This window comes from Bemisia tabaci, chromosome 1 (assembly GCF_918797505.1).
Source record: "Bemisia tabaci chromosome 1, PGI_BMITA_v3".
NCBI classification, from domain to species: domain Eukaryota; kingdom Metazoa; phylum Arthropoda; class Insecta; order Hemiptera; family Aleyrodidae; genus Bemisia; species Bemisia tabaci.
In genome coordinates this window covers 33,504,019-33,648,197 of record NC_092793.1, presented here as the reverse complement: position 1 = coordinate 33,648,197, position 144,179 = coordinate 33,504,019, and the positions used below count along the sequence as shown (strand labels likewise).

The 144,179-nt window shown below is 41.4% G+C and overlaps 3 protein-coding genes across 10 annotated transcripts in view; 1 reads left to right on the top strand and 2 right to left on the bottom strand.

Annotated features, from left to right (window-relative positions):
- Nucleotides 1-27,043, top strand: part of LOC109029726 (myocyte-specific enhancer factor 2) — a 428,152-nt gene extending 401,109 nt beyond the window's left edge. For 6 of the 8 annotated variants that reach the window (XM_072300129.1, XM_072300136.1, XM_072300140.1 and 3 more), the window contains 9 exons: nucleotides 2,608-2,848; nucleotides 8,600-8,803; nucleotides 9,519-9,677; nucleotides 10,694-10,829; nucleotides 11,998-12,206; nucleotides 13,754-13,905; nucleotides 15,248-15,396; nucleotides 16,464-16,585; nucleotides 18,330-27,043. In XM_072300129.1, coding sequence (XP_072156230.1) covers nucleotides 2,795-2,848; nucleotides 8,600-8,803; nucleotides 9,519-9,677; nucleotides 10,694-10,829; nucleotides 11,998-12,206; nucleotides 13,754-13,905; nucleotides 15,248-15,396; nucleotides 16,464-16,552 — 1,152 coding nt within the window. In that variant the 5' untranslated portion in view covers nucleotides 2,608-2,794 and the 3' untranslated portion in view covers nucleotides 16,553-16,585; nucleotides 18,330-27,043. The remainder of the gene's footprint in view (nucleotides 1-2,607; nucleotides 2,849-8,599; nucleotides 8,804-9,518; nucleotides 9,678-10,693; nucleotides 10,830-11,997; nucleotides 12,207-13,753; nucleotides 13,906-15,247; nucleotides 15,397-16,463; nucleotides 16,586-18,329) is intronic. The other 2 variants (XM_072300154.1, XM_072300150.1) reach the window with 2 other exon arrangements.
- A 1,770-nt stretch (nucleotides 27,044-28,813) lies between these two features.
- LOC109029727 (G patch domain-containing protein 11) lies at nucleotides 28,814-33,987 on the bottom strand. Its single transcript, XM_072300159.1, has 3 exons — nucleotides 33,752-33,987; nucleotides 31,265-32,692; nucleotides 28,814-30,308 (listed from the first exon to the last, which is right to left on the bottom strand). The coding sequence occupies exon 2, from the start codon at nucleotides 32,689-32,691 to the stop codon at nucleotides 31,909-31,911; it is 783 nt and encodes a 260-aa protein (XP_072156260.1). The 5' UTR covers nucleotide 32,692; nucleotides 33,752-33,987; the 3' UTR covers nucleotides 28,814-30,308; nucleotides 31,265-31,908.
- A 10,938-nt stretch (nucleotides 33,988-44,925) lies between these two features.
- LOC109037181 (uncharacterized) lies at nucleotides 44,926-114,272 on the bottom strand. The gene is made up of 5 exons (XM_019051722.2): nucleotides 113,916-114,272; nucleotides 84,167-84,311; nucleotides 79,559-79,701; nucleotides 53,120-53,408; nucleotides 44,926-48,414 (listed from the first exon to the last, which is right to left on the bottom strand). Exons 1-5 carry the CDS (start codon nucleotides 114,013-114,015, stop codon nucleotides 47,874-47,876), a joined length of 1,218 nt encoding a protein of 405 aa, XP_018907267.2. The 5' UTR covers nucleotides 114,016-114,272; the 3' UTR covers nucleotides 44,926-47,873.
- Between the last annotated feature and the right edge of the window lie 29,907 nt (nucleotides 114,273-144,179).

The following is a 144,179-nucleotide window of genomic DNA, read 5'->3' as shown; positions in this document are numbered from 1 at the left end:
TTTTGAAAGTCCTTGATAAGTCCTAGAAAGTTCTTGATTTTGCCGATCGAACGTATCTATGCCAAGGTACTACGCACAAACGAAGTGAAGCAAAAGGATTTATGCACACAGGTTTTAAGTGCTTCTTTGTGGTTCTTTTTGCTTTAATTAATTTAGGCCACTTTTGCAATAAAAAACTGTAATTTCTGCAGGCTCATCTATGAAAATACCTATCTACATTGGATGGCAAATGGCTGATGTGTCGTTACTTAAATGAGCCGGACATTGTAGTTCCTTCGTGGGATAAAAAAGTATGACTGTCACAACTATACTCCCGACTGATTTTGGCGGCAGTTGTGCTTGAAAATTCCTCGGTTTTGGTTTTCAAACTATCATGAAATATGGAGCCTAGCCGTTGAATTTGGAAGCGATCGAAGATAACCGGATTTCCCGGGCGAGTCCGGCAAGGGTGGCATTAAAATGAATAAATGAATAGCGGGTTCCAATGAATGTCGATGAGTGGTTAATGCCGGACGCGCCCGCGCACCAAGTGGGCGATTCAGAATCGAAATGAGTCGGACGATACACCTTGGGAACCGCGCGCGATCCATCGATCCAGAAATCCAGGGTCGACCCAGGGGGATGAAAGTCGTCTTGACGTGATCAGCGAGGGCGGTCGTCGGTCAAGCGTATATCTAACCTCCTTCCCCCAACTTCGGCCCTCATCCGAGAAAAAGTTACATTATTCCATCGTTTTCCGGGGATTTTCATCGTTTCCTCTCCGCGCCGCAGAACCGGAGATGCAAAATGAAATTGAATGCCACTAAATTTCTTCTTCTTCCTCGCAATAACAAGATATTGGATCTTGGAAGTGTTCTTGGGGCTCCGCGAACCTACGGGGGACCGTGCCCCCAGGCCTCTCTCGTCTCTCCGACTTTGAAAGTTCCCGACGAGTCCGTGTAAAAGTATTCGGTAGCGTTTAGCGAAATCGAAACAAGTGTGATTTGCAAAAGAAAAAAAGAAGACGAAAAACATTGGAGTTGAGCGAACATACAGCTTTGAGCTTGTACAGCAACATGTTTTTCTTGCCGAAACCTCAAAGTCCACAGAAAGTATTGAGTGTGTGAAAACTTGACTAAAATTTAATTTTTTGCAACGAGCACGAGCCATCTAGACTAGAGTGATGGAGCAGGGTTGGAGTCGGGCTAAGCCGGACCGAAAGAGAAAAGAAAGGGTGAGGGTGAGAATAATACGTATTATTGTAACTGCACCTCAGCTTAGAGGGGTTAATTTTTCATAATTTGGTGCAATACACCAACACTCCAAGAATTGGCCCCTAGATTGTGTTTCTAAGTTAGAGAACGTGAAATTCAAAATTCGAGAAAAACGCAGTGAAAGTCAGGGCCGGATTAAGGGGGTGGCCACATGGGCCGCGGTCCATGGCGGCAAATCTAAGGGACGGCAAAAATGTGCAATTTTTTAAAGTGTAGGTATAAAAAATAAATCGGATTAATAAAAACAAAATTACAAACGAGAAAAGGCGACAAAATCTCTCATTTCCTGAGAGTATACCTAGTAATTTTTAATTTTGGCGTCTCTTAGCGATACAAGATACAGCACCTGAGGGTGCTGTAACTCTCTCGTAACTCGACTTATTGAGATAAGTCGAGTTACGAGAGAAACCAAACACGCAATTTGGCCTACAACGGCGCGACTTAGAGAGAAATGATACCGAGGACTTGAGATGAAAAGGAGAAGCCCTCGGCGCGGCGATCAGCATGTAACATATATTAGCGCCTACAAGACTGCACGAATACTTCACGCATTGCGTCCAACACAGTGCGGTCATTGCGGTCAGCGTGAAACGGATAGCGCCTACGAGAATGCATGAATACTTCACGCATTGCGCCAAACACAGTGCGTTCAGCAGCCGGTCGGCGTGAAACGCATAGCGCCTACAAGACTGTCGGAATACTTCATGCATTGCGCCAAACACAATGCGGTCTGCGCGGCGGGGTGGCGGAAGTTAAAATCATTGAACCACATTTATGTTTGTTCTTATATAATTTTTTCGTTCATTTCTTATGAATGAAATGCCTTGTCCACACGGAGATAGGTTTACGAAAATTAACTTTTGCGCAAAGTTCCCTGAACTTTAGCTAGTAGTGTTGACAGGGCTCTCCCAAAAAATGTGTTCAACACGAATAAATGCGTCTTATGCACCCCTCCCCCGCTGGCACGTTCATTTGATGTTTTTTATCGAGTTTCAAAACGAATGAGAAGGGGGCGGCAAAACATAGGCGGCCCATGGGCGGCAAGTAGGTGAATCCGGCCCTGGTGAAAGTTTGCCAGCTTCAAAAACAAGCATTTAATTTCAAACGCTCATAACATCACTTACTTATTAATTATTATAGAGTCGCTTGTGGTGTTGCCTTTAGTCACTTCATCTCCTCTCCCCCCGCCGCCACCAATAGGATCGCTCCATTTTCCCCATGTCCCCTACGTCTATCGCTCTGTCTGTCAATTTCAACGATGAATAGGAGTTCTCTCCAGTGGCTGAAGATTGTTGCAGGAACGGATTGTAGGTTGTCTTGTATTAATTTTTGGGTTTTGTTTTTTTGTTCACAGATTTTGGTTTTATCAGGAAGAAGAACTGTCGTTTCGTGGCTGGAGTGATTGTCGGCCCGCCGCCGCCGCCAGAATTGCCAGCGGTAACGGATCTTCGCCCGCCCACGCCCACGCCCACGCCTCGTCCTCCCCGTTCCCCTTCACTGTCGGAGCCTCCACCGCCGCAGCCGCAGCCGCCGCCGCCGCCATGGGCCGTAAAAAAATTCAAATCTCTCGAATAACGGACGAACGCAACCGTCAGGTGAGCTCCATTTCATCTTGATTCTCGAGTCCGCGCCCGGGGGAGGAGCATCGTTACTTGGCCCAATAGATGGATCCAGGGGGGTCGGGACGCACGCCCCCCCCTCCCCCGTTCGTCCGAAAAGAAAAGAAGGAAGAAAGGGCGCTTATATTTGGCACCTATTCATGAAAAAAATCGACTCAAACTGCATATAAGATGCTTTAAAATTTCAAAAAAATTTCCGGGGGACGCCCCCCCGGACCTCCCTTATGCCCCCCTCCGTTTGAGGTGTCTGGATCCACCTATGCTTGGTGCCTTCTTCAGATCGGAAGAGGAGATATCTGTGTCTAAATAACAGTCCGAGGGAAAACGTCGTATCAACATTCCACGAGTCAGTATCATAAGTGCCCCTTTCTCGAGGAACTCAGGGATGTTTTTTTTTTTTTTTTTTTTGTTTTTTTTTTTTTTTTTCTATTTAATGGCTTTGTGTCTAAGCACCTGCAGCCAAATCTCAGGGATGTTCAAATGTGGACCTGAACGAACCTAATGATGAGATAATCCTACAGAGAAAGTTTTAGCTTGAGTTCAAAGCTCGTTTCGGCAATGCGGCGTTGCTAAGTTTACATTATTTACCACTGAAAAATGCCAATATTTTCAACTTCTTTGGTTGAAAAAACAGCTTTAGTCGACCCCTTTTTTTTGTTTCAAAGCGCAGTAACAACAAATGATGATATCGTCCCTCACTGAGGCAGCCTCAGAAAATAAAAAGAGATCAACGTAATTTGTTTTTTCGACTGAGGAAGTACAAAATATTAGAATTTTTTAGTGGTAAAAGTTGGAAACTCCGTAACGCTATTTTAGCAAAACGAGTCCGGGACTCCAGCTAAAAATTTCACCGACGAATTGTCTCATTACATAAGGTATCGTTTAGGTCATATTTGAAAATATTTCCTGAGTTTCCCAAAACAGGGGCATTATAAGGCTCTTTGTTTGACAGGCTCTTTGCCTTTCCCCCGATAAAGTATTGAATTTTCAAGAAATTTATGAATATTTTTCCTTGAAATTTTCAAATATTTTGAATCAAACGACGAATAATAACCTCTGAAAAGTTGGTAGAAAGAATTTACAAGTCTCTCAGGAAATTTGTTTTTCATCAAAGAAAACTTGGTAGCGCTCGAAAGCTCATACGTCGTTCTGCCCAAGTGCATGAAGTGTTATGTAGGCTAGAAAACCACGTTTAGTGCCGGATTCGTGCTTTTTTTTTTTCACCCGGTGCAAGATTGGTCCAAGCAAACTGCGCAAGAGGAAGTTAAAGGTGTACACCTGAAAGCTGAAGAAGGACCTAAAAGAGGTGAAAACTATGTACGGGGTCACATTCAAGTTAAATGAATTTTTTTCTTCCTCTTCTTCTTTAAATTGTAACCGTAAAGATCCACGAAAAATTTTCATTTTGAGTCTCTCATGTGACATTTTAAGTATATTCAGTACTTGTCGTCCCTTGGTTACGAAACAATGGAAAGTTGAAAGAAAAAATTCACCAGTTCTGCAGGGCCGGATTAAGGGGGTGGCCACATGGGCCGCGGCCCATGGCGGCAAATCTAGGGGCGGCAAATTTTGCAATTTTTTTTTAAATGTGGGTATAAAAAAAAATCGGATTTAAAAAAAAATTACAAATGAGAAAAGACTACAAAATCTCTCATTTCCTGAGAGTATAGTAATTTCTAATTTTGGCGTCTTCCAGTGATACAACAGACAGCACCTTTAATTAGTCGAGTTAAGAGAGAAACCAAACACACAATTTGGCCTGACTTAGGGAGAAATTATGATGAGAACTTGAGATGAAAAGGAGAAGCCCTCGGCGCAGCAATCGGCATGTAATACATGTTTGCGCCTACAAAACTGCACGAATACTTCACGCATTGCATCAAACACAGTGCGGTTATTGTGATCAGCCACGGTGCGTTTTAAACAATTTTAATGCGGTCAACATACCACCCGCGATTTTTTTGCGAAAGTGTCAACTAGAAGGCCTACTGATTGAGGAACAACAAACCGCGAAATCTGTGATGGGGCCGTTTTTGAGAAAATGCGATTTTTCGCTTTTTTGGCGGGAATTTCGGGTCAAGGCGCTGAAAAAGTCAAGTTAGGCTGTTTTTGTAGTTCGTGAATGCATATCCTATACATTTTGAGTCAATCAAGTGCCAGTAGATAGCTATTCGTGCATATTGCCCAAAATTCATATCCTTAAATCCACGACTTTTGGGTTTTTGGGGGGTTAGTCAAGGAGAAATCCGAAAAAAAGAGGGTTAACCCGGAACAAATTGCTTAACAAACTTTTCCTACGTAAACTTCTTCAGTAGGTCCTATTGAACAACATACCAAAAGTTTACCACGGTTCGCTCCCGGAACACCCCCCCAAATTGCCTAAATTCCAAAATGGCGGCCATAATAAGGCCTCTGGGAGTTCGATTTTTTTAAAAATACGCATACAGTGTCATGTGAGGTGTCAATTCCTATGTAATTTTGGTCGTAGATTTCAAATATGAAGTAAAAAAAGTCCCTTGATCAAAAGGGGGTACCCCAAATCCAAGATGGCGGCCAATTTTGAAAGTCAAGAGGGTGGATTTTTAAAAAGTTCGCGTGATAAGGCAAGTGAGGTATCATTTCTTATGTAATTTTGGTCGTAGATTTCATTTATGAAGTCATAAAAGCCCTCAAGTCAAAGGGATTGCTCCAAATGCAAAGATGGCGGCCAGCTTTGAAAGGCAGGAGGGTGAATTTTTGAAATGTTTACGTGACATCCCTAGTAAAATAGAATCAACCTGACGTCAGGGTATGTTTCATAAACTACCCTGAGTCAGATTGATATCAGCCTGAATTAGTCTGACTCAGGGTAGTTTATGAAACGTCAGGTTGATTCTATTTTACTAGGGATGTCACGTAAACATTTCAAAAATTCACCCTCCTGCCTTTCAAAGCTGGCCGCCATCTTTGCATTTGGAGCAATCCCTTTGACTTGAGGGCTTTTATGACTTCATAAATGAAATCTACGACCAAAATTACATAAGAAATGATACCTCACTTGCCTTATCACGCGAACTTTTTAAAAATCCACCCTCTTGACTTTCAAAATTGGCTGCCATCTTGGATTTGGGGTACCCCCTTTTGATCAAGGGACTTTTTTTACTTCATATTTGAAATCTACGACCAAAATTACATAGGAATTGACACCTCACATGACACTGTATGCGTATTTTTAAAAAAATCGAACTCCCAGAGGCCTTATTATGGCCGCCATTTTGAAATTTAGGCAATTTGGGGGGGTGTTCCGGGAGCGAACCGTGGTAAACTTTTGGTATGTTGTTCAATAGGACCTACTGAAGAAGTTTACGTAGGAAAAGTTTGTTAAGCAATTTGTTCCGGGTTAACCCTCTTTTTTTCGGATTTCTCCTTGACTAACCCCCCAAAAACCCAAAAGTCGTGGATTTAAGGATATGAATTTTGGGCAATATGCACGAATAGCTACTTGATTGACTCAAAATGTATAGGATATGCATTCACGAACTACAAAAACAGCCTAACTTGACTTTTTCAGCGCCTTGACCCGAAATTCCCACCAAAAAAGCGAAAAATCGCATTTTCTCAAAAACGGCCCCATCACAGATTTCGCGATTTGTTGTTCCTCAATCAGTAGGCCTTCTAGTTGACATTTCCGCAAAAAAATCGCGGGTGGTATGTTGACCGCATTAAAATTGTTTAAAACGCACCGTGCAGCGTGAAACGGATAGCGCCTACAAGAATGCGTGAATACTTCACGCATTGCGCCAAACACAGTGCGGTCAGCGTGAAACGCATAGCGCCTACAAGACTGCGTAAATACTTCGCGCATTGCGCCAAACACGGTGCGGTCGGCGCGGCGCGGAAGTTAAAATCATTAAACCAAATTTTGTGTTCGTTCTTTCATAATTTTTCCGTTCATTTCTTATGAATGGAAGGCCTTGTCCATTAGAGATAGGTTTACGAAACTTAACTTTCGCGCACAGTTCCGTGACCTTTTGCTAGTAGTGTTGACAGGGCTTTCCCAAAAAATGTGTTCAACACGAGTAAACGCGTCTTATGCATACCTTCTCCGCTGGCACGTTCACTCGATGTTTTTTATTGATGTTTCAAAACGAATGAGAAGGGGGCGGCAAAATATAGGCGGCCCATGGGCGGCAAGTAGGTGAATCCGGCCCTGCAGTTCTGTCATTTTTTTTGTCCAGCAGTGACTATTCCGACATCCTTACATCTTAATAGCCGCAAATGATCAACTTCAAATTGTACGTCATTTCCATGTTTCTACAGTTGTATTCGTTGTACTTGCTACCAACTGTTAAACAAACTAATTTATCAAATACACCTGTCCAAGAAAACAAATGAGAATAATATAAGAACCACCGGCACAATTCTGAAAATACGGAATTCCCGTAAGCGGATGCATCTCAGATTGCGATTTTGCCATAGTTCGGGTGATAAAATATCTTGTAAAAACTTCGAATGGAGCCTCACATGACATATGATGCCAGAAAAATGGTAAGCAAGGCACGGCATGAAGGACGATATCTACCGATAGGTCCCCGGATTCGTTTATAGGTTCAATCTAAGCTCATGGAGCGACATTGAAATTGTCCGTGCTTTTCAAATCGATATCTACTCGCGGTCCCTGGTAGGTATGTTGCCTATGCAGCAAGTTGAAGGGGAACTTTAGACTGGCGATACCTACCTGTAGTGGTACGAAGTCGTTTGTAGGCTCAATCAAAGTTCATGGCGCAAGATTAATCGAATCGATCACTATTCGCGCTCCCCAGTATGTCTGTAGCCGAAGAAGTAAAATTAACGGCGAACTTAACTTAACTTTGAACGGCAGACGACATCTGTCAGTAAGCTTACGCTTTGATTTTATTGAAGTTCCAAGTTTGCAGGCGAGATTTATAAGTGTTGTTTTTTAATAGATAGGTAATATTCGCGCTCCCCGGCCGGTAGGTTTGTTGCCTTTGCGACTTCAGATGAATGATAACGCACCCGCAGACACCCTGCATGAAAGTGAAGAGCGGTACTTATGAGAGAGAGTCATGACTGATGAGGGGCTTGGAGGACAAGGCGCATACATGAGTGCAGTTTTTGCTATTTCGAGAAATATGTGTTCGAAGTTTTGAAATACGTGGATCCTTATGACGGAAAGATAGTTCAAACTGACTTTTTAATGCTCAAAAATTAGAATTTGGGAGCGAATTTTTTTCACAGAATATGGAATAAGACTAGTTTATCTTGAAATCATTAATACCTCAATTTTTTCGATACTTGCACTCACGTGCCTTGTCCTCCAAGCCCCTCATATCATAACTGAAATACTTCGCTTTCAGAATACACAAGTGTGTAGCCCCACGGGAAACGCGTGGATACTCTCAAAATTGAAATGTTGGTATTGCTGCTTCAATAAATGTTTCACGAGAACTGCGGCATGAAAAATGCCTAGAAATGTCGAACAAATTAGAAAATATGACGAATTGAAGTTCGCAGTCGAGGAAATGTCGTCTTAAGAGGGGGATGTTCAAAGTTTAAATCTGCTGTGTTCGTGGCAGAACCATGGTTGATGTTTTTTTTTTTTTTTTTTTTTTTTTTTTTTTTTTTATATCTTTTTATCTTTATCTTACATTACCAACTTCAGGTACTTTTTATCTTATTATATAAAATTTTCTGCCATTAACTATCGTTTTTCTATTACTTTTGTAGGTGACGTTCAACAAGCGCAAGTTCGGTGTGATGAAAAAGGCGTATGAATTAAGTGTACTTTGCGACTGTGAAATCGCCCTAATAATTTTCAGCAGCTCAAATAAATTGTATCAGTACGCCAGCACAGACATGGACAAGGTCTTACTGAAATATACAGAATACAATGAGCCTCATGAGTCGCTCACCAATAAAAATATAATCGAGGTAAGTTTTAAATTTGATTTTAGGTCCTGATGAACATTGAACAGCACGTCATAGTAAAATGTACTGCAGCGAAACTATGAATTTTTACTCTCGTTTTCCCGTTACTTATCCAAGTTTTATTCTTTCATGAAACAACGTCGCAAATGGAGGTACGCGGTTATTCGCTCTTTGGACATAGATATGTACTTAAAATTCAGAAAAAGTACAGTAAAGAGGTGAAGTCCTCCTTTGAACACTCAAATAGTGCACAAATCTAAAGTTAAAACTGCTTAAAATTCGATGTGGGAGAGTCATTTTCAGAGGAGTCCCCTGAAGAGCCGCCGCCGCCGCCCCCCCCCCCCCCCCGGTAATCCGGGGGATGGCCGCGCAGACTAGGTGAAAGACTTAGAGGGAAGTGTTCAGGTCAGGTACATGCACTGGAATTCTTATCTGGTTAACTCGGATCCCTACTCTCCTATCCCCTTACAATATTTTGGGACGATTTGGGCCACAATTTTAGTGTTTTGTTTTTCTTTTTTTGAAAGTTTTCAAAATTTTTCCAGAAGATGTGGAGAGATAATAAATTTTCTTTTCCAAGGTTGTAAGCATATTTTATAAAATTCAACGAACTACGAATGTGAAGAAATTGTGGCCTAATTTTGTGCTGTATTCTTAATCAATCTGTCATTTTTCAAACATATATTTTTAGTTGTGACTTTGCATTTTGTTTCATGAGCAGGCACTCAATAAGAAGGAACATAAAAACGGCTCATTCAGCCCAGATAGCCCGGACAATGACTCGGATCAACTAACCCCTAAAACAAATGAAAAGTACAGTAAAGTAGATGAAGAATTTCAAATGATGATGCATCGAAATCAGATGGCAAACAATAGGGTAAGTTGTAACCGCTTGTTTGACTTATCAAATTGTAGACTCTTGATGTACAATTTATTTCATTTCAAAGTAGAAAACTTGTTAATGTTCTATTAAATCCTGTCTCCCAGTCAAAATTTTTGAAGCCAGGACCTAACTTGGTAGCGTTTTTAGTTTTATAATTCACCCTTAGTTCACCCTTCATGGAGTACCTGACATTGGATTTGGTTTATTACAAGGTAAAAGTATTAAAACTGAAAATAATTTGTTTTTCTTCTAAAGTTTAATCGAAAGTTGAAAGTCACCGATTACCTACCATGAACATAGTAAAATTCCCTTAAGCACCAATCTTTATCAAGCTTATTTTTTATTGCCATCCTGGAAGGAACCTAATTGTCCAGAGTATAGAAACGAGATTTTGATCTTGTTTCAAGGAAAATAAGTTTTGCACACTTTGGTTCAAAAACCTCGTAGAAATGTGGATTCAAGCCGATTTGGCTTGAATCCACAATGTTTTGCAGATGTGTCTGCTGTCTTGCAGAGTGCAAGAACATGATTTTAAAACGAAGCATCGAAGTTTTGCATTATGAACAGTGAATTGCTTAACCCAGTTGGATTGCAAAATAATTATAAATTCATGTACTCTCATCTTGCGATAGCAGGTGTTCTTTGCGGGAAGCTCAGTTAATTGATCAAAATTCACTTAATTGAAAAGTATTTCGCCAGAAACTAATATCTTTCTTGCTATGTAGGTTGAAACATTAAGAATGTCCACGTGAAATAATTAAAATATCCCTGACCTTTTTCTCTCCTACCCTCAGTAGTCTAAGTTTCTAAATGCTTGATTATATCTCTTGTTACACTTTGGCCTTTAAAAAATTCTAAATTAGAGTAAAAGTTACCCGAATGAGTCTTTGAGACATGCTTTTAAACATATTTTGTTAGACTTCTAGTGTTCATTGTTATTTGACTACTTACTTCAGTTTCTGCTCGCAAATGACTGAGCCTAATATCCCTTTCCAATTTGGTTGTTTTAGGTACAATCATCAAATTATACCCTCCCCGTGACAGGACCTGTTGGATACTGTGACTCTAGTCCATTTCAAGCGAGTCCTTTGATGGGACAGAGCAGTAATGTTAGCCCAAGGCCCTCGTCATCAGAAGCAGACCCTGGTAAGACTCTAGTTTTGATTGAAAAACCAAAACCAAAACCATATAACCCTCTCTCTAAACACTGTTAATAAGATTGTTGATAACTTTATTGCCTACTATGATTAAATATCTCTCAGTCTCATCAATTTGCAGAGATTAATGTGTTTGTTCCAATTGTCCATGATGCATCATCACCAATGAGACTGAGGTGGAAGAGATCATCATAGTCTAATGTGGAGGATGAAGTTATCCACAATAAATAATGTACAGCCGTTTTCTCTGTTCATTTCCCACTTACGATTGAAGTATTAGTTCCTCTTGCTAAACCACAATTATCAACCTCTCAGAATACCTACAGTTTTTCTTTTATTGATGCAACCAATCAATTTTCCCTCCTAGGATCGCTCTCATTGTTTTTTTTTTTCTTTCTTTCTTTTTTTTAAATTGTAGAATATTTTTTGATTGATACATTATGCATTATTATGAGCCATAGAAGCTATATTCCAGCTGGAAGGAATTTATCTTGTCTGAGCTGTTTCAGTATTTTAGGAACATTTCATTTTTTCATAAGAGAACCGTCTAACGAATTAGTCTGAAAATTTCAGAGTCTTTTCTCACAAGGGTGAAGAAAAATCACTAGTAATTTTAGGGAAATTTATGTGATGGTCCTCCTATATACAAATAAAATGTAGGCAAGAAAAACTAAAAAAGTGCAATCAATATACGTTCCAGTGTGCGGGAGACAACGAGATGTGCAATTTCAAAAAAATTGATTGTTTCTAAAATAATGTATGTTTGCTAAGTATTTATTCATCCTGACATGGTTCCTTGAATGTATACAATAGAGCACAACTAGTCTAGTTTGAATGAATAACTGACGTCGAATCTCTTCTATGCAGCGATGGAATTCCAAGAAGGGTGTTTTCTCTCACTGTAAAATTTTATTTTCCTCACGGTAACCCGCTATTATTCACTAGAACACAACTGAAATGAGAAAAAAAAACTGGGCAAAAGGTGTAATACTTTTGGGGAAATTGTGATCCCACTTTCAATCAGAACCGAACACAAAAAAAGCCAAGATGGAGTGAGTTATTACTGTAAATGCAAGAAATTCACTGTCAACTAACTTAGTTTAAGATATTATTTATTCTTCATTAAATATTTCTTTTTTAAACCAATATTTTTGCAGTTTATCCTCCCGGTAATTTACCAGAAATATCGAATGGATATCCAAGCAACTCCTCTCCGGTTCTAGGAGGGTCGCCTTCACCAGGCGTGCCTCCGTCAGGGCCTCCACACTCCATACCCCAAAAAATATCCTTAACCAGACGTTCACCACCTCTGCCGTCTACACAGAGAGCGAATCTGAGACTGGTAATTCCTAATTCACATGAAGAGGTATGCCCTGTTTTTTTTCAAAGCTTCAAGAGAAACTTCAAAATTTTCTTCACAAATCTTTTTGCTTAAAACTTCACCCATGGATGATAAAAAATTTGATAAAAAATTCAATAACAACAGCTAAACGTAACATTTTTAAATTTCAGATTCTTTTCGCCTCGAGGTGTTATATATCCTAACTTCCTCCAAAACAACGATAGTATGTTTTAGATGAAGGGCGAAAAATTAGTTTTCCCCCTAGCCGAAAGAAACATTTAAAATTGAATAATTTTTTACACAATTTACACAAGCAACAGCGTATAGAACTCAGCATCGAATAAAATTTTACCTTCTTCCTTTAAAAGCTGTAAAAATATTTAGGAATAATTTTTTTCTCTTTTTTTCTTTTTTTTCAAAATAATCATTACATTACATCAATTTATAAACCTGATTTTTCATTCTTTAAAAGTCTCAAATATTCAAAATCTGGTTCATCCCCATCCAAAATACTGTCTCTTAAAGTGGAGGGACAGAGCCCTGCTCAATAAAATGCTAGGTATTTAAACTGAAGTAGAGATCTGAGAAAATAGTCTAGCTAAATACAGAGATGTCTGAGTGAAGATTGTCTCTGAAGAATTTCTGTATATAACTGTTAAATACTCAACAATTGAAAACTAGCCTATTATTGTTGTAAATTTTATTGTACATGTGTTTAAATGAAGTGTTTTTGAGGACAACACCTGACACGCACCATAAGCAGTCTCAACAGCTTTGTATGTACTTAATTGAATAAATAAAATAAATAAATAAAGTGTTCTCTTCGGCAATTGACCCCAAGACTTCGGAATTTGACGGTCTCAAACCCGCCAAAATCTTGATGATGGGGAAGGAAGAGGTGCTAAATTTTTACAATTAGCAAGTCCAGGGCTTGTCTAGCACCCCACCAGCAAGGTTCTAAAGGGCTTCAAGTCGTCAAACTAAGATTTCTCAGGGTTGATAGCCTATAAAAACTCCTTTTTCTAAGGCCTCCAAGACCATTTAGCAAACTACCTATGTAGTGTTATGTCTTTCAACTTTGGAAGTCAGTATTTCCGACAGTGATGGACTGATTTTTTACTTTCTGGTGTTAGTATAAGTTAAAATTTCCCCTACTCTCTGATTTGGACAAAATAATTTCGAAATTGTGACAGTAACCTCGATTTTCAAAGTTATATGAGGCCTTTTTTTGTACCAACTGAGGGATACTGCAGGGAAGGAAACTCTGAGATGATGTATTTTGAATTAATAGAAAAAAAGCCTAGCTTAGGTGGTCTGGCACATCCTGTGTAGAGAATGCAATTACATATAGATTTGAACAGGAATCTATTCTGCTTCCCTCATAGCATCAAAAACTCTTTCAGTTTGATTTGTTTTTTTCAAATATGAGCACAATGAGCTGTAAATTTAGGAGAATTGATTTTTAATTTTCATCTCCGTTTTTTTAAGCATACTTTTCATGTTCTTTTCTTTATCCTTTTGCCTCACTCCGACCCTAATTTGACTTACGATTGGTTGAATCTTTTTTCCAGGCAAGTAGTAATAATATCACACCCAACTCTGTGTTACACACTCCAGTGGTAGCACTATCAACACCTGTTGTCTATCCTGCAGGCATGTTTCCAAGTAATTCTGCTGACTTAAGCCTGGCCTCGTTTAGTTGGAACCCTAATGCTCACCCAAGGTAAGTTGTACTGCTCATATGGAGCATATATCTTGGAAAAAAAAAAAAAAAAAAATTACAAAATTAAATAATGCCATTTTTTTTATAAGTGCGCTTGATGCGTTGGGTGCAGAAAGCCTTTCTGCATAAATTGGGTCTACGCATCTCTCATACACTCCACTAACATCGTAATTAACATATTAATATTAATTTAAGCAAATTATAATTGAGCACAAGATGAATTATTTTATAGGAGTATGAGTTGCAACGCACTGAGTAAGTGAACGTATCTCATGGGATCTGATTATTCATCATCACTGCTTTTGCAGTCGGCCTGCACTTGCCATCAAGCTGCTAGTGTCAGCGGTGGCTGCTCATAGCCAGACGATGATACTGACGAGATCAAAAGTTTATCACCCCCCTCAGTTGCAGATACTTTGATGAAGTTTATCACATTGCTATGTTTAATCACAAATATTGATCTGATCAGAATCAATGTCAAGACAGTTGTGATATAACATCTATGCACAAAAGGCATTCTTCTTAGTATGATTTTTTTGGTTTTAAGGTGAAGAATGAGTCAGGAAGGGCATATGTATATGTACTTACCTTGCAGTATGTCAAAAGACATGATAAGCCTAAAGAAAGTTTAACTAATGAAGAGAACTTAACTGTTCTAAATGTCTTGTCTCGTTTCATGCAGAGGGCACTTCATATTACAGCTTTAATTTTTTATTTCAACCACAAAATTACTTTAAAACAAGAATTGCAACTGTTGGCATCTTTTAAAGGACTTACATTTTGAAGCAAAAAGCAAGTGAACACCATCTATTCAAACATGTTGACAAGGACAGCATCCAAACTTCTCATCGCTTATATCTCGGAACAAGATTTTCTGAGAAGCGGTCTTTTTACACCCAACATCTCAATTACATTTTAAAAAAAAGAAGAAAACAATGTAATACCTCATCAGAGATGCGATCCCTTGCTGCTTTGACTCTTGCTGTTCTGAGCAGGAATGTAGTTATTAATGGGAATTCTCTGCTCCCAGCAATGGCAATGTTTCTAAAATATTTTACGGGGAAACTCAATAATGCTAAGAGTTCTACGTCTTCACATTGCTGTCTACATAAGACTGTGCACCTCACTATTTTCTTCCCATCACACCATTTCCTTTCCCCAAAAATAATGTCGTTACTTGTTCTCTTCTCAAATATAACGCCTTCAATGGTTTCACCTGCACATCTGCATTCCTAGGGAATGCAGGTGAATGCATTGTTCCTGCATTTTTAGAATGCACGTAAATTTTTGATGGTGAAATATGAAGGAAATGTCTTTGTTAATCAGTGTTTCTGTTTTCCAGCAGCTTCACTCATGTTGGCGGATCAAATTCGTCACCACCTCCACCATCACCCTCTTTGTCGCCGCACTCTGTGAGCATAAAAAGTGAACCGATATCACCTCCTCAAAATGAGCAGCACACCTCACATCTCCTCTCTCCTCATCCTCTAGGTAACATTCGTGATCTAACACTCTTTAATAAAATTTCATTTTTGTGGAACTTCAGTGTTGGATGCTGGGATTAGAACTGTGTGCTTGTGCGTAAATATTAATAGACATGAAAGCACTTATCTACCTAAGGAAAGTGAAGGCACTTGTATTGATTCTATAATGAGTTAGAAATAGTAGTTCCTTTATGCGAAATGTTGTTCAAATTATAGTATTTGTATAGAGAGAGAGAGTGGACAGAACATTTCATCGAAGACTTAGGGCTCAAATGGGCAGCCAACCTTCTGACAGGTTATCAGAACGTAAGACTAGCATTTTTCCTTGTCAGTCAGTTTTGTTTTCTTTCAATATTTGAATGGACAAATTTCTTCGGGAATACATCTGCAACCCATTTATTGAAATTTTGTGTTATTTTTTTAAGGTGGGCATTGATGACAAAAGTGAAGCAGCGCAGTGTGATTGGTTGGTTATGTCCTATCGCAGCTCATATCATATTTTCTCATATTTATATCAGGTAGAATTAACGACCTGCAATGGGGAACTCAAGAAGTGCCTTTAGTTGGTCGTCAATTCTTTCTGACATAGGGACGGCAAAGTAACAATAAGACATAGCTAGCCAATCTCACTACGCCATGTCACTTTTGTCATCTATGTTCGCCTGTCAAACACAAAATGTCAATAACCGGTCTGCTGTGGTGATGTGGAAAGTCACTGTTGACTTTTCTCCAAAATTATATCTCCTCCTAAAGTGCTATCTGGACTGTCAGATGACCGACCAACACATGTTCCTTGTCATGAGTAAGCCAATAACAGAAGTGGAGCCAGTGGCGAGGCAGAGTTAAGTAAGTGGCTTGGTCTATTGTTTGAGGATTGATTAACATTGGCAAGCCTGAATTATTAAAATGAGCCAGCTCACTAGAGTTTTAACCCCAAAAAAACTTCCCAGGTCAGTCACTTACACTGCCTATGCCCCTCACTTGCCACTTCTTGTGGTGTCGACTAAAATGTGTAATTTTGAGGTCAGATGGAAAAAAAGAATCATGAAATTTAATAGAACTTTCATTTTTCAGTGCAAGTGCCCTCATCTGTAGCAGAATTAAGGCATTATGATGAAGGAGGTCCTCCCAGCAAAAGGCTTCGAGAGAGTTGGCCCACATAACGAAAGAATTACTCTGCTCCGTCTCATGATGAGGTATGTATGCCAATTTGAAATGATGATTTAGTTTGTCGGAAGTTCTCCTGGATTTTAGTTATTTATTCATAGGTAGTCTTTGAGCAGTATCTGAATGTCATGGATGAAATGAGGTTTTGCTTGTCCACAAGGAACTTAAAAGTGAATCCTGTTAGGGCAAGAAACTACCGTATAATTGTGTGAAGTTGGTCACATTGCGAATGCGAGTACTAATATCTAAAACCATTTCGCAGAAAATTATTGGGACTCTTTAAGCAGAGATACCAAGCCAGGGTTACCTGATGTGAAATTGATCCTAGCTTTCTGAAATAATCTAGTTTAAGGAATCGGTTTTTTCGATTTTTCGTTTTTGTTTTTTTTTCACAATTTGGATGTTAAGAACATAATCATTTTTGTTATGGACTGAACCAAGTTAAGAAAATCGCAGAATTTGGGATGTTCTCCTTACACTTTCACGCTAATTAAGGACAGAAAATGCAAATGGTCTTATTTTATTTATTTTACAAGTGAAGCACAAAGATTGATTGATTCTTATCTCAAAATTTCTCAGAGAAATGTTGATCATGTTGAAGGAAAATATTTGCTGTAATTACAACAAAAGTAAAAAAATAAAGTAGACTCTTTATCTCACCACGAGAACAGGTATTAACTAAAATCGATTGAATATTGCTGAAAAGTGCTGATGCCAACTGAGCCATATCACTAAAAGAAGTTCTCAAAAATTGGTGAATAAAATTTTTGTGATAAAATTGATTCTCATTCCATAAAATTTGAAGGTGCATTCCTCTAATGATGTTACTTTCATTTCATAATTTCTACTTTTATTTTTTCATACTCACGTCGCACTCTACAAGTAATTTCTCCTCAGCAAAAAATTAATAATCTAAGAACTTGATCCCCAATGAAAATGAATTAAGCAGGACGAAGGGATTAAAAGAAAATGTCTGAAGCGTTAAGAACGGGAGAATGTAAGAATTGTCTATGAAGTCTGCCGTTGCAGTTCATTAGTAAAAGGAGGAAGCCTGAAGCATGGTCCAAAAGCCAAGGGCAGTTACTCTGGGGTACCCTAACTTTGCAACGTTGTACTGCCGAAAAGAGCTGTGAACTCAAACTAAAATTTAACTAGAAGATTTTTTATATCATAAGGTTTTGCTAAAGACACGTTTAAGGGAAATCTTTGAGTTTCCCTAAAGGGAATTAAAAAAGCCCTTTTTATGACAGACTCTCTAATGAATTGTACCGGAAATTTAGCATGGAATTTTTAAAAAGAAAAAAAAAAAAAAAAAAAAAAAAAAACTAGTTTTTGTTTTGACCAAGTCATTTACACAGTGCCTAAACATGAAAAAAATTTTATATCTACATCCTTAAAATTTGACAAATTGTCATGAATTGGCTTGAAATTGAATTCAAAAATGTTTAATTGTACACACCGATAGTTTGTTTTTTCTTTTTCTTCAAGTTATCCACTTTGAAAGAAGTCAAACGAAATCCGATGAACCATTCAAAAGTTAAAGCTTTTGCCTCGGACCCTCCTACATTAAAAATTTTGCTGTATTTGAACATCTCACACAAGTCACATGCCACCGTGCCATTCCTGAAAAGAAGGATCATATCTGATAGGAGGCCAAATCGAATGGGAGGTGGAACAACCTCTTTGTTTTGTAGGCAATTTTTGTTATTTTAACGGACTTTTTCCTTAATGTGAGGAAGAGGAGCTAAAATTTGTTTTCTTTTGACGTTTCAGATGGGGGCAGATTTCAGGACATACCACTCAAACTTTGCGGAATTTCATCGCAGCCAAAAGTCTGTTCTCTATTGAATACAAGTTGAAAATACATATTTGTAATTGTGCCATAACATTCCCTCTCTTCTGGTGTCTCCTCCTATTGAGTCTCCTTTCCTTGCTCCCCCTCCCTCGTAAGTGTCATGTACCTCTTCTCCCACCCTTCGTACTAGCATGTCTGAATCCCCTCGCTCTTTGCTTCCAGATTCTGGAATCCGAACTGTATATTTGTTGTAGATGTTATAAAGTTTATTTTTCAATCAAAAGAATCACTATTTTCTTGGAAAGTGTTTGCTGCACTTAAATAATTTGTCATTTTTATGTCAGTAATTACCTAAACAGATGTAAACTCACAAGTATGCTCTCAGACATTGAAAATGAGCCAACTGTGGTTTTTACTCTGTTGATTGCTTTTGCGTGATTTGAAGAATACTGATTTTGCATTTTCGGAAAATACAAACCCGGCAACAGTGTGACTTTCTTGGTATCTTACTATTATCCATTGCCTCAGACATAAGTGAACATATTTTGGTAATCTTGCGTATTCTAAAAATGTTGAGTTTTAAGAAGGCATAGGTCACAGAATAAGAAGACTAAAGTCAGGCGCACAAGCCTTGGATATTTTCTTGTCAACGAAGCAAAACCGTTTCAAGAAGTACTGTTTACGTCTGTGGTTTGTTGATATTCTGGAATGGAGAAATGATAAAGAATTCATATGATCCTAGGAAAAGAAATGGTTTTTTTTGCATTGATTCTCGTTTAAATTGGAGAAATAATGTGAAGTTGCCAAAAATTGTAAGCTTTTTCAAATTTGTTTCCAGTAGGTCAACTTTTAATAAGGAGACTTCAAGAAGATTGAAGATGACGGACGCAAGGAAGAAGACATTAATGTAGGTGTCTGTGGAGCTTGCGCTTCTGTTGACGAAGTCTTCTTATTCTGTGCAAGGGTACCTTTTTTGGAGTACAGTTTTCTATAGAACATGAATAACTATCATTATTTGGCACACTATAGTTAAAATATCAATGTAGTAAAAGCTCCATGGTGGAATATTTATTCATCAAAGAAAGTCATTTTATCTTATTTTAAAGTAAAAGTTTCACAAATAACTACACTTCAAACATTTCATGTTCGTGTTCTTTTTAGAGGTGTAAAATCTAAATTTTTCAAATTGTATGCTAAGCATTGACCTCTGGTTTATATCATCCATTTGTTCATTCTTTTCATTGAATATCATTCATATATTTATACTTACTTACCTTGGGATTCAGTAACCAGACTAGGGTCACAGCATTTTTGTTAGGTTGTTATATGATGGGTAATCACTCAAAAATTTATCATAATTTAAACTCCAATTTTTTTTTTTTGCCAAGGATACTTGGAGTAGTTGGAGTAAAATCAAATTATTTTAAGCAGTTAATGTTCCTCTGTTTTCCCATCTGTTAGTATTCTAGAAAATTATTTTTTGGTTGATATTGTGGTTTTTCCACTTAATCTTTTAATCTGGTAGGTTTCGAAAATTGTTATCACGCACTAAGACTTGATCAAGAATGCAATGCTGTGGCAATCTGGTTTAAAATCCCACTGAATCCTGCTCAATCGTGACAAATTCGAAATGTGGAAAAACATTCAGGGCTTGCCAAGTTTGAAGGCATTATCGAAGCGGTCCAAAATGCCAAACGCCCGATGAAGTTGAACTGATACATTTGTTCTTGTTTTCTTGAATTTCAATGATTTGCAGGCTAGGCAAATTTACATTTGTAGATCATACTAAGAGACAAAATCTGTGCTATATTTTCTTATTCACTTTCGTACCTATAATTGTTCTTAAATTTGATATGAGTACCTAGTGAAGTTACAAGTAGGCAAAATGGAGCTATTTTGATTGCGAAACTAATAGGTGCTGTTAGATTATTTGATGTTAAATGTTCACATATTTACCGTTGCAATTGTGGAGAAACTTTATTTAAAGTGTTGCTTAACTTAAGTCTACTACCATCAACTGCTTGCGGGTTGTATTCAGTTTTTATTGAGCATAACTTTTGAGGAAAAAACCTGAAAGGCCTTAGGATTTATTACTGAAGATTTCTTGAGACTTTAAGTTTTATTCTTCTCCCCTTAAATTTTGTGTCAGAAATTAAGGGAGTTTTTCTGAAAAAGAAGCTAATTTCAACTCGGTCACATGCCTCATCAAACTTTTTGAATCCACATGAACATAACCTGACTTGATTACGTCTATGAAATTGTTTCAAAGTTCATTTTATTTTTAAAGAAAATTCTGCTTTAGGATGTAAATCCCTGTCATTAGTGCAATTGTAGAATACAACCCATAAGCATGCATGGTGCTCACCAACTTCAAAATGGAACAAGAATCAAACTAAACATACGAGTAACTGTTTTGGTTTTCATATTTTATCATTTATGAGCTTACGTAAAGGTTTTATTTGTATTTAACGATGATAGATAATTGTGTAACTATTTTGTACAAAGTTTTTAATTTTTGAATTCATTTTTGGGTGCTCTGTAGAGAAAGAACTATTATTGTTGAGAAGTTGTAATTTTATCGGCTAGATTCTCCTCTTTTTATCTCTATTTTTCTTACTTGGAAACAAAACGAAAATTGTTCGTTTAATTATTGTATATAGACAGGCGTGTTGCACTAAGTGCAAGATCTGCCTCGTTTTCTTATCACACTGTTGTGCCTCTGCTCCCAAAATGAGAAAAATTCAAAGGCAGTTCATCTTGTACCCTAAGTTTATTATGGTATCTAAGATGTTCTTCAAGGTAGATATTTCTTCATGAAATCACTCTCTTGATTTTTGGAGCTTGTAACAACTTCTTATAAGAAATACATCTGCAATTTTTATTCTTTTAAACATTTTCTTAATCAGAAGAGAGAAAAGATTACCAATCTGTCTCTAAAAAGTAATGTCACAGTAATGCTACCGTTTCACTGAGGAGAGCCGTTAGTGCAAAAATGAGCTTAGTCTAAGGGGAAAATTTTATTGAAAGAAGCCTTTGTTCTTTGTCAAATTGCCATTAATCATCAAAACTCTCAAAAATGGTTTGGATGATTAAAAATGGACAAATTTCACAAGTAACACGGCAGTGTTTATAGATCATGGTTGTGACTGTCTCTTTGATCTACATAGGGTCCAGTTTCCAAATTATTCAAATCCTACTTTTGTGAAATTGTATGTGCCTCAATAATCGTGATTCTTTTAAGCTGTGAGAAAACAAAGTCCAAACAATAAAATATTCAAATATTCTTGAAGCTAAATTTTGCAACTTCAAATTTAGTACAACAAGTTTTTCTGAAATTGATAAGCTCGTGTGGCCTGTTTATTAATTCTCAATAGACACTTCATACTTCTCTTGATTTATAAAAGAAGCAAACTTTTTCGAAACTTGTTCTCACTGCTCAAATGAAGATCCATTTTCACTTGTTCTCCGAGGATCTCAGTTCTTTAGAGCTCAGAAAAGATTGCATTGTTTATATTTGGTATAACAACTAAAACCAGTGTCAGTCAAGTCCTATTTTTTAAATTTTTGGAGCAGATGACTGTTAAATTTGTAACCAGTGTAACTGCTAAACTCTGTTAGTATTTCATGTGGTAAATATGTGATGTATGAGCTTAAAAAGTCTATTCATTTTATTTTTATTATTTCTGTTTTGCACAAAATTTATGGAATCTATCACTTTCGGCAAAAAGTTACCAAAGAAAAGGGTTTGCCTTCATTGATCAAAACCTAAGTTTTTATATTTAAGAGTTCGTTTGTTTTCCTTCTCCTAGCGACCAAATATTATTTTGCCCCATAATCTATAGGGATTAAATTTTATTTCGGATCAGTGACCTTTCCTTGAGCTTACATGTTTTGCCTTTTGCATCTTTTTCTTGAAACAGGGTATCTGCATCCGATCCATACCTGCCTGGTCGATTGTCATCTCATGAAATCACTTCAGAGTTTAGTCAAGACTATGCTGAACATTCTAGTTTAACTCTTTGTGTAGGCTTAATATCAGACTAATTCCGTTCTTTCTTTTGTGTTTTCATTTGTTACTAGATCGAAATGGACAAGTCATTAGTGATGTATAAAGCTATGTAATTTTAAGTGTCTTTTATGATATTTTTGGTTTGACATTTGGTGAGAACCTTCCGATCTGTAATTCAGACGCGAAGAAAGCTCAAAAACTTTTGAATCAGGTGGAAATAGTTGCGCACTTTAAAGTGCGAAAGTTTTTCTTGCGCTTTCTACTTAATCCAGTCTCTGAATTTAATTTTAGTTTGGTTTTCCTTGTCTTGTTTTGTTTTTATTTTTCAGTTTCTTTTGTATATTTAAGTCAGTAGAAGTTAGGCTCCCCTTTTGTACAGTAAGTCTAGAAGATTGCCTCAGAAATAAAAAAACTAAGCATAAATAATTGAGAGTCCAGCAAAAATTAGGAAAATTTCCCAACTTGTTTGGTCCCATTCGTCGCTCCTGCTTTTCATGATATCAGTCAAAAGCTGTCTCACATTTTGCCATTCATACCAAACATTCAGATTAATGTCAGATAACAGTGGCGTAATTATCACTCCTGCTGCCTATGCTAGGCGTTGGGGGGGGGGGGGGGGTTGTGCAGCAATGCAAGGGGCGCCAAAATTGAAGAAAGAAAAGAAAGATAAGTGGGGAGGCGCAAAGATTCCTAGCCCCCTTCAGCTGGTAAGGGCCTTAATCTGTTTCTCACTTTTTTGCATCGTTTTACATATGACTCGGCCATGAAATATGTGTCATAACCAGTTAGGTGTACAGAATTTTTTACATGCCAAGGCTATTTTGAAGTAATAAATCAATGAACTCAAGAGGTTTTACCGAAAAGGGTGCTGTTTAAAGAGCAAAATCATGTTTTTCTAAATTTAGCTCCTTCCTTTACAGATAAAGAAAATAATCTAACCTAGTAAGTGGTTCACTTGCTGTAATTAGAATCAGTCCTAATTGCTCCTTGCAAAGTCTTTATCTAAGGAATAATGCAGCTTTCTTGAATTGTTGGTGCTTGGATGACTAACTGAGCGGAGTAAATTTTGATAGACAGCATACTCACCTACTGCTTTGTCAGTTTTTTGGTACCCTTTTTGAGACTGCCAATTTCAGAATGATACATCCCATTTCAAATTGATGACTCACCGCTCCATATTATTAGATCCTCCTTGTTAAAAAAAAATGAAATATACCACTTTAACAGTGAGTGTTCCTCGAGAAGTGTCACCCTCATTGCAAGTCCATTACTGATCAGCCTATCAAACATGAATTGAGGCATTGAGTACCGAAAGGACACTTCTTAGTCGTGGTGTTTCAGGATCTCTACTGCTACTTTATATTTGAAGAGGAAACTGTTAGATACATTTTCTGGAATTTCTTGTCTTGAGCATTCTAAAATTATAATAATGTTTTATTCTAAAGAGCGACGCCAAAAACGACCGTTTTTTGGCACAATTTGGGCCAGAAGGGATTTTTCTGAAACCGGGCCCAAACGATACCTTATGATACCCTAAAACTCTGGTAAAAATTTTAGCTTGAGTATACGCACGGTTTTTGAGAAATGAGGGGGCAAAGTTGCCAAATCGCCATCATTCTGGACAGCATTTCTACACCAAAAAGACGGGAAAAATGGACAAAAAAGTTACACCTTTGATGGGTTTCGGCTGTAAATGTACTCATTGTGCCCCCAAGCATTTAACTGTGTTCAGTTTCAAAAATTTTTGTCGCACAGTGGTCCAAAATGGGGAGAAATCGTCGACAAATCAGGATTCCTCGTCAAATTTTTAGAAATGGAAGTAAAATTGTCAGTCAATATGTCATATGTCATGGCTTACAATATTCTTATTGGTCATCAATGCATGAATTTGTGTTCAGCTTCACAAATGCACATCGCACAGTAGTCAAAAATGGGGGAATTAGTGGACAAATTAGATCCTCTGTCGAACTTTATAAAAATGATGTGAAACTGTTGGTCCCCAGTAGAGTTCAGATCCCGGAAAAATTCATGTTTTTAATTTTTTTAATTATTACTGCATGTCAGACCGTATTGTTTATAGAACGTTGTTATAGAATAGACTTTGTAGCATTATCTCAATAAAATATACAAACTTTCAGAAATTTAAAAAAAAGAAGGAAAAATGGAGAGAGAAAATTAAAAAAAGATTTAAATAGTCAAAAAAAGAATTTAAAGAATTTTTCCGGGATCTAAAGTGTACTGGGGACCAACAGTTTCACTTCATTTTTATAAAGTTCGACAGAGGATCTTAATTTGTCCACTAATTCCCCCATTTTTGACTACTGTGCGATGTGCATTTGTGAAGCTGAACACAAATTCATGCATTGATGACCAATAAGAATATTGTAAGCCATGAAAACTGCAGCAGACCGACAATTTTACTTCCATTTCTAAAAATTTGACGAGGAATCCTGATTTGTCGACGATTTCTCCCCATTTTGGACCACTGTGCGACAAAAATTTTTGAAACTGAACACAGTTAAATGCTTGGGGGCACAATGAGTACATTTACAGCCGAAACCCATCAAAGGTGTAACTTTTTCGTCCATTTTTCCCGTCTTTTTGGTGTAGAAATGCTGTCCAGAATGATGGCGATTTGGCAACTTTGCCCCCTCATTTCTCAAAAACCGTGCGTATACTCAAGCTAAAATTTTTACCAGAGTTTTAGGGTATCATAAGGTATTGTTTGGGCCCGGTTTCAGAAAAATCCCTTCTGGCCCAAATTGTGCCATTCTTGGCGTCGCTCTTTAAAAAATTATGAACATTTGCTTCGATCACAATGGATGAAACATTAGCAGGGATTCTGAGACACTGCAACTGAAAGGTGCCCTTTCTGTATCCAGCGCTTCAATTGCTGTAAAACTTTAGTGCCCAGACAAGAGAATTATAAGTCCATAACAGAAAGGATCTTATTGAACTAGATGTTTTAATGGTACATTTTGATGGTCTCTATCATTTATAGTTTCAGAAAAGCCTTGAAAGATTAATGATAGCATAGACTGATAGTAAGTTCCAAAAGTAGTGTGCTTATTTTCTTGTAAATGAATATTTTATTTGAAGGTAAACGGAGACAATACTGCAATGAAATTACTGCACTCTTGCTTAGAATGATTGTTTTCTTAGCAGTATTGTTTCTCTGAGTTGCTACATCATAAAGTTTCGTTGAAAACTGTTTCACACACCTACTCTGGGGTCCAAAGTATTTTTTTAACTTTTTTACAAATTAAGTCATTCACACTGATGCGATCCATTAATGATGAAAATTAAAAACATGAAGTATTGCAGACAGCTCTTCGGAGTAAAACCTAGTCACAATCTCAGCCTCAAAATTTCCTTCCTCTTAGAATATTTACTTACTACACTGAAAGGTATTAACTCTTATGTTGAGCAAAAAATGTTGTAAATCAGCACATTTTTCTCTTGTATTTTGATAAGGAAATGAGTTTTCATCGAAAAATTCTCATGCACTCAAGGATTTTCTTGCCTTATGTGCCAGCCCTAACCTTGCATTCTTAAGCATCGTCTATACCCCTGAGATCATGGTGAGGGAATGCCTTATTACAAGCCAATTCTGTTGTGCCAACTTTTCAGGAGACAAAGCTCATCTATTTTAAATCCATGTTCATTTGCAAGACCCTAAGAGGCTTTCATTCTTCTTGTAAGGCGTTTTTATCGTGAAATGTTGAGAGCTGGATTGAGGTAAGTTGAGAAGCACCAAATTGATGACTTGTAATTAATTTTATAATTGCCCGCTCGGAGAAAATGGAAAGAGAAAATTTCCTGTTACTCTCTTAGCCTTAAAGTCACATGAAAGAAACGTTTGCTACCGGCTTTTAGTTTTCCAACAAACCTATCACTGTATCAATTTACATCCATTTTTATCCCTCAGAAGCTTAATTTGGATAAAATCACAAAACTATACAGGCTCCTCATTGCGCACAGCCGTAATTGTGGGAAGTATCTATACAAATATTCTCTGCAAAATAAAAGACGAGTCATTCCATTGCCTGTCACCTTAAGAGAGGTCTTTAACATGACCCAAAATGACGTTTAGCGTGTCTTCAGCATTTTAAGACTAAACCGGAAAATTTGATTTTGGTAGAGTAAGTATACACCTGCAAGTTGCTTTGTTTACAGGTATAAATGGCAACAAAATTGTGAACCTGTGCCTGTTTTAACTATTTTTTGTGTTCATGGTGACAAGTTGGGATGAAAATTGCCTTGCAATAGAGATCAAAGCAGTCGTAACTGTATCAATTTACACCCACCTTTATCCCTCAGAAGCATAATTTGGTTAAAATTATAAAACTGTACAGCCTGCATTCATTGCATGCAACTGTCATTAGGGCTACACATAGTTCAAGGGCATTTACAAGACTCACTAAATCCAAGCTTATTTCCTACATTTTCCAGTCAGTAAGTAAATGAAGGATTGCGGATCTGCCAGAGATAATTGTAACAGCGTTATTTTGTGTTTATGATGTTGCTCGATCAGGAATTCTAGTTAGTGTAGTCAAGATTAATGTACATTACAAAACCCTTGTTCGTTTATCATTGTTAAATATTTTTATGATCTTTTATTTATTAAAAAAATGATTTTTACATTGTTTTGGCTACAATTAAATTCTGTGTTTTTTATTCTGAGCGGAAGAATTGAGGATTTGACTTTATTTCTTACCCATAAAGTCCACAGAGCTTTGCTACCTTAAATTTCCAGGACACCTCAAGTATCAAAGTTTCAAAATAAAAAACAGATGAGCTCAGAATAACTTGGAACTTAACAAAAAGATGAACCTTGGCTGATGCTTCATTATTACTTCAACAATGTACTCGGTTAAATATATCGGAGTGAAATTAGGTGTATGTCTCACTCCTGAGAAGTACAGCCAGAGAAAGAATGTGAAGTGAAATTCGCTCTGTAATAATATGCTGCACTCCATGAAAAGAGAAGATTCTGCTCTATAAAAGTGTAAGTCACTTCACGAAAAGAGTAAATTACACTCTGCATTCATGTATATCTTTCGGGTTTGTTAGCGCTACATGAACCCCAAAAGAGAAATACACCGAATTTCACTCTAGAATTTGTAACAGTACTATTGTAGCACTACAATATGAAGCCTTACATGTGTGAACAGCGGATATCAAGTTTTTAAGTTTTGAGAAAATCGCGTTTAAAATTTTCATAGCTGTGCATTTTGATATCCATGCAGCAAAAGAGGCTTAGTCAAGGGATTTATTACCGAACGCAAATCCTCCCTTAAGAAATGAGCTATAGAAATTTAAGTTTGAAGCAAATGTTACAAAAAATCATAACCAACTACAAAACAAACAGATTTAAATTCCAGGATAAAATTCTGGATCAGTTATAGAGACCACGATAATATATATCATTGCTGCTTGATTGGATCAGTCTCTTTGCTAAGGTTTTCCAAAAACAATTTTTCAAAAACGAGTTAGGCTTTTATCAAAATAACACATTCCTACTGTAACGGTAAATACTGCTAATATTCAAAGCTCCAGAGTTTTTTTTGTTTTTTTTTTTGTTTTTTTTGTTTTTTTTTTTGTTTGACTGCTTTTTTAATTTGAAAAGGAAAATAACTGCAGAAACCTTTGCTGAAAATGAAACAAAATTATGACATCATTGATAAGAAAATTCAACAACTGAAAACCCAGATTTGTTAGCTATTACTGCTTGTAAATAATTTACTAATTAAAGACTCCTCATAGAAATGAAGGTCTAACTCAATTTTTTAAAGCTTTTGGAGGGATGCTTTTTTGGCTAAATATCGCCGCAGCAGCTCCTAGCAAAAAAATGATCTCAAACAATACACAAGAAAACATCTGCTGCATGCACCTGTCACGCGGGTCAATAAGGCATGCAGCATATTTTATATTTTTGAGAACTCAATGTGGACAGTGAAAGTGCAGGAATGCGAATCTCAGTTTACGACGTTGTATGCTTCTTTTAATAATTTATTTTTTAAATGGAAAGGTACTCATTTTATTTCCAGAAAAAATCGTTGATCATTCTTATCTATGCAAAGAATAATCCATGAAAATGTCAAGCAATAGTGTTAGTTTGTTGTTTTTAGATAAAATACTTACCTAATATGGCGAAGCAGATTTTGAAATACCGCAGATGAAATACATATTCCGGTAGTTTCACCTTTGTAATATGGAATTCACCGATCGCATTGACACAACTAGTTTTGTTCTAAGCTAAAACCGGGTTAATTTCAGTGTAAATGGCTTGAATTCACTGCACAGTATAATTGGTGCAATATGGCTTTGGAACAAGCAGACATTTGTGATGACTATGATCTGTTATATCAAACTGGAGAGGTTGGATAAAAGTAAGGATCGAGAAAAAGTTGTTTCACTTGTAAATTTAAAAAAAAAACTCCATGACAAGAATGAGTTAGAAATAACAAAATTTTAATGAGAGGGATGACAAGAAAGGAAGTTTAACATGCCATATAATAAAATGATAAAATAAAATACATCTTGAAGATGTTCCAAAAACTGCAACATTAAGGATAAAATATTCTATTCTTTTGCATTTATTAGGTATTAAGTGTAACAGAGATAAGAATCCTAATGATAAGAAAAATGAGCAAGAAACCAAAATCAATGGAGCAGAGCAAGTTGGTAAAATTAAAGAATAGGAAACTAAAATTTAACACCTCAATTTTAGGAGAACAAACAAATGGTTGAACAAAAGGTGGCTGATAGATATTATCAGGCCTTGTCTCCACGAGCCGTTTCACGAGATTTGTCTCAGGGAAAAATCCCACTTACGAAGTTGGGAAAAATATTGAGCTAATCAATATTTTTCCCAGTACCAAGTATGGTACTTGTACCCCTAGGACCCACTGAGAGAAGAAGAAGAAGTGAAAACGAATTGTGCGATATTTTATTCATTACTACATTGTTAATGTTTGATAGTTAAAATAATGTGTCTAATTATCAATTGAGTGCAATTATTATTTTAATCCCGGTTAAATACTCGACTTTAACCAATTTATCTTCCCGCGCAAACTAGTCGCAGGACTGTATGAGCCCCGTCCCGTGGAGACGGCAACTGGGAAAAATCCCAGAAGTTCCATTCCTGCGATTCGAACTTGGGACAAATCCCATGAAAACGTCCCGTGGAGACAAGGCCTCAGGTGAAAAAAGTAACTTTGACAATGATTATGATTTTTCAAACAGTAAGATGAGGTTTGAACACTTAAATGGTGATGTCAAACTGATCAAATTGAAGACAAGAAGTAATGCAATTTTTGTTGGACTCCTGCATCAATTTAAAATGATTTATGACTTTAATAAGTTCAATAAATTAAACTACGAGATGTTCAATTGAATGGATGCATCTAAAATTTCATTCTCTTAGGTGTTGATGAATTGGAAGAAATAATGACCATGATATGAGGGGCCTGAAGGTAAAGGCAAATAAGTGCAGTTTTTGAAAAATTGAGAGATTCATGAACTCAACTAAAACTGGTTTGAAAGTATTTTCAGTCAAAAATTCACAACTAAAATCCAATTTTAAAGCATCAAAAAGTCAGTTTAAACTTCCTTTCTGCCATGTGGCTCCATGTAATTTTGAAACTTTAAACAAGTATTTCTTTAAATATGAAAAACTGCAATTATGCCCCTTGTCCTCCAAGCCCTTCATATGTTATGTTGAAAAAATTAAATAGATGGGAATAGACAAGAAAATAATAGAAATATTAAATTGTGAGGCACCATACAATTAGTTTTCAGTTATGGAAGGTTTGATGTGGGACTGAACGTGTTTATATCGGGAACATCTCTGGCAAATCAGGCCCAGGTGCATCTATGTGCAGGAAACCTTTATATAGGAAATTGTGATGAGGTTGAGCTAATTACAGGAGCCGCCGCAACAAACCTAAATGAGGGAGAAAACAATTATTTGTCACCGAAGTACAAAATATACATGGCAAATAAAAAGGATACCAACTATTAATGATTTCGTTACAGAGAGAGGAGGACATAGGATTATTTGTTTTGACGAAAATGGTTACGAACAACATAAATCCAATACTGTCAACCTTTCGAATGGGCACTTAGTTGCTGATCAATTGGACTGTGTTGATCAGAAAGGAACCAAGCCACATCAGCTATTGCCAAATTTAATTTGGCGATTTAATTTTTTACATGAAAACAGATGTGCAGATTTTTATGCTAATTTCAGTGAATTTTCTGCTTAGTGCGAAGCAAATTCCTTAAAATTTTCAAAAAAATCTGCATGTACGTTCTCTTGTAAGAAATGAAATTGCCCAGTTAAATTTGGCAATAGCCGATGTGGCTTGGTTCCTTTCTGCTTAACGCAGTCCAATTCTGAAGAATAAGTAGGTTCATATTCTTTGGAGAGTGAAGTGGTAATGTAGGCAAAAGAATTGCAAAAAAAAAGAAAGAAAAAAAAAATCACTCCGCATGAAAGTGTAAGATGAGAGCGAGAAGTTGGTTGCTGAGATGAAAATATAGTTGTACATGTTATAATAGCTCTTCATAGGCTGCATACTGGCAGTGACCATGTTTGCAGATGGGCAACTTTTCAGGTTTGAAATGGGGGATGACTATTTTTCTTCTTTTCTTACCATCAATTTTTAAGGCAGTCAAGCGTAAATCTACGTATGAAATTTGAAAGTCTGCTGGAAGTTTGATTTGGTTTAGGATATAAAGGATCGTCGTTAAATTTTTGACAGAAGTTAAATGAATCCTGGAGGAAATGATATTTTGATGAGATTAGGGTGCAGGGATCGGGTTGACCAGGGGGTTGAAGAAAGAAAAAAAACACAGGAGACCAAATTTAGATGGAGAAAGTTCAACGTAGAAACTTACAAGTTTCAGATAGGAAGAGATGAGTGATTTTCGTCTGTTTATTTTGAGTCTACGGTGGAGGCCTGTCCTCTATTTTGCTGTCAATCAATGAAATTCGTTCACAGAAGGATTTGTTGACTTTGTGGCTCCCACGAATACGCTTGACAAAAGAGTAGCCTTCAAGGCTTGCTTGCTTATGACTGGGACAATATTTGGATCTTCATTCTCATATTCAACATTGTTGTCTTGATTCTTAACTACAGCCTCGATATCATCATCAAGCTCAGCAGAAGTGAGATGTTGGAGGCAGTAAGCATGACCTGACCGCAATTAAACACCAATCAGCGACCAAAGTTTATTCTGCAAATTGTGCAACTCAAGACAGAGGGATGCTGCAATGTTTTATCCCCTTAGTTAGGGAAAAATATACATATTTGCTGCAAGGACGTCAAGGAGATGGTGAATTTGACTGTTACACAGCGTTTTTCATTAAACAGTGGATTGCTTAAATTTTTGCGCTGCACATAATTCAGTTGGAGATTTTACACAAAGCAAATTATTATTTTTAAGATTGATTTTCAAGATCCAATTTGATACTAGCTTATTAACTTATGAAAGGAAATTAGGTTTTTATAACATAGGTTATGAACCACAGTTAATCAATTTCAATGATCTTCTCTAGTTGATCCAGGACAAGACTGATCTAAATCTTCACTGTTATCATATTGCACTCCACACCACACACAGTACAAATGAGCTGATCTTAAGTAGACAGTAACAAGTTTTAGCTTTTCAAGGACTGTCAACTCTTTGATATCTTCATCACTGTCGCTTTCGGAGATATCTTCTTCTCTTTCATCATCTTCTTTAGTCTCCTCTTCTCTTGGAGGCCAAAACCAAGCCTCTAAGGGTTCTGTGGTGCCCTCCTTAGAGTCAAGCTCATAACAAACTCTTTGGCTGCTTCTGAGGTCACCGTTCGCTTGTCTCTCTGCTGCTTCAGCAGCCACCCGTGCCCTGTAATCATCAACACTTATACTTTCTGTTCTCATTCTTTTGGTGCCAAGAGCTACTTTCAAAGCATTAACCTCTTTGATAGCATTCTCTCTGCCTAAACCTTTTCTATCATTTTTAATAGAAATGCCTATCGGTTCTGTGCGGCCTGTCTCATTTTTTCCGATTCCTGTGCCAGGTTTGTATCCCATTTTCTGCAATAACGCATAACCTTTGTTGGTTGAATCAATCGGTTTGTTTAAACCTTCCGCCCTTGTTTTTTGTTGAAACAATTTCTTATTCAGCAGTTTCTGTTGTTCTTGATTCTCATGGCTACGCTTCATAGCTTCATGCTCTCGTTTTTTGGCTCTTGACATAAGGAGCCCCGGTCTTACATCTTCTGTAGGGTGGTTGGCCAAAAAATCATCAGACATATAATCCGGTTCATCTGACTCCATTCTGAAAATAAAGGATAGCAAAAGAGCAAATTAACCAAAGTTGAAGAAAAGAAATGTGATTTCTTTAAGTTAATTATTCTTAATTTCTTTCATTAATTTTAACACTGTATCACCACTTAATTTTTCTAGGCTTCGGTAATTCGATGTAAACCCGGCCTTTTTGTTTCAGGACACTTCTTTGGACTGCGTTTAGCAGAAAGGAACCTTCAAACCACATTAGCCATTGCCAAATTAAAGAGGTCAAGAAGAGAGTGGGAGAGAGAAAGAAACTGATTTGGATGGTTAAGCGAAAAAGCAGTGCGGAATCTGAGATAAGACTGCCTCCTGATTTCCTTATTGACACAGCCGACTATAATCCAGTACTGAAATTGTAGCGCTGCCTTCTTTTATTAAAGGAATTATTGAAACTTCAAAGGATGGGTCGTGCAAAAACGGAGCATCGAAGAAAGTTGGCGCAATGATGACTTTTGATTAGCATTGTGATGGGAAGAAAGAACGGTGCACTGTTGGGTTTGTGTACGTTTGGAGATTGCCTTCAGAGCATTCGAGTTACATTGACTGCAGTAGCATCTGTGCTGCTTGGCCACTGATCTCGTATGCTCGACTTTCTCTCCGGAGTATAAAAGCCCATCAGTGTACTGTATCGAGAGATTGCCCAGCCGACTGATCCACTATAAGCTTGCTTGTTCGGTTGGTCCCCATTCTCCCTACGTTCATTCATGGGGCGACTCCCTTGGCCTGACGGGATTCTCATCAAGCAAAACCACCTACGGGTAATCGTGGGTCCCTCTCCCTTACCTGCATCGGAGAGCTTTGTTGTATCTTCACCCAGAGTGCAAAGTATGTATCATGTACATCATGGAGTTTTCTCATTTACAACCTGAGCACTATCCATTTATCAAGACAGCATTCATAGAGGAGTTGAATGCAATAAAAAAATTTGATATCAAACAGAGCGAACTTTCCAATAAGAAGTGTGCGAGGTCCTTTTACAGCGACGGTTTGTAACATAAAATCAGAATTGCGTAAGTATTAGGTAATGGAGCTTGGAGAAACTTACTTTAGTTGTGAATTAAACTCCGAACATTGACTCGTAACTGAAGTCCAGTTCCTGGAAAAGCGTCCTTGGTTAAATCAAATTAAAGTGATAAATTTTATATTACTTTTATATTACAGCCAGTCGGAAGATATTGATTAAAAACACAGGACTAGAGTATAAATGGTATTAATTGGCCTGATAAACCGATAAAATAAATAATAAATACTCCACTCCTTTTAGGTTTTTTGAAGGTTAGGTTGTTGAGTTGTTGTTGTTTTCCTTTTGAGTTTTTGGGCACTAGAGCGCTCTTGCGTAGGCTCCTGAGAACTAATCTGAAAAATTGTTCGACAAAGACCCGGTAGAGAGCGCTGTAACGCAGCTCCTTCAGCCCGGTTAATTCAAATCAAAACACCATCCTTCAGCGGACGTTTACAGCTCATAATGTAGATCATTATTATCATTACCATCACAATTTATTAAGCTGTAAGCCCGATTCCTCGGGTCGAAATTCAGCGGGGACCGCCGGACCGATCCGGGCGCGTGTAGTGCCGGCTTAACCGTCCCGATCCCCCGAAGGCATATCTGTGAAGATAGCACCCCGACTTTCGAAATTTTCAATTTTCTCTTTTGCTCATCATTGCTCATTATTTGTTCACCTCGAAAATAGCTAGCTATCATTTTTTTTTCTCATGCCGCAATCACACGCTGAATTTGGCAGCTGACTATGGAAGTCAACAGTCAGCGCTCAACAGCTGAAATGTCGCAAATTCGAGTAATTTTCATCCAGATGTGTATCAAATCTTTTCGAATAGTTCAGACAAAGCCGACATAATCCGATGGTCGCTGAGAATCGTTGCTGAATTTTGTGCGACACGCGCAAAATTCAGGCATCGGGCCGATGACTTATTCAGCGTGTGATTTGTGATTCCGGCATCAGGCATGTATACCACCCCCCCAAAAATCGAACTTAAACTTTCAGAGAGGTCATTGACCCTATCAATCCACCCCCCCACTTTGTCCGATCGAGCTGAAATTGGTGTCAAATGACGCAGGATCACCATCCTCACAACAAAAATCAAAATTATCATTCCATAAATACACCTTTCGTAGTCATTTGCTTGTCGTGCCAATTTTCAGCTCAATCCGTGCTCACGGGGTGCTGCCTTTGCTTTCCGACAAAATGACGCCATTCATTTGAGGTGAGGGGGAGGGGGGAAGCGGGGGGCGAGTAACGAAACGAAGGGCTGGGCAAAAGTGAGCCAATGATCCTGTGTCGTTTGAAACCAATGTCAGCTCAATCGGACTAAATGGGGGGGGGGGGGTTGCTGCCTCTATGATGTGCCCCTAAATGCTGCCCTTCATCGGGGGGGTGGGGGGGTGGAGGGGTGAGCGATAAAAAGAAGGGCTGAGCAAAGGTGAGCAAATGATTCTGCGTCGCTTGACACCAATTTGAGCTCAATCGGACAAAATGGGGGTTCTAGGGTCCATGACCTCTCTGGAAGTTCGAGTTCGATTTGGGGGGGGGGGGGGGGGGCTGCATGCCTGAGAAAAAAAAAACGATAGCGATTTTCGAGGTGAGAAAATGATGAGTAATGATGAGCAAAAGAGAAAATTGAAAATTTTAAAAGTCGGGGTGCTAACTTCACAGACATCCGAAGGCCGGGAAAACAGAGGGATCGCGCGGCCGGCCCCGTTCCCCTAGCGCCCTTTGAAAGATCGAATATTCCTGTCCCGCGGACAGATGCGCGGTTTTTCGTTTTTCCCGAGCGATTTTTTTTCCGGTTAGCTAATGACTCGGCTGCCCGAGGCGTTTGTCGATATGGAAAACGCCGTGGGTAAGGGAAATATGGAGGAAGCGTAGTGCATCTCGGGTGCTTCGCGTGTAGGTTCAAGTGACGTCGCGAAACCGTACCTATGTGACGTGACATGTGACGTATGTATGTATGTGAGCTGGGCACGAGGCTTCTATCGATGGCGTCATTCAACGAACGAATTGTACTTCACAGATGAAAGAGATACGTTTCGGTAGGTATTTTAGAATAATGGACCACAAGACAAGGTTTGACCTAGAAATAAACGCTCGTCTTCTCCTTAAAATACAAAATTTTACGTAAAAAACTATATTCACACAACGAGAAGTTCGGAAATCAACTTTTGAACGAGAGACCCCGGTAAAAATTGTCGATAGGAGCTGCGTTTCAAAATACCATATGAGTTCTTATAGCCGACTAAAGAAGGCTATTGAAAATCACATAGCTGGCTGTAGAAAGCAGAGCAAATCATATAGCCGGGCTGTACGCAGGCCCGCCATAAGGGGGGGGGGGGGATACTGGGTCCCTGGTACCGGGGCCCGGGCCCCGGAGAGGGCCCGTGTTACCCGTGAAAAACCACTACGAATTCACATGCAACCCTTGTTTGGTAAAAAAAGTGAAAAATTTACCCTACAAATTTCGCAAAAGGTGGAAAGATTTTCAGAAACACGCTGGGACACTGTAGAATTCTTCTTAAATTTTCAAAGAAGTATACTTCTTGGAAAAATTCTATCTATTTTCAAGATTTTCAGTACAGAGGAATATTTTTAGTAACTGCGTTTCATTTTCTTCCGTCGTCAGATGCTAAGAGTCTCCAGTCTGGGCATCCTCGACTTCAATGGCTCATGGCTCAACTCCCTTGCAATAGACAAACGAAGGGGGAGTCCAGGGGCGCCTGGCCCTCATAGAACTGAACATAGTATCATATGCCCCCCCCCCAAAAAAAAAAAAAATAAAAATTTTCCAGATGTTTTGAATGCAACAATTCGCAAGTATTTTGTGCTGAAAGTATTAATAAAAAAAAAACATAATTATTCCGCAAAAATTGATGAAAAATTCTTTATGAAAGCTTCAAAATGCGTCCGATTAGTCGTATGAATTCTAAAATTTCTCGGGGGATAACCCTCGGACCCCCCCCCCCCTCCGTGCTTGGGGCCCGGACCTTAAAACTGGTACCAGGGCCCGAGATGGGATATGGCGGGCCTGGCTATACAAAGCTATAAAAAAGTATACAGTCGGGCTATAGTTCCTATCGCCGGGCTTTACACTTTATCGCCTTTGGCTATAAAAAGCGATAAGAAACTGTGAAGAAATTCGTGTGCTTTGGAAATCATTAATTTTGATACGGAACTACCTTAATATTTACAAGACACACATTATATTTTCCTTTAAAACATAATTTTTTTCATCAATTAAAATGAGAATAATCCATACAGAGTGTGCAAACATTTCAAAACCATGAGTTGAAAAACGCTGACTCCGCGAGATTAAATACTAGAGCCTAACACAAAGTGGAGCGGCGACGCACTGGCGCCTACAAACCTAACAGGGATACTTCACGCATTGCGTAATGCTTGAAGTATCCCTGTTAGGTTTGTAGGCGCCAATGCGCGTTTCGCGCTCTCTGCTCGTCCGCGCCCGCCGCGCCGCAGCCTGCCACGGCGTCTGAAGCAACTATTTCACACCAGAGGTATTGCACGGTATCATAAGAAATTGAGGCGCTCCAACATATTAAGAATGACAGGCATCCTTCAAAAGTACGGAGCGAACAACTGAAAGTGGGAATGAAACAATGCTCGATTGAGTAGTCTGATAAAGCCGTTGTAGTGCCCAAATTGACTCGCCTAGGGTATTGTTCATCTTGTGACCGGGCAATTCAAATTTACCGTAACCATCATCATCATCATCATCATCATCATCACCATATATAATTCCGTAAGCCTTTTCTTTGCGTCAAAATTCAGCGCGAACCGCCGGGCCGATCCGTGCGCGGGTGGTACCGGCTCGACCGTCCTGGTCCCTCGACGGCGGGAAAAATATAGGGATCGGCCGGCGTTCCCAGCCCCCCTCGCCCCCTCGGGAAAAACGGTTGTCCCGTTGTCCCGTCGGGAGATGCGCGGTTTTTCCTTTTTCCCGTCCTATTTTTCTTCGGTCTGATGACTCGGCTGCCCGGTTCGTTCGTTTCCCTGGAAATGGCCGTGGATGATGGATTTACTGCGGAAGCGTAGTGCACCGTCGACCGTCGTTGTCTTGCAATTTTTTTGTCTTCCGTCAAGGAGAATCCGTATTCAAAGCGTGGGCGTCCTGCGAGGCGTGGGCATGTTTTTCGCAACCCTTCCTTGCGGCGCATCGAGCGGCGTGGCGAAATGCGACTGGTGCGTGATTAATCGTATTCGTTTCGACGGAGCATTTACGATATTAATGAAAAAGATTCTTATAAATTTAATATCTTGAGAAATATTAATACTGAAGCTTAATATTGAAGAAATTAATTAAGAACGGAAATTCTGAAACACCGCAATGGAGATACGTGGTTTCGCACTTCAGTCGGTGCGATACGGACATCCATCAAGTTTAAAAAAATGCAATATACGAATTAATATACGAATATAAGTTGAGAGAGGCCAGTCATAATGCTTTCAATTTTATACATACATATTTTTGGGCAAAATGAGAGAGGATGGTTTCTCCTTTTGCGACGTTGCAGACTTCCTTAGAAATTTTATTTTTCTTTCGAGAAGCTGGTCAACATAAAACTTAAATTCTCCATGATTTTTCGTATTCGATAGCAGAAGATTTGGTTCAAAATTATATGAGCTTTGGAAGCAGACAGAGATGCAAAAGCCGCACAACTGTTGTACCTCAAAATGTTGGTCATGAAAATGGGTTTGGAGAAGAGGTCGCGAAGTTGGTCATTGATTCCAGGCTCGGCAAGTCTGAGAAGACCATTATGACAACATCTGTTAAAATGGCCGTTCACCTCCTCTTTTTGAAATGCAAGGGCATCACAATACTGGCACTTCACATTTAAAAGTCCGCAATCATTTTCCGGAATAATTTAATTTTTCCAGATTATAAATTTAAATTGTTAATAAATGATGATGAATTCAAAATTCTAATTTCAATTTCCTAAATTTCAGAGCATGTTATATCTTCTTTCAAAATTTATTGTCAATTCAAGTTGCTATTTAATTTATAATAAATAACTTGAACGTGGTTGCTCTATGATTCCTTACGAGCAGTTTCCTTTCAGAGTTTAGCGGCCGCGTAGCGGCCTCAGGCCCCTAGTTGTACAATAAAAACGTTAATGTCTTAACTAGTAGTTGATTTTAGTAGTTTTCGTTACGCGAGTTGTATTTAACGTGAAATTCTGGTGAAGAATCATTTATCAGAGCGTTTATAAATTCGCACCTTGTTAAATGGTCCATTCGATCTAAGAAAACGAACGCAGAGAACTTCCCTAACTTTTCTCGGCGAAAATATTTTATTGGGAGAAACGAGGCTACGTTGGAATGTTCATACGGCGTCGGAGCACAACATGGGCCTCTTAAACCCCATGAGTCGATGCCGCGATTATTCTAACGCGAGTTCGAATAATCGCGCCAAACATAATAGTGCGACCGGTGTTAAACGCATATTAGCGCCTGCGAGACCTTAGGAATACTTCACGCATTGCGCCAAACAGTGCGGTCAACTTAAAACGCAGATTAGCGCCTACAAAACTGCATGAATACTTCTCGCATTGCGCTAAACGCATTGCAGTGGGAGTGGGTCAGTTGGCGCGAAACGCATATTAGCACACACTGGACTGTAAGACTACTACTTCACGTATCGCGCACAGCACGGCCATGGAAGGAATATCCTCTGGTGCGCATCTTTCATTGAGAAAAAAAACTGATAAGAATCGGGCCGGTAGCTAACTAGGGATAGCGCTTTGTAAATCGCACTTGGCTATTTTGTTTTAATCGCGCAGAGTGTCACCTCGCTGAAATATTATTCCTCAGAACACCATGATTGAGCTCTGAAAGCGACATATTCCAATCAAAAAGCGTAGGATATTTTCCGGTTTTGGATCAAAGGCGATTGACTAGTGAATGATATTCGACGATTGTGCATTTTTCTTAAATGATATTTGACTTCTTCGTTGGTCTCACCGGATCCATCAATTTGAAATTTTGGATTCACCTCGGGACTAGAATTCGACCTTTGAATTGATGCAATCGATGCCAGAAACTTCACCCTTCACCAGAATTTTTGTTTCATCATTTCTTTCTGTTTTCGTGTTTTGTCAATTCAAGTCTGGTGTTTTTGCAATTTGCTGTGTTTTAGTGTTCTGTGTTTTTTTTATTTTCTTCTTAATTTCATTTAAAAAAAAAAAAAATCTGAACTCTGATTGGCTCCTGCTATCACCGATCATCGGCATCACTCAGAACTAATCAATTTGTGTGATGAATGATATTCGATCGCGAAAATTCGCTGACACGTGATTCTGCTGCCCATTGGTGGAGTCCTCCCAACATACGTACTGCTGTGCCGAGGAAAAGCACCACCGTATGAGCATTCGAATGTTGCAAAATTTCCTCTCGGGAAATATTTATTTTAGAAGAAAGTTGTGCATATGTTTCATTGGAACCTTTGGATATTTTAGATACGATTACGAACAAAGTCGTCTAGAAAAATCGAGAGAAAAATGCGCATTACTTTCCCCAAAAATTCGTGATTTATCGAAGGAAATTTGGCAACGTCTGAGGGTTTGCGTTCTTTTTAAGCACGGCAGAATAAGAGACAGGCCGTTAATGACCAATCTAAGAGGGCTCGTAAAACTCCCGACCGTGGATTTTATCGATACCTGTTTCAAAGCTGACGCGATTAGTCTCGAGTGCGGAAGTTGGCCAAAGTTGACAGTGCGGTGTTATAGTCATGGCGATTTATTTTCGAAAGCCATACGAATGCGATTTTGATATACTTATGCATGTTATCGAGTGCGGAACTGAAATCAAGGGACTGCTCAGGTGCCACCACTCTTTGTCACTTCCCTGCTGGATAGAGGCATTAAGACTTTTCCTCGTCCACGTCCTCCCGACCTATTTTAAACGGAACCGGGAGCCAGATCGCAGCTCCTTCGGCAGACCCCATTCATGGATTGTAGGACTCGCGGATCGTCAACATTTCTTATTTTAAATATTCATCCAGGAGTGTAAAACTTGACTAAAACGATGATCTGAACGCGACGCACGTCCTCTATGTACTCCTGTGTGACAGTAAACAATCCGGGCAAATATCTTACAATGCGCCGTCCAAATAGTGAATCATCGTCATATAGCAACGTACAATAGTAACGTATAATAGCAACGTGAATCATCGGTTAGCACCATCTAATTTTTTGTTATTTTTTTCAAACCTTAATAATAATAATAATAATAATAATAATAATACATTTTATTGTAAATTTGCACAGAGGCTAACAAAGCGTCAACTTACCTAGAGACAAACTAGAAATGATGAAATTTCAACTTTTTTTTTCCTTGGAGGATGACAATACTTCCTCTCTATCCTAGGGGAGCGAGAAAGTAAAAAATTCTAGTATTCCTACAATGGCAACACGTACAGGATACACCTATGCGCGTAGCATAGTTACGTTAACGAGTGATTCGGTAACCTAGACGTGTAACATTGTCGAGCAAGTCATCTGGAAAATGACAACCGCGGGAGGAGCGACGCCATGCGCTTTTTTTTGCGTGTATTTACAAAAGTTAACCACGAGAAAATTACATGAAAAAAATAAATCAAAAATGGCTTGAGGTTACTGTGAGGCTAAAAATTTATCGATGTCATAAATCCCGAGCTGCCCTAAATATTTGTGAAGCTTCACCTTAAAATTTATTTCTCCTTTTCCAAGGAAGGAGAAATCAAGTATCTGAGACTGAAAGAGAGCAAAATGCACATACTTCACTTTACTACCGGGGTGAGCTTATAATCGTTTTGGAGAATTCAGGATGTTAAAATCGAACATAAATTTTGGTTTGTAGTGTATTTTTCACTTGCATCCCTCTACTTTTTCGATGACTGTTTTACAGACATTCTGGCAGACGCAAAATGTGATGAATTTTTCCGGATTTCTTAAGACTTGAATCTTCGAATATATAGGTAACTACTTACCAGCGGAAAAAAGGAAGAAAAAACGAACAAAGAAAATTACGAATAGGTAGATTTATATTGAGGGAAATAAATGTAATATCAACAAAAATTGGTTTTTGTTTTGCTCTTTTCAACTGATTGAAGACTCACAGTTGAGTACCTACCTGCTACAGCTTGCCTGCGGTCAATGTTTTTTGGTGTTGAAAACGTGAATAGTTCACAGATTTCTTTTCCACCTTGATGCATCAACATGTTCGCTACAGGACATTTGCACAAATGGTCTTGCTTTGCGAGAATGAACATTTGCACAAACATGCCTAATTATTTACTTTTGGTGGAGAAGTGGTAGCACTGGAGTAGCACAGCAAAATGTCACGAGGGATAATCGAATGATTGATATGAGGCTATCGGATCTCCAAGTTATTTCCCTTTTCCCGGATTTTGCGGCTGATCTGGGCTTTTTTACGATGCAGTCAATTTTCCTGATTGCCGAAAATTTTGGTATCAAGCAGAAACGTACCTGAAGCTGCAAAAGTGTCACAAGAAACCAGACAAACGAGAACAAAAGAAGCTGGAACAGCCTCTCAAAATGTGGCGGAACTATTCCTTAGGTGAGCACTCAAGTGTTTCCGGGCTTCACAACCTCAGTGCCATTGGACGCTAAGTCCCTCCGACAGAGTAGTAAGATAAATTTTCACCTTATTCAATTATCTCCGACCCTGAGCCTTTCACACCCTCAGCAACAAAAAAAACTTTTTAAACTCACCCAATAGTTTTGAACATTGGACAGTCCTAAGTCTAAGTATGAAAGTGTGAAGGAAAATTTTTAAATTTTATTATTCTATATTGCGCCCTCGATCGAGTTTTGCTGCAAAATGGTCCGATTTATGCAAATGTCCACAAAATATTGGACATTTGCACACATTTTTATGGAAAACGTGCGAAATTTTTGGGCGAAACGGCCGTTCTACGGATTGACCGTTTTGAAGTTAGATACGGACGTAACAGATAACTAACTTTTAATTATGAGCGCTGTCTTATTCACAGTTAATCATCCCGAAGGGGTAAAATGAAATTTCTCCCCGAATAAAAATTTATAGTGAATGAGGTGATGACAGTTATTCATCCTCGCATTCCGTATGGGGTTTTGCGCTATAGTCTTTGCACAGCCAACGAAGTTAAGGAGAATGGAATTACCACGCAGGAAGTTTTTCCGGGCGGGGAGAAGCGCCTTCTATCTGGGAGGCATGCAATTTGCGTTGCAGTCTGGTGAGAAGCATACGGTAAAGGCGCTCTCATAAACTTCACTCGTCAGCATCCAGCAATTAATTAAAAGTATCAGGCTCTCCCGTATGCATTAGAAATGGGTGCCGCTACGTTCTGTGGACTTGAGAAGGTTGTAAAATTTGCATACATTAATGAGTACAAAATCACTGCACTATGAGAAAGCTTAATATTGGACTTCAATAATAATCTTCACTCAGTTTGAACTTCATCTGTATTTGAGAAAATATATTTAAAGATAGGCCGCGTAGGCAGACAGCTTACTGAATTTTTAGAAAAACAACAATAAATGAAAAGAGGAGAACAATTTTGAAGAGAGAAAAAAAAAAGAATAAAATCATCACACGCCCAAGAGCACATGAATATCTAATCTCTGCCACTCGTGCAGTGTACGTACACTGGACACAATGAATTTCGAAGTATGATTCTATTGCTTGCCTATGGACATAAGCCGTCAATAGGGACATATTTTTCGGGTACTTTTACCATCAAGCTTCCGTAGAGTCCAATTAATAAAATTAAGGTGGTGTATCTTTTGAGAAAGCTTACTTCGGTTTTCCTCAGAACAGAATGATTTATTGCTTTTCTCAAAATGAGTAATTACCTCAGCAAATGAACGGATTATAAATAAAAACACTTGCACCAATTCAAAATTTTATTGCTTTCAGTTTTCCTTTGGATTAAATAAAAGGGAAAACCGACCAGAATCGAGGCAAAAGTTTCAGGGAGTGGTTTTATTGATGCTAATACGGAATAATTTCTCTTCAAAAAGATTAAAATTGCTACCTGTTCTCCTTGGCCGTGTATAAATTATTTAATTATTAGGAATTATTAGAGTCCCTTTATGCTGAGAGTCAAGACAATTTGAATCCATTTCTGATTGGTTCCCGTATTTTAGGCCTCCACAGCGTCACAAACGGGAATAAAGATTACATTTTCACCAATTGCAAAGATTATAATCTGGAATGGACCAGGGAATTACGGGTTCGGCAAGGAACAAACGGAATGAGAGGAGGAACGGAGAAAGGCATTTGAGAATGGGCCGATCAAAGATTACGAAAAACGTTCAATTTCTGTAATCTTTATTCCCGTTTGTGACATCCATGAGCCGAATTGTCTTGACTCTCAGTATAAAGGGACTCTAGGAATTATTCTTCGACATCTCGAACAATTGCTTTCCGCGTGTGGACAAAATCGCAATCGGTGATCGCGAGTGTCCAAAGGCTGGAAAGCGTCCTGATCTCCGGCAAATTAAAGTTGGACGAGCAATCGGCATTTGCCGATTTTTTTAAGTGAAGAGTCATACAAACTTTAATGTTTCAATGTTTTATTCGACTCTTTAAAGTAAAATCAATTCAAATTAAATTAATCAAAATTAAAAAGAGAGCTTTGCGAGCTTTGAATGTATTTTTATTTTTATTCCATGTTGACTAGTTTTTTCAAAAGGAAACTGGAAGTTATATTTTCACATGCTCCTTTTCAAATAATTTTAAAACAGAGAGGTAAGTCTTTGCTTTTGGGCTATTAGCAAGTCTCTAGTAATGAAAGGAAAATTAAGTTAAGGTGGTTTTGAAGTAAATTTGTTAAACTACAGACTTGGTAAAAAAAAACGAAAAAAGGAAATAAGTCCTTAAGAACTAAACTATCAGCTCTGCAACATCAATGCATGCTTTTCATGAGCCAAGAAACGCAATGTAATAAAACATTATGATTTGAACTTCTTAAAATCACGATCATGTTATTTACCTTCATTCACCTTGCGCTTTAATTAAGACGTTGGTGCAGAAGAGCTTTCGAATGAAAATAAATAAAATTACTCATTCCATAATCCATCTCTTGTCAATGAAATACTAGTACCTATTAAAGTAAAAATTCTCATTTTTGCATATCTTCTTCCCTCCTGGCCCTCTTTTTCCCGAGGCAAGGCAAAATACAGTAAAAAGAAAAAAATTAAAGCATGGATCAATTTGAACAATCATTTTATTTCATTAAGAAAAGAGGAAAAACTGTACGAATCGTTATTATACAAAAACTATATAAAATATTAACACTTTATAATTACAAAAGTTGGACGATTTCCAAGAAATAGGTACAATTGAGAGGAGGAAAAGGATTAACAGGAAAGTAGTACAGTTAATTTGTAAGTATTTGTGTAACACAAGTGACAGTTGATGAAGATGAAGTCTTTTGACAATTTATTTCCTTGGGAAAAGTGTGTTACTGAAGGTTCATGAAAGTTTTTTAGATAAAAACATTGCTTTCAAAAGCAAATATCTGTCAAATAGGTAGGTAGTGTACCACTTTCATTGGTTTAAGTACGGAGCACTGAAAACCATCATGAGGTATTTGGGAGTTTTGAAATTACCTTTACCTTCGATGGAGATTGATTCAGATTCTCAATTAACAAAGTTTTAAACACAGGACGAAATTTAAAAAAAAAGGGACGGTCTACACAATTCTAAATTGTTGAGGTTGAAAAAATGGATATTGTTGACAATCTTCAATCAAAAAAGAACCATCTTCAAAACTAAAAAAATCATATTTATTAGATGCAGCACATCTGCAAATTTAAAAGTACTTACGTAGATACCCAGAGCAATTCTGATACAAAAATAACTTCTTGAGCAATGATAATAGTTACGTTCTTTAAAAAGAGGAGTCATACTTCCTTCCGAAGCAATTTTTTTTACACGATTAATGCTTTCAACTAAGGAATGGGGGAAAGTTACAATCAGAGATCGTGTTTTTTTCGACTAAAAATGTCTGAAAGGATTAACTGACTTCAAATGGTAGGTAGAACGTTGAGTCTAAGAAAAAAGCACCAACCGGCGTGGGTTATGGCTGTGGGTAGTAGAAGTTAACATTAGTTGAATGGCTAAAAATACGTATGCACCAGGCTGCAAAATATTCTGTTACGAAATATATTTCATATTAAAGGTAAGCTCCTTTTGACTTGAAGCTCAGATAGAAGGAAAAACTTAGAATGATTGAAAACAGATTAAAGGCTGCTTATCAAAATCACTAACATTTTGATGCGAAAGAAAACCGAAGTTTTAGAGATGTACTTTATCACAGATGGTGCATAAAACTTGTGAAAAATTCACACATTGGGTACCTACAACAATTAATGTAAACAGTGAAATATAAATCTTACATTAAGTATGGTCATAAAATGAAGACATTAACATATTGACAAATTAATTTTACAAGATAAATGCAGGTAATCAAAAGATCTGTAAGACATAATCGAAAGAGATTTAAGAAATTGAAGGAGAAAAGTAATTACAAATTATCAATACTTTTAACCGATTTTTAAAATCTGTCATACTTCTAATCTATGGTTCGTTTCATTTATAACCAAAGGAGCTCATTACAATTTTACAAAATATACAAATTAGTACTAAGGCAAATTTATATAACAGGCACTGGTCAGTCTTCAGGAAATTAATTTCTGGTGAAAAATGAGTCCATCTACAGAGCTGCTTACCTTCTGGAAATAAGAAAACACCAGAACGGGCAGGAACAATTGGGAGCTAATTGTAGATGTACTAAGCTGCTACAAGAATCAACTTGGATATTCATTTGGTTATTGCCCGTTAATACTCTTTTAGAAATTGGGCACATAAAGGGTTCCGTCTCAAATTGTAGCAGAATTTGTAGATAGGAAGGCAGTCCTCTATCAGTGGCGAGGAGAGAATGGAAGAACACGACTTGCCCAGCGTTTCGCGGAAAGAAGCAAGGCGATATCTTAGAAAAAATAGAGAAGCAATCTTGTCTACAGGCATCATTCCTCCTGACGAAAGACCACGAACAATACACTTTTATAGTTGGTGTAAATTAGACTTAGAGTTTGTTCTTCATATTGAACTGCGATAAGAGGTGAAACTTGGAATCAATTTGTCTCCATTCTAGGTCCATGCCACTCGGTCCTTAACGCCTAACGCTGTCCGCTGGCACTACGTCGGGAGAGCGTTAGTGCTAACAGAGCTCTAAGGAACACGGAGTGCCCTTTGTCGATGACGATGAGTTAAGAGTTCTGTCGAGGTAAAGTTTGGTGTTCGCTAGGATGCTTTCGCGAGTAAAGTCCTGTTTTCAAAGATCCACCAATCTCAAAAAGTTATCGACAGTGGAACTCCCCAAGTTCCAAACCACGTATCTCGGTTTGCGATGATGCAGACTTCCTGTCATAATTTATTTTGAAATGAATCTGGACGTGCGAAAACCGCTAATGTCTATTTTTCCAGTCTTCAGTTTTTTTGAGTTGATAATACTTCTTAGAGTTGGATGCAAACAGGTAAGTGGCGTGAATACTCGCCTCCGGGTTACCTTCATTCCAAAACGAGTCTTTTCATCACTTTTATGGTTGTGTCAACTCTTTAAAAGTATGATCAACTTAAAAAAACTGAAGACTGGAAAAATGGACGTTAGCGGTTTTCGCACGTCCCGATTCAAATGGAAAACAACTCGCCGTAAATGCTGAAAAACACCCGTGATTTCTTATCTCTATGAGAAGAAAATTCTAAAAAAAAAACTTCAAGGTATAATGTTGATTTGTTCTCCTTGAAAAAAATAAAAAGCGGAGATTTTAAAACACTGCAAACGAGGTAAGTGGGTTGAGAATTTCGCCTTTGTTATTCGTCGCATACAAGGGTAATGACTAACTGGGAGACTAAAATGATTAACGTGCTTCACAAAAGCAGTTTTCACTTTAACTTATCAATATTAAAATTGAAACCTGTAAGAAAAGCAAAATATGAGGTGTAGATGCTTGAAAAACCGAGAGAACGTTAGAAATAATGATAGGTACTGATGGAATACACAATGTTTGGCTTCAAATTAAAGCGACACGAAATGACTAGACAATGAATTACTTATGTACAAAAAACAAAAACAACAATTGCAAACAAAAGCTACAGCTTTTCAGACCAATTACAATCAATGGCCTTCTTATACAAAACTTTATTGCTCTCTGAAGTTGCAATAGGAGCATTAAAATGATTCGGTTCTTGCAATAAAGAATTTGACTCTTCTAAATCTGATAAGAATAGATTATAATTCAGCAACGGATTTGTTTGCTTCTGGATATCAAATATTTTGTAGCCAGAACTTAATCGATTAATACTAAAATTGTTATTGTTATTGTTGTTGTTATTAACTAATATCTCAGTGAGAATTCCACTACTGCCATCAATATTATTGATTTTGGCATAATTTTCATTTTTTGTATTTAAAATACTATTACTAAGGAGGTTGTTATTGGTATTTTCAATGTTTTTCACGGGAGAAAATCCGGAAACGGAATTATTTTCTGAAGTTTGCTGTTGCTGGTGAAGTTGCGGATGGGGCTTCAACAATGGCATTTTCTTGTTTGAAGTCAAATCCTGGAAGTGGTGGATGATCTGCGTGGTACTTGAATTGAGATTGGGTGGAAACCGGTCATGTTTGCTGTGCCTGTAACATAGAAAGGAAATATCCTTGATTAGTGACTATCATGACTATAGACGCGACTAGGCTAGCGGAATGTCTAAGGACTTGATAATAAGAAACTTTCTGACCTGTCCAAAATCGCTACCGAAATCATTAAAATCTCTTAATTTTCAAATCGATCAGTTGTGCTGGTTCAGAATCGTGTTTTGTTGCTTGATTCTTCAGCTTAAAATAATGAGATCGGTCCATATATATACTTTCTACGTTCACTATACTGAACGTAGAACGTTGCTATACGGACCGATCTTATTATTTTTGCCTAATCTACCAGAATCAAGCATCAAAACACGATTCTGTGACCAGCGTAACTGACCCATTAACAATTAGCATGCGTAGACCTGAAATGGACAATTTTTGGCATAAATGTCACTGCAAATGGCAGAAAAGCGAGAACCTTTGTTTCTGCAAGTAAACATCATTCAATCGACTAAAATTTCAATTCCTTATTGAACAGTATTCCTCTATTCTCTTCTCACTCGTATGACTCCGAGCACTGAACTCAGAGCGAGACTCCTTTCGACAGCCCTGATGTTTTTTTCAGATTCTCAGATTCAAGATTTAACAAATTTCCCTACTATTCGATAGAATTCTCATGGATGACTCCAGTTGGTGATTTTGCAAGTTGGCAACACTGCTTTTCCTCCATTTAAAAATATCGATTTTAGGCGAGGCAAGCTGCCTCTCAAAGAATCGATTGTTTTACATAGAGACAGTGTTGCCAACTTCCAAGAATCTCGAGGATGACCAGTGGCGTGGCGTGCTTCGATATATAAATCGATATTTCCCCATTTGAAGCTATGGTAAAGAATCGATTATTAAGGCGTTCGTTGCGAACACCTTGATAATCGATCCTTTTCCATAGCTTTAAATGGCAGCTCAATCGATATATCGCAAAGCACGCCACGCCACGGAGGATTACGTCATCGGGCAACTTTTGATGACGTCCTCGGGGCCGGAATTGGGCGCGAATACTTCGGCAATTACTGAAATTGGTGCTGCAACTCTGACTGGACGCTCGGTCCTCAAAATTCTCTGACTGATCAGATACATCCAATTGACGATTCATCGGACGTTGCTGATTGACCGAATAATTTCCGGATAATTTTCCCCCGGCTCTGCTATGGGCGCATGATTCCGGCTGTTGAGTCCTTCCGTTGGCGGCTACTATCTCGCGGCTTGAACGCGGAAAGCGGATGAAGAAGCACCGGATCGATGCCCAATCGTCGAGCCCGTCGAGATGGTGCCGCCGCCGCCCTTGACGAGGGGCGCTTTCTAGGGCGCGGGTGGCGTCGCGGCGTCGTCGGTGGCCGGCGCCAGAGCCGCCCGCATCGGAGCTGGAGCCGCCGCGGCCGAGGGCCGAGGGTGGGCTATCCGCCGACGCCGCGTCCACCCGTCCGCCGGAAGGGTCAGTCCGCCGCGCCGTCACGTCGCGCCGTCCCCAATTTCTTGTTCCCATCTTCGCTCATCCGGATCATTCGCCGCGGAAGCGGGCTCACCCATCCTCTCACCCTTTCATGTTTATCTCAAATCGACGCTTTACTTGTGGAGCGACGTAACCGCCACATTTTCGGAGGTTTTCGCGGAATACTATTCTTGGACGGTGGACGCATACTACTACCGAGCGATTCTACGAAATGTGCTCTTTCAACGTCCATATATGAACACTTGAAGAGGATAAAGAGGAAAAAGATATGAAGAGGGCATTACTCAGTTAGGGGTGTCTCAGAATAACTGTGGACGTTTCATCCGTTATGATCGCATAAAATGTATACGATTCGTTGAATCATCTTTGGGATTGTACAATGATCTAAGAGGAAGGTTTCAGAAAATTCACCCATTAGTCCTTTCTATAAAATAAATTCAGGACGCTTACAAGACAAAATCACTTGACGCTCTCTTCGACCTACCTAGAGCGGTATGTGCTTTATGAACGACCCCTTAGGACGGCTGTGTAGCAGGCAAGATCGCGAGCGAGCGTGCGCTGCGCTGGTTAAAACAAATATTGGCTTGTGAGCGTTCAGTGTTTATTCGGGAGGTGAATAATGGACTCCAGTGTTAGTGGAGTGGGTTTCAGTTCTCCGCCCCCGCTTCACGCTCCGCGCTAAGGAAAGCCGACGCACGTACAAACACATGGACGTATTTCTATCAAACGGAACTATGTGCATTAAGACAAGAGCCCTGAGACCCATAAAAATACATGCATAACAGGGCTCACGTCATAATGCACTTAGTTCCGTTTGATAGAAATACATCCACATAGACGTTGCCTTGAGCACAGATTATCTGCGAAGTCTGCGCACCTTTCTTTCTGCTTTCCCCGGAGAGGCTCTCGAGAAATTCAAACTGGTACACGAGGGATTTTTATTCATCAGCTTCCTCAAAAGTACACTGGAAAATAAACCACATTGGATCTAGAGTCCCGACTCTTAAAAACATCGACAAGAAAAAATACTCTCGATTCAATCAGATTTGAGCTTCAATCAAGAGCCAAGCCTCTTAATTTGGGCGGATTTCCTTTTGATTTAAGCTTAAATCTGCTTGAATCAAGAGTCCTCTTTCTTGTCAATGTTTTCGAGAGTCTGGACTCTAGATCCAATGTGTTTTTTTTTTTTTTTTTTTTTTTCCGGTGTAAATCATTTCATCGCGGGTAATTTGGCAACGGTTGCATGATCACACGGTACTTTTCCTTTCAGCGAAGCGGCCAGAGGTGCAGACTGCAGAGGCCACCCTTTCACGCGATCATGTGCCCGTCGCATGAAATGGGGGGGGGGACCCCCGCGAGAGATGGAAAAACAGGAGAACCCCCATGAAAATGACACATAACGTAGGAGCCCCGTGCGAAATACTGCGTTATATCCATAAAAAAGTCCGATTTTTGGGATGTAAGGTTTTTTTTAAAAAAGTCTTAAGGGGAAGCGATCATGAATTTTGGTTAAAACTAAGCGAAGGTCAATGGAATTTGGGGGGGGGGGGTTGAACTTTCCGAGCCCTAATAAGCAGCACTGGTCCACCGCTACGTGTTACGATGATTCTGGGGGGATTTCTGGGGGGGGGGGGGGGGTGATCTGAGGTCCTGAGGACGAGATCCCCTGCTACGTCTGCCTTTACAGATCGTGTCTTTGAGAGGCAATAAATATCGTTATATAAGCATTATTGCAAGGTCCTGATCCATAGCATTGGTGCTGAGTAGTATCAGTGCGACATCTTTGTGAAGATTCATTGAAAATTCATGTAGCAAACTTCCATAGCGGACGTCGCTCATTGACCCGATGTGTATACGAGAGGACGAGAGGTGCGTCTTTGTGATATCTCTCTCTTACACATAGAGTTAATAGAAAATTGTGAAGGGCGCGATCTTAATTATGTTCACAGCTACGCAGCCTTAGGAAAAGTAAAGGCAAAGAATTATAAGTACGCATCCCTGCGAGGACGAGAAAAACCAGGCAATATTGATCTTCCACACTTGGAACCTTTTGACAACCTCCCACCTCCGCAGGAAATAGACGTCCAGCCGTAAGTCCCATTTCGATCTCGACGAAGACGTCAGTGACGAGTTATGATTGGAGTTGGATTGGTCATAGCGTGAGCAACATGAACGAGTTCGTAATTGGGTCAGCTGCTATAAACCCCCCCCCCCCCCCCTCGCCTTTTCTTTCTTGTCCACTAATTGAGTACTTACGCTTGGCACAGCAAGTACGCGCGTGTGGCGATCTTTCATGCAGCTCCAATTAATGCTCTATCAATGACAGATACACAATCCTGCGCAGACATTCGTCCGTTGACTCCTTTCCGTTGTGTATCTGTCGCGGACCAGTAGTCAGATCAGATATTTTAGCAAACACCAAGACAAATATAATAATTTAGATAGGTTTTTTTTTACGTTTATTGTGAAGAGCTATCTAGTTATCACTATTTTGAGAGTAAGAATTCATCAAACCTACCAGCTTTTCCTATATTTTACTCTACAAAAACTCCCTGTTCATTTTAATTGCCAAAATGTAAACAAATCTGTATTGTAGGACTTGCTGTAAAGTTTGAGACTATTGCTCATTTAAGGACCAGAGGAAATTTATTTACGGGGTGATTATTGGATGTGTCAGCAATTCCCTGACTTTCCCGGTTTCCCAGACCGTCAGCAACCCTGTAGATTGAATTCCTACTACTTAAAGTTCGAAGACAATAGTTAATATGTTTGCTGTTATAGTTTTGTGTTGGTTTTCGTCATTTAGGTTAGGAACTTTGGCATGCACACAGAAAAGGAGCAGCTGGCGCCCTCTGCGGTGAGAAAATTAGGGCACAGCCTCTAGAAAGGGTTTCCTATTGAGACCTCAAAATGGCCAATTTTGACAGCTCCCCCCCCCCCCCCCCCTGCTGGTTTAATGGCTTCGTGTCTAGCACCTTCAGCCAACTTTAGACAATGTTTAGTGTCCGTAGACATCGTGGGATCTCCATGCTCCAGGCGTTTCTAATTTTCAGGGATTAGGGCCGAGGAGAATCTGTTTCAGTAGATCGACTCGTCAATTCCGTGAAAATTAGACGCCACCACCGGGATTCGAACCCGGGACCTATTGACCTGGAGTCAGACGCGCTGACCACTAGGCCAACCTGGCCGGCAACTTTGACGTTTATCCGTAAAGAGAGGAGACGAAACTGGGTGAAGTGAACTTACTTGAGCTTGGTGGCAGAGCCGCTGGGATCGAGGGACTCGGAGCGGAGGATTTTGACGCCGAGGACGATGAGGGCGAAGATGAAGAGGGCGCCGAAGATGGGGATGACGATGGTGGCCGCCCGGAACCAGATCTCGTTCGTCGTGTAGTAGCTGATCGGCCGGTGCGTCGAGATCCGGGGATCCACGCCCCCGCCTCCCACTCCGGCTCCGACCCCGTACCCTGCACCGGGGTTCAGCACTCCGGCTCCCATCACCAGCTTCTCCAGCGGGTCTCGAACCGCGGCTCCTCCTGAAACACACAGACACAACATCGTTAGAGCCTACCATACACTCATGGTTTCCACATACTAATGGACCACTAGACAAGGTACGAGTTTAAGCAATCTGATACATGTTTTCTAACCAGAATCTTACGTAAAACACGATTCGCAGAACGAAAATTACTGAACCCAACTCCTAGCTACGATATTAACGTTTTTATTTCGCATTGGTTACAAGGAATTTGAACTGCCCGCTCACAAGAAACTCAAAGCTCTACGTGAGTCAAATCGCGCACTACAACGGTTTCAGCGATCTTCTCAATTGAGCAATGTTCATTTCCCACCATATGTTGTTCAAACTATAAGCAATTCGCTATAGCTGAGCCAAAGCGTCAAGATTGAGGTTGCCAGATTTTTAAATCGCAGAGACTGTCATGATAACGTTTAGCGGGCGATGTGAATCACGCAGACCATTAAGTTTTCATAAGCGGGTTGGTTTGAATTCACGCATCAGGAATCATTAAATATCTTCGTAAGGAGATAATTTCGGTCATTTTCGTTGTGCGCATCGTGTTTTACGTAAAATTTTGGTTAAGAAACATGTATCAGAATGCTGAAATTCGTAACTTGTCTAGTGGTCCATTCCAAGACACTGCCGTAGCCAAGGCGGCAGGCGTAGACATGGACATCAATGGCCCGGTGGGCTCATTTTTAAAATCAATGGACAGGGCGATGGACAAAGAGGGCAAAGGGAAAATAGAGCGATCGTATTGGTGGAAGTGAGTGCGGTTGCAATGGAAACAAAAGGTGAGTAAAAGACTAATTAACGACAGAGGGATAGTTACCTGGCCCATAATTTTCCACCTGGTCTACCACCTATAGATTGCCCCATTTTCTCTTAGTTCTCTTCGTCTATAGCTTTGTCCATCAATTTCAAGAATTAGCCCGCGGTGTCTATACTTTCTCTAAAAGGAGAGCGAAAGCATAGTAAGAGTGAAATCGCTTAGCTTAACACGTCTAACACTTTGGTGGCACGTTGTTCGTTTATATTGGGCCCTAGGAGCTTGAATGAAAGACTTGAAACTCGTAGACGGATCAAAAAGCAGCAAAATTTTTCTGACCTTGGAGGACTGAGTTAACAATAGTCTTTCTCCGAGCTGATTGTTGAAATTGATAGATAAAGCGATAGACGAAGAAGGCATAGGGCTAGCCGAACGATCCTATTGGTTGAAGTAGAGTAAGGGGGAAAATGATGACTGATTGGAGGGCGCGGGTCATCATTAGTTAGCCTGTTACTTTCCTCCATTACAACCATCAGCTTCCATCCATTAGTTGGCTCCACTTTCATTTTTTCCCCCTTGTCTATCTCTGTATCCATCAATTTCGACAATGAGCCGTATGAGTAGGTACGGCCGATTTTTGTTTGATAGACAAAGCTATCGACAAAGCAGACGAGAGATGTGGAGGGATCCTATCAGTGGAAGTGGATGGTTGCTATGGACAAAGGAGGTAGGTAATAGACTAACTAACGGCAACGCATGAGAGCCCCTATAGTTAGTGGATTATTTGCTCCCTTAGTCTATACACAAAGAAAAAAACCTCGTGCGTGGGACCCGAAGTTTAGGTCATGGAGTTTAGTTATGGAGCACTTTAGGTCTAGCTGTCGAGGTTCGGATCACACATCTGAAACTTCAGTTCTTACATCTGAAGTACTTCAGATGTGAGAACCGAAGTTTTTGGGATGTGAAAACCGAAGTACTTCAGATGTAAGAACTGAAGTTTCAGACGTGTGATCCAAACCTCAGCAGCTGGACCTTAAGTGTTCGGATGCTCAATCCGAAAACTTCAGAGATCCATATGACCTAAACTTCAGGTCCCACGCACAAAGTTTTTTCTCCGTGTAGGAACCACCAATTTCAACTGAGAGGATAGCTCCATACTCCCTACGTCTTCTTTGACTAAAGCTTTGTCTACTTCAATTTCAATAATCAGGCCGCTGAGGGCAAACCATCCACACTCTCCCCGAATCCCCTTTCAGCTGATTGGCGGAGGCCGAGACGGCGGGATTCCGACATCGGCGCGGCGGAGCGAATGCCGGAAATTTAATTTAGCAGCGGAGCAAAGAATGCTCGGAAAAGAGTATGAGTATGCGCAACATGTTAAATGCCGAAGGAGGCGCACGGCCGCGGCCGGGCGGTGGGCGGGGGCGCGGGCGGGGTGAGATGGAAGGGCACCTGAACATGGAAAGGCATTGGGCTCATCGGGAGGGGCCCGGGGGTGGGGGGGAGGAGCAGGGGAGGGAGAATGCACAAACAATGCACCAAGAATCTAAACAAAGCGCCACGTCCACGGGATAAGCATGGGATGAGCTTCCAGCGAGCTTAAGTACACAACCGGGGGATCCGAGAAAATCCCGCCCGCCGCCCGGCTCACCCGACTCCCCGCACTCCCGCAGTGATGCCGCCATTGGCCTCTTTCGCGGATGACGTCATCCACTTTCATGCAACCTCGCGGAAAATGCGGGAACGCGGGATCCTGGATGAGGGCTCATTTCGTCGTTTCTCCCACGAAAGAACGTAACTAAATTCCAATGTAGCCAAATTTTCCCTCACAAACCGCTTTTTCTACCAGGAGAACCTCAGGCATTTCTATCTGAAAATTTCACCGATTTTTCTACCGATCTCATAAAAAAATAGACACGTCTTGAACTAAAAACGCACAGATGCACTCCTGTAAAAAAATTGAATTCTTTGAATCAATTTTGCATCTTCGGAATGGAGTTGCGTTCCTTCGTCCGGAAAACGACGATTTAAGGAAAGACATCCTTGTAAGAGGAAAGCCTAATCTTTTGTATTCTAGAAAAGAGAAGAAGGAAAGCGATCATGACTCGGTGATCTTGAGGAATACTTCGGTGATCGCAATTGTGCAGAAGAATTCGCCTGGCTTAGTCTCTCAGGGTGTCTGCAGAATCAAAGGAAGGTAATTCCCTCCGACTTTGCCAGGTTTTCCCTGACCGCGGTGATCAAAATTCCTGGATATTTCTAGACACTAAAAACTTGAATTGAATGCAAAAAATGATTCCATTCAAAAAATGTTTTGTTAGGTCGAATAAAGTTTCTTCTTCCCTGATCTCTCAAAACGCAATTTTAAAACACAAGGTCTGGCACCTTGTAGCCAAGAGTTGCTTTTGAGCTATTAAATCTAATGCAATACTATCCATTCAAAAAATGTTTTGTTAGGTCGAATAAAGTTTCTTCTTCCCTGATCTCTCAAAACGCAATTTTAAAACACAAGGTCTGGCACCTTGTAGCCAAGAGTTGCTTTTGAGCTATTAAATCTAATGCAATACTACGCATTATGTGGAAAATTAAGTGCACCGAGGACAATTTTCATCATTGAAACAAGGTTGTTGAAAATTTTCTTCCAGTTAATTTTTCGCCATATTGTCACAGCTTTTGAATATTGAGTAAGAATCCCTTCAAGTTGAACATTCTTCGTCTCGAAGCGATGAGCTTGATTGTTCGATGATGGCATCGGTGGCGAAGCGTAAATCATCGGCTATCGCTATTATCCTATTTGTGGCTGTGGTGAAGAATCGATTGTTCGGGTGTTCGTTGCGGATACCTTAACAATCGATCCTTTCTCTAAGGTTTAAATGGCGTATTAATCGATTCATCGCAATGCGCACCACACCACTGATTCGGCAGCGCGGCGGCAGGCGGGTTCTTCCCGTGTCCGCCTGTCGGAAGGGTGGGAGTGGGGGGGGGGGGGGGTGTGTATCGCATCCACATGTGCCTTTCAATAAACAAGCCTCGAGACTTAAAAACTTGTTTACCCAGTAAAATAAACCGACTGGATGATGTTCGTCCATTTATTTATTACATCAATTAATATCCTTTTTCCATCGGATCCGAACCCAGTGCGGGGTTCCCAACGCGACCATTTCGACTTCCAGCCGCGGTTGTCCGATATGTACGGAAATCCAATCGTGCTACGCTCGACGCGAGGTTGCTAGATTCTGCGACCAAACGCGGATATTCAACATGGATTTGAATGGGAAAAGGCTGATTTTCAGCCCTATTTGGCAACAATGGCTCGAAGATAGTACCTCCGATCGGGCAGCCCCGGGAGTATCATCCGTCGAAAGGCTTGAAAATCCGTCGTACTTTGGACTACGTTCCGCGAAGAGGAACTACAGTTTGTAGCTCGATGCAAAAACAACGTAAAAGCTATCGGTTTCCCTCCGTACTTGAGTGTTTTTACGGACAAAATAGAAATCTCAGCTCTTTGATACGTAAAGCGGTCCATTTATGCTCTTGACATACGATCAAATTACGAGGGGGGTTACCGGAAGCCCCAAAATCGCATCACTAGGGTCTTTTGGACTCATGATAAAAAATTTAAAATACAACATACATGCAGATTGCAGAACCTTCGCCTACATTGTGTTGCGATGAACCAGAAAACATAGAGAGGTTGAATTTGTACTATAGAGCTGCCTTGCCGCAACGGCCCACTGTGGATCGAGTCGATTGGAGAGGTCGAAAATGAAATTTTTTTCTATAACTGAAAATTTTGATTCTCATTTCGTCATATTTTAAATTTTAATGGTTGCTTCCAGCAGAGAACTTTACGAGGAAAGCAACAGACCCACTTCACGAACCTCAAAAAAAGTTTAACCTTTAAAGCCGACCTTTCCTACCGACTCGACCCACTGTGTGGCCCCCAGAGGGTGCTCCTGCTCCACGCCATTCAAGGGCCGAGTGAAGGGTTGAAATTCGGTTGGGGTGCGGGCTCTGGTAATTAAACTGGAGGACAAGCGAGTAGAATTCTTTCGAGGGACCGAAGGGAGAAGGGATGCGGGTGAAAAAGGAGCGGGGGGAGGAGAGGGGGGAGGGGGGCTCGGGAGACATGGCTCTTCGGCGTGTCCTTTAATCGTCCGGACTCGGGCTCGGGTCTAAGTGAATAGCTGGGACTCATTACATTTGCATGGACAAGGAATTCCGCGAGCGGGCCCCATCCGGGTTTCTGCGTGAGCCCTGTCACCCCCGAGCTCCCGGGGGTCTCGGGGTCCCGCACCGAGGTCCGCATACGCCCCCCCCCCCCCGCCACCCCCACTTCCACGGGGGCGCCTTTGCTCCGGGTTCACTCCGTGTCCCGCACCGTTGCCACACGGAGAAAAAAACTTGGTGAATGGGACCCGAAGTTGAGGTCATGTGGATCTCTGAAGTTTTCTGATCACGCATCCGAGAACTTGAGGTCGAGCTGCCGAAGTTCGGGTCAGACATCAAGGCACCTCGGTATGTGCCGGAGTACTTCAGATATGTGACCCGAACCCTTCGATATATATCGAAGTACTTCAGATGTCTGACCCGAACTTCGGCAGCTGGACCTCAAGTTTTTAGATACCTGACCCGAAAACTTCGGAGATCCACATGACCTCAACTTCGGGTCCCACACACGAAGTTTTTTTTCTCTGTGCGGGATGTCACGCAAACCCCCGGTTGCCCATGCATAGTTCCACGATATTTCAAAGTATTCAGTGTGTTTTAACTTTATTTGTAGACTTTCCGTTGTGCGATTGTTTTTCCACGTGAAATTTCGAGGAGAAAATATTTTAGACGCTGCTTGAATTCACAGCTTATCCATTGGATTACATTTTGCAGTGAGGAACCACTATCTCTGGTTCTCCCATACAAACACATATCTGCAAAGGGAAACCAACGGCATGTACGTTGTTTCTAATATGGACCAGAAATAGTGGTTCCTTATTGCGATATGTAATCCCATTGATCCATTGGCCGTTATTCGCAAATCTGATCCCGACGGATCCCGCGGCACGGCGCGGCACCGGCTGGCAACCGCGACCCAGCGTGCGGAGCGAAGTCGCTCCGGCTCTTTCTTTTGATTGAATATAAAAAATAAATAAGCGAAAGATAAATAACGACCCGAGTCCTCGACCATCTCCGCGCGTCGCCGTTTCGCCGAGAGACTCTAGTTTCCGACGGGCAGACGGGCCACCATCCGACAACGGCGCTTATGAAAGAAATAATGCACGGCTTTAATAGATTACTCGTTTTTTCAGAGCGAGATGGGGTCTATTTAGAGTACGGCCCGGCACGAACGTTTACATGACTTCGGCTCTGCGCTTACTTGCATCTTGCAACGCTGCCCGATCTCCCGATGGATGGGCAATTTTCATCCGATACCGGACAAAGATGGATATCGATTCACTATGGACTGGAGTCCCTTTGTACTGAGAGTCAAGACAATGCGAATCCATTTCTGATTGGTTCCCGTATTAAGCCCCTCACAGTGTCACAAACGGGAATAAAGATTACATTTTCACCGATTGCAAAGATTATAAACTAGAATGGACCGGGGAATGGGGGGTACGACAAGGAACAAATGGAATTAGAGTACCTTGAGAGTCAAGACAATGTGAATCCATATCTGATTGGTTCCCGTATTTTTGGCCTTCACAGTGTCACAAACGGGAATAAAGATTACATTTTCACCGATCGCAAAGATTATAATCTGGAGTGGACCAAGGAATTACGGGTTCGGCAAGGAGCGAACGGAATGAGAGAAGGAACGGAGAAAGGAATTTGAGAATGAACCGATCAAAGATTACAAAAAACGTTCAATTTCTGTAATCTTTATTCCCGTTTGTGACTCTTTGAGGGGGTGTTGTCTTGACTCTCAAGATAAAGGGACTCTACTAATGGACCACAGTGCGAATTTAAACGTTATGATATACAAAAATTACGTAACGCTCTGGAAGGAGAGGGGGGGGGCTCGAGGAAAAAGTGACGTTATTTTGTTTTCAGGCGTTAAAGGAAAGGACCTACGTCACACAAAAGCATTACGAAGGAGGGGGGGGGGGAGTGTCTAAAAATCCAAAATTTACCCTTTCGTATTTTATGAACGGCCGTTATGAAAGCTTTTCCGTACTAAAAAAATTGAGATGACGGTACTCTTAATGTACGGGTGCGCTAATTTGACAACGGCGCATCGCGAATTCTCTTACGAGTCGTGAGTGGACTTGGCCCCAGCGCATCGTGCGAACCACCCTACTCCCCTCCCCCACCCACAAAGTGCCCCCACCCATTCCCTCGCGCAGGGAGTCTGTGGTCCGAGGAGTTATTTATCTACTTAATTGGCCTTTAATGACTCCATTTACAAGCCCCGTCCTCGTCGAGTGAGTCCAGTTTCCAATAACTGACCAACTTGAAATATGTTCCGATGCCGACCGAGGAACGCGGATCACGGAACGGGGGCGGGAATCGAGGGGCGGTGGGAGAAGGGGGGGGCGCAACCCCCAACACAAACCCGGCTAATTAACAGCGCGGCTCAGCCGAGGTACCGGGCGTAGTTGGGAAATCAATTAATATGTTACGCTATTCTCCTTCGTTCCGGCTCTGATAATGCCACGATGGGAAGCCTCCCGCGTTAGGTCTTCGTTACTTTTTGATGCTCCATTTTAATTCCACTTCCCAAGTCGCCGGTACGGAAGAGGACCGTAACATCCAAACTGCAAACATCAATATGAAACTGGCTGGCAAAAAATCGGTATACTTCTACGGCACTTTCCCAAAATATCCAGAACTTCCTGGATAGAGCCATTCAGTGCTTTTCCTGCAGTACTTCTATGTGACGACATTCGCAGAATTTCGAAAATTCGATATTCACGCGAGGATCGCGACACCACGAAATTCGAAATTGGATGGTGCCCTGACGATACACTGGCTGCATGATCAATCTCGTTCTGGAGAGCCAAAACTGCACTAAGAATTAGTAGGCGAGGGATTAGATACTTTTTAGGCTGTCTTAAGGAACACGCGCGGTACAACGCGAAAAATTCCGGACCTCCTTGCGGAATTTCGGTACTTTTCTAGTATCCAGACCACCTCTAAACAATCGTTGCTATCCCCGGAACTTCAGGTCGGTATACACCCGCAACCAGCAAAAAGCCTCTACTTAGCTAAAAAAAATATTACATCACTTCTGTTGTTAACTTTATTGGCCATACTTTATGAAATTTTGAAATTTTTGTAAAACTTTTCCTTACCGATTTCTCTAAAAATTGTTGTTGGTATACTTCACTACGGCTGTTTCGAGCTAACGCTCATCGTCAGGTGGTTTAAAAAAACGTATAAAAACTAAAATTACGATGCGTTTTCGCGATCGCGAGTGGCTCGGTATCCGCGTCCGCGTTCGCGTTCGTGACGTGACTGATAACCCTGGCATTCGTTGTTATGTCTGTTGTTGTGTTCGTTGTGTAGCTGTAGTGAAGTAGGTATCAACAACAATTTTTAGACAAATCGGCGAGAAAAAGTTTTACAAAAATTTCACAATTTGAAAAATATTATAACTTTAAAAATGTTGAGAAAAATGAAAAATTTAAAATGAGAAGGCTAAGAACTGGCTGCATCCCCGGAGAGATGGAACTCGATACTGCTTTACGGAAGAGTCGGGGTTATTAACGAGCAGAAAGGCAGAATATCCCCGATGAGATTTGGGCCCCGATAGCGCGCCAATAAATCGGGCCTTTCCCTTTCATTCGGCCGTGTCATCGTGAAAATTAGGAATCCGCGAGTCCGACTCCGCGTTGACATCCGGAGGGGACACCGCGCCGCACTATGGTCCCAATCCGCTCGGGAGCACTCAAAAATCCCATATGTATGAAGTTGGGCGACGATTTTTTTTCGAGTCAAAATTGATAAATAAAGTATGTATCAAATGATTTTTTGGAGAAAATCGAAGGTCAAATTCGGATTCAGCGCATCAAATTCATGGGGAACACATTGTTTGAATGTGTTTATACTCAAACGGAGAGCCGCTATGACTTTTGATCACTGAAAAGTGAATTGGGACTATAGTGCGCCGACGTCAAATTGAGCTTCTCTAAAGGAGGAGTTGCGTTTTGGGCCTTTTCCGGCCCCACCTGGATTTTGCTAAATGTTTCATATTTTCAAAGTACTAGTCTTAGGTAGACTCTGTGCCAAATATTAGACCGATCGGAGCCCATGCAAGGGCGCAGCAGCGCCTCAAACCCAAAATCCTGGAATCGAAAAACAATTATTTTCGTCGACTTTTTCGACTGTTATCACTCTTCCAGCACATGTTTCTTATGTATTTTTTTGCGTACTTTTCGTTTCTGGCCTTTTTAAAGGCCTCCGATAAATTTTAAGGGGCCTTATGGCCCATTGTTGCCATTTTTGGCCCATTTTTAGGGGTTTTTTCCATTTAACACATTCAAAACTCAATTTAATCCAAAAACTGTGTACATTTTTGAAAAGTACGTAAAGAAATGAATAAAAAATGTTCAGTAAAATTTTTTCCTATGTTGCCAAATTTCCGAGAAAATTGGCCCCAAAGTGTCAAAATCGGCAAAAAATCGATAAATCGCCGCGTCTAAGGTTCAAGAAAGTGGAGTACATTTTTCATACTGTACCAGATAACAGCTCTTATCCATCCATACAACATACTAAAATATCATAGTTGTACCTGGATTCCCACGATGTGAAAATTGACCGAGATGTCGATTTTAGCGGCCTTTTTATACTTGAAGGCAGCTCTTTTGAATGTTTTTCGACCTTAGTCACCCTCTATGGGTGTGTACTATATGTATTTTTCTACGTACTTTTCATATCTGGCCATAAAAATGGCTTCCTGTGAATTTTAAAAGGCCTAACGGTCCATTGTTGCCAATTTTCACCAATTTTTAGGGGTTTTTTTCAAGTTTACGTGTGTGAAACTTAATTTAATCTAGAAACCGTGTATAATTTCGGAAAGAACGTAAAAAAATACATAGGAATGTGATTTGTACCTTTTCCCTACGTTGCCAAATTTTCGAGAAAAATCGTCCTGAAGCGTCAAAAATGCCAAAAATTGGATTAATCATCACGTCGGAGGTTCCAGGAAGTGAATTATGACATTCATGTGGATCGTGGGACACTTTCTCCACGCATTTTCTGTTCTTCGGTATATTTGGCCTGTAGCAAGCATCTTGAGAACCAAGGATTATCTCGAGGTTACAGGAATAAAGAGGTGAACTGGAGTGAAGGATAAAGTAAAAGCACCTTGAGGGCCCGTTTTGTCAGGTTCATCTACGCCATTACATGTTCCTTGAGATGCATTGCAATTTTCCATTTTCGATACGTTATTTGTAGTGAAAAAAAACTTGAAATTCACTTCCTGGAACCTCCGACGTGATGATTAATCCAATTTTTGGCATTTTTGACGCTTCAGGACGATTTTTCTCGAAAATTTGGCAACGTAGGGAAAAGGTACAAATCACATTCCTATGTATTTTTTTACGTTCTTTCCGAAATTATACACGGTTTCTAGATTAAATTAAGTTTCACACACGTAAACTTGAAAAAACCCCTAAAAATTGGTGAAAATTGGCAACAATGGACCGTTAGGCCTTTTAAAATTCACAGGAAGCCATTTTTATGGCCAGATATGAAAAGTACGTAGAAAAATACATATAGTACACACCCATAGAGGGTGACTAAGGTCGAAAAACATTCAAAAGAGCTGCCTTCAAGTATAAAAAGGCCGCTAAAATCGACATCTCGGTCAATTTTCACATCGTGGGAATCCAGGTACAACTATGATATTTTAGTATGTTGTATGGATGGATAAGAGCTGTTATCTGGTACAGTATGAAAAATGTACTCCACTTTCTTGAACCTTAGACGCGGCGATTTATCGATTTTTTGCCGATTTTGACACTTTGGGGCCAATTTTCTCGGAAATTTGGCAACATAGGAAAAAATTTTACTGAACCTTTTTTATTCATTTCTTTACGTACTTTTCAAAAATGTACACAGTTTTTGGATTAAATTGAGTTTTGAATGTGTTAAATGGAAAAAACCCCTAAAAATGGGCCAAAAATGGCAACAATGGGCCATAAGGCCCCTTAAAATTTATCGGAGGCCTTTAAAAAGGCCAGAAACGAAAAGTACGCAAAAAAATACATAAGAAACATGTGCTGGAAGAGTGATAACAGTCGAAAAAGTCGACGAAAATAATTGTTTTTCGATTCCAGGATTTTGGGTTTGAGGCGCTGCTGCGCCCTTGCATGGGCTCCGATCGGTCTAATATTTGGCACAGAGTCTACCTAAGACTAGTACTTTGAAAATATGAAACATTTAGCAAAATCCAGGTGGGGCCGGAAAAGGCCCAAAACGCAACTCCTCCTTTCTCCCCGGTATTTCCGAGTCGGATCGCGACTGCGCTTTCAAGACGACACCACACAGTAGAGCGAGTGAATAGGTGAAGTTGGACTAAATTTGGAAAATTCAAAAGCTCATATCTAGGCTACTACGAAACGTAAATGTTTTAAACCTGGTTTCATTGGTTTCCACGTAAAACCTGCAAAAAGCACCCACACGATTTAAAATGTAACGAGATCAACGATAAATTTGCTGCTTCAGTCTGATACGTCCGAACTCTCTGAAGGGTCCGTTCCTCGGTGCGCCGGCCACAACCACTTCTTCTTGGCACCTGACCTATCTCCACCTTTCATCTAGCTCGGGCTGCGCACGTCATGGCGCGGGCTTTTGGACGCAGCCGCGGGTGAGAGCTGAAAAAATCCGGAGGCACTCGTACTGCGGATTCATTTCGCAAAAATGTATTCATTGATAAAATTAAGGTGATTCAACAGCCGTCAAACTTTGTGTCAGAGCAACATGCGATCAGTGGCGAGGCGTGAATGATCGATTATCGATACTTCCTCATTTGAATCTATGGTAAAGAATCGATTATCAAGGTGTTCGCTGCGAACACCCTGTTCATCGATCCTTTTTCATAGGTTTAAATGGCAGATCAATCTATATATCGCAGAGCACGCCACGCCACTGCATGCGATATATCGCATCAATTAGTTCCCTCCTTACAGCTACTTGGTATTTTGTCGAATTTAGAGATCGCATTTCTGTTGTCACGAGACTGAGGAATTCCCTGGTCCATCCCAGTTTATAATCTTTGCAATCGGTGAAAATGTAATCTTTATTCCCGTTTGTGACACTGTGAAGGCCAAAAATACGGGAACCAATCAGATATGGATTCACATTGTCTTGACTCTCAAGGTACTCTAATTCCATTTGTTCCTTGTCGTACCCCCCATTCCCCGGTCCATTCTAGTTTATAATCTTTGCAATCGGTGAAAATGTAATCTTTATTCCCGTTTGTGACACTGTGAGGGCCTTAATACGGGAACCAATCAGAAATGGATTCGCATTGTCTTTACTCTCATTGTCAGTATAAGAGACTCTAACAACGGCTATGGATTTTTCGATAGCCGAGATCCTCGCCGGCCACGGATAGGAGCGGCAACGGAGCGGGACAGGTGGTCCGGGGAGCTGGGGCGCTGGGACGGAGCCCCCGTGAGGGTCCGGGAGTGCGGAATGCCGCGGCCGGCGAATGCCTCCCTGTCATGGCCGAGTCTAATTAAAATCCAAACAATTGGCCGAGTGCACGGGCACCACTGCCGAGCACCGACCAAGCACCGACGTCCACATCACCGCTGAGAATCGCCCATCAACGCAACGGGGTGCAGGGAACGGGGAGTCCCCATACAGGAATGCGCACCCAGCTCATACGCGGCCCCAGCTCTGGTCAAAATCATTTCTCCTCGCCAACGGAACCCCTTGAGTCCCTTTGGTTGTAAATTTTCGTGATAAGGAAAATATTACAATTTCCTGTAAATTACTTCATCAAGTTTCAGAAATGTACGATTGAAACATATAAACGTAAAAGTCGCTCCTGTTACGCACTCTGGGACTCAGGGACTCCCAACCGCCTCATATTTCCCATGGGTTATCAGGCAACTGACAACGCAACGTCACTATGGCCGCCATCCTTTCATGGAACATCCCCGTCGCCTTTGCCCGGGTGGTACCCAATCCAAAGCTTTTATGGGCTTTGGGCAACCCCTCCGACATTCTTTCCACTCGTCGATTCCACACTAACAGTCTCGACATGACAAATACTTCACGAGAAAAAAAGAAGAAACAATTGAAAAATACATTACGAAATTAAATGAAAAACATAACTTGCGAGTTTCGCTTTCCGGTGTTTCCTACTGCGTGTTACATGCCCAGCCTGAAGATATACGATTCATATTTACCATAGCTTTATTTGCCTTCATGAAATATTATGCGGAAATTTCAAATCTTTCATTGGTATGTTGGATATTTCAGAAAGTTATGAGAGATATTAAAGAATACTCGATTTCGGAGTACAGTTCACGGATATAAAGAAACGTTCGTGCGTTACGGAGTGGTGGAGGGAAGTCGAAAGACCGCAAATCCAGCGTTACGCAATACAGGGACGTCATTTTATTCGAGAGAGATTGTAGCTGTGTAATCTTTGCAGAAATTGCATCGCGAGCGACGGAGGCTCGCAAGGGTCGAAGTGGGCGAGAAGGCTCCGGTGAAAAATGAAAAAGGCGGACGCAGATGAAAATGACTCGAGCAGAAAAATCACGGACAAAGAATGTTAATAAAATCATGGGCTGCTAAGCAAACGCTGCCAACATTCGCATGTTGCCAAATGTCCCTGGACATCAGATCTTGATAATCGATCCTGTTCTGTAGGTTGAAATGGCAGATGAATCGATTCGTGGCAGCGAAACCTCGGATCCACGCGAGTTATCTAGGGTGGCTGAGCGGTTCTTGCTGCGGAGTCGGTGCAGCGCGGGGCGGTTGGGCTAGGGGCCAGGCCCCAGCGGGGCGCAGGCTGCAGAACGGCGCAGCGTGCCCTAAAATATTGCCCTGTCATCGGAGCGCAGGATGAAAACCCGTGTTTATTTGTTTTAATGAACTGAATGGACGCCCCGGCACTCGGGGCCCGCACCGCACCGCGCGCCTTGACCGTAATTCATCTCTAATTGTATCATCTTATCGGGTCGCAATTTTTCCGCCTGTCCTTTCATTATCACTCCGGCACATTTCCGTGGTTTGTCCGTCGACGGATTGATCCCTCGCGACCAGGCTGAATATTGAATTTGATCGCTGAAGCGATAGACAAAACAGGCGAAGAGAAAATAGAGCGAGCCTCCTGGTTGAAACGGGTGGTTGCTTCAGACTAAGGGGGGAAAGGATGGACGAACTAGGAAGTCTCTTGTGGGTTGCCGTTACTTAGTCCATTACCTACCTCCTTGGTATACGGCATTCACCCGGTCCACCCGCTTCCACCGATAGGATAGCTCCATTTTCCCTTTGTCTCCTATGTCAATCAGCTCACTGGGATCAAAGCTTCCCGGACAAGTTGGAGGTCGGGAGCCGCAATTCCCTGGAGATGCTCAGTGACTAGGAAATTAATATAAGTGAGAACTATCCTGATTCGATGCACCTAATTTCACTCCAAGATTTTTCACAGTACAGCAAAACAAAAACTACCTACACTAACCGTTGTCAAAGAAAAAGTTTTCTCGGTGGTAAAAGATACAATTGAAGGGCTTGGAGGACAAGGCGCATCAGAGCTTGAGATTTTCTCATTTCGTGCGGTATTTTATCATTTTAAAATCGGGCGAGGCTACGGAGCAATCGAAGGGCTCGGTGGACAAGGCGCTTAAGAGCAGGTGTTGCTGATTCGAGAAATACGTGTTTAAAGTTTCGAGATTACATAGATCCCTGTGACGGAAATAAAGTTCAAACTGACTTTTTGATGCTCAAAAATCGCATTACGTAAGACTGTAGTACTGCTTAATGCATTTTCTGTGAAAAATTCGCTCCCTAACTTCAATTTATAAGCATAAAAAAGTCGGTTTGAACTTTCTTTACTTGGAATTACTCCAATTACTTGGATACTTGGATCACTTGAATACATGGATTTTAAGTGGATTAATGTTTCGATTTTTTCAAAAACTGCACTTACGCGCCTTGTCCTCCGAGTCCCTCAATCTATCGAAGGAAGAGGTGGAACCACTCTCATTTCGCGACACGAAAAAAATTAAATTACTGATTTAACGATTCAATTGCTAAAAAAAGTGACTGCAATGTTTCAAGGTAGATTTTACGACAAAAAAATACTACTTTAACCACCCCCGTGGTTTAATTAGCTTACACTAGTGGTTAAAGTAACATTTTTTTGTTGTAAAATCTACGTTGAACATTGCTGTCACTTTTTTAGCGATTTAATTGTTAATTCAGCAATTTAATTTTTTCCGTGTAAGACGATGCAGACAGGGATTAAGACTTGCGATACGCGTTACAGCGTTACAGCGTTACAGCTTCAGTTATTACGGCCGTTGCGGACACTTTTGTGTTTGTTGGCTCCTGCTTTCGATACCCGTGATTTACATTTTCAACGCCGCGCCTCGGCTGCCACTTTCAACGCCTCGCGCGTTTAATTGCAAGTTACAGGCAACGCACAGTGGATCGAGTCAATTAGACAGGTCGGACATGCAATGATGTTCGACTAAAACTGCAAAGTTTGATGTTTATTTCGTCGTATTTTAAATTTTATGGGGTGTCTCTAAAAGAAAATTTAACGAGGAAACCAATGGAACCACTTTTGGAACCTCAAAGTTTTGTATAAACGGAGTTATAAGCGTTTACAGTTTCTGAATTTTATCTGACCTCTACTGTTGACTCGATCCACTGTGCGACGCTGCCGCCACCTTCGACTTTCTCTGCAAGTCACTCTCGTTCTGCGCGCTTTTTTCGATTGCTCACGCAGCTGACGCAAGGTGAAGCAAGAGAGGGGGGGAAAACAAAATAGAATGCAAAATTCAACCTCTTTTCAAAGGTTATGATGCTATGTGAGCGCTTACTCCACTCAATAGACGCTGACGCTACTGATGTTACGTTACAGGAAAGCGATGTATACACTGTGTCTCGGATCTACCCTGCCGTGCTACGGAAAAACGCCGTATGAGCCTTCAAGGGTTGCCAAATTTCCTTGGATAAAACATAAATTTCTTGGTGAACTTATGGATATTTTCCTTCCAATTTTTCAGATAATATTGTTCGCAATGTCACCTGAAGATTCTGAAAATTCAAAGGAAAAATATTCATATCTTTCCTTAAAAATAATCATTTTATCGAAGTAAATTTGGCAACTCTCGAATGTTCATACGGCGTTCTTCCTTAGGAAGGCAGTACCGTACCAGGCTTTTTATGCTTATTTTGGGTCGAACCAATTGTAAGTCCAGGACCACAGAGACGAGTAGAATAGGGAATCGAACCCCAAAACTCTGAGTTTCATGGTCACGGAGCCCCTTCTGCCCCCCCCCCCCCCCGAGAGGTAGAGAAGGGGGTTTACTCAAATATGTATGGGGTTCACGTCAAATTTTGAAATTATTCAGTCAAAATCAGAAATTACGCAAAATTTCAACTTAAATTGACACCAAGAAATTCAAAATCGGCTAATACGTATTCAAAATACTGACCTTAACGAATAAGGGTCAGAGCCCCCCTTCGAAATTGCAAGTTCGCTGAACCGATATGGAGGCTCGGAAAAATACATCCGACTTTAAGGATCTCGCTACCCCTGGGGACCCTGAACACGAAAAATTGACCAGTGTAGTGCGGCCGCTCAAAGCTCTCACATTAATTGTTCTCATCATTCGTAATTTCTAGACGGGGGGGGGGGGGGGGGTTCCGGGAATAACAATTAAATTAACCGTGCTAAGGAATCAGCAGATTGGACTTCTTTCGGAGTCGGTGCGTGACGTTATCCGTACGTGACGTAGCGTTCCCTCGTGCGGCGACCGGTCTTACCGCGGACATTCTAGGCGCTTTCGGCGCTCAAGCTCCGACATTCTACTGCTTTACCGGTTATTTATGCACATTTTAAACGAACGAGGATCTAACTATGTCAGTTGATACAAATCTCTCCGTTGCCTTACCCTCCGCCCTTTCCTCTCCCGTTTCGTCTTTTTTTGTCATTCTTAGAGGAATCCATTAACGTCCTAGAAACGTCTTTAATTAGACACTTAGCATATAGGAGAGTTCGCTCCCTCCTCCTTCGGACCCTCTGCAGCGCACTGTACTCCCGTGCTAAGGGACAACGTCGTATGAACCTTAAGGCGTTGCCAAGTTTCCTTTGATAAAAGACGAATTCCCTGGTGAACTTAAGAATATTTTCCTTCCGATGATTCAGATCATTTTGTTCGCGATTTCACATAAAGTTCCTGCAAATTCCAAGAAAAAACATTCATAGCTTTCCTCAAAAATAAACATTTTACCGAAGTGAATTTGGCAACTCTCAAATGTTCATACGGCGTTCTTCCTTAGCACGGCAGTGTACAAGAGAGGCTTGGTAAGGTAAACACTGGTCGGCGGAAAGGTTTTATTGGTTTCCCGCGACCGGCACAGTCTCTCTTCTGTTTGTGGTCCTTTTGTTCGATTCTTGAGGGCTTACGACCGGCTAATGAGTCAATTCTCGGGTACTTACGAACGTGCTTCCCGAAAGTACCCTGGGCCCAAGGATAGCACACTAAGATGGTCTAAAGCTTATTTATCTGCAGGTTGGGTTTGGTATCTCTTCAGAGGTAAGGAAGAGTTCACTAAACGATTTTCGCAAATTCTTTCAAACTAACTTACAGATGCCTCTGAAGGGGTGCATTGGGGAATCCAGGGGGGCGTGCGAGGGGTACGACCTCTCGCAAAAAAATGAAACTGAGGAAGAAAAGGGGAAGAAAAAAGAAGGAATGAACTGAGGAAAGCAGATGGAAAGACGCTGTTATTTGGTAGTTATTAAACTGACTCAAATTGCAAATTAGATGCTTTAAAATTTCGAGAATTTTCGGAGAACTAACCCCAGGCTAACCCACCCCCGCCCCCGGTTTGAAATGTATGGCCACGCCTATGAAGTGGTGCAAGCACAAAGCCCAACAAAATAAGTTTTAAACCATCTGAAGCTAAGAAAAGATTACTTGAAAACTGAAGGTCAATTTTTGAGAGATTCTGATCTTGGAAAAATTTGGACATGGACTACAAACATCAAAATCATACACTTTAGAATCCACACTAACGGAATTTACTAAGTTAGGTTAGATTTCCAGCCAGCGCGAGCTGATTCATGGTTAAAGCGATAGACAAAGAAAACAAAGGGGAAATTGAGCGACGGGTTGAAATAGGTGGTTGCATATAATAGACTAAGGGTGAATGATGGGACTACTCAGACCCCCTCGGGGATAGGGCGCCTCGTGGGTTGCTGTTAGTTAGTCTATTACTCACCTCCTTCGTCCATTGCAACCACCCCGCTTCCACCAATAGGATTGATCCATTTCCCCCTTGTCTTCTTTATCTATCAATTTACATCATCAACCTACAGAGCACGTACATACCACCAAGAAGCCTAACGTTACAGTGGGGGTGGGTTGTGCTGATGATTAGGGGTACGACGGCACGGGGGGAAAGAGTTGGTCCGTCGGAACAAAGGAACCGACGTAAACAATGCGACTAGGTACACGATCGACGGGGAATGGAATCAGAAATGAACCGGAAACCTGGGTCCGCATGAAAAGCCCCCTCGTAGGATGTGTGATCCAATTTTTTTACTCTCACGATTATTAATTAGAAATTCACCGGCTAATTATCGGAGAGACGCGCTCTTTTGTCTGCCTCCTTCCTTTCATCCTTATTATTTTCGATGCCCCATTCACGAGGCGCTTCATTCATTCCTCGGTTCCTCCGCTCTGATGGGTGGAGGGATTCCACGACCCATTGTTTTTGTCGTGTGATCGAGGTTAATTTTAAACGCGGGATTATTCGGAGGTCGTAAGCCGTGAGCCTGCGTCCTGTGTCTGGGTTTCAGGAGCAAAATTCCACGTCTGGAACAAGGTGCCTTTGAACGAGTCTCGCGTCCCGGTCTGGGATGTTCGGAAAGAATACCTACTGCCTTGCGGGTAGCCGACCCAATTTTTCGGGACGGCGGGGCGGGGATATTTAGCTTAAATTAATTGTTAAAATTTCGGCCGAACTGCCGCCGGGCGGATCATGTAGCAGTCTGATTAGGGCAATAGGTTCCTGATTTTCCTCCAGGAGTGGCGACGAATTTTTGAGGAATTGACGCATTCATAGGTCTGTTCAATAGATTCCTCTCGGACTTAATCCCTGAAACTTTGAAAAATCTAGAGATACAGTTTCCACCGATAGGATCGCTCCATTTTCCCACAGTCTCCTGAGTCTCTCGCTTTGTCTGTCAATTTTAATGATCAGCTTGCTGGGTGAGACCTTCAATTTTTGGGGCTTCACCACTCAACCCTTGAAATTAACTTCATGATAGCTGTTGAGCAATCTTTGGGCAACCCGCCTGGCAAACAAGCCGATGTATCTTCAATGTTTTTGAACAATACTGCCGTGCCAAGGAAAAACGTCGTATGAACCTTCAGACGTTACTAAATTTCCTTTGATAAAACACAAATTTCTTGATAAATGTAATGATATTTTCCCTCCAATTATTTATACAATTTTCTTCGCAAATACACCTAAAGTTCCTGAAAATTTCGAGGGAGAATCTTCAACTCTCTTCGAGAAACTCTCTTCAAAAATAACATTTAATGGAAGGAAACTTGGCAACTCTCGAATGTTCGTGCGGCGTTCTTCTATAGCACAACAGAATGGAGAGAGCTTCCCTTGGAATCCTTGGGAAAAAAATGATTTTTTTTATCCGAATCGATGACAGAATCGCTGTTCTGAAAATTTGTCCTGGATTTTCGTGGATCTTTTACATTCGATGCGATGAAATCAAAGTGGGTAGAAAGGCCCCTAAATGATGAAAGCCATGACAATCCATATTTGGCTTCTGTTTTGAGACACTCCAATTAAAATTAAAACAAAAGTTTCGTCATGGGTGGGAGGGCGTCACCGACAGTGACAGGAAGAGGTGAAGCGGTCGAGGGAGTACTTGAATTCAAAATCGGACCCGACGCCGTGCAACTTGCCGGACTGCGCGGGCCTCCGACGAGGTTCCCCGTCAGGTTTTCGAGTTGGCGGTGCGAGCCGACAGCCCGGCCAAAATTTCATTCGGGGTCATGGCAAGTGCCGTGGCACACGTTGAGAATATTTCGTGGTCGGAAACAGCCAACAGCGGCCAAAGCGGGCCATTGTGTGAGCGTGGACCACTCAAGAAGTGGACTGCAGTGGCGTCTTCAAACAAGACGCCCAATACAATGGATTAGGCAAGAAGTTCAGACGGCCCTCCTGTAGTCTCCAAGTTGCTGTCGACACTAGCACGGACCGATATCGGAACTTGACGAGTCTCCCTCATAGTGACCCTGGAGGAAGCCTGGATGCATGTATTTTCAGGCTCATCATATTACTGACATGCCCGGTTATGGCGTGCGTACATGGCGATGAATCGATATTTAAACCTATGGAAAATATATCGATTGTCAGGGTACACCTTAATGATCATTTCTTCACCACAGTTTTAAATGGGAAATTTATTGTCGACCTCTGATGATTCATGCTTCGCCACTGCCGGTTGGACCCTGGTGCCAAATCAAAACTTCGATTCAGCACACACTGGAAAAAAAAAACACATTGGATCTGGAGTCCAGACTCTTGGAAATATTGACAAGAAAAATTCTGTTGATCCAATCGGATTTTTGCTTGAATCAAAACGAAATCCGCTTAAATTAAGAGGCTTAGTTCTTGATTTAAGCTAGATTCTGATTGAATCAATAGTACTTTTTCTTGTCGATGTTTTTAAGAGTCTGGACTCTAGATCCAATGTGGTTTTTTTTCCAGTGTAGGGATCCGAATCTTTCGAGAGAAACCAATTCTAGGAATGGTATCAAGAAATCCTGCTCGAAAGCTGAGGCTTAAAGTTTCAGAAACTTAGCATTCTAATTTTGGCAGGGTTTCTCTGATGAATTGGGAGAAAATTCCCTGACTTTTGAGAGGACACTGGATGATACGAGCGATACTTAAAAATTTTCCGATTCGGCTAAAATCCACGACTAAATGAAAAAAAGGTTTTTTGTGTTGAATTATGTTGACGGGGGTTGTACACCTGGCTCCTGAAATGCACGTTTATTTTTTTCATGAATTATGCAGCCTTGTAAAACTTCATGAAATAAAAGATCAATCTTTCAAGGGTTTCCTTCATTTCATGCCATGACTAAGTTCTGCTGAGTTGGAGCAAATGGGTCAGGGCGATCCGACCCGTTCTAAACATTCGACAAGGCAAAAAAAATCTCAAAGTTTTTTAACTTAATATCTTGACTTTTCAAGGTTGAGCTGAATTGACCGACTTTTTCAGGTTTCTCCTAACCGACTTCAAAAACTTGTCACCTTTTAGATCGACGAGCTCATTGTCAGAAACACTGAAACCGCGTCAAATTCGATCGAACGGAGTTTTAAGGTTCGGTGCTGCTAGTACGAGGCTTGTTGTATTGGTCCTCTGACATGGCTACGCAGGGCGAACATCTTTCAGAGTATAAATAGATTCCGGCAGGACCTCTACCGTGACTCATTCTGCGATTTGGCGCTCCATATAACATGTGTTTTGTGTGCTAGTGTGTGTTTTTGCGCAAATAAACGCAGGTCATTGCACAGCAGCACAGCTCCCCAATTTCAATACAAAATGTGGCATGTCGCAGCTAATCGTAGACCATGGGCCCTCACTGCATTAATTGAATTTAATATGAAAACACGTAGGGAGCTTTGAGATTCTCAATGCTATTCAGTCAGGAATGCTCTATGGTTTACTGAGGACCACTTCTAATGGTAATTACTTAGCGTTTTGGGTTATTTTCTCGTTAAATTTTTCAACGTAGTAGAATTGAATAGCTTTAAATTTAATACCCTAAATTAGGGAATTTAGTTTTGATTACTTAATTGTAATATTTATTTAAAAAGTTACTTGTCTGGATCCTTCCGCACTGTAGAGTAGGTTCATGTAATCAAAGTTGTAAACTGATTCGGCTTACGCCGATCTGAAATCAGATCATGTAAGAGCTAGCTGGGCGAACGGACCAATTCTTATAAATTCTTCAATGTAAGTTATTCTTAATCCAATACCGAGGTCGTAAATTATACTGCAAGTAAGATCTTTTCAACAAAATTTCGCTGTAATCCCTCAAGAAATCTAAATAATTCATTTTGACTTTGTTTTTCCAGAGTTTTCTGATTATAGGTGCGACTGGTTTGCTTAACGTTGTCCGGTTCTCGTCGTGCCTCGAGAAAATGGGTAATTCGGCGGATTTTATTCTCATTTCTGCGGGTTTCCGCGGACAGAAACGAGGGTGCGAGAGGATTCCGATGGCCGATGAGCGGCAGAAGCCGGCTAATTGAGATTAATTCCATTGCGGCTCCAAATTAGGCCGGCGTCGCGTCGGCCACGGACGCGGTCGTCCGACTTGCGACCGCGCTCCGACGACTCGTCAGCCGCGCCGCACGGTGGGTCGAGTCAATAGGAAAGGTCGGACGAAATTTGGAAACGTTAAACGCTTATAACTCCGTGTATACAAAACGTTGAGGTTCTGACAGTGGTTTCATTGGTTTCATCGTAAAATTTCCTTCCAGAAGCACCCATTGAACTTGGAAATGGCACGAGATAACCATCAATATTCGTAGTTTTAGTTAAAAATTTCATGTCCGACCTCTCTACTTGACTCGATCCACTGTGCGCCGGCGCCCGCGCCTTCGTCCGCAGGCTTCGCGATCCGGACCGCGGGACTAATGGAATCCTTAAATGCAGAAAATGGACACGTCAACACAAGCACATCTTACATGGAGAGATAAAAACCGATTAAAGTGTAGAGTGCGAATGAATAATACTGGGGGGGGGAGGAAAAAAAAAAAAAAAACAACAACAACAAGAGTTTAAAGAGAATTTATCTGATACCACGCATATTCTTGCCACGATTTTGTGATACTTAGTTTTATACGGCATTGGCCGCCATTTTGATTTGATGGACATTGGACATGTATGTTTTTCTTCATCTCAGGACGATTGTAAAGGATTATTTGGGACCCTGGAAAAAATGTCTCTTGGATCCAGAATCCCACTCTTCAAAAAAAATAATGCTCTTGATTCAATCGGAAGTTTACTTGAATCGAAAGGAGATCCGCTTAAATTAAGAGGCTTGGCTCTTGATTCGGCAAAAATCCGATTGAATCAGAGTATTTTTTCTCGTCGAATTTTTTTAAAGTCTGGACTCAAGATCAAAGAGACTTTTTTTCCAGTGGGATTTCTCATAAAAGATAAAAATAGGATTAAAAAGCTTTTCTTAGAACTTGTACGGTAATAATTCATAGTATTACAATATGCTTCCAATTAATTATTTCCATATTAAACATTTTCTTTCTTTGATTAGGTTGCATTTTCAGCTACCGGAATTGTATTAATTCATGCATTCCGTGCGACCCTACTTTAAAGGGGCAAGTTGTGGATATCATTCCAAAAAATGTTCTGATACGCGTATGTGCTGCATTAAACTCTTGATTGGTTTCCTATTATCTCGCCATTTGTCGCTGTTTTCCTTTCTTTTGCACTGAAACAAAAATCTCGGTGTATTTACTAAGAAAAGGGTAAAATTACCAAGAATCCAGGGTTCTATTTGATCCCAGTTTTTTCTTGGTAAAATTACCATTTATGGAATTGGTAATTTTACCGAGAATTGATTACCAATAAAAGTGGCATTCTTACCTGAAAAAAAAAACAGTAAAAATACCGGTTTTTAGGTAAGCTTACCAGTCTGTCTTGGTAAAATTACCAATAATTGGTAAAAAAAGTGAGATGGTAAAGGTAACAACGGACCTTGGTAAAAACGCTGAGAATTTTTTTTCAGTGTGCAATCATCGGACTCGGCTCTTTTTGCAACCAAGGTTAATCTAACACCAAGGGATGCGAATCCATGCACAACTCAGTTACGCCAAAATGTGGAAGTGTCCAATTTCTGCTTTTAGAGAGTGAATTTGACTTCCGGGAAAGGACTTTTAATTTGCGACGGTAAGACGATAACAAGCCGAAATGGACCTGTGTGCGGGCGCGGCCCGATTCGAATTATCGCTAAAAAACAAACGGGATTTTCGGACCGGTCGGGTCGAAGCGCTCGCTCCATTCCAGCGGGCTAATCGATTAGCTCGCATTCACTTCTCCGGAAAATCTGTATTTATAATAACAGGCACATACCTGCCTGCATAACTATGTAAAAAAAGCCCCTACTGTACATAAAAATCAGGACGTTATTTTCCCCCCTCGGTTTTATTTGATTAATTTTGAAACGAGACCGGAGCGACGACGAGAGAAAAAGAACCTCAAGTGCTCACTATGCCGTGGTAAAGGTAGATGCCGTATAGAATATTCGTGCGATGCCAAGTTTATTTAGATATCATTCCACGATTTCTTCATTTTCCAATTTCCTGGTTTCTTTTTTCTCCTCAAGTCCAATATTTCCGAACTTCATGGCCTCCGATCAAAATCGCTAGATACAAGTTTTTTTTTTTTTTTTTTTTTCCTTTTTTTCCTTTTTTTTCCCTGTGATTTTTGACGACTTACGCACAACATCTCCAGTTCTAGCAATTCGAACTGAGGTAAAGAGGCACTCGAAAGATTTTTGCATGTGCTCTCTCGATTGGCACCGGCTGAAGTTGCTTAGTCTACGTGGTACTCGTCGCGATAATCCCTGACTTTTCCCAGACGCCGTAAATTCCCTGACTTTCCTAATTTTCCAGACCACGGAGGACCCTGCATTGGAATTAGCCGGGAGACTTATGAGTGTTACCCATTTCTGTGAGTTTATGGGCCGTTCGTAAAAAACGTAACGCTAAATTTCGAATTTTGCGACGCCCTCCCACCTCGTAACGCTTTTGTGACGTTGGCCTCTATCCTTTAACTCGGAGAAACAAAGTGGCGAATAACGCTCTGCTTGATCCCTCCTCTTCCCTTCGGCCCTTGAGCGATACGTATTTTATGAACGGCTCCTCAACTCATTACAGAATTTGATTAGCAATAAAATCAAATTTCAAGGAAGAAACTCGCAAATTTGCAGAAAAGTAGACGTTTCAACGGGGAAATCTGGCAAAGTTCGAATGTTCTTACGGCGTTGTTCTTTGGCACAGCGCGGCGCTTGGCTCGAAACCGGTTCCGTGCACTTTGCAATACCGTCGTGCAAAGCCCCCTCCCCACTGCCGGGGAGACTGTGGCGGCTGTCAACGCGCATGAAATACTTCGGATTCAATTAAGTTTATACGAACCGAAACAATTTGAAGATTCGAAACGGATGTATGCTACGTATTCGCCACGGGTGTACTGGAAGAAGAGGAATCGGTACTTAATTGAGATTAAAGGAGGGAAGGGGATACGATGAGCAGGAGGAGGGGGGCTTGGGGGCGAGCGGCGGGGAGAGAATGTAAATATACATTTTTCAGATGGCCGGCGAGGCTCGGACGCCCCGCTAACTTTCTCGGAGGCGCAGGGTAAAATTTTCAGCCGTCGTCGTTCCTACGCTTGGCTTTCGTGCCGCTAGCCGACATCTTCTACCAATCTACTTTCAGTGATACATTTTCATCATTTAGAGAGAAATGATAAAGAAGGAAACTGACTGGCTTATTCGAAGAAGGGCTCAACCGCTAGTTTAGTTTCAAAAAGACATGAAAAAACTTGATTTCTTCGATATTTCCAACCAATGCTCTACATATCGTCTGTAATAAGACCACGTCCATGGTCACATACGGAGGGTCAGAGATATTCGGCAAGGAATTAAACAAATTTCAAATGTGGATGGAGCCTATCGCCCTTCTTCCCCAAATCGTCCAGTGCTGCCATTTGCACCAGTATTATGATAATAAAGTCGCATGCGTGTCCGATGACATTAAAAATCATAGTTCGAACCTTAACTTGTGGTTACGAACATTAAGAAGTAATCTCCTCAAGAACCTAGATTACAAGGGGGAGTAATCGGCACTTGGAGAGGTGGCTCGATACTCATTCCCTTTTTCCACTAAAGCATACGTTCAAATGTTAAAAAAATACATTTTAAAAGCAATTTCGGTGGAATCGCTTGGCAGGGTGATGTGGTCACACTAAAAAAAATTGTATGCCGTCGAAAACTCAATTTTGGAAGATTTGGCGCAACGTCTCTCTGCAAATAGCCCGTCCAAATGCGAGCGAAATAGGAAACCTGGCGATTAACATCAGAGAAACTTTCATTCAACTTTCCCCTACTCTTAATTTAAGAGGAATAGAGATGATTAAAATTTACCTGATATAGAGGTAGAGGGTGACGATTCGTTTGATTTGTTTGGTGTATCGGGGTGGTTACACAAATCCGACGCACAACACAATACTAAAGTCTTGAGTTGCGGCTCATTGTCGCGAGGCACATTTTGACACGCTTGCTGTTTACTGAAATGAGAAATAAAAAACACGAATCAGAATTTACAAAGAATCAGGTGCACTGAAAGTCGAAAGCTATACATGTTCTACCCTCAATGTAGCACAAATTGCAGATCCACTGGATTGAAGGAGCCCTCTACATATATACTGCGGTAGTTGACCGCTCGACAGGGTGAGGGGAGGGCGGAAGTAGCACAGCACGGATTCTTTATTGCAAATATATAAATTACGGAGGAAACATGTATGATTTCAACTCATAAGTGAGTTTAGATGTAATCTGTGTTTGCCGAATACCGTTTGGACTGCATTTTGCAATTTGGAACTATAAATTCTGGCTCATCTGAAAAAACACTTATGTGCATAGAGAAACTAATGGCACATACGTTGTTTTTAAACCGGGCTAGAATCTATAGGTCCAAATTGCAAAATGTAGTCCATTTCATCTTCTGCCAGGAAATCAAAGTCTACTGAACCTTAATGGCTACTTAATCTGATTGAGTGTAGAGAGAAATGACTTTTGTGATGTGACAGTACTTTTATTGGCAAGCTTGCGAGGATTGTACATTTGAGGAGGAGGAGGAGGAGGAGGAAGAAGAAGAAGAAGAAGAAGAAGAAGAAGAAGAAAAGAAGAAGAAGAAGAAGAAATATTATCTCCAACTACGTGTTCCCGTCTTCTCAATTTTTTCAAGTGCGGTTTAGAAGTAGAAAATCCAGGATCGTAGTAGCCAGGCACTCTGTGACGCGATACGATTATTGATGGTGTCGTTCCGAGTAAAAAAAAAGAAAAAAAAGCCAAGGTCGAACTTCACTGACTTTTCCAAACTTCATTAAAAAATTGGATGAAAAATATTCAAAATTTTCCCAGAAAACCTTTGTTTTATCAAAGGAAATTCGGCAATAGCCAAAAGTTTTATGCGCAGGATTGCAAGTTTAATCAGATTTCAAAACTCCCTGACTTTCTAGAAAAACTGTCTGACCACTGCTGCTGAATTCCCAAACTTTACCCCAACTTCTTACAAAGGAAAATGAAAAAGATTAATTAAAAAACAGCGATGCGAACTTTGAGGCACCGCCATTGTACGTATGAAGGTCAAACTCGCGAATGACCCGCATACGAAGATACATCACGCTGCCTGGAAATGTGGCTTAAATATTCTATGCCTGAATAAAAAAAATTAGAAAAACATTCGGAAAAGACTAATCAATTGTGGAATTGTGGATGGTTGGTAAAATCGTGCTCGCGGATTCAGCACTCTTGGCAATCGCTTTACGGCATAATAGTCGCAAAAATTAGCGCGCAATGGAGTTTTTAAATATTGAGCAGCAGCCTTGAGGATTTTCCTGACTTTTTTCCTGACAGGGTGTCTACTAAAACAGGCGGGCCAAAAATCAGTGCTTTTACAGTAATTTTTCAGTTAATTCCCAAAAAATTCAGTACTTCCTCATCCTCAATAGAAAAATTCGGTACTTTTTCAGTACCTCCATTTGACGCAGTTCGACAAATTTCAAATATTTGAATTTCTCGCTCAAATTGAGACAATAATGACAAAATAATGAAAAAGATTCCGGACCTTTTGTGGAATTCCCGCACTTTTGCAGTACTTCCGGACCCCCCTCAAAAAATTGGTACTATTTCCGGACTTTCCGGACTTGTAGACACCCTGCCTGACTTTCCAGGGTTTTTTATTCTAATTCTCTAATTTTTTCAGGTTTTCCAGGATCTCCCTGACCCTTGCAACCCTGCCCGATGTAGAAATTCTACCGGCCATGTGGGGAAGCGTGGCGTCGACAGTTAACCCGCTCGGCGCTTGGATCGAACACGGATCAATCATCACTACGACGCGACGCTGCGGCCGCGCCGACACGCGACACTAAAAACCACCGCGACGTCGCGACGTCGGGAATTCCTGGGCATCATTCCGGGCGCGGGCGAGCGGGCGCGTGCTTATTGGACCTGGGCGCCGCCGAGGCCGACGCGAATCAGCCGCCCATTATTATTCATCCTTTTCGCTTATGACTGGCACCGCGTCCGTTCGGCAGGACCCCCCGTCACAAACGGAAAATCCACAACACCAAGGCATCGAGGTGTCCATCTCGATTCCGGAGACCCTCGGTTCATCTGTGGGCTGATTGCTGAAATGGACCACTAGACAAGGTACGAATTTCAGCATTCTGATACATGTTTCTTGACCAAAATTTCACGTAGAATACGATGCACATAACGAAAATTACCGAAATCAACTCCTTACGAAGATGTTAAATGATTCTTGATGCGTGAATTCAAATCACCCGCTCATGAAAACTCAATGCTCTACGTGATTCACATCGCGCGCTAAACGGTATCATGACAGTCTCTACGATATACAAATCTTGCAACCTCGATCTTGACGCTTTGGCTCGGCTATAGCAAATTGCTTATAGTTCGAACAACACACGGTGGGACATGAACATTGCTCGACTGAGAAGCTTGCTGAAACCGTTGTAGTGCGCACTTTGACTCACGTAGAGCTTTGAGTTTCTTGTGAGCGGGCAGTTCAAATTCCTCGTAACCAATGTGAAATAAAAACGTTACTATCTTCGTTTGGAGTTGGTTCAAGTAATTTTCGTTGTGCGAATCGTGCTTTGCGTGAAATTCTGGCTAGGAAACATGTATCAGAATGCTTAAATTCGTACCTTGTCCAGTGGTCCATTGATAGATAAAGCGATAGAGAATACAGGGAGTACGAAGCGATCCTATTAGTTGAAATGGGTAGTTCTTATTGACTACGGAGATAAATGATTGACTGAGTACAGGGTCTCTCGTGGGCTGTCGTTAGCTAGTGTATTATGCCTCTTTGCCTCCATATGGCTTTTTTTGCCTGTGGCTTAGTCTATCAATTAGGTACAACAATGAGCCCGCTGGTCTCTGTGCTCATCACTCAGATTTGGGAAGAAGTAAAAATTGGGTCCTGATTACGTCGCTGAGCTATGTTTCTTACGTAGCCCTTGGAGCACCACCACAAACAGTCGTTGCTCTCACAAAAGAACCTAACTGCATTCCATTGCTGCAAAATTTCCCCTCGCGTCTCGTAGTTTTACCCAGAGAATATTGGGAATTTTTGACTGAAATTTTCACTGAGTTATCTTTGAATCTCACACAAATATCGGAGAAATTCTGGATATAAATTGAATTGTTAAAGTAAATTTTGCAACCTTGAGATTCAGTTACGTAAATTGCTCCGGAAAGCGACGAAATAAGACGAACGAAAACAAGCAATATGTGTAAATAGAGGGAGGGAAAAGACACGCGTTGATGACGGCGCAAGGATACAACTATTCGTGCTTGATGAATGTCCGTGCTGCATCTGCAAAATTGAAGGCGCGCTGGCGCGAGGCATGAACTCTCAATACTCCACTCAATGCTGCGCTGCCATTGAGGTGTCACACAGATTCGGGAGAAAAGTTGAAAAAAAGACCCGCTTACGGCTCTCTTATTTTCAGCTGAGCTATCTACGTAGCTCTATGAGCACCACCGTAAATAAGACAAACTAGAACAAGATTAATGTTGAAATAGAGCGCGGGTAAGGACACGCGTTGATGACGGCGCGGAGATACAACTATTCGTGCTTGATGAATGTCCGTGCTGCATCTGCAAAATTGAAGGCGCGCTAGCGCGAGGCGTAAACTCTCAATGCTCCGCTCTACTATATTAGTGATGAATTGTCGCTCAGATTCGGAGGAAAAATGGGAAAACGAGGCCCGAATACGTCTCTCCTACCATCGGCTGTGTTCCCCTTTTTTTCAATTCGACGTCTTATTCTTCTTTACAATTTTTGGGTAACCTTTATCTAAAGCTCAAACGTACCGGTCCCAAACAATCTGTGGGGCACGTGTTTCTAGGAAGCCTCGGGTCAATTGGACCCTGCTTGGGCATCTAAGGATTGATTAATTTTTGTGCCGACTGGAGACTAAAAAATTATGATACAGTTTACAATCTGCCAATATCCTGCTTTGCTCGTTTTCAGAAATAGAAACTTTTAACTGCCAAATTTGGTTGGACGTTTTCGGGGAGTTTTTTTGTCTGATTTCCGTTTTGAATTAACACTCTTTCACGCTTGGTTATCGATACTCCAATTCTGCGTTTTTGAAGAGAAAGGCCTTTATCCCCCATGAACGATCGAATACAAAAATTTAAAAAAAAGAGGAAGCAATGAATTAATTATAGGTGTGAACCGGCAGTTCTTGATAAAGTCGAATAAAATGAAACTAAAACCTGACAAAAAAAATGAAGGGGGTTGGAATGGAACAATTTAATGAATGTGTGTTTTTGATTAAAGATCATAATGTTAACGTTTTGAGACAATGGCAAAACTTCATACAACTACCTATGAAAGAGAAAAAAAGATAACTGAGAAAATTGGTCAGCTTAAGCCTTGATTATACGATACAATTCTTCCTTTGGTTCTTTTTCTGAAAACTGGAGGAATTTACTTACTTCGGCAGAGTGTCCAGGCAACCTCGGCGCGCTTTTTCACGATTGAAAGATTGATCACTTTCCGTGAAGCAGCCGAGCCCCGCGGATTTGCACATATAACCGCCTGTTATACAGGATGGCAGATCACAAAAACACCGTATATCCTCTGCAATCAAACAAAACAAACACCTCAAATTAGATAAGTCGTAAAAATACGTGAAAAGCAAATTCAATGAGATACTCATAGCTATTCAACACTCTATCACGATGAAAGAATCGTCTTTGTTGATAGCAGGTTTTTTACACTGGAAGAAAAAACACATTGGATCTAGAGTCCAGACTCTTGAAAACATCGAGAAGAAAAAATACTCTTCAATCAATCAGATCTAAGCTTAAATCAAAAGGAAATCCGCTCAAATTAAGAGGCTTGGTTCTTGATTTAAGCTTAAATCTGATTGAATCAAGAGTATTTTTTCTTGTCGATGTTTTTAAGAGTCTGGACTCTATAGATCCAATGTGGTTTTTTTTTTTCCAGTGTATAAGTGTGCCAATTTCCGTGAAAAGCGGTTGTCCTGTATGAGGGGACTTCTTTACGAGCAAGCTCGAATGTACTCATATTTGAGGCGTTGGGTACAAAAAGGGTATTTTTTGGTTGTGGTGTTTCAGAATCTTCGGTGATAATTTCTTACTTTAGAGAGACAACAATAGGGTCAATTTTCTGAAATTTCATATTTTCAGCACTGTAAATTCATAAAGAATATTCAGTGAAAGTTATAAAAATTAAATAAATTTGCTTCAATTTTATGTATGGACGAGACATTCGCTGAGATTTCGAGACACTGTAATCAAAAAATGTCCTTTTTGCACCCGGCGCTTAATTTTCTCCGGACAGTCAACGTTCCAAAAGCTTTTCTGGGCAGAGGCATAGGTTTTTAATGGCAGCGGTGTTACACGCGCTTCGATGCATGTATGCGACTCGCACTCATGTGTAGCCGCGCCACGCCACGCCGCGCGCCGTGCTGCTATTTGAAGCCGGGAGATTCCAAGCGGTTCCCGTTGCCAAACGTCACAACCAGTGCCTATCTTCGTTAGCTAGTTACACTGTCCTCCATTTAAAACCATTATAAAATATTCAATTCTACCCTGCCTCCAAAGGAAACCGCCGCTGTACGTAGATACATGCACACACTGAAAAAAAAAAAAAAATCCGGCCGTGGAGGCCGTGCTCACGGGCTACATACCGTCCAACTATTGTGGTGGCGCGTGGGATGACCCCTTCATTACGACCTCATCTTTGAGAGATTTGGAATGGATCTCAGAGACAACTGGTGGTACCATCGTGCGAAATTTTACATGCAGGGTGTCTAATAAAACAGGCTGGCCAAAAATCAGTATTTTTACAGAACTTTTTCAGTACATCCCCGAGAAATTCAGTACCCCCTCAACGGAAAAAATCCGTACTTTTTCAGTGCCTCCATTTGACGAAATTCTAATTTCAAAAATTTGAATTTCTATCTCGAATTGCGACAAAAATGAAAAATTCCGGACTTCCTAACGGAATTTCCGCACTTTCCAGTACTTCTGGACCGCCCTTAAAAAGTCAGTACTGTTTCCGAGCTTTCCGGAAATTCCGGACCAGTGGCGTGGCGTGAATTGCGATTTGTCGATTGTTATACCATTTAAACCTATGTATAAGGATCTATAAACAGGGTGTTGGCAGCGAACACCTTAATGATCGATTCTTTACCACGCGCGGATTCAAATGGGAATATATCGAAAATCGATCATTCATGCCACGCCACTGTTCCGGACTTGCAGACACTCTGATATGGGAATCAGTACCTAAATCGCAAATTCCTGACACATGCAAAAGCTCCATTGCAATAGACGGAAAACAAAATATTCTGCAAGTATTTCTTTAGGTTAAACAACTTCAAGGGCGAGAGAATTTCGGCCTGGAGAGCACGGAAAGAAAAAAAAGAATAAAAATCCGGTATTTTCAATTGGGCAACGGTCGCACTGGGCGCTGGGGTATTTGGAGCGGCTCCAAGGCGTTTTTCTCGCGGGGCGTCGGGGCGTGCTCGGCGCAACGGCAACGCACGCAGCGCGTTAAATGTAACGGGCGCCCTGCGTCGCGTCGCACGCGCGAGCTTTCGCAAGGGAGCGCCCCCACCCCCCTCTCTCCTCTTCAACCGACCTCGGGCACCTCGGCCTATTCCAATCGCCTGCCCGAGCGTGGGATTGGGTCAGCGGAGCGGCGGTGACGCGGTCGCGAGCTTTTTTACGGTGATAATCGGTCGGTCGTTGACGAAAAGAATTGAAATACGGCCGGCGATGCTGGAGTCCAACGACGCACGGTGTGGCGAAAGGCCGATTTGCCCGGACATGCACTCGACCACTTGCGTTTTGTTGTCAACTGTGGCCCTAAGACGCATCATTTTGAATTAAGGAGAACTTTCCTAAGGCAATTTTTGTCGTAGATTTCAAATCTGCCTTTATTTTTACCATTAGAGAGATGAAAATCCGAGAAAAATTGCTATTTACATAAGTTGTTCCTGAAAAATACTAAAAACATTGATTTCCACCTGGAAACTGTGACTTTAAAACGCATCATTTTGAATTATGGAGATCTATCCAAGGGCAATTTTTGTCGTAGATTTCAAATCTGCCTTTACTTTTACCATTTGAGTAATGAAAATCCGAGAAAAATTGCTATTTACACAAGTTATTCCTAAAGAATACTAAAAACATTGCTTTCCTGAACCACCTCGAAACTGGCTTTAAAACGCATCATTTTGAATCAAGGAGCATGGTCGTAGGGTAATTTCTGTTGTAAATTTCAAATCTGCCTTTACTTTTACCATTTGAGTGATGAAAATCCGAGAAAAATTGCTATTTACATTAGTTGTTCCTGAAAAGTACTAAAAACATTGATTTCCATCTCGCAAATGAATGCATTTCTATAATTTAAACGTTCGACACTTCTTAAAATATATGCAGCCGTCCTTCTCTCTTTCCACCTGCTTTATAAGCAGCATTGTACGTATTCATATTTGAATATGTTAATACTGCTGTTAATATAGGAACAAAAAAAAATTAAATAAAATAGAAGAAACAAGATTTTAAACAACATTTCTATTTGCCCTTCATGACCAAACAATACGTTACCTCTCGACTACTTCATCCACTACCGCATCCAGCTAATTAGCTACATCCAGCTTAATTAATCAATATGAATTTTTTTTTTTTTTTTTTAATTTTTGCTAAAAGTAATCGGACTAAAATTTGTAATAAGTCTATATTTACAATATTAGTTCTATTATTATTGACTTTCTACAGGTGAAATTTAAAGATATTCTACATGATATTCGAAATTTCTATAATTGCCGTGTTCATAATTATTATAACATGAAGATACCAACCAGCGCGAGTAGAAGCCATATTATTTCAAGTTATGATGACAGTTCTAACCTCTTTACCATTCATTATTAGTATGATAAATAGCAGAAACAATTTAAATTTCTGAAATATCCAATATGTAAAAAAAAATAAATTACACTACTACTGCTGCTTCCAGTAACTTTTTTTACACGTAATTAGCCTATTTTAGCCTTTGACCACTTATCTGCGGGATGGATCTTAGAGAAATATCAACAATTGGTTGCGCGGAGTGATTAAAACCGATTTCGCGCAACCGACTTCATATCAGATAATATCATGCTGCCGTCGGAGTAGCAGATATTAGCAGCTAAAAATTGTTCAGGAGGCTGCTCAGGGGTCCTGTGGGTCTGACCCAACAAGTCCCAGCGTGGCACTCCTTGGCACTTGCAACGAAAGTTAATGTAAAGTTTTATTTTCAGCATTTTCGGCGCGAGGACTTTCAGACGGCATAAATCGTCTTCAAACCTATTTACGGCTACATTTTAGTAGTGGAAAATGATCAGCAGCTTGCATAGAGTAAGACTATATCATTGGAAAAGGTCTCATTAAATTTTAAATTAGGCTAAAGAATGCACAAACATTGGTGCGTTTTTAGAGGAAATTTTAGATTGCCGACTTAGCGAACTTTAGAGGCCTCTACCATCAATATGGGGGATAAAAATTTAAAAACTATCATCTAATCCATATAATATAGTACTCGTAGAACACATTTCCGGTCCTAAACATTCACAATTCCGGAATCGCCCATGTCCGACCATTTACCCATATCGCCACACCGTGCGACGTTATCCGGCACGCCGCGCCGCACAGTGGAGAGGGCCAATGGGGCAACTTGGAAATGATGTAGAAACACGTGTCGACTAAAACAGGCTGGTCAAAAATAAGTTCTTTTACAGTACTTTTTCAGTACATTCTCAAGAAATTCAGTACCTCCTCTGACAGAAAAATTCCGTACTTTCTCAATACCTCCATTTGACGAAATTCGAAAAATTTCAAAAACTTAAAATTGCGCCAAAAATGACAAAATTTTTCGAAAATTCCGGACCTATTTGCGGAATTTATGTACTATTTCAGTACTTCCGGACCGCCCTTAAAAAATCAGTACTAATTCCGGACTTGTAGACACCCTGCGAAACTTCAGGAGACGATGTCGTCGATAATACCAGTGCCATGGCGTGCTTCGTGATAGATCGATCGATCTACCATTCACGCCAATGGCAAAGGATCGAGAAACAGGGTGTTCGCAACTAACGCCTTGATATTGGATTCTTTAGTACAGCTTCAAACAGGGAAATATCGAAAATCGATCATTCACGCCTCGCCACTGGTCATTACCAGACTGGACCAGAAAACTTGCTAAAGGAGGGACATCGTTAAGGGCCTTTTTTGGGCCCATCCTGAAATTCCTCGACTCCGCGATTTTCTGGTCATTGAAGGTCTACATTTTACGGAATGCATAATGGTTTGGTCATTTCCAATCTATTTGCCAAAAAAAAATCGCGGAGTTGAGGAATTTCAGGGTGGACCCAAAAAGGCCCTTAACGATGCCCTCTCCTTTCGCCCTTATTAGACGAGAGAGAGAGAGAGAGAGAGAGAGAGAGAGAGAGAGCACGAGAAAAAATTACCTTCAGTACGGGAGAAAATCGCCGGCAAAAAAAGGCATTGGTTACCATGGAGGCTTTTTGCTACCCCTCCCCCCCCCAATACGGTCCCCTCTACTATAAAGAGGTTCGTCAGGAAGGCCTGACGTCATTCATGGCGTCTAGAGAGCCCCCAGACTGAAGGCTGGAGGCCAGGCCCGATATTTATTCTCGAGTGGAATTGACCGTGTGATTCATGACGAGACAACTAATATCGTCGCCGGCGTATCTTCACAAATCTCTATTTTCTCATGAGCCCTCGAAAGCATAGAGTTATAGGGAGAACAGGGCTCGCGTGGAAATCGAGATACCCTTACGTCAGAGGAGCGGTAATTATGGGCTATCGATATTTCCCTACCTATTTAAAGCCATGATAAAGAATCGATAATAAGGTCGATCTTGGTAATTGATCCTTTTGCAAAGGTTTAAATGGTAGGTGAATCGAGCCATCGCAAAGCATGCCGCGCCACTGACGTCATGGTGCAGGCCTCTCGAGAATGGGGAACGCGACGCTGCCATAATTAAAAGTTGAGTCATCGCGGGCCGCCGCGCGCCGCGCCGCAGCGACAGGGATCCAACCACCTCCTCCTCCACCTCCTCCCCCCCTCCCACCCTCCTCCTCCACCCGTAGTGCCTGGGGACCACGACAGTCGGGAACTTCGCTCCTTTCCGTCACTCTGTTGCCAAAATGTTACCTCCCACTTTCCACGCGAGGAGGCACCGCAGAGACAAGAGACCCACAAATTTTCAATTAGAAACTCCCAAAATTCTACCGGCTGAGGACAATTTTCGCGGGGAAATCTGACAACATTGAAATGCTGTTACGTCCTTTCGTGAGAGAAACGAAGATTTGTTTTGTAGGATAAATCTTTCATTTTTTTCTTCTTCTTCAACTTTTAGGGAGATTTTTCTCGAGATTGAGGTGGCTATCGCCTCCTAAAATTTATAAATTAGAAATCATGAAACATTTTATGAGTCGTAGATTTTCGTTTCCGGTCAAGACTGCTAAATTGATGGAATCAAAATCGCGCCAGGGCTCTGGTGACGGGAACGAAAAGCTACAGCTCGGCTAAAGGGTCGGCATGAGCATAGCTTCGGGATTTGACAACCAACGGAGCCGGGAGTGTGTATGGGCTGATCGTGAATCGAGCGGCGTTGCGCGTCACAAACTCACAACGGGTTGAAATTTACGGCGCTCGTTCTTGGATTGCATCACAACCCCCGCCCTCCATTCACCAATTTAGAACGTCGCTAAACTCTGATTGGAGGGGGAAATTTCACGACTATAATGATTGCTTTCGAATCTCAAAACCCAAGGTTTCTATCCTTCATCGATAGCGTTCGTTTCGCGGCACTGTCTGTACGGCCAACTTCGTCATTGTTTGGGAGTTATCCTCATATGAGACACAAAAAATGTAAGACTCATGCAAAATCGCAGACTTTTTTCAAGTTTTTGAGGTAGGCGACCAAAGTTCTGGAGAGGACGCAAAATTTTCGAAGGGGACGGAGTCGATTTCGAAAAATACTCCTAAATCTATCAAAATATACCGAAGTTGCCTTATGAAGAGTCCATCTCATTGCCTCGCCCCAGATGACGCCTTCATTATTTTGGAGGGCCGCGTTTTCAAATGGAAAAAAAGTGCACTGGAGAAGTTCCTGTTTTCCACGAAAAATGCATAAATGTATGCTCCTAACTGCTTTCGTAACTGCATTGTCACTAAATAAAGCTCCAATTGAAGACCATTGGTTTGCGACTGATCTCATCACGCATAAAAATTCAGACTTTACCAGGACGACATTCGCTGACATTCCTCCCCCAACTATTTCAGAAAATCATTGACTAGGTACCTATTTTTAAAAATACAAACCTCACGCTCTGAGGGGTCTTTTCTCCAGGAAAATACCTTGAATTTCCCTTTATTTCTTCTTTCTTTCCTTCTTTTTTTCCGGAATTTTCAAGGCTTCCCTTGAAACCACTAAAGTCAAAATAATTGACTCATATATAATTGACTTGTCGAGTAGTTCAATTTGACTCCCTTTCACTCTCCTCACTCTCTTATTGGTGCCAGTTCATTTGTGAACTGGAATTTTTTGTACATCAAAATGTACAAAAATCGATCGTAGGTAATTCCAAACATCTTCCAACTCCTCGACACTCCCTTTTCCACAAGGCTCAGAAATCCTGAGGAATTACGTCACTGAGGGTAACGTCGAAGGATAGAATAAGGGGGGGGGGACTCATTGTTTAGTGCACATAATAATTGCTGGGATATCAGGCGCGAATCCAGGGACAAGTCTCGTGAGCCGCAGACGCGAGAAAAATGAGAAAACATGCGAAACCTCGATGAACTGATCCAATAAATAATTTGAAACTATAACGCGCCTTTGTTCCTGTGGAGAGATGAAATTGGCCTGACACATTGGGGTTATTAAAGGTGATTAAAGGCAAAAATGGATTGGAAATAGTGGCTTAGGTAAATTGGAATAGCGGCGCGCGGCGGCACTGAAAAGGAAAGAAAACACCGAGTGCCAGACCATCATTATCATTACGACTTCGCCTTCCACTCGCTCCCATCGGGTTTGTTCTTACCTGAATCGGTGGATGTAGAATCCTTGGAAGTCCATTGTCTGTTGAGCCCTAGAGTATACGCAATCTTAACGAGCTGAGGACTCATCAGAAAATGGACTCCTAAGGTTGTAACATACACCGATTCACCTGACGGCGGATGTAGAGGCAGCTAGGGAATTACAGAGCGGTACCCCCTCCCTCCCCCCAACAGGAGGCAGCTGAGCGGAGGGAGGGGGGAGGAAGCAAAGATCCACTTAATGATCATAATGACCGGGGAGACCAGATCCCAAGCACTTTTTTTCCACGCTTCGTGTCCCCGGAGCGCCATGATCGCAGTCACCCTCCAGTTTGATGGTTTTGAGGCTAACCTACCCCGATTCGTGGCGAGACATTTTCCGCCCAGCGAGTTGATAAACTACTGATAGACGGAGCTTTGGACAATGATAAACAAAACTGAGTGATCCCATTGGTGGGGAGGGGGAGGAGGGCTCGCACCCCAGGGGCGACCGGTGCAATCAGGGTATGTCCACTGAGACAGGCTGGCCAAAAATCAGTGCTATCACAGTGCTTTTTCGGTGCATTCCCGAGAAATTCAGTACCACCTCAACAAAAAAGCAGTACTTTTTCAGTACCTCCATTTGGCGAAATTCGAAAACTTTCGAATATTTTAAATTCTCGCTCGAACTGCGATAAAAAGGAGGTAGACTCAAAATTTGATTGGTGGCTTGAGGATTGTCTGACTGCACAATGGCGATCTTGCAAACAAATACTACTCTAAGAATCAACGTTCGGGGAACTGCATACTATCCAGGCTTTGTTAAAAAAAACATACGATATATAGGGAAAAATCACGGTCCTTCTTCCGGAATTTCCGCACTTTTCCAGTACTTCCGGACCGACCTTCAAAAATCAGCACTGTTTCCGGACCTGCCGGACTAGTGGACACCTTGGGAGCTAATAGAGAGGCTGGTGGGAGGCAAGGTAGTGTAGATACATTAATTGAAGAAATTGAAACAGCAAAAATGGATTCGTCTCATATCGCAAGGATGACGAGGCCACTGTATGAAACCACCGCTGTCCAGTTGGGAGTGGGCGGAATGGAATGGACTGAAATGCGATTCCTGCGAGGCGACGATTCCAGGACGTATATGGTAATGGCGCGGCGGTGGCGCCAGTGGCAACACCTTGCCGTCAGAAAAAGAATTAAGTGAAACATAAGAAACTATGAAAGCGGCGCGTAGCGCGGAAAGTCGCCCGCAGTCCGCAGCGCATAAAAAGAGTCCTACGTTCGTCGCGCGTGCGGCTACCCACAGCCACGGTTCCACACCAAGTGCGCGGCCGATTGCCATGATTTCCAACCTGCTTGTGCTAAAAACAATTCTGGTGAAAAAAATTGGATTCTACACTGAAAAAAAAAAAAAAAAAGGAATCATATTCCCAGCTATACTTCTGACTGATTTGGGAGCCAGATATAAGAGCAGTTGCACTAGCCAGAGGTATGGTTGATCCAACCACATTTTCAGCTGACTTAACCATACCTCTGGCCTGTGCAACTACTCTAATATCTGGCGCCAAAATCAGTTAGGAGTATAGTTGGAATTGTGATACTTTATTTCTGTGTACGATCAACAATACTTAATAATTGACGCCTAACGTGATATTATGTGCAAACTAAAATTTTGATACCTCAAAACCTCCATTTTGAATTTTCTCGTCATCATGCACACCTTTAACGTCTAAAATTGTAATCCGACCTTGACCATCGGTGGAATTTACATCAATTATCTATAGAAGTGGGTGGTGGGCTGGGAGATGAGCGACACGTGAGTGAGGGGAAGGGAGGATCCATAAGTCGGGAAAAATGAGTGACGAATTGGCCTAAGTCGTGGACGACCCCAACTACCAGGGTAGGTATATTTGTTTTCTTTCTTTTCATCCCTTTTTTTCCTGTTACTTGTGCCTCAAATTTTATTCTCAACATATTCTCTAGCTTTTTCCACTCATTTTTTGTCTATAAAACTAAGAATTTCTACTTGGTTGAATGATATTTTTGGGTGGACCAAGGTTTAAGGATAGAATGTTTATCCATTTGGCTTCTATGTGAGCTCCCTTAAAATTCAATTTCTTTCATGACTGAAACTTCTATGAAGTTCATAGCCGGACTATTAAGGTTGAGTACTCAACTCGTTATTGCTGAGGGGCGGTTTTCGTCAGCCACGTCTGCGGCAGGAAGCACGTTGAAAATCATGACACCCGGTCGGGCGGCTGATCTGGCGCCGCGCGCCGCCTGTGGGAGCGTGGCTTTTAGTTTAGTATGCCGAGGGGCGATAATGATCGCATCGGGCAAGGCTAGTCGCAAGGAGCGCAAAAAGTAGATTGAGAAACCGACCCGAAATAGACGAGAGTCCCCGTTTAATTACGACGCCTCACTTAACACCGCATTCCCACCTCAATATCGCCGAGTTGCCCTGTCGTCGTCGAGACGAGGGACACCCCCTCTTGGGATACCGAAGAAAAAGCTCCCGGTTTTGATTTTTTTTAAGCCGGTTCAAGCTCCGTTTTAAGTAGGCTTAGACGTCTTCTATGCCTAAAATGATATCCGAGTAGGAAATGGGTCTATTTTTTTAACTTCGAAAAATTAGCTGTTATTCGAGGGGGCATGTGCCGCTCCTTTTTGCATTTCGTTGTGGAGTCGGAAGATTTGAAAATTCCAGAGGCATTGTGTTTTACAAATACAAAGTAAAAAAGATCTTGACCTACGGAGGATAAATTTTCAGTGGAGAGATTTAAGTCAAATTGGGCCAAGAAATTGAACCTTGAGATTTCATTGGAAGAGAGAGGAAATTCTAATCAGAAACGAGAGACGGCGCAGCAATCAGCATATGAATCTTCGGTGATATTTCGACGATTTATATATCTTTCCGACTTTTCGGGCTTTTAGTCTGTTGAGGAAAAATTTCCCTCTGGAGGAAATAAAATGTGGATCATGGGAAACGTGAGAACATTTTCAAAAGTGAAGAGAGAGAAAAATAAAGACAATCACTATGAAAAATCTGGGAAATTGAGGCAATTTTTAGGAAGTAATTGTGGAAGAGATATACCCGATCGCGTGAAACGTTTGGCCGCATGCCTTTTTTAGCACCTTGGGTCCCTTCTTACGGATCCGGTCACATTTTATTTCGAAAGTTAGTCGGAGTTATCTCCTTTCTGCTAAAATCGGTCTCCATGAAATAGACTTTTTTTCAAAAAAATTAGGAACTACTATTTCTGGCCTATACAAAAAACACCCATCTGGACAGGGAACCTGCTTGCACCTACCGTCGCTTCACGGACGAAGGAATGGAACTCATTCCAGGATTGCAAAATTGACTCAAACGATACAATTCATTCTTTGCAAAAAAGCACGTATTTTTCCCCAAAATGTTTCTGATTTACGCGCGAGATCTAAAGAATAATCGGTGAAATTTTCAGTTAAAAATGCCGAGGATTTTCCGGGGAAAAAATGCGATTTGTGAGGGAAAACTTGCAACATTGAAATGTAGTTACGTTATTTCGCGGGGAACGACGATGCGTGGTTTCTGCAATGAGTTGAAAATAGTAGTTTCTCATTGCAAAACGATGGCCGAATATAGGAATTCCGGACGGATCACAGAGAGTGCTAGCGCGCGGGGCCACCACCGCACCGTGCTCGGTCTCTCAGCCCCTAAACGTGGGACGGTTGTGAGGGTAAGGAGAGCCGACTGCCGACTGTTTTAAAAATAAAGAGGCGCACCGAAGTATTTTGTTTTTTCTACCTGAATGAGTTCATTTATTTTAGCCCGACTCACCTCCGCTCGGATCCACCGCCGCGCCATGGGCGGAAAAAACTCGCCGGAGCACGGGGGTATTATACACATATTGACATTTTACAGGAGAAGGCTTTTTACATGCTTTCGGAAATAATCTTCGTCCGCCCGGCGGAGGGAAGGGGCCTGAGGACGGGCGGCGGCGCGCAGCGGTGACGGTGGGGGAGGGGGAGAGAAGTGGTCTCGGAGAATGGGCCAAGACTAAAACACGTTAAAGCAATTAAAGCGTCCGTCATAAATCAATTGATTTGTCTCCGCGGCCGTTGCGTCGTCCGTTCCGCCGCGTCTTGCTTCGTATCGTACGAATGTCGTGAATCCGAATTCGGTTAATTGATTTCGCCAGGTATCACGGAATGCCCACCGTCGAGCGGCGCTCCAGTCGCTATAAATATGTTCCTTGCAACTCCGCGATGAAAGCATACACGGAAAAAGAAAAAAAAAAAAAAAAAAAAAAAAAAAGGCTTACGTCGGAGACGCAAAATTGGTGCTTCAATTAGGCCGCGTTAAGCAGAAGGAATCCAAGCCAGATTAGTTATTGCCAAAAACTGAGCGCTAGAATTTATTACATGAAAATGGTGCACGCACTTTTGTTCTTTCGATGAATTTTCTGCTTAGTGCGAAGAAAATGATTCTTTGAAATTTTCAAGGGGATCCGCACAAACGTCCTCTTGAAAAGAATCGATTTCCCAGTTAAAATTGGCAATATCTGATGTACCTAGGTTTTTTTTCTGCTAATCGCGGTCCGATTGGCGTTACCCAACTATTTTGCGTCTCATATCGGCCGGTTACGGGCTGCGACGTAATGTTGCAGCCCTAAACCGGTAAGCGTAGGATGTAAAAAGTAAGGTGGCGGTAAGTGACCTACCCGTAAGGAATGTCTCCCGCGCCTTTTTTTTTTTTTTTTCTTCATGATTTTAATATGATCTCGCATACAAACATCCTTACGAGCGCCGGCAGTATTCAACCCGTGAACCGCAGATTATCTATGTATCTGGCATCCCTGCAGGGATGCAGAAAATGCGAAATTAAGGAATCCGGCCCTTTCAAAAATTAGAAGAGCCATGATTTTATTGTTAAAATTTATACAAGCCCCACGAGCTCCCGAGAAAGCAACGAACTAGAAAAGTTCGGTAAGTACCCACAATCTCGCAGAAAAACTCGAACTTTCATACCTACTTTCGGTCGGCGACTTGGTCATCCTTCAGTGGCGCACCTTAAAGGTAAAACAGACTATCTAGAGGACACGGCAGAAGAGCATGATAAACGTGCATCGGGGATGAAACCACCAAAGAGGGGGCATTGCATGGGTGGAGGGGTGAGGGGGAAGAGGCGCCAGCCGAAGGACGGAGGATAAAATGAATCACAGCTTGAATGGTGGCGCTTGTCTCCGGAGTAGCCTCGCCACCCAGAGCGCTGCCAATTCGCGTGTGTTCATTTCCATTTATCGGCTAAAGTTTAAGTGGTTTACATGAAAGTCGGCAACACTGCATCATGGACATGATAGCAGGGTCCCCGGCATCCCCTTTCTTAACCTCGCAGAAAAATGCAGTCCTGGGACCTCCCCCCCCCCCCCCCCCATAACCACACGGCTCCTTTGCCGCAGCGATTGGTAAACCACCTCGAACCGGCTTCATGAGAGTGCCTCGATTAAGTTTGCCGCTAGGGTTTCGCCACCCATCCCTGCAAAAAAATACCATCCCGAGTCGAAGGGGCAAAAAACCGGAAAAGGGAGGTTTCTGGTAATTAGTATCGGGCTCGATCGAGTACAGGAGAAAAGTAGCATCGCGGAATGTACCTGGCACGGATTGGCCGAAAAAAGGAGCCGCATTCTTCGACCTCCGTGAGAGAGGCTCACGAACAGTTTGTTATTGTTTGTTGAGGGTAACCAACCTCCCTACCTTTACTTTATTATCTTCTTAAAGTGATAATAAACTAGAGGGAGCATATGGAAAAAGTTGGAGGGGGCCATTATAGCCGCTCACGCCACAAAAAAAAATGATGAAAAATGATTAAAAAGAGAGATTGAAAAAGATTTTCAAAACCAAACAAAGTTTTTTTTTTTCAATTCATTCTTTTTTTGAAAAAAGAAAACAAAAACAAAAAACAAAAATAAAACCCCATAAAAGCACCAACAATCTTTTTCTTCTAATAAAAACTAAAAGAAACCTGTGCTTTAAGCTACGGAGAAGAAACTATTTGTTACGTAAAGAAATGAGACGAGGAAGAGAAGAAGAAGAAGAAGAGGGAGAGGAAAAGGAAGAAGAAAAGTAGAAGAAGAATAAGAAAAGTAATAGTTTGGTTTCTGAAAACATTTTTTCCAGTGTTGGGTATTGGCTGACAATTCCTACTAGGTAGTTTGGAATGTACGCACCTCCAAGTTCGACGAATTTTCCGGATTATCCTTATTTCCCGCAAACTCTCTCGTTGCTCACGTGAGACAAGATAGGTATTATTCGGCGGTAGGGCAGCCCTAAAAAATTTTACGTACACGGAGAAAAAAATCCTCTTGCGAGGGGCCCCAAGTTCAGATCGAAAAATTCGGATCGAGCATCCGAAAACTTGAGTCCAGCTGCCGAAGTTCGGGTCCAGGGCCGGATTCACCTGCTTGCCGCCCATGGGCCGCCTATATTTTGCCGCCCCCTTCTCATTCGTTTTGAAACTCGATAGAAACCGTCAAATGAACGTGCCAGCGGGGAAGGGGTGCATTAGACACATTTACTCGTGTTGAACACATTTTTCGGGAAAACCCTGTCAACACTACTAGCAAAAGTTCACGCAACTTTGCACGAAAGTTATGTTCCGTAAACCTATCTCTGTGTGGACAAGGCCTATCATTCATAAGCAATGAACGAAAAAATTATGAAAGAACAAACATAAATGTGGTTTAATAATTTTAACTTCCGCCGCCGCGCCGCGCAGACCGCACCGTGTTAGACGTAATGCGTGAAGTATTCACGCAGTCTTGTAGGCGCTATGCGTTTCACGCTGACCGCACTGTGTTTGGCGCAATGCGTGAAGTATTCATGCATTCTTGTGGGCGCTATCCGTTTTACGCTGACCGCGATGACCGCACTATGTTTGATGCAATGCGTGAAGTATTCGTGCAGTCTTGTAGGCGCTAATATGTGTTACATGCCGATCGCCGCGCCGAAGGCTTTTCCTTTTCATCTCAAGTCCTCGTTATCATGTCTCTCTAAGTCGCGCCGTCCTAGGCCAAATTGCGTGTTTAGTTTCTCTCGTTACTCGACTTATTGAGGGTGCTGTCTCTTGTATCACTAAGAGACGACAAAATTAGAAATTACTAACTCTCAGGAAATGAGAGATTTTGTCGCCTTTCCTCGTTCGTAATTTTTTTTTATAGGTAAATCCGATTTTTTTTTATACCTACACTTTTAAAAATTGCAAATTTTTGCCGCCCCTTAAATTCGCCGCCATGGGCCGCGGCCCATGTGGCCACCCCCTTGATCCGGCCCTGTTCGGGTCACCAATGAAGTATGTAATTCGGTTAAAACTTTTCAAGAGGAAACCGAAGTACTTCAGATATGACCCGAAATTCGGCAGCTGATCCCCAAGTTTTCAGATGAGCTATCTAAAAACTTCAATGCACGAAGATCTTTCACCGTGTAGGTAGCCCAAACTTTAATTTTTTTTCTACATGCATGACTCGATCACTTATCTCATCGAGGAGGTACTTGGGGGAAAAGAAACGTACCGCCAAATCTGGCGATCGTTTGTTAGCGCACTAAGAATTTCAACACTACTTACTCAACAGTCATCGCTAGACATTGTGAATGGCTTCTCAAAATAGCGCTAACTGCTTTCATTTTGTGTATAGTGAGTCATCCGTACTTCAATACACACGAGTTATTTATAAGTGCGTTGGCTCCGTTGTATTAATCACTTCAGTTCCACTCCAATTGAAGGGCTTGGAGGACAAGGCGCATAAGTGCAGTTTTTGAAAAAATTGAGATATTGATGATCTCACGCAGAACTAGTCTTAATGCGTATTCTGTGAAAGATTCGCTCCAGAATTCTAATTTGTAAGGATCAAAACGTAAGTTTGAACTTCCTTTTCATAGGGATTCACGCAGTTTCGAAACTTCAAACACGTATGCCTCGAAAATGCAAAATCGGCACCTAAGTACGCGCCTTGTTCTCCAAGCCCCTCATTTGAACTTCCCTATAATTTTAAATCTACTCAGCATCCGGCTGTCGAGCAGTGAGCAATCGGCCGATCAAAATCGAATTGTATGCCGACAAAATCCACTGATTCTACATGCGGTCAATTAAAACAACGCATAGTAAAAACGCTACATCGAAAGGATATAATTAGTCCTCATAAGTACAACCGCAAATGGGACTCTTACAATGCGTACCCGACAAGAGATGGGGGAGATGGCATTCGTTCCTTTTTTTGTTAAAACTGTTAAATCCAATAGGATACGAGCAATAACAAAAACATAACCTCTTCCGATGCTATCAGTGAGAATAAATCGACATATATTTATTTTTTACGATTTTACGTAACAATAGGAGCGTCTATACGCAACTGGGCAGACGTGAAATTCCGGATGACCATAGCAATAAGGAGCATTATCATAAAATTGGCTCAATTTTAAATAAACAAGAATTCTCGCTTATATAAACAATCCTGCGTCAATAAATAATCCCTTTTTGTAATTTCATCCAAATCTGTCGGACTCATAAACAATCTGCGGCCATTTCGACTTAAGCGCCTTACAGTGGGTCTGCCAAAAACTAAACGGTCTCGGTTAGTGCAAACTGCACAGGCTATTAACCCAAACATTGAAGGATCATCCAGCACTATTCATGCTGATTGTGAGTGTACATACACTCTGGATGATAATAAAGGTGTGCGTAAATGTTTCAAGGAAGAAGAAGCAAAGAAAGAATTGGAAGGATGGGTTCAGGAGAAAACTTGAGCTGATCAACCCACGGAAAACAGTGAACTTTCTGCCCGTCCGGTGTCCTGTCTAGAAATGTAGCCATCGAACGTTCAGACCTGTGGCTCGATTGTTGAATCGATATCGAATGACTTTGATCGATAAGAAGCATTCCTAAAATAGGGATTTATCCATCGAGATCATTCAACAACGATTCAACAATCGACCCGCTGGAGTGTTGGAGCCCTGAAAAAACATTTAAGCCAAAAGATGGCCATTTTCTGCAATTATAACAGTTTCGTGCCATGTTCCCTTTTAAAGGAAAACTTTTACCGAATGGTTCCCCAGTAAGGCAAACGTCTATTCACGTAAGAGGTTCTATATTCTGCTCCGTTACATTTTGTTAACGCTTAAGTATTAAGTATTGGTATTTGTACGGAGGACGATAGTATAGGTAAAAACGCCTTGATACAACTATTTGTACTCTATGGACGCGCGTGTTGCCTACGAAAAAGTAGAAGGCGCTCCGGTCATTCTGGCCCACGAAGAAGCTCTGTTACGCTGTCAAGATTCCGCGTGACGGATAGATATAATATCCTGATTTCCATGATTGGTACGAAAATATCCTTTCCTGCTTTTTCGCCTTAGTTTGTACCGAAGAATTTTAACCAGCTATACATTTTATTATCGGCGCACGGCGCCATACACAACAGCGTGCACTGCTTCATGCACTAGAGTGACCGGAGCTCCTTCAATTTTTTCACGCGCAACACGCGCGTCCGTAGAGTGCGAATAGTTGTATCAAGGCGTTACTATCAAACATCATAGAATGTGTTGCTTATTTTTACTAAGATATTAGCACAAAAGGACCCCCCTCCCCTCAGATGCAGAAAGTTCTTCTCCTTCACATATTTTGATGCAGCCTACGCATTTTTAGAGGTTGCTTTTACATTTCTGTCCAAATAAGACTTGCGCGTTTCTCTGTTATCTTCGCATAAAAGAGCGCACGTAACTATTTTCTTGGCATTAAAGTGCTGCACAGTTTCCTAGGCAAAAAGTCATGTGTCTAGCTGGTTTATGCCTTCTGTCATCACATTTCCCCCTTTTTCCAGGCGCCTTCACATTACATGTTCTTAACACCTTTTTGGGTGCCTTCACATATGCTTCGCGATCGGTCGATCGAGCACTTTCAACCCCCCTGCAAACCGGTTAAGTTTCTATCGAAAAATGCTCCCTTGTGCGTCGCGAACCTCTCAGTTTCACGACTCTACCGAGCATCCATTGCGGCTGTGCTTCACGTGCGCGTACGATTTCGAGCAAACACTTGCGCGCAGAAAGATCAGTCGGACGTTGGGTAAACATGCGAGGGGCCGAGGGGGCAGGGGCCTCGCTAAGAGCTTTTTCTTTCGCCGCGGCCCGGCCGGGAATTCCGGGGTCCGAGGCTGGGCCCCGGGTCAAAATTGAAAAGCTAAACAGACGCAGGCGTCAGACAACAGACCGCGAGCATCTGCCCGTTTGTTGACGATCGCAATAATTACTGACGGCCCGCCAATGGCACCCAAGTTCCTTGCATTATGCTGAGAGTTACGACTGTTGAGTGCGAGTCAACGACTCGCAGGCTCTGTCGGCACATGGAGGGCGCCGCCAAGGGGGCCATTCCTGCCGTCCTGAAGAAGAACGCCGTATGAGCCTTCGGCCGTTGCCAAATTTCCGTCGATAAAATTCAACTTTAAAGGGAACATTTCCCCCAAATTTTTACAGACAATTTTTATGTCTGAAGATTTCAAGGAAAAATACGCTTTGTTTTCCTTAAAATACATGTTTTATCCGGGGAGATTTGGCAACTCTCAAATGTTCATACGGCGTTTTTACTTACCACGGCAGATCGGGCTCGCTTCAACTGCTCGGAGTACTAATGCCTTCCATAGGACGCGATCCTTCAATATTTCGTCAACCAATTGCCAGATTTGATGGTAAGCTTATCGAGACGGAAATCGAAAAAATGTTACGGGGCGTCTGAAGACTTGACGGCAAAAAATTTTTGGGACTTTTCCAGGTTTTTCCTAAAGAAAATATATTATTACCGTGCTAGGGTAAAACGTCATATGAGCTATCAGACGGAGGACGCAATTAGATATACGAGGAGTAATAAAGGACACCGATAATACTCGGAACTAGCATGCGATCTGGTTGAGCCTCTCACTCCAGAAGCGGTCCGAACTGCTCACGAACTGGAGTCCACTCGGCCGGGCATTTGGAAATTCGAACCCGACTATTTATATCCCCGCGCGGGATATACCAATAATCCCACGCAGCTGAGCACATGAAAGACCCCCGGCGACATTCCTGGATAAAAAGCTAACCAAGCAAAACTCCCGGACCCGATAACCGCTCCAGACTAAAACAAATACATCTTTATCTACCTAGATACATTCAGCGCGATGAGGGGTTGCCAAGTTGTGACTCCGCAGGGTTGCAGGACTCGATGTCTGTATGTTGTACGTGCTGATCTTCGTCTCTGATCAGACGAGTAATTAGACTTGGCAATCGCGACAGGAAAGCATACCGCCATCATCATGAGACAGCGGCTCAAGTCATAATGTCATCGTGTTCTGCACCCGCGGTTGGCTGTTAGCACTGGCATTGCAGTCACAGCAAAAATCCGTGTTGACTCGGTTTCTGTTTGAGCCACTGACTTCCGCACCGGTCCCGAGCGATGATAATTAAAGGTAGAATAAGTATTTTCAGTGATAGTAAACCTAACAGTTTCATCCGATAGCCACCGCGATTAGATGATTACCAAACTTTAGAAGAAGTTGACGGTGCTGCCGTCCCAAGAATAACACCGTATGAGACTTCAGCCGTTGATTTCCTTTGATAAAGTACAAATTCATTTGAAAAATTTAAATATTTTTCTTCCAATTTTCAAATTATTTTGTTTGCATTACTGTATAAATTGTCATCAAAAATTTAGCGAAAAAATTCATGACATTCTTTGAAAATAAGATTTTCATCAGAGGAAATGGCACGGGGTTTTATGCTGATAATTTTCATAAAAATTGGATCAACAGGTTAATCCGTTTGGATATAAGAAAAATAATGCGAATAATGCTCAGAGTTCGGAAAGCACAGAAAGGGGTACGGTTACACACGAAGAGACTTAACCTGGATTCACCTCGTCAATGACAAAGTTTTTACCTTCGTAAGTTGCATTCGGAAAACTAAGAAACTTATTTAGGTAATCTGGGGGCCGTCCATTTCTAAACTCTCCTCCTCCCATAAGGCACCCCCCCCCCCCCCGGCACCTTAAAGACCCCCACTCCACAGTGGGTGCCTTTCATAGTTTATGGACGGCCCCTTACGGGAGAGAGAACGCAACGAGAACAACCTCAACTGAAGACGGAACGGGTCGCTAACAAATCTGAAACTTGGTGGGCCGTCAGGAATTCTGTTGGCGCGACCAATTCGGCGCTAATGGATTTATAATTATACGCGCTCCTCGAAGCGGCCCTAAAACAAATGTTGTGCCTTTAATTAATCAAAACTAGTCGCTGGAGCTACACACTCGAACCAGTGATTGAAGACGAAGAGTCGATTGCGATGACGGAGCCGGTTTCCACCGCTGCTGCCGGGTTCCCGCTCGGCGCCCCGGAGACTCGGTTTTCTCGGGCCCCGATTGGCAAGAGCGCTCATATCGTGGGCTGCAGGGTGGTCTCCGATTGAAAAAGCTCTCGATCTAGATCGCGGCGAGCGCCAGTCAATACCCGCTGAATTTCAGTCCCGGAATCACCGCGTTCACCACATCGTTGCCATCGTCCTCGAACATTACGGTTTCCGTAATTTATTCGTTTTCCGATTCCCTCACTTTCACTGACTTTTCGCTGACCCCAAAATTGTCCGATTCCCTGACTTTCCTTGGCCCTCGAACGAAGCAACCACCACCTATGAATTCGTCTTTCTTCTCTGATACGCACTGGAAAAAAATGGATCTAGAGTCCGGACTCTTAAAAACACCGACTAACCTAATCAGCTGAAATACTTGTGTTTGAATGCGGTAAATGCCGCCAGCTGACGTCACAAGACAGCGCATTTGCTTACGTTTGAAACTATTTTTCTCCAAATTCCTATTTCAGAAAAAAGAATTACGAGAAAAAGGTACTGCACACTCAGCTCACTGAGCAATCTCAGATGAAGCAACACACTTTTTGTGTGCAAATTCTCCATTCCCTGATTTTTCCTTGACAATTCCCTGTTTTTAGTTCTAGACTCATGGACACTCTGATCCAAGTTTAAGATGACAGTGGCGCGGCTGATTGATCGATTATCGATATTTCCCCATTTGAAGCTATGGTAAAGAATCGATTATTGAGGTGTTCGCTGCGAACGCCCTGTTTATCGATCCTTTTCCATAGGTTTAAATGGCGGACCAATCGATACATCGCAAAGCACGTCACGCCACTGAAAGACGAACGTCGAGGTCGAGACCAAGCGGCGTGATTATAGCCCGCGCTGGCAACCAACGCAGAAGACGCTGGTGCAAACGTCTATTTACCCAGGTGTTTGAGTTTCCATCGCGGCGATTATCATAATTAATCCCGAGTTGGTGGAATCGAAAATTACCGTGATTTACCGGCTATAACGACTGGTCACCTCACCCCGATGGACGCGGTATGCGCTGCGCGCGGTGAAGGAATTACACCAGGTCATCTCTTTACTCCAAACTTACCAGCCGACTATTAAAACCAACCTGTAACTCCCTAATAACTAGCGGCTATCTCACTGGGAGGTAAAACGTTCCGAGTTTCAGAGGACGACCAACAAAAAGTTGCTACGGATCTTGACCAAGAGTAAGACGTGATGAAGAATCAGAATAGGGGAGGAAAGGGGGGGGGGGTTGTCCGTCACGCGTTACGTAATTATTAAGGGGGCGGGATTGCGTTATGGAGAGTTACAATTGGGGGGGAGCGGGGGTCGAAAAGGCCAAAAAAGTGCGTTCCAAAACGTCGCTCCAAAGAGAAAGAAATAGCAGTCAAGGGTAAAAGAAAGTGAGTGAAATAGACCGAATAATTAACAACATAGATTTGAAGACCTAAACTGCGCTACTACCTTCAATTGTCTGCTAGGTATCTTTCGTGATACTTCGCAGCTCAAAAAGGAGACAAATAGGTAAAAGAAAATCTTAAAAGGAGAAGACAGCCGTCTCTTTTGAACGCTTCGGTGACTCTTAAGCTTAAATAGATTTTTTCAAGGAGGGATTCTTTATGGAAACTGTTTTCCGAGGGGGCCCTGCCTCCAAACCCCCCTAGCCTCCGGGGTTGTCTTTGTATCACCAAATACCCTCGTCTCAAGGCGTCTCTGGATCCACCACAGGGTGCAGAAACTTCCCGACAGCGTGGCTAGTCCGGTCGTGTACCGGGGGCGTGAAATGGGGGCCCATACGAGAACAGGGGGAAAAAAGGGCAATCCCCTTGAAAACGGGACGGAGTGTGGTAACTGCGAGGAAGACATGGTGTATCAGCGGTAAACAAGTCCGATTTTTATACTAATTTTGTTGAAAAATGGGTGCCTACGGTTTGAATTAGGGGGAGGGCTTGGAATTTTCCGCACCCCTGCGCCACTTTGCGGGGAAGGGGTTTTAGGGACCTCCGAATTTCAAGTCCAGGGCCCAGGCTAGACTTCCTTGGCACTCCTGATTATAGACTTGTTCAAACGGGCGCCGCGCGGCCGCGCAGGTCGAAACCGAACGCTCTTCCATCCCCGCCGCCGCGCCGACCCCACAGCCAGCGCTCGAGTGTTTTTTGAGTACTTCGAGATTATTCGCCAGAACAAAAGAAGGACAGAATTCTACCTGTTCACCCTCCATTAAAACCTCGTCTTCAGCGCCTTTCCACCGCACGTTGTCGAATTCACCTGTTTTCGTTGCGCGGCGCGTTCAAACCTGCTGCATATAGTCGTGGCCCGGATAACGTCCGATGCACGGTTGAATGTTGCCTTTTCGCGGACAATATATTCATCTCACTGGAGGAAAAATAGCTTGGATCTCTAGAGTCCAGTTTCTAAAAACATTGAAAAGGAAAAATACTCATGATTCAATCGGATACTTGCTTGAATCAATAGGAAATCCGCTTCAATTAAAAGGCTTGGCGCTTGGCTCTCGATTCAAGGAAAAATTCGATTGAATCGAGGTATTTTTCCTTTTTAATGTTTTTAAGAGTCTGGACTATAGATCCAAGCGACTTTTTTCCGGTGAGAAACATTTTACATACAATTTCTGCGTGAAACATCCATGAGCTGCCAGTTTTTGAATCCAACACGTGCCATGCACAAAATGCACCTAAGTAAATCAAGTCGAGAGGGGAGGGCTCAGTGCCAGCGTTATCCTTTTAATAAGTAAAAGAACAGAAAATATTAAGGAAGGTCGCGCTATCTTACGCAGATCGCCAGGCACTCGCGGTCAGTCTTTACCACATCTATAAATTCTCAACAACGCAATCAATGAACTGCTTAAATCATCCTCATTACTTTGACTTTATTTGTCGAAGTAGGTATCATTAAAATTATACTGCAAATTTTATCCAGCTATATATTCAACAGGTTCCCAAAAGATCTGAGATCTTCAAGGGGATGTGAGTGCGTGGGTCCGTCAAACGTTAAGTACTTAATTCTAAAAGGGCTGCGTTACGAAGCGTTACTAGAGGGGGTGGAGGAGGGGTTAAAAATGCCGAAAAACTGCATTTCGTAATTTACGGATGCTCCCCGAGTTTCCGAAGGAAGTCTTGTTTTACCTACCTGAAAAATGATGACGTCTGAACGATCATACACTGTTTTACCTGGGCAGGGCAAAAAATCCGGTTTTCTGGCACGATTAGATGATTGGGTCTTAAGAAGTGTGTTGGCACTATACTGCCGTTCTGAGGAAAAACGCCGTATAAAAATCCCAGAGTTGCCAAATTTCCACGAATGAAACACGTACTTTTGAGAAAAGTTATTCATATTTCTCCACAATTTAGATTAGATTGTGAACCAAACTGTCTGACAAATTTGAAGAAAAATATTCAAAATTTTCCCGATAAATTCGCGTTTTATTGAAGGAAATTTGGCAACATCTGAAGGTTCATACGGCGTTCTTTCTCAGTACGGCAGTGTAGGGGAAGTGGAGCGGCGATCTGAAAGGGAAAATACCGAAGAATGGTGATAAAAACACCGTTCGCCATTCCGTGATTAGGTCTTGCCGTGGTATTATTAGCTCCCTTTTCGGATCATTTACTTCTGTTTTATTTTTTTCATTACCTCCGAGCTCGCTTTGCGGGTACTGCTCCTTTCTTTCCCTCGGCTTTTCCCGGCGGTACCCGCCAATTACGATGGTAACTGCGTAATGGTGCGGTGCAGTGGTCGCCCCTGAATTGCCTCAGACGGCAAGCGTCAGGCGCCATCGATATATTCCCATTTGAAGGTATTCTAAAGAATCGATCACTCTAGTTATACCTTGATAATCGATATTTTGCCACGGACTTAAACGGTGGATCAATCGATTCATCGCAAAGCACACTAAGCTGCTTTTCACAATCGCGGATTTTACGGTTCTGCCATGCTCGGGAAAAACAATATGCGAGCGTCAGAATCGTTGCACAATTTCCTGATGAAATAAGGATTTTCTACCTGATGAAAACCTGATTAATCTATTCCTTTGAATTTGTCAAAGAATTGTATTCGCAACTAGGGGGCTACGCTCCCTGGCCGCTACGCGCTCCAACCCTAAGGTGGGTCCAGACACTTCGAACGGGAGGGGGGAGTCCGGGGGGTTTCCCCCAGAAAACTTTCGAAATTTTGAAGCATCTAATATGCAGTTGCCGTCAATATCGTCATGAATAATATCCAAACATAAGCGTTCTCCCTTCTTCCTTTCTCTTCCTCCTCTTTCTTCAGGAAGGGTGAACGCCACCTCCTCCTTGGATCCGCCTATGTAGGAGGGCGCTATGCGGGCCCCCTAAAGATGATCTAAATAAAGAGGGATTACTTAGGGATCTCGTATCGATAGTTTCAGAAATAATGAAAATCGTCCCGGTAAATCTTTCGAACGACCTGAGACAAAAAAAAAATTGAACATTTACTTATGGGGTTGGAGAGCTGGTGATTATAAAATTAATCTGAAATCACCGAATACTGCCTACATGGGAAGATTTTCATGACTTCCCTTAAAAGTATGTTTTTTGGGGGGGAGGGGAGGTAGGATCCGGCGACATCCTGATGTCCATGCGGCGGTGGAAAAGTTATTGATGACTTAAGGACGGCTGGAAAATGCAACGACTCAGTGGTCTTGGCCGTGCTTTTTTCTCGAACTTCTACTTGTTGCTTTGAATATCCGTGTCTTGGTGAGGATGCGAACCCCACGTTCAATACACTCATTGCCCTCTCCCTGGGAGAATCGGCAGGCTGTGACAAGTATCCCCTTTCATCGTTCAACGAATCAATCTGTAACCTCGAGCGCTTGACATTGCGATACCGCCGCACATGACATCCCTCCACCCTCCTTTCTATCCATTACATTCCAAACATAGCCCGTAAATCCAGCGTATGATCTTTGACACCAACCTTATCTAAGGCAGACAGTAATATCGTTTCGTGGGAATGACTGTTCATCAGTTTCTGCCAGTCCAAGGCTCACTTCAATAATGAACCGTTACGGAATCGTTCGTAGGAGAAAATTCCCGTTTTGCTCTCCCCGTAGAGCTGAAAATCAAGGACGAATACGATTCTTACGGTAAATTTTGTTGGGAATAAATTTTAAGATGAACGTCTCGATACTTTCTCTGTTCCGCTAGAATAGGAAATAATATATCGTCACAACAGTTTGTTTTAGAGGCCTTATTAGGGCTATTTTCCCCCGATATCGACGAGTTCACATCCAAAACTCTAGAAATTGCTTCTGGGACATCTGGGGACATAACGAAACCTAAAAATCAAAATTTTGTTTTTGAAATGTGCTGTTGTTCATAAAAGAGAGAAAAGACACCATGGTACCATGGTGTCCGAGGCGAATTTTCCAATGGATCAATTTCAGTCGACGCGACTACGTTTAATTTCAGCCCAGGACCTCGCGGAAAAGTTGTGTGCCAGAATAATTGACTGCAAGATATTTTAGTCTCATTTTGACTGTAAATAGTTTCAAGAAAAGTCTCATACTGTAGGTTGCAAACATGGTTTTTGTACTTTCTTTTTACGGTACGTGGGTGATCTGTTTCTTACTCAGTCGTTTCACCTGTAAAATTGGGACGGTTCAGTCTCCTGACTACTCGCCATTGGGAGCTGCGCCGGACACACGCTGAATGTGGGAGCTAAATGTGGCTTGTTCAATGTAGAAGTCATCGGCCCGATGCCTGAATCTTGCAAAGATTTGATACAAATCTAGATGGAAATAACTCGATTTGCAAATTTCAGCCGTTGAGTGATGACTGATGACTTCCATATTCAGCTGCCAAATTCAGCGTGTGATTCCGGCATTAAGAGCACTGGAAAAAAAAACACATTGGATCTAGAGTCTAGACTCTAGAAAACATCGACAAGAAAAAGTACCCTTGATTCAATCAGAATCTAGCTTAGATCAAGAACCAAGCCTCTTAATTTAAGCGGATTTCGTTTTGATTCAAGCAAAAATCCGATTGAATCAAGAGTATTTTTTCTTGTCAATGTTTTCAAGAGTCTGGACTCTAGATCCAATGTGTTTTTTTTTTTCCAAATAGGGTTTTCTCGTAGGAGACCAAAAGCCAAAGACGCGGGTTTTTTACGCTGCTGCCCTGCACCTCTATTCAGTGAGGCCTTCCCTGTTCTCTAAAACAGAACTGGACTAGTTCCTTGACGCAGAGCGGACACGAACCTGCCCTGAACACACACAGCCCTGATCTAACTTAAAATACCTCCGCACCGATGAATCACGCACGAAAGCAGCCCTATTCATGTTGATAGAATATCAAGATAAGAAACGTCTTCATAAAATTTAGACATATTTAAATCAAAAGGGAGCGTTTCCGTTCGGCGCGGGCTCCGTCACGCGTGTATTCTTGCGAGTCCCGGGGCCCAGGTCCGAAGACGATAGATCCTTTTGATTTAAATACGTCCGTTTGATTAAGCGCCCGCGGACCCATTAATCAAAAGGATAAAAGGAGTTCGTCACTGATTCTTGATTCGGGTAGTCCAGCGTAAAAGAAAGGAGCTCAGTCCATGAAAAGATTTCCATTCACGTGTAGTTCGTTCCTTCTCTCGGTCTCAACTAGACCGCGGTCTTGAACAAGTGAAACAATTTTTTGAGTTCCTTGCAGAAACAATGTAATTACCATTGAATTAAATCATGTTTGGAAAACAAGGATTTTGAGGAAACGGCCGGGGCCGGATTCACTCGGTGTTTTCATCTTCCCGAGAGATTATTTGGACCGCGGTAGGTAAAAAGGAACCAAGCCACATCAGCTATTGCAAAGTTTAATAGAGCAATTTGGATTGCATTTTGCAAAAAGGAACCAGAAGCATTGCCATGTTGCTAAGATTGTGCGACTTCATCCATTGCAATAAAATTACTGTAAGTATGCAAAAATATGAAATTTACATGCTAATTTTGGTCTTAACTTTACAGTTTTTAGCGTGTGAAATAGTAAATGTTTATGAATGACCAGGTTTTTCTTCCAAGACAAGAAAAGTTGCACAATCTTAGCAACATTGCATTGCTCTTGGTTCCTTTTTGCAAAATGCAGTCCATTTAACGTTTGACATGAAAACGGTTGTGCGGATTTCTGTGGAAATTTCAGAGAATTTTTTGCATACTTAGTACGAAGCAAATTCCTTAAAATTGTTGAAGGAATCCGCACTAACGTCTTCTTGAAAAAATTAAATTGCCTAGTTAAATTTGGTGATATTTGTAGTGGCTTGGTTCCTTTCTGAGAAACTCGATCCATTTGAGGGCCAATTTGGTAAGCTACATCAATGTTTAGGAGCCACATAAGTTTTTTAAAGGGCCAAAATGACTTTCTTTTAAAAAATAATCCACGTTCAGAAGTGGATGTATTTTAACACTTTAGAGTTGAGATTTTTCCCACTATTGAAAGACTTAAATATTTGGGCATATTTTGGGCATACCGCCTGTCGGTATTCAGGAATTATGTAAGCGCCACTCCGTGTTGCTAAAATCTAGAGGCTGTTTTGCTCATTAAATATAGATACATTTGTCTTTGAGTTAAAATTGTCGTCATAAAAATGAAACAAAACGCCAAATAAATTTCCCTACTTAAGTACTTAAAAACCCCACGGTAAAAACAATTTCAACCTCGAAGCTCCGAAACCGAGTAGCTCGGTTTGCGACGTTGCAGACTTCCTGGCATACTTTAATTATTTAAAATGAAAAAGAAGATGCTGAACGTCGTTTCAAATTTCCGTCATCTTCCTTCACCGTGCTGACAAAATTCTTTAAAAACCTTAGGAAAGAATGCTCTTTTATCCTCCTTTAAAAAAATAAAATGAGAGCGGAGATAAAAATGAAAAAAGCGTACAGCTTGTGAAAGATATGGAAAATACTTTCCGAAATAAAACGCAAAAAACCATGGTTTCGGCTTTTCAGTGATGGTCGGTACATTTGCATACGCAGCCCCTAAAACTATATGTTGCGAGCTTTTCCCAACTTTGAGAAATTTCATGAAACATTCACCGAAATTTCCAATCTTCCTTTTTATTTGTCTCACTTGTACAACCCTGCTGACAACTTCTTCCACCTGATTCAATGATAGAGATCTGAAGTACAGATCCATTGAAGAAGATTGAACCTTGTCTGAGCGCTTTCTCCAGCAGAAGACCCGAGCCTTTGTCCAGTCGGAAACTCGGAGAATCAGCTCTGGACTCTGCTCTCGATTCGGAATTGGGTAATTATCAGTGCGACGAGGATTGAGAACCAATGAAAGAGGGTGGAATCGAGGAAACAAAAGGCTCTAGGAGTGGCGTCAACGGCCCGGCAACCCCCGGTCCCGAAGGGTGGCTCCAGGGTCGCTGGCGCCCGGACTGTGTCTGGCCGTCCCGGTCACACATTGACGCCGGATGGTCCTGAAACTTCCGCCTTTAGCCCTCATTTCACCCCGTGAGAAATATGCACATTTTATCTATTAACTTGACAACCTTGCGGCCACACCGCCGCGCCGAACCCGATTCACAAAAGCCGGCTATCTCGCTCTCCTTTCGCTCTGCTATTTTTCCTTTTGTTCAATTGATGTCCGCCTGGATGAGGCCGAGACTAGCGCCACCACCCGAGCGCTATTATCAGTCAATCAGTTCCCGAACCCCCAGTCCTTGTACATAACTAGCCGACGGACTGAATCAGGATAAATCTTGTATGGAGACATTCGGAAATAAAACTTCAATGCTTACTTAACTATGCCTACAATAAGCACACCTCCTCAAGTGAGAAACAGTTTTCCACCAAACGTCAGCCCGAATTTTAGGAATCCAACGTGAGTGAGAACGTATGTAGAGCAAGGGATAAAAAAAGAGTGGACCAAAATTTCATCAATCTGAACGTATCAATTGAGGGATTTTCCGGTAAAAGGGCGTATGGGACTTTCAGTGCTGCTTAAATTGTACAACATAGTTCTCTATTTGAGAGTAAAACATCCGACAGTTCTGCTAAGGATTTCCCCCCGAATTTTACCTCACTATTGTAGGGAAGTAAGTACCGTCACTTGTGAATAATTTCATCCACCTCAAACGATAGAAAAAATTGCATCATCTTAGCAGCATTGCAAGCCTCATACGCCCTTTTGACAAAAAAGTCCTCAGTTATCAGTCGGCCAATTGATTAGCATTTGAGTTGAACTGTGCCGTTTTCTTGCGTGTTACTTATTTGTCTATTCTTTTATTTCCCCCCAATTAAAGTCAAACTTCACAGACTTAAGTTGAAGCTACTACACCTCGTATCTAGCACCTGCAGTAAAGCAAAGTATTACGCTCTAGCTTATTCATCAGCGTGAATTGATTTCCCTATTCCAGAATAGTGACTTCGGGTATTGACACTCCGCGATTTTCCTAGCGAAAACTTTCATTCATAGATAACAAAATAGAGTAAGTCCACAACGATCTATCATTATGAACTCACTGACAGCCTCCACTCCAGTGATGACTAGAATAGCGGCGCCAGGAGAAATTATTTGATGAACAGTAGAAAGAGAGAAAACCAGCTGAGAGGAATGAAATTGATCTAAAATCTGGTCAGAGAACATGGATATCACTAACGTATTATATCGATGATCACTGGTCTCGGAAGGTAAGCGGACATTGCCGGCAAAAAGAATAAGATTGGTGACCATTGCACGCCGAAAATAATTTGAAGTCGGACAAACATACCTGCTTTAGTTGTGTTATCCATTAGAACTTCAGTATCGCCACTGTTGGCATGACACAGACCACAAATCACAAAAATCACAGATACAAAACTAAAATACATGTTTAAGCGCAAGGCATAGACTTCGGCCAAAAAATAATATTCACGGTAGCGCGAAAACTCGCAGTTAAAATGAAGCACAGCCGCCACGAATTTTGCACCGTCTCATGGTAAAACTCGATAAAAAAATTAAATTATATATCCAAAAGAGAACACTGATCACATGTGACGCACGTTTGCGACGGTTTCGGACGACGATTTAACGTACGTCCGCACGGTAACGCGTTCATGCACAGACTGGCGAGAGAGGGGAGGGCAACGTTCGCCTTGGTGCGGGACAGAACCTGCACCGCCCGGGTTATGGTTCACTGCCGCGCCGCCAGACTTCGCTTGGCTGGACTGCATTTCAGTTATTACTGTCTCTGTCTTTTCTACCTCGAATGCATTGATCCCGCGGGAGTCTAAACAAACAGCTAACAAGGTACATTCAAGAGAGGAGGAGGGGTACCTTTTTTGACAAGTCCTTCTACAAAGTACTCTCCCTCTCTTTCTTTTACCTGTTCCCGGTTAATCTGAAAATCTGATTTATATCTGCCGCGCTGATCCTTTCGAGGAACTGACGGTTGCGCCCTTTTAATTGACCCGTGGGCTTCCTCGATCAGGGCACTGGAGTGTGCGATGGGATACTGATACTTCGTAATCAGCGGATTATTTATGAGTGTGTTTAATTTACTCGCTCGTACTTATTGACCACCTAACCAGCCCTATTTTTATGCTGCACATTTCCTCTTCGATAGATCTGATGATGGCCGTATATTGGGGACGATAGATCCATAATTTCCGGATTGGAGCTTTTATGATGAATAATGAATCATTTAGACCAAATATCAGTAGTTTCACGTTGTCTGCCGTCGTTTTAAAATGAAAAAGACAAAGAATGTAAAACAAGTAAAAAATACAACTTTGGGATGTGGAAACTGTATAGATGTCTTGATTCTCTCCTGAAAAGTAAGGAGAGCATCTGAAAAGAAATTTTCTCAATTGCTCCGGCGAAAATAGCTGTAAACGACTTACAGCCCCTTAACGACGAACCCTAATCGACTTTAAAGTGGCAAACCATGAACGAGTATATTTTAGCCAAGACATTTTACTTCAGCAGTTCTTTTATATATTTAGATGGAAACCTAGAGATAAGGAGAAGGTGAAGAGGGAGAGGAGGAAAATAAGTCGAAGCATCAAATGAAAATGCCAGGAGTCCTCCTACGCAGGGCTGGATTGAGGGTGGTGCAATGGTGCATGCTGCACCGGGCGCCACCCAGTGGATCAAGTCAATGGGAGAGGTCGGACAAAATTTGAAAACTTCGAAAGCTTACAACTCCGTAAAATCGAAACTTTGAGATTTTAAAAATGGTGCCATTGTTTTACTCGTGAATTTTTTTTTTAGTAACGCCCCTCAAAGTTTAAAATGTGACGAATTAAACATCAAAATTTACAGTTAAAGTCAAAAATTTCATGTCTGACCTCTCCTATGGACTCGATCCATTTTGCGCCATCACAGAAAAATCGCTAAAATGAGGGGGGATGAGAAAAAGAGGGGATGCGAGTACCTAATCGAACTTAGCGGATATGAAAAGTATTCAAAAACATTGTCATCCCGCTGCATGTTTTGACTGAATCAATAAACCATGCGTGGTTGGGAGATACCCTTCACTTGCATCTCGCCTTCAATTTCACCGCTAGGGAAATAATTATACTTACCGAGAGGCAAATAGTTGTCTATTTTGAAGACACAACAAGAATATATTTTGAGCTATCTTCCAGTGACACTACTCAGCACGAATTTGTACACTGCCGTACCTTTCTTTAAATTACTTACCACCTGAATAATGATAGCAAATTAAGATGAAACTTCTATCAGTTTGCGGTTCGATGTGAATGAAATAGGGATGCTAATAGAGTGCATTTCTACAACATCTGAGCCTTTTTTAAACATCATAGATAACGGAACGCTCTTTCAACTCAAAACAACGCGAAGAACGATGACAGAATATACGAAGTTAGGTTTGGACCCAACATGCAACTATTTTAACTCCGCAGTGGGCCGGGTTGCATACGCTCGATTTTCTGGGCGAAATTTGAGATCTGCCCAGTGCCTGCGTGCAATGTACGTCTCTCGCGGTGGTACTGGTACCGATGGCTGGTGCAACTACCGTTTTCCCACAGAGCGTATGCAGCCCAGCCAAAAGCGTAGTTAAAATAGGTGCAGGTTGTGTCCAAACCCAACTTCGTATATTCTTCCATTGTTTTACGCTATATTCAAATACCGAGTCGTCTTTCGGAATGCATCTCAGTTTGTCAATATCGCACTTCAAATCTGTCCTACAGGAGCGTCCAAATAGTTGATCAAGATAGACGTCACCACCTAGGTAAACACTAAAAGCTACGGAACCTTAGGCGCGTCTGGACGCGGCGTCCTGGACGCCGGCGGAAAATGCTGCTACCGAGTCGAGGGCGAGAAGACGCTCACATTTTAGAGCACGGCACCTTAGGAGCGGAATCCGTGGATTTTTTCCGCTCTGTCCGCCGTCAATTTCTCGAATTTTCGTTGATCGGACAGTATGCTCTGGGCCGCGAAAATGGCTGTACGCGCTTTTTTTTTAGGAGGGTGTGGATTCGATCGACAAAAATCGACCGAAAAATAAAAACGTGAATCGATCGACACCAATCGATGGACAAATTACTAAAAAACGGGTTTCGATTCGATCGACAAAAAATTAGGATCGATAGACGAGAAATGATTGACAATTAAAAGGAAAACCGGTATCTAGTCAATCGACATGAATCGATCGAAAAACTAAAACGTGAACCAATCGACGTAATTCGATCGATTCACAACTTGGTCGATCGATTCACGGGTTTGTCGATCAAATCACAGGTTTTGTCGATCGACTCATAGGTTTTTCGATCGATTCGCAGGTTTGTCGATCGACTCATAGGTTTGTCGATCGATTCACAGGTTTGTCGATAGACTCACAGGTTTGTCGATCTATCCACGGCTTTTGTCGATTGATTCACGGGTGGGTCGGTCAATCCACGGCTCTTGTCGATCGATTCACGGAATTTTCGATCGATTCGCGGCTTTTGTCGATCAATTCACGGCCTTTGTGATCGATTCGTGGGTTTGTCGAACTAAACACATTCAAAAATCGGTAGGAAAGGCAGCGGACTGAGCGGAATTTCTCGGCGTCTTCGCTCCGATCTGTTCGCGACAGATCGGAGCGTCCTCGATCGGCGTTTTCCGCAGCGTCTCTTCGCCGCTAAGGTGCCGTCCCCGCGCAAAAATCATTAGACAGATTTATCGGCGTCTAGACGCCGCGTCCAGGACGCCGCGTCCAGACGCGCCTAAGGTTCCGTAGCTTTATTGAACCCATACCCTATCGCGGCAGCCGTTGGACAAATCTCAGTTTTCGCCCACAAAATCGAGCGTATGCAACCCGGCCCACCGCGGAGTTAAAATAGTTGCATGTTGGGTCCGAACCCAACTTCGAATATTCTTTCATAGTTTTACGCGGCGCGCATTCTTCAAATGGCGAGTTTACCGTTCGGAGCGGCATCTCAGTTGGTTTCCACTGTATTGTTTTGTTTGTAATGTGTTTTCACTGTTAATTAAAGAGCCGAGAGAAAGTTCAATGGAATATTCTCGGATGATTATGGAAAATGACGAACTGACTTTTAAACTGAAAATGCTGTTACTTAAATTAATTCCCTGAAGATTTACTGGAGTAATACTCATTCTGCTCCACTTAAATATGACTAAAACCTAAAATATTAGTTCCTTACCGCAGAAAAAGTAGCCCAGTTGTTCTATCTTCTTCTCATAATCATACCATTGTGCTTTCAATTTTTCTGCTCAAACTTTCTCGATAATTCTGATAAGCAGGCTGGCAGTAATACAAATCTCCAGGGGTTGGTCACTTGGGCAGCGAAGCGGCTAGAAGGCCAAAAAAAACAAATGAATCCATAAATCCATAAATTTTACTTAACGAAAAGACCATGAAAATCTATTGAAAGACTTTTGCCACGAAAGTAACAAACATAATTAGGAGCGTGAATAGTAATCTATTCGGAAAATACACCATTTATATTTGCTCACTGCCCTGTACAGGTGTCATAAGTCAAGAGTAGATCCAACCCGTTAACATCACGAATGCGCAGACTTAAAGACTCAAAAAGTGAAGCAACTTGAAAACTGGAACTCCAGTTTGAATCAATATCTCCGCTTTCGGTCCCAAGGCGTTTGTGGAGCACTTTCCACGATATAATACCAAAAATTCAATTTGAAATTTTTGTGAGGAAATCTCCAGTCTCTTGTGAACGGTCAAAATATGTGGGCTAAAACTCCCTCCTTCGGCTTGTAATCGGTGTGCGACCATGTTATCTTCCCCGAAGTCTGCTGACTACAGCCTGGCGCCAATGCAGTAAACATAGAAACAGCCTTCTTGTAACTCAGCCAACTTTTGTCTCACTCACTTAATTTCTCCCATTCCACCCCCTCTCCCCGTCATCGTCGTGCTTCCTTGGGCCTCAGCTCTGAATCGGTGGTTCTTTCGGTTTTTATTCAATCGTATGCGTTTCGTCGGCACAAGTTTTAATTGAATCGCCCAGAGCAAACCAACTACGTTGCTAACGCGAAAATCAACGATGCCATGTTTTACTCCACATTGGACATCAATCGAAAATACGGACGGGACTAGAGTCCCTTCATACAGGGCTGGATTTATCTACTTGTCGCCCATGGGCCGCCTGTATTTTGCAGCCCCCTTCTGATTCGTTTTGAAACATCAATAAGAACTATAAAATGAACGTGCCAGCGGAGGAGGGGTGCATAAGACGCGTTTACTCGTGTTGAACACATTTTTCGGGAAAGCCCTGTCAACAATACTAGCAAAAGTTCACGGAACTTTGCGTGAAAGTTAAGTTTCGTAAACCTATCTCAGTGTGGGCAAGGCCTTCCTATCATAAGAAATAAACGAAAAAATTATGAAAGAACAAACATAAATGTGGATTGATGATTTTAACTTCCGCCGCCGCGCCACGCAGACCGCACCCAGTTTGGCGCAATGCGTGAAGTATGCAGACAGTCTTGTAGGCGCTATGCGTTTCACGCTGATCGCACTGTGTTTTCCGCAATGCGTGAGGTATTCATGCATTCTTGTAGGCGCTATCCATTTTACGCTGACCGCAATGACCGCTCTGTGTTTGATGCAATGCGTATTCGTGCAGTCTTGTAGGCGCTAATATGTGTTACATGCCGATCGCCGCGCCGAGGGTTTCTCCTTTTCATCTCAAGTCCTCGTCATCATTTCTCTCTAAGTCGTACCATTCCAGGCCAAATTGTGTGTTTGGTTTCTCTCTTAACTCGACTAATTAAAGGTGCTCTCTCTTGTATCACTGAAAGAAGGCAAAATTAGAAATTACTATACTCTCAAGAAATGAGAGATTTTGTCGCCTTCTCTAGTTTGTAATTTTTTTCTAAATTCGATTTTTTTATACCTACATTTAAAAAAAAATCGCAAAATTTGCCGCCCCCTATAAATTTGCCGCCATGGGCCGTGGCCCATGTGGCCACCCCCTTAATCCGGCCCTGCCTTCATAGAGAAAGTTAAGATAACGCGGCTCACAGGTGTCACAAACGAGAATAATGATTACACGAATTGGACGTTTTTTGTAATCTTTGATCAACTCATTTCCGAATTTCTGTCTCCGTCCCTTCTCAGGCCTAAAATACGGGAACCAATCAGAAATGGGTTCCCATTGTCTTTACTTTTTTTTTTTTTTTAAGAAATAAACTGTGAATATAACGGGATGGAAATTACAAGATGCCATTCACCGGATGACCTCTGGGTCGATGGAAAAGAGTGGCGATTAGGTGTCGCAGAGCGCCCGGGCGCGCTGTAAAGCGACATGAATGTAAGTATACATTCTATCGGGATAGAGCGTTAAGTATTTTTGACGATGGTGTGACACATAACGTCAAAGAAATGAGGATGATGCATGCACTTTATTGATTAGTGTTGTTGAAAATCTATTGACAAGCGGAAAATAGAAACCGGCGATCGGCCGCGATCGTCTCACGACCAGCGAAAGATTGCGTATAATGTCTTAAGACACTCGATGTGTTTTTTTTTTTACCAATAGAGAGGGTTACGTAACGCTGGCACTAATCATCCCCACCCCCTTGTCCCTAGCGTAACGAAGGCTCATACACCCTCTTCCCTAGAGCGTTACCTAATTAATTTATGAACGCTCCCTTAGCTTAACTCAGCGTCTTTAAAATCATTGTCGTAGAAAAATGATAATGATAACCTCAACATAATTGCGCCAAGCCCACAAGCATTCCATAGCTGTATCTGGTCCGCTCCGCTTTGTTTCTTATTATTATTAGATTGATAAAAGCCTACTATCAGCTACAGTGGCACTGATTAGCAGAGCTTAACGCTTTGGCTAGACAGCAGTTGAGCTATTTAATTGTAGCGAGCAGTGTTGTCTCATTTATTTACTATATCTAAGCGCCACGCTGATCGTGAGTCAAAAACCACGCAAGATTCAAATTTCATCTCGCATGCTTTTAGCGTGCTTTACGAGTTCAGTGGCACATCTAAGGGACCTAGGTGCTCCTCCCCCCCCCCCATCCCTCCTCGGAGATTACCTGAGCAGAAAAAAAAAACAAAAAAGAGGGGTGAAAGAGAAGATGGGAAAAATGCAGCGGAAGTAACAGTATAGCATATTTCTGTAAATTTATTTCAATGGTTTTGGGTCCAGACGTCTGACCAAAGACATAAAGACGGAGCGCTACAAGCAAAAAATGAAGCTTCTTTTCAATCACCTTATTATTGGCTAGAGGATTGGCGGCGAAATCGGGACAAGTTCGAAATTCAAATGTAGGGCGGGAACAAAATAAAATTGCGGAAACAAAGTATTTTAGGTTGATTTTTGCTCAAATTCACTTACACACTCATATTTTTATAACTTTAGGTTAGTTTTGGTCCGTCTTCGACCGATTAATCTCATTTGGGAGTAACGGTCGAAAAAGCTCAAACTTTCATAATTATTAATAGTTAAATAGATAACACTAAACTGCAATTTTAGAATTGATTAACCCATATCTTAATAAAGAAAGTGCCTGATAAAAGGGTTAAATTAACCACCACCAGTTACGGCAGTAACTGCCTGTTTGAACCGGCAGAACCACCATGAGCAGAAGTACAACTAACTTTATCTGAGATTACTGTCTGTTACCGAGCAAAAGTAGGTGTATTATAATAGGACGCAGTCCCAACTTTCTTAATTTATTCGTTTTAGGCATTTAAAATACGTTTCGAAGAAGAAATGTGGAAAAATCAAGAGGACAAGTTCAAATCAAATTTCCGTTTGCCGCCATGGATTCCCGCGCTCATTTACACACTCACACAAGCACTCGAGCGCCAAACCAGGCTTCACTTCTTCCCCGTGCTTTTAGATACGAGCACTCCGTCTTTATGTCTTTGCGTCTGACTGACATTAAAGATGCGGGATTTTCTCTTCATTTGGTAATATTTTCTCTTCATTTTCATGAGGTAACCTAACCCATAGAGGATTGTTTAGTTAAAGATTCTTGCCGTTTCATCTTTTTGCTATTTTTTGGGAATGCTTTACATTCCATAAATGAGCGGTCTACAAAAATATAGACAAATGACGGTTAAAGACGCTTACACTTAGATGCTGTAAGAACTTGATCTAGAGTTGCCTTGAAATTCTATGTTTAGGGGCAGGGCCGGATTAAGGGGATGGCCATCTGGGCCGTGGCCCATGGCGGCAAATCAAGGGGGCGGCAAATTTTGCAATTTTTTTTAAAAAAAATTACATACGAGAAAAGGCGACAAAATCTCTCATTTCCTGAGAGTATAGTAATTTCTAATTTTGCCTTCTTTCAGTGATACAAGAGAGAGCACCTTTAATTAGTCGAGTTAAGAGAGAAACCAAACACGCAATTTGGCCTGGAACGGCGCGACTTAGAGAGAAATGATGACAAGGACTTGAGATGAAAAGGAGAAGCCCTAGGCGCGGCGGTCGGCATGTAACACATATTAGCGCCTACAAGACTGCATGAATACTTCACGCCTTGCATCAAACACAGTGCGGTCACTGCGGTCAGCGTGAAACGGATAGCGCCTACAAGAATACATGAATACTTCACGCATTGCGCCAAAGACAGTGCGGTCAGCTTGAAACGCTTAGCGCCTACAAGACTGCGTGAATACTTCACACATTGCGTCAAACACAGTGCAGTCTGCGCGGCGCGGCACAGTGGCGGCGGAAGTTAAAAGCATTTAACTACATCTATGTTTGTTATTTCATAACTTGTTCGTTCATTTCTTATGAATGAAAGGCCTTGTCCACACAGAGATAGGTTTACGGAACTTAACTTTTGCGCAAAGTTCCGTGAACTTTTGCTAGTAGTGTTAACAGGGCTTTCCCAAAAAATATGTCCAACACGAGTAAACGATTCTTATGCACCCCTCCCCCGCTGGCACGCTTACTTGATGGTTTTTATTGGTATTTCAAAACGAATGAGAAGGGGGCGGCAAGTAGGTAAATCCGGCCCTGTTTAGGGGCGGCGTCATTTTCACAAAACTTTGTGTTTGTATCAAAAACGAACTTTCCAACAGTTATTTTAAGAATAGTCCTTCTATTTACGAGTTATTTTAAACATGGTCCGAACAATCGCTACAATACTAGGAGAGTTATTTACTCTAATTTCTTATTTTTGGAGATCATCGCACACGGAAAGGAGGGGAGGGGAGGGCTATCTATGTTCGAGCTTTCGTTTTAAGGGCTCTGAGGCGCGGATCACAAGTTATCTATCTGAATGCAGACGCTTAGTCAGCACCGGGAGTCAACCTTTGAGCCACTTGCGCACTCCCGGCAAGCGCAGCGTCGCGTCGCGACGACGCGACGCCGACGCGACCAGACGCGATGTAATAACAACCGATCAAATGATAATAGACATGTTGCCAATCCAAGGCTGTCTGCAAAAGAAGGTAAACTCCGCCTACCTATGGGATTCCTTCATAGCTAAGCTTTTGTACAAGCGGCGACTCGTGGAATCGTATTTTGGTGGTCGAGGCTTGATAAAACTCTAAAATCAATGAGGTCCGTCCAATCGAGGAGCCTCTCGCATACATGTGACCGGGAAGCAAATGATCAATTTCCCGTTTTTGATGAAAAGCAATGTCCAATATTCTCAAGAATATTGTTCAAAATTTCAAGTTTGCATTATTAACAAAGTTACTAGCATTTGAAATGAACCAAGATCAGAGGCTGGTAACAGCGCACCGGATAAATTCTTGAAACTGCCTAGCTTGGAGAATTTTGACTGGGTCCGAATGGCTGTTATTTTCATCTGTGTGCTATTCCCGTTTGCTTCCTTTCTCGTCGGTTTTGAAAAAAAAATTGTAAAAAATTGCCTAAATTCAATTAAAAGAGGAGCCTGATTTTCATTTCGGGGGAAGACCCATATAGGCTCAATTGGCTCTTCCTGAGCCCGCCCGTGCGCACCCCGAAAAACTTAAAGTCAGTTTAGTCCGCCCCCAAGTTGGAATGATTCAGCGAAACTGGCTTAGCTTAAAATAAAAGTAAGAATGTTGTGAATCGTGTAAAAAAGCGACGTGGACGTCGATGACCAACCACCAAGCTACAGTATGACTGATGAAGGTAGGTATCTCGGATTATGACGTATTTTTAATCAGTGCCGGGCGTTCATAGATGCGGCCACGCTATAAGACACCACTTCTCAGTTCTCAGAATCAACTCCAACGCAGCGTTTGATAAGCTATTTGTGGAAATAATGAAGTACAGCTAATCATCTCGTCAATATTACGCGTGATGAGTTCGAAATCAGACCTTAAATGCAACGTTGCCTGGCATTGTGAAGAAGTCATCAAACACGCAAAATAGGAGCCCTGATTGCCCTCTGCTGTCAAAGTTTAGGGTGTATTTTCCTCCTCTCTTTTTTAATATCTACAAACAACTCTAAATCAACGTTCGTGGCATTAAGCTCTTGATTAGTTAAAACCACCTGTGATGAAAAGGGCAAGGTTTATCGTTGAAAACGTGTCGAAAATGTCTGATTGCCGAAAAAGATCTAAACGTATTGCTCCGATGCGATTATATGAATTGGCAAAGATTTACCTAATGTGTTTTTAGCGTGAAAATTGAGTTTTTCCTATGTTTCTGAGGGCCTTCGTTTACTTAATGTGGAACAGATTCCTCTACATTATTCGTTTTAGTAAACAAATATACATGTATGAAAAGATGAGAAAAATTACATCAACAAAAACTTTGAGCAACCCCTGGTCCTCTGTTTGGATTTTTTTTCTCCTGATTTCGTTGATTTCAATGGACTCCTACACAAATTGGACGTATTTCTGTCAAACGGAACTAAGCGCCAAATTGAGTTCCTTTCAAGGATTTTAGATTCCTGGATAGCGCGTGCTGTCAAATGGAACTAAGCGACATGGAAAAGCGATGCGAGTATAGGACGGAACGAGCATCGCTTCCGAAACACCCGCCAATCCAAGCCCCCACTCTCCCTTCCGACCCCGAACCCCGATGGCGCTTAGTTCCGTTTGATAGAAATACGTCCAATTGTGAACCAGAAAAAGGCACATGCTACCTCTTCAAAATCCCACGTAGAAAATGATTCACCCAACAGGAAGTTCTCATCAGTGTAATTTAGAACTCGATCATCACCCGAAATGCTACGGTCCTCGGAAACAGGGAGACCGTCACCGAAAAATAATAATAATAAAAAAAAAAATAAATAAATACATACATACATATGAGACGCCACGCCTACTCAGACAGACGCTCAGAGCCGCCGACAGAGGTAAGAGACAATCATAATTTGATCAACCCTTCGTGGTTTGAACCCGAATAAAAAGGAACTCCAATGCACTCGAAATTCGAGGGAACACCGTCATTCTCTAAAATGAGCAGCTCTTGTCGGTATCCTGTCGGGTCTGCGTCTGCCAATTTGCAGGTTGATTACTGAAATTGATAGCATGGACGAAGAGAACGACAGGAATCCATGGAGCAATCTTAATGGTTGAAACGGTTGGTCGTTAGATCAAGGGGTAAAATGATGGACCGACTATAGGGTCTTCCGTGGGTTGCTGTTAGTTAGTTTATCGCTTAGGTACCTCCTTTGTCTATTAGAATCCTTCGCTTTCAACAGGCTGATTACTGAAATTGATACATAAAGCTATAGACAAAAGGAGGCATAGGGAACATGCAGCGATCTTATTGGTTGAAACAGACGGTTGTTTTAAACTGAGAGGGAAAATGATGGACTAACTATAGCGTCTCTCGTGGGTTGCCGTAAGTAAGTCTATTTCTTACCTTCTGTGTCAATTGCAGCTCGCAGCCACCCGCTTCCGTATCAATAGGTTGTTTTATTTTCAGTTTGTCATATTTTTGTCTATTACTTTGTCTACCAATTTCAATTGGGAGGTTGAGACGGATTTATAGAAAACGCGTGACATTTGAAAATGCATAAAAACACTTAAAAACGCAAGAAATATGTCCGAAAATACCACGCAAACATCAAATAATATGTCTTTGAGAGACGAGTACTGGCATGTCGGAGCGCCGAAAATGTGATGTGCAAATAATGATTCAACAGTACTGTAATAACAACATTACCGCGCCTCGAAAGTGTGAGTAGCATTCTTCTCCGTACTGTCCGGTTATGTAATAGCTCCACCCGGTTTTATCCAGCACTAATAAGGGGTGAACTCCTGCAGTTTTTTTTAATTTTGTCGTCAAGTCTCCATCCCTTTCAAATTGCGATCAATTTCAGCTCATTATTTTGTAAAGACAGTGAGAGCTAAGCAGAAAATGCGAGACCGCATAAACGGGAGTATTTGTAATCGGCTTAGAATTTTGCAAGCGCTTGGAATATTGATGAGTCCTTGACAGAAAATGACAAGCCAGAAAAGCAAAAGCCTCTCAACACTATTTACGGAGAAGTTTCGACCAATTGCATCTCGGCTCTTTCCTCTCGCCTCTGCAAACCAGATATTCTGCAGCTTACGACGACATAGATTGAAGGAACTTCCAAGGCACACATCAGGGCCGGATTAAGGGGGTGGCCACATGGGCCGCGGCCCATGGCGGCAAATCTTAGGGGCGGCAAAAATTTGCAATTTTTTAAAGTGTAGGTATAAAAAAAATCGGATTTATAAAAAAAAATTACAAACGAGAAAAGGCGACAACATCTCTCATTTCCTGAAAGTATAGTAATTTCTGAATTTGTCTTAGTGATACAAAAGACAGCACCCTCAATAAGTCGAGTTACGAGAGAAACTAAACACGCAATTTGGCCTAGAACGGCGCGACTTAGGGAGAAATGATAACGAGGACTTGAGATGAGAAGGAGAAGCCCTCGGCGCGGCGATCGGCATGTAACACGTATTAGCGCCTACAAGACTGCACGAATACTTTACGCATTGCATCAAACACAGTGCGGTCATTGCAGTCAGCGTGAAACGGATAGCGCCTACAAGACTGCGTGAATACTTCACGCATTGCGTCCAACACGGTGCGGTCTGCGCGGCGCGGCGGCGGAAGTCAAAATCATTGAACCACATTTATGTTTGTTCTTTCATAATTTGTTCGTTCATTTCTTATTAATGGAAGGCCTTGTCCACACAGAGATAGGTTTACGGAACTAAACTGTCGCGCAAAGTTCCGTGAACTGTTGCTAGTAGTGTTGACAGGGCTTTCCCAAAAAATGTGTTCAACACGAGTAATTGCGTCTTATGCACCTCTCCTCCGCTGACACGTTCATTTGATGGTTTTTATCTAGTTTCAAAACGAATGAGAGGGGGGGGGTGGCAAAATACAGGCGGCTCATGGGCGGCAAGTAGGCGAATCCGGCCATGGCACATATTGGATGCACAATCTGGAAACTTTAGAGATCCACACAGTGTTCGAAACTCACAGGCGCCAACGCGCGAAATGCGCCTAAAAAATCGGTCGTGGCGCCTAAAAAATGAAGGCTCTGCGCCAACGTGGCCCCTAAAAATTGTCTCCTAAAAATCTGAATTTTCATATCGGGTGATTATTCGAAATTTTCAGCACTACAAGTGAAAGCTTTTTCTATTCTTCATGATTTCATCTTTAGTGCTTTTGTCTTCCCCAAGTTACAGCTACTTACTAGTTCCGTTACGAAAACATCTTGCGTCTAACTTTTAATCAAATGCGCCGTAATATATAGGCAAAAAGTCAATTTGGCCCCTAAAAAATCTTCAATGGCGCCTAAAAATCGGACTTGATGCGCTACATGGCTCCTAAAATTCATAGGTGAGTTTCGAACACTGGTCCAAATGACCTGAACTTCGGGTCTCATGCACAAAGTTTTCTTCTGCGTGAGTAATCATTTGAGTATTAGTGACGAGTTTATTTTTAAGAGGTGCTTTTACATCTGAGGCCATTTACACCTCTGATAAAAATTAACATAAGAGTGTTCGGTGCCTCAAGAAAGAAATAAAAAAAAATTGCTTGGTCGCGAGGACACCGGAACGTTCTAATAGCGGGGAACGAAATTAGTGAGTTGGCGGGCGATAGGATTTTTCGAGGCTGGTCTCCGAGATAACTTGTCTCCAATAGCATCAAACATTTTAATGGGCCCACCGCCGCTTACGACCGGGGCTGGGCACTGGAAACGCATTTCTCTCTTAATGATACAGACAAAGAGGAAATGTTTTCCTCTTTTTTCTTGATTCCTCCTTTTCCCTGGATGGACCGGGCGGGAGGGCGCGGGCGGGGGCTGTTTCGTACGTGGAAGCTGGTATAAGTCACTCAGAAACAGTATCGCTATCTTAAAACATGCCGGGCCGGGTAAGTGGATTTCCTCGTTTCGTCTCCCGTCTGTGGAGCCGCGCATTCGGATTTAGCTCGTGTTAATTAAAAAACACTTAAACTCATCCTCGGCCCCCACGAACACCCCCTTCTCGGGCGCCGTTGCTAACTCGCGCCGGGATGAAACTACCTTTTGTTACTCTGACAAACGGAGGAGCTATTTTTGTCACCAGTACTGCCGCGCTAAGGAAGAACGCCGTATGAGCCTTCAGACGTTGCCAAGTTTCTTCCGATAAAAACCGAAATTACTGGTAAAATTGTGAATATTATTTTCCAAATTTTTCTGACAATTTTGTAGGCAATTTAATCTAAAATATCTGAAAATTGCAAGGAAAAATACGCATGAATGTTGTCAATAATACACATTTTATGAAGGGAAATTTGGCAACTCTTGAATGTTCATACGGCGTTCTTCCTTAGCGCGTCAGGATAACAGTGTCGCTCCATGGAGGCAGGAACCTTATAGCCTATGTCCAAAACCTGGTAAGCGCTACCTATTGTTTCTAAGATTCTGCATGGTATTCCTTCAGGTCGAAAAGCCTAAATTTTTCGATTTTTCAGATTTCACAATCGGTTTGATTTTCATGACGAGATGTTTTATTCTAAGACAGCTTGGTTGCCGGTCGTTAAATGACGATTTTAGCAACTCATTGATGGCGCTTACCTGGTTTTGAATTTTCACTAATCTGTAGAGCGACATTTTTGGAAAGGGGTCGAAGCGGTGAATTTTGAAAAACTCGCCTTGGTGCCCTAAACAATAACCTGAAAGCCGTTTAGTTGATATTCCTGCTAACATGGGGCCAGGACCGGATTCATATTTTCAGAGCCCTCAGCTGAACTTTGGTTGGCGCCTTAAAAGCAGACGCTCTCGAGTGGGGGCTTAAACCTTCTCCTCCTCCCCCCCCTCCCCCCAGAAAAGGAGAATGTTGGGAGGGTGACATGCTGGGGAAATTATACTTACGTCATGTGGAACCACCGAACTTAGGCTATGTTACGTCACTCTTCAACACCGAAATTAGGTTACATTGGGTCACTCGGTAACACTAGACTTAGGTTACATTCCGATAGGTCGGCTGTCCGTATATTGGCATTTCCACTCAACTACTGAAACGGGAAAAACGACGATCTACAAAAGTGCTGATGAGCTTTTTGAAGCCTCCTGTTCGATGGCGGTTAAAACACCTGACGATAAGTGGCACGATGATGTTTCCGATAGTTTGCCGAGATTTCATAAGAACTCTAAAAAATCTTTCACTTTCTAGGCCTTTCGTCTCCTTAGGATAATCAGATATTATATAATCAGATATAATCATATATAATCAGATATAATAAAATTAGAGAATTCAGTCGCAGTAATGATTTAAATAACCCTGCTGCTGCAAATACTAACCGCATTCGAAAGAATGTAAATTCCACCATGTCGAGGACTAATTTTTTGAACCGGAGCCAGGTGCGAGTTTTTTTTTTCAATTTTGGCATCTTGAATATCCACATTACCCAATAACATGGATGCCGCTATTCGCTGGTAATTTTACACCCGAGCTTTGAAGGAGCGGTAATTGAAATCAAATTTATGCAGCTATTTCAAGATCAAAAGCAACAAGGTTAAATGTTCGCAAAACTGGTTGCACTACGACTGAAGAAAGTTGTTCTCAAACGCCGACTCTCTAGTTTTGTTTCATGAAAGTGTTGTTTCATCGGTGTTGAATCATTTTATTTTTGTAATTCGTTAGTTAGTGCACCAGTCAAGTTTAGGTTACAGGCAAATAAGCTTTTCCTCAAAGCCCCGGCAATTTTTTCTCAACAGCATGGAGTTTTGATCCATAAAATAATACAGAATTCCCATCGCTGGAAATGTTTAGTGTCTTAAAAATCGAAATTAGGAAGTAATTCTGTTAGGTCAATCCTACAATTTGACCCACTACGAAGCAAAGATTTCATTTTTATCATATTTTTTTCTCGGATAGTGAGTTGAGTTTTTGATGTCAGAAAGCCTAAAATCTCTGAGACCAGCAAAAAAAGCACCGGGAAGCGCGAATAGTCATTTATCTGAATAATAAGCATTTATCTCACTCCTTGAGCTTTGAATACTCTTATTGAATAAAAAAATTAGGAATGCAATAGGAATTTTATTGCCACCTCTTGAAAGACATTTTTAAAGTTAGTCGAACATTTCGCGGCAGTTGGAATTTTCGAGCGAAATTCTTATCCCAACATGTTTCTCGCATCAAATGAGCGACAAAGACAGAGAGCGTTGCGATAATCTGTGGAGAGGAGAGGTTGCGAAATGATTACTGCGAAAAGAGCAATTTAAAAGCAACGAGTTATTATTATGTATAATACAAATAACTTCGGATTACTTGATCAATAACTCAATTATTTTAAGAATTTTCCGTCACGGCAATTTGTTGGTTACTTAAAATTTTAGTTTCTTATTTTTTTTTTATTCGACTTCCAGTTTCAGAACTGAAAATGACGATTACTTAAGCAATTAATCACAGATTAAACTCGGGGTTAAACCCGAACATTCCTCAAATTGCTCCCAAATTGCTTTTACAGCTACTTATGTTGCCAGATCACCAAATCAAGGAAGATCAAGAGAAACATTATTTCCCGATCCTTTTTTGAGGCCAAGTAGCAGGCAAGAAAGATGCGCATTGTTCTATTAGAACTTCTAAAACATAGATCAGGTTGCAACGTTACAGAGTGTCCGCCCTGTTTAATTTTCAACTGTTAGATATTCTTAGTCAATTTTATGTAACATGGCTTTTAATTGAGAGAACCAGTTGTATTTAATTATATTGTACCTACTTTCATCTAGTTCCTCGAGTCGGGATAAGCATATTTTAGGGTACCTTGACTCGTGCATATTTTTTACCCTGTGGAACCAATTCATGGCAGATTTCAATACATTTGTTTCTATATTATCTTTGCCGGTTTCTTGTCTTATGACATAGTGGGGTGTGCATCTTTGCCATCGAAAAACGGATTTGAAAAATCTGCTTTGAGCAGACTCAAGCATATCACAATACCTGAGAGCCCACATTTCTGCCGCATATAGTAGAGTTGCTAGTGTGACCGAGTCCCATAATTTTAATACGGATTTGAAAGAGTTATTTTTCGCTTTTTGTAGTATTTGTATCACGGAACTTCCGCTATAGCTGTGCGGGATATTGCGTCATCAGCTTGCATTGCAAATAGTCCGCTGCGTAAGTGTCAGCATAATGAAGTAATCTCATGTTTGTAAATGTTCTCCCAACCTAACCCCCCTTTGTTAAATCCTCCCCAGGATAAAAAATAAAGTATTCTATCTATCTATCTATCTATCTATCTATCTATCTATCTAATTTTCAACTGTTGTTGAATAGAGAAAAAATATGTTCCATTTGGGGGTCCGTTTAACTGCTCGGAGGTTTAAGAGTCCTTGCATGGTAGCCTTTTAGTTTAAACCCTGAAACATTAAAGAACACCCGTATTAACTGAGCAAGTTAAAGAATTGAAAGAATTTTAGATACTCAAAGTTAAATGATTATAGAAATAACGAGCCTACACAGAAGCAAACTTTAAAATGGTGAAGATTTTATAGTTGGTTCTGAAGTAATTTTTGGCACTGAGTCCGATTATGACCTCAGTTTTTTCCTCATGTCCACCATCAGATCACTGGACAAAGTAAGGACATAAGCATTAAGACATACGTTCCCTCACCAACATTTCACGTAAAACACGATTTGTACAGTACAAATAGACTTGTTTACGTGTTTGTTGACGTCACGACCAAGCGCTATGGTTCGAAAGAAGTAGCTCTGTCCTTTCTGCACTCATAGTTTGCTTATGGAAGAAAACAGTCCCGAATTTTGAACCATTTTCCAGTATTATATAGGCCATGAACCAGAAAAAAGGGATTAATAATGTCTTTCGGAGCGTTTAAAGCATAAGATTAGTCCAAATAAGTTCCTCGAAATGGTCGTTTGTCCGTATTAATTGCTCGTAGAAACCTTATGGGCACGGCACGTGGTATTGTCTTTTCCGGTACAAACTCAAAATCTCAGGTGTCTTAAACAGGGCCGGATTAAGGGGGTGGCCCCATGGGCCGCGGCCCATGGCGGCAAATCTATAGGGGGCGGCAAATTTTGCCATTTTTTTAAATGTAGGTATATAAAAAAATCGGATTTAGAAAAAAAAAAATTACAAACGAGAAAAGGCGACCAAATCTCTCTCATTTCCTGAGAGTATAGTAATTTCTAATTTTGCTGTCTTTCAGTGATACAAGAGACAGCACCTTTAATTAGTCGAGTTAAGAGAGAAACCAAGCATGCAATTTGGCCTAGAACGGCGCGACTTAGAGAGAAATGATGATGAGGACTTGAGATGAAAAGGAGAAGCCCTCGGTGCGGCGATCGGCATGTAACACATATTAGCGCCTACAAGACTGCACGAATACTTCATGCATTGCATCAAACACAGTGCGGTCATTGCGGACAGTGTGAAACGGATGGCGCCTACAAGAATGCATGAATACCTCACGCATTGCAGAAAACACAGTGCGATCAGCGTGAAACGGATAGCGCCTACAAGACTGCGTGAATACTTCACGCATTGCGTCCAACACAGTGCTGTCTGCGAGGCGTGGCGGTGGAAGTTAAAATCATTAATCCACATTTATCATTTTACTAGCCGTTCTGGACGCGCTTCGCGCGTCTGCCACGGCCAGCCAAGGGGCTGCGCCCCCTGGACCCCCGATCACTCGCTACGCGAGTGACATTCGGCTCGCTCCGCGAGCCATTTTTCTCAGTGATTGGACATTTGATCACTAACAATAAGATGTATACATTTTGGAGACTCTGGAGGAAAACATGATTTCGTCACAGAACCTTGTTGCCGGAGCGTGCCATCATTTGCACATGAATAGATGTGTGGAGATGAAGCGATGATGGGGATCGATCATTTCTTCAAAAACGCATTTGACTCGAACGTCATCCCATCGGGTGGCGGAAAAAGACAATCCATGGATCTCCTTCCGCGATTTGACTTGCTGAAGGGGCAAAAGTTCATCTTTACCTCTTGAGAAGATTATCGGTGGCGTAGGGGTCTAAAAACTGCTCAACGATTGTATAGTTCGAGTTCCGAATTGCAATGAGCCCACTCGTGTTTTTCTCTTATACTTTCATCACATATAAATTTCTCTGATGTTTTTGTTTTATTCTCTCTGATTGCATATTAGTAATCATATCCTCATTTCATTTCCTTTCCCTTTCCTTTTTCCCTTTCTGTAGCATCTGTGTCCATTTACAATTATTATTTTAAAATAAGCTTTCCCCTAGTATAAAATTGATGCTTCAAACGGAATCAATTGTTTTAATGACATTTCCGGCTAAATCATGGGTTTTCCCAGGAAGGCAGCCTTTCGTCCCTCCCAGACTCTATTGTTGCCAGATAAGTTGCTTTTTTAGCACTTTTCCCAATTCAAATCCTTGTAACATATTCATATTTATCACACAATCTGGCAACCTCTCGAGTGAAATAGAAAAAGGTAGAATCGCTGAAAGTCTGAATCCTTCGAAGTTTATATTAATGATGATGATGTTTGTTCTTTCATAATGTTTTCGTTCATTTCTTATGAATGGAGGGCCTTGTCCACACATAGACAGGTTTACGAAACTTAACTTTTGCGCAAATTTCCGTGAACTTTTGCTAGTGGTGTTGACTGGGCTTTCCCAAAAAATGTGTTCAACACGAGTAAACGCGTCTTGTGCACCCCTCTCCCGCTGGCACGTTCATTTGATGGTTTTTGTTGATGTTTCAAAACGAATGAGAAGGGGAAGGGGGCGGCAAAATACAGGCGGCCCACGGGCGGCAGGTAGGTAAATCCGGCCCTGGTTTTAAAGGCCTTCCTCGCTTCCTTGTTGCTTTTGAAGTCGGAAACTATCTTAATTTTTATCCATCACCATCCAATTTTCAGGGCAATCAAGTTTTTCACCAAAGTGCCCTCCTTAGAAGTTGAAAACCATGTGCTCATGAAAAATTCAATTTTCCAGGAAATTAATGCGTGATAGAAATCAGCTAAAAATCTTTTCGAGCAGATATGCCCCTACGACAACGTTGGTAAAAAAAATTGCCTGTCCTCGCAAACGCAAAATCAATGGATTAATTTTGTATGGATGGAAAATGACACAGCGCTATACGGTTACAAATTGTCCGTCGAAGAGGAGAGAAAAACTACATTTATACATCCTCGCAAAAAATTTCAATAACTACGAGTATTTTAGGGAAAGTGATGGGTTAAATCAACTCAATTTTAAATTTACTGAATGGTTCTTTTGCGAAATAACTGAGGGACATTTCTGATACCTTTAAAATTTCACTTCCATAGATTTTACGGTAAGAACAGCTCAAAATTGTTCCTGAGATGTCTAAAATTTCAATGAGATTTCTCTCCTCCCTCCTGAGCCTTTCTTCAAAGCCTGGGGGGAAGTTTCTTGAGACCCTCTCTGGTGGGTGGCTTCTATGATCTCCCTCTCAAAAAAAATTGCAGTCTCCCTCGCTCCAAGTGCCTGGGATGCTCTTAAACCAAAGAGCAGAAAGTGATGATCAATTTGATGAGATGGAGACAATCAAAAAGGTCCTCTCAAAGAGAATACATTAGCCGGAAGGTTTTACCGTCGATGTGTCATTAATGATTTTCCTCCGAATGTTCTCACGGGAAAACATTGTACACTGATGGGCAAGTTATTAACCACTCAGCGACAAATAATGTGGGCCGTCTCTTCTAAAGGGTTTTCCACGTTATCGAAACTCACCTGACGTTATCTCCTCTCGTCCTCAGTATAAATTTCTGCCGAGCACCCAGATGACAAATTTGCGTGCCGCTTTTATTATGAAACTAATCTGTTCATTTTACTCCAGCTCCGGGACCGGCTCGCGATGTATTTAAAACCGTCTAATGGATGTTTTATAAATGTACCCAATGTCCCCGAACCATTTATCAATGCGTTTGGAAGTTGCCACGCGCTTTGAAATTCACGAGGAGCCCCCCCCCCTTAATAATCTCAATATGAAATTGTTACATTTTTGAAAGGATGATATGGCAATATCGATCCGAGTGGAAGGCGCCCGGTCGTTGCGTTGTCCTGTCGCTCGCGGAATCGAGTCTTAAATGTCCATTGTTCTGGTTTAATGATCTGATGTTGTCAAATTGTGTGCATATAAATGGAAATAATTCTCTGACCAGCCACACAATACATGGTTAAAAAAACCATGGTCGATTGACCACACCGGAGACAAGTCGATGATGAAAATACCAAACTACGTATTTTGGTTTGCACCCTAAGGCTTCCTTGTGCTTGGGGCCTAAGTACAAGGACACTTAAAATGTTTTTTAGAATACTGCGTAGACAATATGTTTAATAAATGATTCTTTAAAACCAGAAAAAACTAAAATATTTCATAAACGACTGTGAAACGTTTTAGATGTGTTATGGCGTCATCAGGGCCGGATTTAGGGGGTGGCCACATGGGCCGTAGCCCATGGCGGCAAATTTGCAATTTTTTTAAATGTAGCTAATAGAAAAATCGGATTCAGAAAAAAAATTACTAACGAGAAAATGTGAAAAATCTCTCATTTCCTATGAGTATATCTCTAATTTTTTCGTCTTTCTGTGATACAATAGACAGCACCTTTAATTTGTCGAGTTAAGACTAAGAGAGAAACCGAACACGGAATTTGGCCTGGAACGGCGCGGCGCAGAGAGCAATGATGAAGAGAACTTGAGATGAAAAGGAGAAACCCTCGGCGCGGCGGTCGGCATGTAAGACATATTAGCGCCTACAAGACGGCATGAATACTTCACGCATTGCGTCAAAGATAGCGCGGTCGCTGCGGTTAGCAGCAGGCGGCGTGAAACGCATAGCGCCTACAAGACTGCATGAATACTTCACGCATTGCGTCAAACACAGTGCGTGCAGCAGCGGTCGGCGTGTAATGCATAGCGCATTGCGCATACAAGATTGTAGGAATACTTCACGCATTGCGCCAAACACAGTGCGGTCAGCGCGGCGTGGCATCGGAAGTTAAAATGATTAAACACATTTATGTTTACTCTTTCATGATTTTTTCGTTCATTTCATATCAATGGAAGGCCTTGTCCGCACAGAGATAGGTTTACAGAACTTAACTCTTACGCCAAGTTCCGTGAACTTTTGCCAGTAGTGTTGACAGAGCTTTCGCAACAAATGTGTCCAACACGAGTAAACGCGTCTTATGCACCCCTCTCCCTCCGGCACGTTCATTTGATGGTTTTTATTGATGTTTCAAAATGAATGAGAGGGGGGCGGCAAAATGCAGGCGGCCCATGGCGGCAAGTACGGTAATCCGGCCCTGGGCGTCATACATGCGTTTTCAATATGTTTTAAAATCCATTTTAAATTATGTAAGAGCAGCACAAAAATGTCTAGAAGCTAAAAAAATACATTGCATTTTAAGTCGTTTTTCTATCACTTTAAAAATGCTTTTAAAATATTCCATGAAAACATGTTCAAAATGTATAAAAAATAACTATGTATTCAATATGTTTTTACACTCACGAAGTATTTGCTACGCCATTAAATTACAGGAAAAAAAGTATTTGCTAAACGGGTTTTTCAAAAACAAGTTTAAAAGTTTCATTTTTAGGAAATGTGAATATCCTTCCCCGCCCACTGATCCCCCCCCCATCCCTCCTTCTCACCCCTCCTTGCCTAGCCTGTTGCTTCCGGGTTCCATTTGGTTATTTTTCGCTGTTTTGACTATTTTTGGTCATTTTCGGCCATTTCCTGCTGATGACGTTATAGGATATTCTTTGATAACGGTATCAGTACACCTTCTAATTACGTTATCGGGACAGCCGTGCGTCGATGGAGTCATCAGGATCGGTTGGATCAATTTATGAACAAATATTTAGTTTAGACGAAAACAACTGATTCTGATTTAGGTAACACACTAGTTCCTCAGCGCACAAAATCCTTAATATGATTTGATTAAATTGAAAAAAAGTCCTTGAGGTTAAGGAAAAATTAAAAGCCACTGTAACTGTGTTTCATATCTCAAAAATTTCAAAATTCCGTCTTTTCTCGCATCTTCACCTACTTCCCTTGTAGTCGACACGATTTGGCAGTGCCGCCTTGTTTGACGGGACCACTAGCGGGAGGAGCTCAGATCCGATTTAATGTCTTGTTTGATAAACATTGTGACTTGGTACTCAAGCAAAATTGTTTGTGCCAGAGCTTTGTCCTCAGGAAGTGAAATATCGTCAGAATGAAATAATGAATATTGGTTGTAATTATTAAAGTGTTGCACATTACAACTACTCCTGATGTAAGGAAATTACTTAAAAACAGGAACCGAAAAAACCAAAGCAATGTAAAAATATTCCTCATAAAATTTATTTTCCAGTAGACGGTCGTGACTTTACACCTATTTATTTTCCTCTGATAGAGAGGCATCAGCTCGTCCATGGTGCGATGTTAATTTTTTGATGAAATACGCATTTACTCCCGCAGTTTAGTGCTTTTGTAAACGCACCTACTATCGATGAATCGCTATCGAATTTCTTCAATCGATATAAATCACTGATAGGATACGGATACATTATACTAAAACGATTCAACAATCGATTCGATGGACTCAGAGGAATGTACAAGGAGTCGCGGGGGATCCAAACACTTTCCTCGCGAGGCCAGTCCATTGTTCCTTGCGGACAAAATGGAGTTAGGGGAGAGGTAGATGCATAGATGCAAGGAGAGGGGGAGGCGCATTGCGATGTGAAGCTTTTAGTTAAAGGTGCACCAGTATTTAGTGGCTAAACATCAAAACAATGGAATGTTGACCACGAGGATAAGAGGACCTAGAATGTACGCGGTTGGTCGTCTTCTCTCTCATCTTCTCCTCTTCCATTTTTGCTCTGTTTATCGTGTTCCAGGATGTCTCCATGATACGGTGCGCACAATTTTCCTTCATCCTGCCCATGATAACATTAGCATCCTGTTGTTTTCAATTTTTCGTATGGCTTGTGGAATAATGAGCCGTATATAAGGTACGTAACGCACCTGGGGGGAGGGGGGTGCGGGGTGGTCGCGGAGACCTTCACGCCGTTATATTTTTGCGTGTTGAAGGATATGGATCTACTTCACGGAAGCCGAAGCACGAGGGAAGGTATAAATAATCTAATCATATATATAAGCTCCGAGACCTCCTAAATTTGCGTATCTGGTAACGCTTAGTTCCAGCGTTCTACCGGGCCGATTTTCGTGGTTTTTGCGGCTATCGACAGACAATTTATTGTCTCTAGATGAGCCAGCTTTATTTAGATTTTGAAAATATGACCCAGATTTTTTTATTACGTGGTAAAGTTGCGAATTCTCCCATTTAAACGATGTAATTTTTTATATTTTGTCATTGTTCGTTTGAGCGATCTACTGGGCCGATTTCCATCCAGCCCGCTGTAATCAGAATTTGAAAAAAGTTCCCAGGTTTTTTTTTTATATTAGAGGAGACCAGAAACCTTAAAGAGGGGAGGGGGGCAAAATTTGAAATTCCCGAAAATTTCAAATTTAGCGGGAAATTTTGAATCTTGGTCTGTTAGCAGGGAAAGTGAATCGAACGTATGCTTCTTTGCTACACGCTATCCAATCTGTAACATATCCACCGTCTAAAAAAGTGCGATAAGAATTTTGAGCCCACCAATTTTTCTGCTCCGGCAACCATGAACGGCGCAAGAAATGGATTGTGAATGAATAAACAGCCATGGCTCGGCACTCGTCCAGGAAGTCCTAGACCAATCAGCTCGGAATCGATCAAACTTCGGATTGATTGATGAAAACCTGCTGAACATTTTCGTCAAAGATGATAAGTGGTCCCCGCACCGGGGGCCCGAGGAGGGGGGGGGGGGGCGCTGACGAGAGGGTTCCTTTCTAAAGACCACCCAATTCTCTACAGTACGGTTGTTCTAGAGAAGTCAAATGCAACTAATGCATATGGGTGCGTCAACCTATGCATCTGCTTATTCCAAACGGAGTTCTGGCTGGTATCAACTCAACCAGAAATTCGAGATGCAATTGAACGGATTTTTTTCAGTTCATGTGGCAGAAAAGCTACTTGAAAGTTTCATTGAAATTTAAAGGAACGATTGTTATCAGGTTTCATGAAAGTGCTTTTTAAGTGCGGAAGATGTTTCACAATGACGAAGTATAAAAATTTACACTTTTAGTCATTTCCTACCATTTTCTAATCCTATCGTGACTAAGGTGATACAACGCATTAAAAACATTTACATGGAAAATTGGGCTGCCAAGTCGAACATAATTATGAGAGACTGTTAGTCTCAAAAAATAGTGATACCAGTTGCGGTACCCACTGTGGTATTCCCAAATGTTTCTTTTTACTTTTTTCTTAATATTTAAAAAATATTTCGAAATTTTTATCGCATTTTGTCCTCGTGGAAATAACGTGCTTAAGTTGATTTTAATACTATTTTTGGGACGAAGATATAGGCATCGTAATTTGTCGACAAATTCTACAATTGGATGTTTTTGATGGTATATTTTAGCACCGGCTCCCCCCAGCACGTATTAATTACCTCACTAAGAGTTAACATTTTGGTCCAGAAGAGAGGTGAATGACAAATTTACTTTGCGGTGAAAATGTTACTAGCAATCGTTCTCGAGGGTAAACAATTTCCAAAGAGAGGAAATAACATTTAAATTAAATCCAGTCTCAGTTTTATTTTCTGTTCTGGACGCTTAACCAAAAAAATTGGGGATCTGCAGAATTCCTCGGAGCTTTAACGAGGCATGGTCGGCGCAAAATCGTGACTATTTCGATAATCTCATTGAGAAAAAGAAAATATTGATGATAATGAAATACTCATCTTCCAGAGAGAAAGAACACCTTGGCAGATAATAAATTAGGTTTTAATCGCACTTACAAAGAATCACGGATGTTCGCCATTATATCTTTTATTTGAACGCGCAGGTAAATAACTGACGGTGCTCGCCGGCCGAGCACTAAATTTTGGAATGCTATAAAAAACGGAGCAATAGATATTTCATTGTTGAAACGCATGTGGATGTAACCGGTTTGAAGCGACCCATTAAAATAATTGTGTCTCTCTACCATCTACGTCAAAAAGTCCACGGCTTCGGAACTTGAGAAAGGATTGACATGGACATAGCAAGCTTTATTAACATTTAATTCATAGGTGGTCTCCGATTTAAAAACAGCGAATGTGGATGTCTCCTTCTTTTTTTTTCAGTTTTTGTTCGTTTTGTTTTCAAATGGCACACTGCGCGTCTTTCTATCATTGCATAATTGAAAAGAGACCCTGATTCCGAAAGACGCGCATAGGGAAGTTGATTGTAACCAATGGTTTTTATTTGCTCGTCTGGATCTCATTAATTTTAGTGAGCTGTCACTGCTTTTGGTTATCGTTAAAGATGTATTCAGGCATTTCATCCTTAAAATCCGACATGTTTGACTTTAAAAACTTGAAAACAGATTTTTTGTAACTCCATCATTACTCGGAATCATGTTGAACATGATAGATTTATCATCAAGGTTTTTTACCGTATGATTAAAGCTCTCAACTGTGAACTGGGTGCCACTTTCAACTTACCGCACTAAAACAAGATGATCATCAAATGTCAATTTGGATAGCAGTGAGTACTTATCAGTGAATTGTATTTTTCTTGGCACATCTGCCGTGATAGCGAAGAGAGCAGCAAGTGCATGCTGAGTTGAACCTCGAGATACATAAAAGCATGTGCTAATCATGGCTCATACAGAAATTCACTTACTGCTCTCTTCGCTGACACGGCAGACATTCTGAGTTTTGAAAGCAGTCTGCGTCATGCAGTTAAACAATATAAATTTCAGATATCACAAACGGCGAATTTTTGCGAGTTGATTTAGTCGACATTTTCAACCAGATCGGCAGGGTTGCAAGCCGGTGATGCGATATAAACTGCAGGGTTTAACCGAGGGTCTTTACTGATTCAGGTGAGATCCGAATTAGATTTGGATCAGATCTAAACTCATTCAGATAGGATCCAAACCAGGTTTGGATACTGATTGTAAGTATACTCCGAGTTTAGATTCTGTATAAAATCAGGGGTGCATACCATCTCATGTAGTAAGGTTGCTGAGGCAAAATCAGCAATCCTTAGTTAAGATTGTATCCTACGTGTGAGATACATCCCGAGCCTCTTTTTCAAAGCACGCAATGGAATGGTTTACTTTTCTACGCTGAGTTTAAATCTCCAAGCCTTCTTACACTTCTCGCGACTCATTGAACGTGTTGGAGAGGGAATGTTAGGGCGCGATTCCTTTTGGGAAAGTGGAAAAGCGGGATTTGACATTAAATCAAAAAGAACTGAGCACGATAATATGCTAACTCATGAGCCGTGGGCATGTTACAACAGCATTGTGGACAGGGCTCATGAATTAAATGACATCAACTTGGATCCATTCGTCCCCGTCGTCGCCGCTGACGTCACTGGCGCTTCACAATCCCCTTGCTTTCTTACGGCTGCCAACAATCGAGCACGCTCATTATTTTCCACTCATTTATATTTTAAGTTTGAAGACCCCCTAGTTCCCCCTAGTTCGCTATCCCTGTGCTTTAAAGTCGATATAAGTATTTTTGAAATAGATCTTCCACTTTTCCTTTCAACTATAGAATCAATTGGTTTCCCGTTCTTTTAATTTTATTTTTGGGTATTAACGAATTCCGAAGCTTAAAATCTTCCTTTATATTACGGTTCTCTTTAATTTTATTTCTTTTCATTACAGAATTTACCGGACTTGAAGAGTAACCCGTGCGATATGTTCCTCGCACTCGATGACTAATAACCAGACAGAAAAGACAGAGAACTAGCGACATCATCTTTAACGGACAGACGAGGAGCTTCAACGCCGAATGGACTGCATCGGACTCGGCGGTGGAGTGAAGTGCACTACTATTAAATAGCAATGGACGAAAATATTTTATCAAACTATATGATTAGGTCCTTTTTTTGACAGGTAAATTAATACATGCGTGCGAGGCAGCGTGTAATTAACTGTGGCTGGTGTGTGTATGAGTTAGTGTGGGTCTTTCGGGGCGTTGTGTGCAGCACCGGTTTCTTCTCTTTCTTCCCGCGGTTGCCGAGTCCTCTTAGTACTGCCGTGCTAAGAAAGAACGTCGTATGAACCTTCAGACGTTGCCATATTGCCTTAGATAAAATACGAAATGTCAGGGAAATCTGAGAATATTATTCCTCCAATTTCTCATGGATAATTTTATTCGTAATCAGATCTAAATTATCTGGAAATTTTAAGATGGCATGTTCATAATTCTCATTACAAGTAAACATTTTATCGGAGGAAATTTGGCAACTCTCGAATGTTCATACGGCGTTTTTCCTTAGCACGGTAGAGTAAACCACCGGTGAAAAGCGGGGCATTTCGAGGGAGAATTGGTGTCTCTCGCTGTGTTTCTTTGGCATTACCGTGTGTTCCAAATGGTTTAATAAATAGACATTATTGAACAACGTCCAACGTCCTAATGTTCTCGGATAATATCTTTTTAATATTTATTTTCGGGCTCCCTATGCTTTTAACTTTTCCTTCGCGGTCATGACCGTGAGCATGAAACGCTCTGCGGCTGAGTCTAGCTCTACCCTATAATTCGTCCCGGGCGACCAGTGCAATTATTCCCATTTTTTCACTCCATTAAAAAGTCGGATCTCGGGGGTCCTAATGGCACGGCCGAGCGCGTCTGTGGTCAAGGCGGAGGGTGCCACAGAATTTTCAGTTGCCCACACTTCAAGAATTTTCGGAGTCGGCGACCCGGAGAAAAATACACGTCATTGGTAGTAATTTTTGTGCTTCGGCTTGTAATGGTGATTGGAGTTCAACTTGGGGAGGCACCATGTTTTTCTCACGGGGTAGGGTTCGGTGCTTTTATGATGCCATTTCATCCTTGTCCGAACGGCGAAAAATCCTAGAGCGCCCCTGGGGACGTCCTGTTAGTAAGTTCCTCGTAGGATTTCTAGGGGGTCCTCCCCCAGAAAATCTTGAAAATTGCGCCCCTCCTAATTCGCATATTAAGCTATTTTTTTTTTATTTGTATTTTTTTAAAAAAATAACTAAAAAGAAAAAAGCAAACGGCCTGTGATATGAGAGTAGTAAATAAATGAAAATAAAAGTCACTCCGTCCTAGTCAACACGGAGAAAAAGTGTCAGAGGTTATTCTCTAAAATTGTGACACTACCCCAATTTGTTGGATGATATGGACGTTGTCAATTAATTGTGGCAGTACCGCGAAATCGGGGTGGTACCGCAGCATTTGGGTTAGTATCATAATTTATTTGAGTGTCACCACAATTAATTGAGTCTACACAATTAATTGGAAATGTTCATGTCATCCAACAGTCTCGTGCTCTTTTTTTTCCGTGAAAGTTTTATAGTTATGCATTCGTCAAAGATTTATCATATAGTCATAAAATTCACTCTAACGCACTCCAGTGAGATTCGGAGAAAGGGCCGAAAGGGGCTCCCTCGTCAAAACTTGTCAAACTTGCCAAGAGGGACGTGTGAGCACGTCCCTTTGGCAAGACAGACGGCGATTGTCCCCCGGGCCAGTCCGGCCCTGCCAAAAACCATCCAACTTTCTAGTGAATAATGCACATTGTGAGCCACGTCTAAAAACGCAGGGTATATTCATCCCTAAGTAGTCAGTTATGCGGTACGTACTGAGCTGGCTGGGAGTTTGGGATGGAATCTGCCGTAGGGAAAAACGCCGTATGAGCACACGGATGTTGCCAAATTTCCCCTTGTAAAACATCAATTTTTTAGGAAATTCGTGTGTATTTTTCATCGAAATTTTCAGATACTATGCATTGAATAGCCAATGAAATGCTTTGAAAAATGGTGAGATAAATAAGCACAAGTTTTCTTAAAAAATCGTGTTTAGTCGAAGGAAGTTTGACAACGCCTGAAGGCTCATAGGACGCGACGTTTTCACATAGCCAGGGCAGGAATGACCACCACCGCAATCTGGCTCTAGCCAGGTTGTGTTGTGATCTGACATTCTGACACCCGGCCGGGTCAGAGTCTGCAAACAAACACGCCAGCAACGATGATGTACGCCGCTATTATTCCAGCAATGCACTCTTTAAGGTGCTTCGACGGACGCCATTTTTTGTGTCAGAGCGACGTGCGATATATCTCATCGATTCGTTTCATAATTTCAGCT

Coding starts and splice junctions, on each gene's coding strand:
- LOC109029727 (XM_072300159.1), bottom strand. CDS start 32,691: ATGGAGTCAGATGAACCGGATTATATGTCTGATGATTTTTTGGCCAAC.
- LOC109037181 (XM_019051722.2), bottom strand. CDS start 114,015: ATGTATTTTAGTTTTGTATCTGTGATTTTTGTGATTTGTGGTCTGTGT. Junction 79,702..84,166: donor TGCCTGGACACTCTGCCGAA/GTAAGTAAATTC, acceptor TTCTCATTTCAG/TAAACAGCAAGCGTGTCAAA. Junction 53,409..79,558: donor ACCCTCTACCTCTATATCAG/GTAAATTTTAAT, acceptor TGTGTGTTTCAG/GAGGAGCCGCGGTTCGAGAC.